This window comes from Perca flavescens, chromosome 7, assembly GCF_004354835.1.
Source record: "Perca flavescens isolate YP-PL-M2 chromosome 7, PFLA_1.0, whole genome shotgun sequence".
In the NCBI taxonomy this organism is placed as follows: Eukaryota; Metazoa; Chordata; class Actinopteri; order Perciformes; family Percidae; genus Perca; species Perca flavescens.
This window is the reverse complement of record NC_041337.1, coordinates 9,811,652-9,928,053: the sequence shown is the minus strand read 5'-3', so window position 1 is coordinate 9,928,053 and position 116,402 is coordinate 9,811,652. Positions and strand designations below refer to the sequence as shown.

Genomic DNA, 116,402 nt, shown 5'->3' with positions numbered 1-116,402 from the left:
CTACGACAATCATTTAGGAAAGCTACACATTGCTTCTGATTTTAGCTCAATAAAGAAAAAACACAATAAAATAAGAGTCACTTTGCTGCAAAAGATGAATACAATTATTCAAGCTTGTGATAATTAGAGATAAAATCCGTCACCTTTTGCCCTCAACTTCTAACGGTTCACCTTTAAACGCAGAGTCGCTAGAAACAACGACTAGTCTCGACATATACTTAGACTGCTTTTATCCTATAGACCTTCAACAATTAATGTTAAAGATATCCTCAGCTAAGCCATCTAGCTGTCTCTTAGACCCCATCCCAACGAGATTATTCAAAGAAGCGTTACCCGTGGTAAACACTTCATTACTAGATATGATCAATATGTCCTTATTAACAGGTTATGTACCGCAGTCATTTAAAGTAGCTGGGATAAAACCTCTTCTGAAAAAACCCACCCTCGATCCTGAGGTCTTAGCAAACTATAGACCTATATCTAACCTTCCCTTTCTATCCAAGATCCTTGAGAAGGTGGTTGCTAATCAGTTATGTGATTTTCTACATAGCAATAGTTTATTTAATGACTTTCAATCAGGATTTAGAAAGCATCATAGTACAGAGACGGCACTGGTGAAAATTACTAACGACCTTTTAACTGCTGCAGACAAAGGACTTGTCTCCATTCTTGTTTTACTAGATCTTAGTGCTGCATTTGACACTATTGACCATTCAATCCTGTTACAGAGATTGGAACACTTAGTTGGCATTAAAGGAATTGCTCTACGCTGGTTTAAGTCCTATTTCTCTGATCGATCTCAATTTGTTAATGTTAATGATAAATCCTCCAAGTACGCTAAAGTTAGCCATGGGGTTCCTCAAGGCTCAGTGCTTGGACCAGTTTTGTTCTCCTTGAATATGCTTCCTCTAGGCAATATTATTAGGAAACACTCAATTAACTTTCACTGTTATGCGGATGAAACCCAATTATACTTGTCAATCAAACCAGACGAAACCAGTCAGCTAGCTAAATTTCAAGCGTGCATTAAAGATATAAAATCCTGGATGACCTATAATTTTCTGATGTTAAACCCTAACAAAACTGAAGTTATTGTACTGGGACCTAAACACCTCAGAACCTCATTATCTAAAGACATAGCTACTCTGGATGGTATTGCCACTGGCCTCCAGCACTACTGTCAGAAATTTAGGAGTTATTTTTATCAGGATATATCCTTTAATGCCAATCTAAAACAAACCTCAAGAACAGCCTTTTTTCATCTTCGTAACATTGCCAAAATTAGGAATATCCTGTCTCCAAACGACGCTGAAAAACTAGTCCATGCATTTGTTACGTCCAGGCTGGACTATTGTAATTCCCTACTGTCAGGTTGCTCAAATAAGTCCCTTAAGACTCTCCAGCTGATCCAGAATGCTGAAGCGCGTGTTTTTACAAGAACTAAGAAAAGAGATCATATTTCTCCTGTATTAGCTTCTCTGCACTGGCTTCCTGTTGAATCCAGGATTGAGTTTAAAATCCTTCTCTTGACCTACAAAGCTCTAAATGGTCTAGCACCATCATATCTAGAAGAGCTCCTAATACCCTATTGTCCCACTAGAGCACTGCGCTCCCAGAATGCAGAGTTACTGGTGGTACCTAGAGTCTCTAAAAGTAGAATGGGAGCCAGAGCCTTCAGTTATCAGGCTCCTCTCCTATGGAACTAGCTCCCGATCTGGGTTTGGGGGGCAGAAACCGTAATTGCTTTCAAGAATGAACTTAAAACTCTTCTATTTGATAAAGCTTATAGTTAGGGAGTGAGGAGTTGCAGTGTTCACCTAACTGGCCCACCTGCTTCTCTTCATAATTGTTAGATTAATAATACATAACAAAGTAGAGGGAGGCAGGCCAGCCAAGCCCGATCTGGCAGGGGGAGAGTTCTAAGCCCGAAAAAGCTACCTCTCTTTATGACCTGTCTCTCTTAGTTACGCTGTTATAGTTACGCTGTTATAGTTCTAGACAGCTGGGGGACTTCCTTCCTTTGACACACTGAGCTGCTCTCTCCTCTCCCTTTCTATTACTATTACTATTTGTGTGTATCCCGTCCCAGAAATGCTTGTTACTAATCCTAGCTTCTGGGGAGTTTACTCTCTGGAGTCCTTATGTTTTTTCCCCCAGCGTATTTCCTTGGAGAACGTTGGCACCAAGATCCTGGTTCCAGCTGTCGCCGTGGTCCTGCTGCACTCCCTGCTGAGCTCAGCGGTGCCCTGCAATGTCATGCTGCTTCCTGCTGAACCCTGCAGCTCCCCGCTACATCCAGTCACTGTTCCATTATTAATGTGACTACTATTGCCACTGTTCATCACACCCCCAACCGGCCCGTCAGACACCGCCTACCAAGAGCCTGGGTCTGTCCGAGGTTTCTTCCCAAGAGGGAGTTTTTCCTCGCCACTGTCGCACTGCTTGCTCTTGAGGGAATTACTGTAATTGTTGGAATTGTTGGGGCTTTGTAAATTATAGAGTGTGGTCTAGACCTACTCTATCTGTAAAGTGTCTTGAGATAACCTATGTTATGATTTGATACTTTAAATAAAATTGAATTGAAATTGAATTGAATTGAATTGAATTGAATTGAATTGAATTGAATTGATATGCAAACAAGAGTCCACAGCCATGCTAGCAGCTCGGTGAGGCTGTACTGTATGTATGTGTATGAGACTGATGGGAATGGCATTAGTTTTGCATTAGTTTTGCAGGTATTTGGTCATACCTGTATTGGACAAATTAAAATGTTGACCTCATGATGGCACTAGATGGAAAGTTTAGTGATTCCAATTCATCCTGAGGGGAACATGAATGTCTGAACTAACTTTCATGACAATTTATCCAACAGTTGTTAAGACGTTTTTTTCAAAATCACAAATATCAACCACGTCAAGGGGTCACCAATGACATGATATATATCAATGTAATAGTTAATAATAATTTTAGTCTGGAATAAAGTGTTGGACTGACTGACCGACAGAATAAATAAATCAAATCACTCCTCCAACATTTCTCACAAAGTACTTTTTGTCATATTTTACCGGACCTCTTAACTTTTAAAAAGCACAACTGCCCTTTGATCTATTGAAGTAGACAACAGAAAAACATATGTGACTGATGAAAGGACTACAAGCTGGTACTGGCTTTGGTTGGTGGAGCGTAATTCTTCCAGACAGCGCCGGCTCTGTCAATTGCAGCTCAGTGCCCCTGCAGTTATGACGATCTCTGCTCTCATGATTGATTGAGACTTTTGGTTTCTGTATAAATAGGAGTTTAGCTTATCTGCCTTAAATATAAATATACTGTAATGAACTGTGTATACTTCCAAGTGCATCTCACTCTTGATTGAGTGTTTAAATGAGATTTCTGAAAAAATATCACAACACGCATTTGTCTATAATAGACAAGTTTGGTCTATAATGAATTAAATGCATGCTGGTACAAATGAGTATGCTTGGGCATTATGCTACTACAACTTTACATGGTCTGATATGACCATAGCTAATTGTGTCACCAGTGCTGATGAGAATAAGTACATTTACTCAAGTATATTTATTAATAATTAAATATTGTACTTTTTACATTGCAGATTCAGATTTTCATATACAATTTAAATCAACTAATAAATGGTGATATATTATTATAGGTTAAGCTACCCAGCAGTATGTAAGGTAAATACAATTCAACCCACATTTACCAGCTGACACATTAAAGTGATGTACACATTATTGCAGCAGCACTATTATAATTCAGTGATATAATCATAATGAGTCATTTTTCTTTCCGGTACTTGAAAGCTATAGTGCGTAGTTTCTGTGTCCCCCATGAGGAATTCTAAGTAATGACAACAACACTGTCGTTGCATCCTCAAGATACATATGATGGACTCTTCAGAAGAGGTAATTATCTTCACTCGAGTTTCTGCGTGTGAAAGTCGTCAGACGACACCATTTTGTAAACAAAGCCATATTGAGAAATACAGAGAGAGTTGTGTGGAGCTGATAGTCTTATTTATCTTTGTATCAACTCATTTGGAAATGGCTTCATTATTATAAACAAGTTATATGGTATATTTTCATGCTAGTACTTTTGTATTTAGTGCGATTTTGAATGCAGGACTTTCACTTGTAAAACAGTAGTTTCACACTGTAATCAACAACTCCCCCTGTCCCAGTCATGCTCTCTCATTCACCTGCTGAACTGTGTCCATTTTCTGTCATCAGCCCTGCAGTATATAACCGGCCCATTTCTACTCATTTCCTGCCAGATTGTTTACCCTGCTTGATATATGGTGACTACCGGTAATTATTTTTAGTTGCACAGTGGTGCTTTGTGCTAAATGATAACTTTAGTATGCCAAACATGTGCACAATGACTGACAGCGCTAATATGCTGATGTTTATGGATGAAGATTTACTCAGATAATTTACTTTAATAAAAGTACTAATACCACAATGTAAAATACTCCACTACATCTACAAGTAAAAGTCCTGTATTCAAAACCTTAAGTAAAAGTAGGCTATGTATTATCATTAAAATGTACTTAAAACATCAAAAGTATAAGTACTTGTCATGTAGAAAAATTGTCCTGTTCTATTACTGCTGCATTAATGGGTTGCATTTTACTGCTCTAGATGTTGACGATTGTGCTCATTTTAACTCCTTTATAGACTGTTGGGTATTTTAGTCTACAGCAATGCATCATATTACATAAGGAAGGTTATGACAATTATCATCTGAAAAGTAACTAAAGCTGTCAGACAAATGTAGTGGAGTAAAAAGTACAATATTTGTCTCTGAGATGTTGTGGAGTGGAGGTACTGTATAAAGTTGCATAACATGGAAATACTCAAGTTATGTGTTAGTACCTCACTTAATACAGTATTTGATTAAATGCACAAAGTTACATTCCACCACTGGTTGGCAAGCTATTTTTTTTTTGTAGGTCATAAATGTCTGAAAAGGCCAAACATGCAAATTTTATGACAATCCATTAGATGACCCTAGACCCCCTAAAACCATGAAAACAGTGAAGACTAGCTGAAGTTATTATACACAGACCATGCACATTCATTTGGAAATTCTGTCCAATAACAAAAGGGATTAAATGAGATTCTTTAGAAAAGTCCCAGATAAAAAGACATTTTAGGCATTGAAACAGTCCAGTATTCCTTTTAACCCCAAGCCAACTTTAACCTTAATTCAAAGTGCCATGGAGCAAAAAAAGCTGTGACGTGATGATGCAGAGACAAAGTGGAGGCTCCAGTAGGATCATGGGCAGTGAGAGCATGGACTCTCAGCTGGCTCGGCCTTGGACTTGGCAGCAGCCGCCTATACTGTCGCTGGGAGCAGATGGTCTCCCTCTCAGAGCCAGGCGTCAGCTGTTCACATGAGCACAGGTCGGCCGCCCGCAGTTCACAGAGGGAACAACACAGACTCCTGACAGCTCGCTCCCTGACGGACTTACTGGAACATGACAAACTACCACTGAAGATACTTTTTGTTTCTCTGTTGAAGCTCACATTTACTCTGTGAAGAGATGCCTAATCCCAGGTAGGCCACTGCAATATTACTTCTTCATTTCATGCTCTTATTTTAGAGATGTATCTGTTTTTATTACACATTGTGTTATTGATCTTGTAGATATTGGCAGTCACTTATTGCAGAAAGAATAAAAGAGAAAAAAGAAATAAAAATTGTTCATGAAGTGGGATTTCACAAAAGGATATCATACCAATAAAAATGGAATTATTTCAGTAGTTTTCATCCTCCAAAGAGCAGTCAGTCATTTGTATTTTAGAAAGTGTAAGTGTTTGGGTTTCACACTCCTTTACGAGAGGACACAGCGTCAAGATAAACAGACAAGAGGATCGCTCACCTGCTAAAGCTCCTCTAATTCCATTTGCTGACCGTGAAATCTGCCTGAGCAGCTGATAAGGTCCTTACAGTATTCAACACTGTAGAAAGACAGCTGTACTATGAACCAACACAAATCGGGATTCACACATTTACACAGTTAGATTCTTAGTCTTCAGTTAAAAAAATTAATGGTTCGTATTGATGTATTTCATTTTATAAGTAATATAAACCTGTTACCAGTGGTGAAAAGTAATTTGTACTTTGGAATTTTGAGGTATACTTGTACCTTACACGTATTTCCATTTTCTACTACTTCAAACTTGCATTCTGCATAATTGGTATTCTAACTTTTGGTGTTTAAAGAGAATGTTGATGCTAATACTTTAGTACTTAAATAATACATTTGAAATGCAAGACTTTTACTTGTAACAGTATAACAGTACAGAGTATTTCTATACTAAAGTATTACTAGTTTTATTTAAGTAAAATATCTGAGTACTTCTACCACCACTTACTTTTCTTTATTGATGTTAGAATATCTTGTGTTATCGTTGAGCTGTTTTGTTTTTGTTATATTGTTCAGTAAGATAAGATGAGAAAAAATGTAATGTCCATCACGAGCGACAGAAATTCTTCTTCAGCTCAAATGAAATAAAAATACATATAAGAAACATTAACAAAACAGTGCAAAAAGAAGACTGAATGGAGTGGGATATGTTTACAGAGTATCTAACCACATGCTCAGAACAACAAACCTGTATGGCAATGGCATCGAGCCACAAGGCCATATCCTCATCTGTATCCTGTTCTTGAACAAAAGAACCAGGAAAAAGAGACGTTAAACTCAGAGGGGATCCCCAGCTTCCTTCCCTGGTTTATGGACAGGAAACTGGTACATGGGAAAAAGGTCATATTCTCTCATATATCCACTTAAATCACAACTTCAAAAAGTAGTATTTTGAGGGTGTCCATACAACTTGATGACTGAATAACTCTCGAGTTGACTGCCAGGAAAATAAACTGGGAAAAAAAGCAGATTTTATGTTGCCATGAATGCTGAACCATTCTTCTCTTTTTGCAGGTGCACAACAGGAAACAGTTTAGTACAAGTTCTTCGTTCCCAAGCTTCCTCTTTTCCTGAACACCACATACAGGACGTTCCAGTTTCCCACCTTTAATGAACAAAGACCAACCACACAGTAATAGAAGTAATAATAATCCTCCAAGATGGCAGTCACGTCACTCTTTTACTCTGTTACTGAGGAGCCTAGCGCTGGCTTAGCTGATGTGGACATTTGTACGCTTGAGATTAATATCAAGTATGAAGTCATCCCATCTATTGTCTGCTCTGTTTGCATTTCATTCGGCCTCATCTACACTTTTTTCGGTATGTATTCATGGACACAAATTATTTTGGTAAGAACAGGCTACACAAAGTTCAACCAGGGGCGGAGCAACGGGGAGGCTTCTGGGGCTCCATCCCCGAATGATTTCTCAAAAGCCCCGAATCTTTTAGGTTTTAAAAAAAAGTGCTATTACTTGTTCTGGTTTCAGAATGATGAAGACAGTTGGGGAACAATTTGATATAAAATAGGATGTCGGCTCTACAGGATGATTCTTTTCCTTGCTGCAACTCTCATGTTTTTTCCCAATGATGTACAGATTATTAGGCTTTCTATTATCAAATGGCTGGAAATATAGTTCCTATTGCTGCTGTAAATGGAGCATGCCCCTTGGCCCCCCCCTAGGTTTGGGCTGAGCCCCGGATGTTTACAACGACTGGCTCCGCCCCTGAGCCATCTACCGCTCTGGCAGTGAGAATGTGGGTTTGGAATGATTCGTAACATTTTTATAATCATAATGAGTAACGATGCAGCACATAAAAAATGTATCGGAGTAAAAGTATTAAACTCATTGAAAATATGTACTGAAGTAAAAGTGGAAGTAGGAGAAAAAAATAATACTCCAGTAGAGTATAGAGACAGCCTTTTAATACTTAAGTACAGTAGTGAATTCTACTTTGTTACTATACATCTCTGCTCTGCTGTCACTTGTCTCATACTCTAAATGTTTCATTAGCTTACCTGATGGCTTAAACCCACAGTGGCAGGTGTCTGAAAGCTGTCAGGGTTTTAGGGTGGATAAGCACAAAGCTGGAGGAGGCAGATGGGTAGCCCTCTGTCCTCTCTCTGAATTTGACACAGGCAGCATTAATGAAGTGCCACCTGTTGCACTGTTTGACATCTCAGTGGTTTCACAGCGTTACACCTGACACAAGCTGATGTTAGTTCTGACAGCGATGTTGTATTTTTACAAAGAGCTACATTCTACATTCCAGGTAACAGCAGTTTGTAGAGCTCTATGTTTAGTAATAATGCTTTGAGGGAGATTTACCAGAAGAAAGGGGGGAAAAAAGCATTATGAGGCAAAAGAGTTCAACTTTGCTTCTGTCTCTGTTTACACTAAGAAAATATTTGGACACAAATCCAATAAACACAAACTGATAGCGTGATTAGGAGAAGTGTCTCCTATAGACCTAAAACATGTGACATTATGCAAACACACATGCTGCCAAAGTCTGGGTTTCCAGTAAGTCTCACAGTGTTGCCTGCAAGGAATTTTATGACTGTAAATAATTAATCATTTGAAGAAAAGCAGCAGCTACAGCAGTGCATCCAAAGGCAGTACTGTCCGTTTTCAGAGCGCTGAGAACTGATATTTCTCACATTAAAAATATTAATGACAGATGTTGGAGCTGGACATGAAAACTGGAACAAATTCACTTATAAAATGAATGTCAGCAATGTGTGACCCATTGACATCAGCATGGTCTTCCAAGCATCCCAGTGAGATTTCAGTCAAAAGCTGGTTTCAAGCAAGAAAACAGTGAAAGTGCTACAGTAGTGCTGGTATGCAACTGTATGTTTGTGTGTTTAGAATGTATCAGGAACTCCAGATACCTAAATGAATGTGCACAAGCACTGAAAAAGTGAGTTTTTCGTGATATATCCCCTTTAATATCCAAACAAAAAGTTTTTTCACTTTACCTTCTGATTAGAACACATTTACAATGTAAAATCTCATAGAAAAAAAGGAAAATGTGCAATTTATATAGAAATAATTTTTTTTTAAATGATCAAGAGTGAGAATAACCTTTGAAAGCAAATTGAATATGCTGTGTTACTGTAAATAGATATGCAGTCCAGAATCTGACTCACAATCAAACAAGACAAAATGATAATTGTTATTGTTCTTGACTTCATGAGTTTGCTTTTTTCAGTTTTGATACCACACCTTAGAAATTTCAAGTACAGTACGCTAAAGTAATATTGTAATAAAATGTTTGCAAACAACGCATTGCACTGATTCAGTGGTCAGTACGCTTTGAAATAAGCATCAAAACTTGTGCTAATATATAATATAAATTGTGGCTTTATTTTAGGGCTGAGCATATGATTGTGTTTTGCACTTTGTTTGTGAGGACAGTATTTTGTGTTTAAAAGGAAGAATTAACAAGTCAGTTTGGCTCTCTGCATTAAGAGTTACAGTCAAAGCAATTGCAAAATACTGTAAGTCATTTTGGATTTGTATACATTTGTATACATACGGAACAGTAGACAGGACTTGTTTTTAAAATCAAGTCTAACCTTTTCTTTTTTTATATTCCACTTCTCAGGATACCGCTGCTTCAAGATGGTCATGTTCTTCTCTGGCTTCATGTTTGGCTCAGCAGCCGTTCTCCTGGTGTACCACAAGGAACCCCTGTTGGACGCCCAGTTGGGCTCAGAGACAAAGGCAGGGATCGGCCTGGGCGTGGGTGTGCTCTGCGGGCTGATGACCATGCTGGTGTCCACCATGGGACTCCTCCTCAGCAGCCTGCAGCTGGGGAGCCTGCTCTCCCTCGCCATCCTGGTGGTCATCGGACAGTTTCACAGCATGACTCCAGTGTGGCTGCCTCTCATCGTCGTCCTGGCTGCCAGCATCGTCACTGCTCTCTTCACACTCCAGTGGCAGAAGCTGTTCACCGTCATCTACACATCTGTGTTTGGAGCCACCACTGTGATGCTGTGTGTGGATTACCTGGTGGGGAAGTTTATGCTGCCAGATCAGGTGTATGATTTGTTCTGTCAAGTCGCCCCACGTCCACTCTGCTGGTTTAACTGGGGGATCACTGGGATAGTGCCTGTTATGGGTCTGATAGGTGTGTTGGTGCAATGGAGGTTTACCGCCAAAGGAGTATCACACACAGAAGGTGAGTTTACTGAATCTTTCAAGGCTGTTTTCATGTTAAATATGAGCTCAAAACCCTCTTCTGTAATTATTTCCTTTATTTATTTATTTTACCTTCCTTTGGATGCTTTCCAGCTGCACACAAAAAACAGAAGAAACATTCTAAGAAGCACAGATATAGAGAGTCAAGGAGAAGACCTCAACCACACCGTCGGCGCAGGCCTCCACCGCTGAAACGCTACGCTGGGGACGTCCTGGCGCCGGTCAGTGGCCGGAATTCAAATGAATCATTCAGCTTTAATTTCTTCAGAGAGGCAGAGTCTAGACCTGACTATCAATCTTCTCATTTCCCTCTGATTGCTTGAGTAACCATTGTTTAAAATGACAGTAGGCTAGATGGTCAGTGCAATAACAATGAGTCTTCCTCCTGTTTGCCTTTCAGAGTTATCTCCAGAGCCTTAAGGAGCGTCAGATGGGAACAGGCTCCTCCACCAGCAGCACCATCACACATACTCTGATTGACTTTGACTTTGAGACCGGCTCCATGGTGCCTCTGACTGCTGCCTCCCCTGTTTTTACAGTCTGAAGGGACCCGCCATCAAATATCTGCAACCTGCACATATCCGAGTGATCCATTACCATGTACTGATAATTAAACGTACCTTGAAATGTTCATTTTCTACAGACACCGCTTATTCAGATCCTAATCATCAACATGCACACGGTGGAATTCGAGACGCTCGGAGATCATCCCCTGAATGATGACAACACTATACACAGTCTTGAGACTCGTGATCATCACTTCCTTTCAGCAGTTTATCTCACAGATACTTTGTGTCCCACATCCTTTTCACAGGATGGCATAATAATCTTTTGTTCTCAAATACTATGTTGTCACTCGCAGTTCTGAGACAAAAAGAACCCAAAAGCACGACTCAGGAGGCAGAGGTAGAAGCAAAGAGTCTTTACTTAAGAAGGATGCAAACAATCCAGGCAGACAACAGCAAAAAGGGGCAGGCTGAGACAAAACTGGGTCAAAACTGGGTCAAGATGAAAAAATGATCGAACAATAAACATAACGCTGGAAAGCTAAGAAATTAAGCACAAAGACAATCTGGCAGAGGCCTAGTGGAAGTGACTGGTAAGGGAGCTAATGAGGGAATAGAGAACAGGTGAGTGGGGAAGAAGTATAAACAATTAAACAAAATGGTGAATTACCAAACAGGAATTCAAAACCATGACATTACGTGTCTAGATTAGATTGGATTGTAATTCTTTTGAAGTTCAAGTATTAGTTATGTAATAACAATGAATTCATATCAACATATGCAATTAAATTAAGGATATACATCAGAAAAATGGGGAATGTTGGACAATAAACCAATAAATCACTGATGTGATAGGAATAAGAGAGTTTAATTGTACTGTTTTTGAAATATTGTCTTATATACTGTAAATACCCGGTAATAATTCACTGGCAATTATGGTATAATAATGCTAAATGCTAAAAAACATTTAGCAAAAGTAGAGAAGAGTAAGTAAAGGCAGTTACTCAGCAATACAGATTTACACTTTACAAACATTGGCTAACATTAACTGTCATAAGCTAGCAATATTTATTTTCCCAGTATGGCGAAGGCATGACCCACCCTATTCTGCCTTTGATTGGATTACCCTAACAAATCTCTCCTCATGCCTAAACCTAACCAACCAACGCAACGGGTATTAGCCAATCAGAGGCAGAGTAGGGTGGGTCATGACTTCGGCATCCATAATTTTAAGATTTGACAGCTGTAAAAAACTTTAAGAGTAGGTTCTAATAAGAATGACAAAGGTGTGACTTGTTTAACACTTACAGGTGCAACAGGAGAACAGTGTGTGTGTGTGTGTGTGTGTGTGTGTGTGTGTGTGTGTGCGTGTGCGTGTGAGTAGCCATAATGTTATTAGTAGCACCTGTGCTTTTCCTACTATAACAGTCTAAATTTCTGCTGAGAAAAGAGCCTATTAGCGTCTCTGCAGTTATGTTTTTTTTTTTTCCAGGAATATTACATACTGTAGATGCTTTATTTTTAGTGGATAACAATGTCCAATCCTACTGAAACAAACATCTTAAAGTCTTAGTTTGTCTTATTCAATTTCATGCATGTCAATAGCTACTTATTAAATAATAAAGGGATTCAGGGATCAAATAAATAAGCATTGCTCACAGCTCTTATACTGAATCATTGTGCAGGACGAAGGTTGTGTTGAATCCCCGGTGGCCTCTGGTGGCTCAGTCGTCACACTGCATCCAGTGCGTGGCCGTGTTCAGAGGGTAGGCCTTCTCCACTGCTCGGTGGTTCTGGTTTACGCGCCAGTACTGGGTGCCTTTAAACAAGTATATATGTCCGTTTGTCCATGTGAATGCAGCATTAGGGTTGCTAGGTGCCCCGTGGAAGAGTTTTCCAATAGGTTTGGGATATGAACTGAAGTCTGTCGTACCTATTTCATCCCACTGCCAGTATCCAGAGCCCTGAAATAACCCAGAAAATGAACGAGACATTCAACAGAAACTCTCAAAACAGATCGAAGGAAATATTGTGTTTTGCACTTACTTTGAAAAAGACAAGTTGTTTGTTCTTATTGAAGTACAAGGCTGAGTCAATATCAGCCGGGATATTGGCCAAGCGTTTGGGGAAGCCTTGGTCAAGTTTAAAGCCAGTGTATCTCCATACTTTGTCTCCTGTGAAAGAACATGTGAAGAGAAGAAATGCATTCTTTAAACAATGCATTTTAAAAATGTTGAATTCCTTTCAGCATCGTACATCATACCCTTGTGAGAAACTATGAAATTAATCCACCTTTCAGAAAATAGGACTTGCTGGTCCGCTGAGAGTGAACAGCTGCATTGAGGCTCCCTGGCAGCTCCTTCCACAGTGCAGAGATTAAGATGGGAGTGTTGTAGCCAGAGCTGGACAATGTCCACACATACTGACCACTGAAGACATATGTCTTACGCAAAGGACCTACAGGGACACAATGCAGGAGAAAACATACAGCTGTAAGTAGGTACAAATCCCAAATTACTGTTTAAATATCAAAATACAGAGGCTATTTTCTTAATTGAGTGCAGTGTGGCGGCATCAGAGTCTCTATACCCAACATTACTGCATCCACAGAGGCCTTGCAAGGATCTGGAATAACTCCTGGCAATAAATGACTTGGAGTTCTGGATGGAGGAGCCTTCTCTGGCTTTCCTGAATAGGGACAACACTGCATATAGCATAAGTTGTACTTTAAGAATCACACACACACCGTGACACTATGACTCTATTCTGACTTTACCGTATAAAGCCTGGATCCCTTGGATGTCATCTGGATGTAGTTTGAAGTCGGAGCGGTATCCGTTGTAAACAGGTCCCATCAGTGCGCTGTAGTGTTGTGAGTGGCCCAGGCCGAGAGCGTGGCCAATCTCATGGGCTGCAACAATCCTCAGGTTGGAGCCGGAGCTCTTCCCCTCTGTCCACACTTCATCGTTGTCGAAATGCACAATGCCTGACTCGGGGGCATCAGCGTGGGCCAAAACATGACCTTAAGATAAAGCAAGAACTATTTAAAGCATTGTTTTAATCAAGTGGCATCTTAAATGGGTATCTGATGAGCAGGTGGCACCTTGTACGGCAGCCTCGGCCACAGTGTATGAATGTGTGTGAATGGTGAATGGTTCCTGTACAATGTTAAAGCACTCTGAGTAGTTGTTGAGACTAGAAAAGCACTATATAAGAACAGTACATTTATATAAAATGTTTTCCAATTCAACATGTGTGAAAGCACCGAGATCAGAAAACTTCAGAGATTGTCAAGTTTTGAAACATTTTAAGAAAGTTGCTCATACCTCGTCCGTCAAAGGGAACTGGACACGTCTTGTCTTTTCGGTGAAAGGAGATTTTGATGTCTGCTCTTCCTTGCTGCAGCTCCTTGAACTTTAAAGGTGACACATCGCTCCAGTACTTGAAAGCACTCTGGATTGCCAAACGGGTCTTTCCCTGACCCAAGTCAGGGGTGTAATTATAGATGCGGTAGGTCAGCATCTTCTTGCGCCAGTAACCTGTTCAATTAGGAAACATTAGGCAGATGCTACAATGCTACAGTAACAATTAGTATCGGATATGTACTATGAATGCATTTACCCACCCAGGACTCGATATTTAAGAGATTTGTTATTGAAAGAGTCCTGTATGCCACATCGAGGTTTGTTCATCATCGCCAGAGTGGCTGAATCTAGTTTTCCTGATATTTGCAGGTTTGTCACTTTCTGAAAGATTCTGATATACAAAGAAGAGACAAAAAGATATGACATTTGTACTGGTTCAAATAAACAAACAAGGTCAAAAAATAAAACAAGGGAAGCATGTTAAACTCCTTTTACAAATAGTTCAAATGGATCAAATATGGTCACCTTAGGGCTTCCTCTATCTCCTCAGGTGGATGGTTTTGGCCTTTACTGTCCAGTGGGATGTGCAGATAGTCATACTGTCTTAAATACACCTAAAGGAAGAGCACTAATTGTAAAAGTGGTGGAAGAAGTATTCAGGTCATTTACTTACATAAAAGTACCAATACCATACTAAACAAATACTCCAAGTCCGGCATTCAACATTTTACTTTTAAGAAAAGTTTTAGCATCACAACTTACTCACTAAGCAGACTGTTTCCTGTCATATTACTATTATATTATTTGATCATTATTTCATGTTTTTTACAGGTAAGCAGTACATAGACTACTTTATATGATGATGTTAGGTAGTTAAATCTGCAGTAATGCAACCTTTTTTTATTATTATGTGTTTTGTTTGTAAAATCATAATCAGAAAAGTAACTATATGTCGCCTTAATGTGGTGCATACATGTAGAAAGACTTTTGCCAACCAGTACTATCACAGGGATATTGTTTGTTCCCTGAATGAAACGCTAACTACCTGGGCAGCATTGATATTATCAGAGTAAATGGTTGGTGAACATTTACTTAACTCCCTGATAAGTACGTCAATCATCCCAAGGTAGTTTTAATCGATTTGAACCATCCAAATGAAAGGTTACAACGATTTGTATACAATATGTTTGACAACTGAAAACATGTCTTCCTCTTTTTGTCAAACAAAATAATTCACTGCAGTATGGAGTTAAGTCAGATTGCACAATTTAGTTTGAATAATATTCGATTCAATCAGTGTTACTATACGTAAGAGGATTAGGACCACATGTGAAAAAATGTTTTTGAGTTCTGAGAAAAAAGTCTGCGTTCTGAAAAAAAAGGCTGAATTTCGGACTTTAAACTCAGAACTTAAATACATTTTTTTCACATGTGGCCCTAATCCTCTTCCGTATTACTAGGCAGCTTTAAACTGTGAAAAATATTCAGGTCAAAGACTCAAAATAATGGATGTTTAAGTACGGCTTCCAAGAAATACTTAACCAGAGTTTTTTTTTTGTTGCTGCAATTTTGTAAGTTTAAATTCTCAGTAAATTTATGTTTCAGCATCTCAACATGTTCTGCATTTTCTTACCACCGCTTCTGAAAATTCTTCTCTGCTCAGGGCAACGGATGAAGCTGGTGTCAGCAGAACAAGAAGCAACATTAAGCCCAGCCTATATTCCATTTTCCAGTTTGGGTCTTTTGCCATTACACTGTCAAATAATAACTTTTCAACTGATAACAAACAAGTTTTGGGTCTCTCTAAGCATCGCTGAAGACTGCAGTTCCTTCCATCTACATCCATCTCCCACCCATCCTCTGAGTATTAGTCCTCCCTGTGGCAGAGCTGAAGCTGGTGTTTTAGTTTAGGGATTCAGTTTTTATACCATCAAGTGTCTGTTCAGGACCTGCCTCAAAGCCACATAATAAACCTTTACGAGGAATGTGATGTGTGGATGACAAAAACCCAAACATATTTCAGACACCACCAGCATGATCACGCCTTCGTGCACCATCATTTAGAGCCATTTGTCTCGAAGAGTTTAAGAATAACTTCTGAGTCATTTTGTTTACGTCAAAGGAAGCAAATACATTATTAACTCGCCCACCATCTACTAAAGGTGATGACTTATAACCAGTTATGTCATTCTGGTGAAAGAAAATCCCACTTTCTTGATATTTAATTATACTTTGTAGGCAAATTATTTTTCAGATGACATGAAAATGCAACAGATGTACCAGAAATACTGCGTTATGTTGGTGAAACATGTACAATATTCCACATAAATCTTAAAGATTTTCACTTTGTGGTTACAGCTGTGTGAGGAAAACAACTAACCGCACTTCCTCCTTGAGACAACAGCTAATTATATTGTTCACAATGTAGGAGCCCATTCAAGAAAAAACAATGACGCCCCCATGTAACCATCGCTACAAATCGCCCTCAGAATGGAAACAAGAGAACGCCTAATTTTTCTGCTCTAACGCTGTGAGAAACAGCTCATAAAACATGAGTGGACAGATGGGAACAAGACTCAGACATGCTTAAAACAATTAGTTTCTAAATTTAACCACTGGTTCAATTTTAATGCCACAAACACTGGACAACCCCTTATTTGTCATTAAGGGGTGTTCATGCCCTAGGTTCAGGCATAGTTTTTTAAATTTGTCATACCTACCCAGGGACTACAGGTGGAAATTAGCAATTGTTGCTATAACCTGGCCCAAGACATATTCTCTTGTTTAACAAGTTTAATGTTTATTTGTGCATTGTCCCTGTTTCAAATAAATCAATTTCCATTCCATTCCATATCCCTTCTCTTCTGCCAACTTAAACTTAACAACTGATTGTTATTGATGACCCTTGGGTCTAGTGAGTATTTACGGAAGCAGGACGGTGTACATGTATGTGGGATCAACTCACAGTAACTAGTGTCCATGTTCATCATAATAAAGGAACATGTCAACAGGTGCAACAGTGTGGCTCATTGATGCATTTTATTGTATTTTTAATAGTTTTTTTTGTTTTAACAATGGAGCTCTATGGCACAGAGGAATACACTTTGGCTACAGAGACAATACTTGTCGGTAGAAACAATTAATTATTTTTTTATTTGTTTTGGTCTTTTTTTTAAATGGGATTTGTTGACAATAGGAAAAATATTGAATAGTATAACTTGTTACCAAAACATCCCATGACACCATGTTTTTCCTGCCAAAATAATTTTCGTTCCATTCAGGAAACTCGCAGAGTAATTGTTCACTCCTCTACTAATAACCAATATGAGATAAACATTTTATGCAGCATGTAGTTTTAATTAATGTAATGACTGTATAGACAGTGGCTCAACATCAGTGCGACTACAAGAGGCCATCCGATCATTGACAAAAAACTGTTAATTTTTAGAGCAGACAAGTCAACAAACTGTATTCTCTTAAACAGAAAATATTTTATACGCGAGTAATACCCGTTGTGACGAAAAGGTACAAAATGGAAAGGACAGACACGCACAAAACAATTCACAATGTCTTTAAAAGATATTTATAAATGAGTGGCCTGGCCGATAAGTGTACGAGCAGGAGTCATATTGTTATCTGGAGATCTGAATCTAGAAAAGAGGCCGGTCAGTTTTGATGTGGTGCCTGCTACGTGGACTTTCTGTCATGATCTGTTTGAAAGGCGCAGGGACTGTGTTCACTTCCAGAGTTCATCATGAATATCAAATAGGTAGAATATGTTTAATGGAAGCCATGATCACAAAGCTGCAAGGGTCCGTTCCCTGTCTTGGAATATGTAGTTTGTATGTGTAGTCTGTTCAACTCTTCTGCTTTCTCTTTATTGCTTCAAGAGTCACGCTCGAGCTGCTGTAACTCATCTTGTAAGATCTTAACGCGACCCAGCTTTTCCAACTGATCCTTTGTTGGCTCTGTTATTTCCCCTGAGTCCACCTTCTGCTGCAATTCCTCAACTTGTCGCAGCTTCTTTTTCAGGTTTTTGATCTTCTTGGCCTTTTCGGCTGCTTCTGCCGACAAATCATTGGGAGACGGGACAGAAACCGGCGCCTTCGTCTTGTTTGAAGACTCCGCGCTGTCTGAAATGGACACGTTCTCGACAGCGTCGCTCACCGAGTCCACATCCGCATCAACGTCGCCGTCCTGGTGCTGCTGATGTTTCCGTTTCTCTTTGCGTTTCATGTTGCGTTTGGCGGACTTTGAAAGACCGGCTGTCTCACTGTCGCCGCAGCCGGGGATCTTTTGCTGCTGCTTTGTCAGAGCTCCCTCGGACGGGTTCATCCCAGGTGGCAGGTCAGGTTTGCTCTTGAAAAACTTCACAAACTTGTTTTCGTAGCTGAAACAAGCAAGGAACAGAAACACAGGATTAAAAAATGACTCTTTGTTCAAGAAATATTGAACTAATTTCTAACAAATATGGGCCCATTCTAACTTCAGTAAAAATTCAAATCAGAGCATCCCTACTTGTTGCAATCCCCCGCTACTTTCTCAATAACATTAGGATTTACACATTCGGTGTACAACTGTAGGGAAATAACGCCACTTACACCGGCACTTCTTCCTGGGGGGTATAACCATCCTTCACCCGCCTCGGCTTCCTCCATGTTCCATCAGGTCGCTGAGTGGCAGCAATGTATTTCCCTGAAGAGTAACAGGTACACTATTTTAGAGTGCTGGTATATTTGCATGAATAAAAGTGCATTTTTTGGAGCCAGCAGACCTTTATGTCAGCTGCGGGCTGGCTTTGACTGTTATCAGGACCAAGAAAATATCTCCGCGCTCACTCGAATCACTGCATTCTCTACTCCTTTCATTACTGCTCTGTCGTATGTTTTTTTTCCTGTCCAAGGACTACAGATGAAAAATAGCCTTTTGCCTATTTTAATGTGTACTGTCCCAGTCATTTTTTTTTTTTTTTAAACTCCAAATTACCCCAAATCTGCATTATTAAATATTAGCTGGAATTGCACACTCAATAGGTGACATGTTATTGCTATTTGAGAGATAACCTTTATAAATGTTTTGTTAGCAAGACAGGGAATTTCTGGTCAATTAAACATATGATCAAGTACACTAAAGACATAATTATAAGTATAGGAACATCTGCACCAATATGGTACATTAATAATTCATGTCAACAGAAATATTTTATATGTAGGCTAGGCTTTAAGGACAACGCATTTACAGTATCAACTAATTTACTGCAACATATTGAATAATAATATACACAGTCACCGCAGCACTTTGTATAAACACTATAATAGACTTTATAAATAAATGGCCTTAGTGTTAAAGAGCTGCTGTAAGTTTTTCAAACCACCAGATGTCACTGTGCCTGCAAAGTTTAAAACCCCCAAAGCTTTATGAGGCTTCATCCACCCATCATCATTTGGAAAGCTGTTCATTCAGAGTGACACACACACACACACACACACACACACACACACACACACACACACACACACACACACACACACACACACACACACACACACACACACACACACACACACACACACACACACACACACACACACACACACACACACACACACACACACACACACACACACACACGCTGGGAAATAACAAAATCGTTGAGGGTGACGATATACAGTACATCATGAGACGATGTCAACCGTCTACTGTGATACTATACATACCGTGGTAGCTATCCCTTCAATATGTCTCGGTATTTTAGACCAGTGGTTCCCACCTTGGGGTCGAACCCCTCCGAGTGGTCACAAGATAAATCTGAGGGATTATGAGATGACTGAAGATAGGAAACAAAAAAACTATTTTTGTTACACAAATTCTACTTGTTTTTTTTTCTTAAGTCTTTGCTTTTTTTCTTGTGACAGTCTCCTCTTCAGTCCTCTAGACAATCCAAATCAACAAAATAAGAGAAAATCACTGCTCACCATTGATGATGTGACAAAGGTGTGCATGTAAATAAATACTACCTCATTTTAAGGGGTCTTAAGGTAAAAAGGTTGGGAACCACTGTGTTAGACCATTTTAGGCATTATTGCGACCAATAAGCAGGACTGCTTTGGGACATTTTGAAGTCTTATATAACCTATGCTAGAGCTGGGCAATATATCGATATTATACTGAGATTGTGACATGAGACTAGAGAACGTGGATATCGTAATATAGTAAGAAGTGTGGTCTTTTCCTGGTTTTAAAGGCTGCATTAAAGTAAAGTTATGTCATTTTCTGAACTTACCAGTCTATTATTTGTCTTTACCCACTCAGTCATTATATCCACATTACTGATGATTATTTATCAAAGACCTCATTGTGTAAATATTTTGTGAAAGCACCAATAGTCAACACTACAATATCGTTGCAGTATCAAGGTATTTGGTCAAAAATATCGTGATATTTGATTTTCTCCATAACGCCCAGCCCTAACCTATGCATCAATGTAATGAAGTATCGTTTACCTTGAATCATTTATGTCATGTTATTTTATCCATTAACTGTTTCTCAATCGATATCATGATATAAAATCATATATACTCTATACTCTGTCCTAATTAATGCAGGCAGGTGTTACAACATTCTAAACGTATCTTACAGCTAAAGTTACTGTAAATTTGCTTGGTAATAAATCTGATTCTGAACTCACAATTACAGCAGAAATACCCGGTAACGTTACAGTAGTTAAATAGCTAATGTTTGCTAGCTAATGTGGCAACAGGTTTACGCAAAAATGTAGCTAATGTAGCTAATTAAACCACTTCAAACTCTAAATAAAGCTACATCAGTAACTTAATGAAGTGAAAGAGTGGGTAGTATCATGTTAGCCGTTTAGCATTAGCTAGCTGCAAAACAAAACATCTGAATCAAAAACGTCGTTCAACATGTTATTGTTGACCATCAATACCACAGTTAGAAAGAAATACTTGATTGTATATGCTTTGTTAAATGAAGATCGCTTTGTTTTAGGCAGACAAAGGTCTGGCACATGCAGCAGCCTTACCAGATTCATCTGTGACATAGGGGGTTGCCATTTTGGTTGCTCCGCTCCCCTCACTCGGTCGGACGGTAACGTTAGACATTCACCTAGCTTTGCGGTGTCCACCAAAACGTCCCCTCGCTCACTTTGATACCACACGGAAGCGAAATGCAACTTTTTCAACTCTTGCTTCCCTCGAGATGAGAGCTGTCATGGCAGCTTCTACAGACGGTTATTACAGTGAAGACGAAGCGCACGACAGCTAATGCTAACCAATGATCGCTGAACTGTGTATGTGTGTGTGTGCGTGTGTATATAATCGGGCGGTAAGGGAAGCCAAACCGTGCGAACCCTTTTCTTCAACTTCGGAAATGACGACGTGGATTATAGGTTGCCAGCTTTGTACAGTCAACGGATATTGATGTTACACCTTGTTAAAGTGGAATGTGACTGAGTATATTTATTCAAGTTCTATACTCAACTACAAATTTAAGGGTACTTGGACTTTACTTAAGCCTTTTTTCTTCATGCTACTTTCCACTACATTTAAGAGGAAAATATTGTACTTTTTAAATTCATTACATGTATACATACAAATTAAGATTTGTGCACACAAAACATAGAGAGAGCTTATAATAAATAATGCATGATTCCAGCTTTGCAAATAATAATAATAATAATAATAATAATAATAATAATAATACGTGATTCACAAGATAAACATTTGTAAAAAATACAGTAGGATCCAACAGAAAATAAGCAAGGAAAAAATAATTGAAAGACCAATGCAAATCATTTAAAAGATTAAAACCTAAAACCCAAAGTTACAAACATGAGTCAAAAGCGAATTTAAACAAGTGTGAGATTGCCCCCTTTGAATTGTTTTAATATACATTTATTAATGTATAGGTTTGTACTGTTGTGTCACTTTAGGCTCTGGGTAAATGTGGCAATTACAATAATCATTAGTTGCAGTCCTATACAAAAATAGTTCCACATCAGCCAACTACAACAGTGAAATTCCGCTTTTTAACAAGTAATGATAATTTAATGAATTTATAATAGTACAACGGTCACAGGAGACATTTTTCTGCATTGAGTGCTTTTACTTTTGATAGTTCAGTAACATTTTCAATGCAAGACTTTTACTTGTAACAGAGTATTTTTATTAGTACTGGTATTAGTACCATACAAATGATTTCTTAAAGGTTTACATATCACTTGGTAATCTTTAACAAATGCCTAATATGATATATAGAAATGTATGATGTGTGCAACAATAAACTGTTAAAATACCATAAATTATAACACTACTCATAATTAGTAGGTAAACATTAACATTAAAATAACTAACTCAAGTGTAATTAACAACTCAAGTTTAATCAGTTTACCATATATTAGTGATGGTTATTATTAAGTGTTATAGCTACTTTTACTTAAGTAAAACCTATGAGTACTTCTTCCCCCACTGTATAAATGAAGTACCTTGGTCTCAAGCCTTTGGTAAAACGCTTGGTTTAAAAGGGGGGTTCCTTGAATCCAACCTGGCAACCCCGAAGGAGGAAAATATGCCCACAGCCGACTAGAGACTACTTGCCATTAAAGACGGCTGGCGGTGGAAGCATCGGTGACCCGTTTCCAGAATCTACTGTTCGGTTTTCTTGCCAACACAAGTACGTATTTAATAATGTTTATTTACTAACACATTGAGCCAATCTCTAATCTAATAACTAATGATTTAGTTCTAGTTTAGCTGTTTAACGTCAAAGTTGAGTAGTTAAGGGATGGCTAGCTTTAACGTTACAACAGAGCATTGAATAATAAAAGCTTTCTGTTAGCTGCGTACTAGCTAAGGCTGCATTCAAAGGTCCGTCCTTGCAGAAGGCGTTTATATTTTATGTTGCATTTAGTAATTGTCAGTGTTGTTGTGAGAATTTAACGTTAATGGCAAATTACTGCGGTCAATAACCCAGAGCCCCGCAAAGCTAAGCACATAACGTTACGTACTGCTAGCAAGCTAACATTACCTCCGGACTTCAGCCAAATGGCTAGCTATGTGAAAGGAGAAACACTGAACGGGAGAGCCTGAAATTCACATAGAAGTTAGCACAATATGTAAAGGTTGGTTAAGCTGCACACAGAGATGTTTCACGAGGAATTTAATAGGGTTAGTTAGCTAACACGAAGTTGGATATTTTATGGTAAGTCTGGAAGCTAAAGTATTTATTTTTTCTGAGATTGAGGGAAACTGGACATTTGGATATGTTTTTACAGCTATCTTACAGTAAAATCGGGAGGCTGATTTGACTTCTGCAGCAAGCAGGATTGCACGGACTTTGAATTACTATATTATTTAAGATGCTTGTTATGTTATTCTATATGATAACACTACTGCACATTATACTATGTCATTCCCCTCACTATTTCACAATGTATCATATTATACTATGTTAATATGTTTCATTGACCCTTTCAATATATTCTATTATATTAAGACTGCTGCTATTAATCACACCACGTCACTTTAACACGTCATCTGTCTCCAAATGTTCTGTATGGTTTATCATTTCTGCCATTTACTCTATTGTAGTTTATGTACCTCCTTATTTATTTATGTTAGGCCTACTTTCTATGCATATCTTTTTTTAATGTATGGTGTTTCTGTTGTACTGCTGCAACAACCGCTAGGGATCATTAAAGGTGTATCTTATCTATCTTTTTACTGGGAAAGAAGCCCCTCTAGATTTCCACACATCCACCTTTTTAAATGTGCCATCTTCTTCATTTATCTAACAGCTTTTTTAGTTTTATTTGAGTGCTGAGTTAGCACTTTTCCTGTGTTGCATCACAAGTGCACCTGGCTCTCTCTTAAAGACTCAAGCACCATCCCTCTTGATAAACATAATGCATCCTAGTGGTTGCGTGAGTGACTACTGCAGTGTCACTTGTTGATTGTGCTGATGTGTAGTTTGACGTCCGTAGAGGTGTGGTGGAACCAGGACTGTGTGGCACGCAAAGTCCTAATCATCAGGGTGTGGGTTTGTACAGCTTGTAAGTTTCCTTTTCTAGAGAACCAGGGTCAGAAAGAGAAACCTAAAAGTGGGGAAACAGCTGGCCCATAAAATGAATCCAGATTGCTGGAGGTCTGGTTGAAGCATTTTTAAGACTACAGGGGGCATAATTGAAGCAGAGTTGGACAGGGCAGCAGCAGTCAGCAGGAGATTTTTAAGGTACCAGTAAAATATTGACTAACCAGCAGTGTGATGGTATCATTTCCAACACTTTTTGGGACTTTCAGGTGTATTACTTTTCCGGCTATGTTAAGTGCTGAAATGGCAGCATTTTATTGAATTTTGGGATATATTTTGGGTTGAAACATTTGCCTAAAACAAACCGCTCCTTTGTGTCTTATTAGTGTGACTGCAAGTCATCTTTCTCGGTTTCATTTGAATTTGCAGTTTGAAAGTTTCAGTTAAAAAAATTAAAATCACATTGCAAGGCGAAACAGTGTCCAAAGGCACATAGTCAAAAACCATTTGTGCCATTGGTTATGAGTTTGGCTATGAAAAAAAGTTCTTGATCATGCCTATTAAAAGCATTTGTCAAATGTGTCAAATTCTTAGATGCACAGTTGTCTTGTCATCAGCACCTGCAAGACTGTGAATATTCTGCGTAGCCCTTACAACTATTATCACCCGCCATTCCTACAGAGAACTGAGAACAAGGAACTCTCCTTCAGATATGTGTTTCTCTCTAGTTTTAATAACTAAATTACATACAGTGTTTCTGCCAAGGACAAGATTAACTGCAGTTTTCTTTTTTTGAGAATGCTCTGCCAGACGGACAATAACTTATTGAAATCTGTTTTTCATTTATATTTCATAGCCAGAGGAAATGGATTTAATTTGCATTCATATTTTCAGATGTTTCAAAAGTGGAGATTTGGTAGGCCTATCTGTTCGTTTCTGCTTCCTACAGCATAGCGACAATTACTTGGATTTTTCTTTTCTTTTTTACATTCTAGTCCATGGCGCAAAACCATTTTTCATTTTCTCTTTTTCCGCCCCTTACAGATTTGGATCAACTTGGTAGAGAAACGAGAGGAAACCCCCAAATCTTTTCCTAAATGGTGGAGGACTGATCTGAACCTCATTCGTCCAACCCTCCTGCCAGTTGTGAGCCTTGTTGGCATCTTCTCTAACAAGAAAAACTGTGGGAAAGTGGCCACTCTTGGAGCCCTTATTTGACCACCATCTTAAACACAATTGAAGCGTTAATACTGTCTTGAGGAAGTACGCAACCAAACATTTCCTGGATACTTCTGTGTGACAACATGGCAAAAAAAAACAGCCCAAAGGGTATGTATTGGCTTTTTTAAGTGTTTTAAAGAAATTAGAAAAATATAAATCTATATTGTGTAGATATATATTTAGTGTGTGTACACACACACACACACACACACACACACACTCAAAATATAGGCATTTGTGTTTTAATGGCTTGAAGGTTTAAGTTGCCGGTAGATCATAACCTAAGATAAAATAACAAATAAACCTGTGCATATCTTTTTAATTAATTTAGTCCTAAAATCAAAAGGGTGGTCTAACAGCTGGCAATACTTTTTACAGTGAATTTGAATAGCTGTTAAGGGAAATGCTGTGGACATTTACAGTGACATTAACCTACTTTCATGCACGGGAAAAACAACTTTTACAAGGCATTTTTTTTCAACAATGCTCTGCCAGCATTTTATTTTCCACCCAGTCTTGTCTTTAAATGGCCGTAGATTAACTGCGGACTTTACGCTGCCTTTTCATACTCAGCTGTGGTTTTTTTTTTTTTTTTTTATTTATTTTTGGGGCTTTTCCCTTTATTCGATAGTGACAGTGGATAGACAGGAAAGGGGGAGAGAAAGCGAGGGGATGACACGCAGCAAGAGGCCGCCCCCAGCTGTAGGCTTTTGTTTATCAATTTGAGAAAGGAAATGTCCACAGGCCTGTTGTTGAAAATATGTATTTATTATTTTTTCTTTACTTAACCGGTTTTATTCGGTGTCTGATAACAGAATCACCCTGAGGTTGTTCTTCATGCAAAAATGTGTTTTTGGAAGCCTTCATGGTTATTAGTTATTAAAATCAGACGCAGATTCAAGACTGTTCAGGCACAGATGTGATGAGTTTCTTTTTTTCCCCAACTTCTTGCTGGTGGTGCTGGTAACTGAAGTGGCTGTGCTTAAATGCCTAAATAAAACATCCTTCCACCTCCACAATACAATGTCCATTTTCTCATTGTGTGGCGTTTTGAATACATCCGATGCCCACAGTAAACTAAATCAAATCTACTTTCAACTTATTTGAGAAGTTTAAAAAATGTTTTTCTAGTTTTCTATGTCTGTCCAAGAGTCAGCATTTTACTTTGAATGAAGACAAATGGCTTTTCCATGAACACATCTGCAATCGTAACATCATTCATACACGTAGTCAACGAGTCTTTCTAGGAAATCTCTCAGAAGACGTCTAGTGGTTGTTTTGTTTTGCTAATGTTGCTCTACAGTGGTTTGCAAATTGGATTCAAGGCCTGAACAGACGATTGAGTTTGTTTGTTTTTTGTTATATTTTTTTCCGTTTTATATATTTTCAGATACGTCAGGGGTGGTGTTTGACACACGCTCAAAAATGGCCATGTCCCAGGGAGGAACAGCTGATAGGATGAAAGAGAAGGTAAGAAGTATACACACTGCACATGAGTGGCACAGAGAGACGGCGGGTTTTTCAGTAAAGGGTTACATTTGAAACCTAAAATCATTTTTGTTTTTTTGTTGTTGTTTTTTTGCATTATCAATGGCTCCTAATCTGCTCCCAAAGTAAAAAAATATGTTATGTCGTTGGAGTCGCTCCTAAGCTTTGACATTCAGTTTAATTAGTTGTGGGCTCTGTACAGCAGTTTTGGAACCAGTAAACACGAGAGGGCAAGTTGTCCGCATGAGCAACAGTTATAGTATTGTTAAAGGAAAAATCCAACATTTTAGAGCCAGTCTTAATGGGAGTTAATTTATCAGTGTAGTATTTAGATGTTCACTATGTGTAGTATTTTAGATTTTCACTTGCTCAACAATAATTTTGCTTAAGGTTAATTATTATGTAATCTAATGACGAGCATTGTCCTCTTTAAAGCTGTTCATCTATAATGGAACTGCTTAAAGAAAATGGGTCTGCAGTGTAATTTAAAAACGTGTGGGGTTTCCATGCTTTAAAGCACATTTTGAGTTGCACTGAACCTTAGTGGCAGTGAAAAAAGTAGTCAAAACTGCTGACAAATATTTTGGTTCTTAAAAAGATGTGATTCATCAGTGGCTGTCTATTATTATTATTATTATAACAATAATAATAAAAATGAAATTGTTAATATCTGCGTTGGAGCTTGTGGTTTGTTTACACATACGAAAAAAGAGAGAGGAAAAAGACTCATTACTATATGATGAATCATGAATGTTGAATCACATTGAGCTATTCAGTATGAAAACCTGTTCTTCTCATACTTTTTTCTTTCTATTTTTACAGATCAGTGCCGTCAGGGCAGTTGTGCCCAACAAAAGTAACAACGAGATTGTGCTGGTGTTGCAGCATTTCGAAAACTGTGTTGACAAGGCCGTTCAAGCTTTCTTAGAAGGTATGAAGATGTTGCTGCTTGACTTCAAAAATGCGAATTATGGGCCTCAAAGCTTCCTTTAAAAAGAATGACTGACTGTAGTTACACGATCTCCCCAAACAACTAGTAGTATTGCATGTTTTAGAACAATTATACAAGTGTGCCTTAAAAAGTAGATAATCACACCAAATGAGGAAAAGATTTAAGAGAACCTGTATGCTTGTATTATGTGATGCACCTTACCTGTCTACTTCTGCAAATACTCTGATGGTGTTACTTTAATTTCCAGCCCTACCTTGTTTACTGTACTTAAGTCGGACTTGGCATGCCGCCCACATTTCTTGTGCTTTACGTGACCTTGACAACCTTTTTTTTTTATGCATGCCATGCATAAAAACAAAAACAATACATAAGTCTGCTTGCGTCATTTGCATGATTTGCAGGCTTAAAATTAGAACAAGAAGGTTGTACCACATACGTCAAACTGCTTTGTTCCTTATTGAGCGGCATCTCAGGGCATTCCGATATTGAGATGGGGTTTGAGTCTGTCATGCATCACCTTCATCATTGTTTGATTTACAACGCAGGCAGTGCAGTTGAGATCCTGAAGGAGTGGAATGTCACCGGCAAAAAGAAGGTGAGAACCTGAAAGCCTGCATCTTGAATGCCTTTTTGTTGAGTAAGCATACTCATGTCTGCCCTAGATTTGATAGTATTTACTTTACTTTATTAAAGTTAGATGTTCAAAGTGACATTAATATCTCTTCATTTCCAGCCCAAGAAGAAAAAGAAGCCCAAGCCTCAGCCAGAAGCTTCAGCCGAGCCTGCTCCACCTGAGGCCACGTCGCCTGAGGAGGGCAAGGATGAGGTCAACGGCTTTCATGCCAACGGATCAGTAATGGACGTAGAGTCACTTGATTCTCTGAGTGAACAGCTGGACTCTGCCTCCCTGGATGCAGCCGAGCTGGACTCTGAACCTGCTACATCCGAAACCACCGGTAATTTCAGCTCTTAGAAATGATGAAGCCAAAAGAAGGCAGGGCTACGTCACGGACCATTTTGACTATATGTCAGATGTTTCCTTCTCCTTCTTTATTTTTGTCAGAGTACATTGCTTCTCATTTTTTTTGGCCTCCTAATATGACTTCTGATTTCCAACAGCAGAAGTTGAAGCTCGGATGTGTTGAAAATGTTGCTTTTACTCTTGGGTAATATTTTTGTGACCAAAACTTGCTCAGAACCAGCGCTGAACAGGTGGCCTTGTATAGCAGTTTGAGGCCGTTGATTATAATAAGGATCAAATAGTCTTCAGTGAGGCCCAGTGCTTTTCCATGTGGTTACTTTTAGTAACTGCATATATTCATAATCTATTACTATATGCCAAATTGTCAAATGTATTACTAAGAAATATATCAAATCCTGCCATTTTCTGTTTTGTTGCTGTATTTCAGTGATTTATGTTGCACTTGGAGAATCTTAAAAGAAATGGTCTAATAATCTGCTGCTGACCGACTTGTGGACTGCTTTGGCTCATCTCTATTTTAAGCAGTTATTTGGGGAAAGTTGTTTTATAAACTACTAATCCGTCTTCTCACAGGTGCAGAAGCAGAAAGTCAAGGTAGTGTTCCAAGTCCCCCCTTACAGCAAGGAGGGAGGAATCACCAGGGTCCCAGAGGCAACAAGAACCGGCACAGGCCAGGCTCCAATTCACATTCACTCACTTCCTCATTTCCACCCAACACTGATGAGCACGGATCATCAGGAGTCAAGAAGATGGGTTAGACACCTTATACCTCTTACCTTCCCAAAATGATCTGGTCCTGCATGTAGTTTATTACAATACAATGATTAATAATGCGCAATGAGCTGTTACCTAGGCACGTGTTAAACCTAATCTGGGACGAAATATGTCGTAGGACTTCTTTTTTTTTTTTTTTTTTTTTAGCGTGCCTAAGTCATGTTTATGTCTGCTCCTCAGCTCCCAACATTGACCGCTCTGTGAAGGACCTGCAGAGATGCACCGCCTCACTGACTCGCTACAGGATAGTGGTCAAGGAGGAGATGGACTCCTCAATCAAGAGGATGAAGCAGACGTTCGCTGAGCTCCAGAGCTCGTGAGTACATGTCTTTTTAAAATTTGCCTCTGGTCATGGCTGTAGCGCAGCATATGAGCGTCAGAACAATGTGGAGAGCATTTGGACAATGAGCCGACCACGGGACGGGAATGCGCTCGTTGTCCTCTGCACACGGGCTGCATGATGGTTCGCGTACATAGGTCACAAACAGTGTCACAGCCACACACACACAGTTGCAGCTGCAGACCAGATGTAAGCGACTGTGCTTTTGGGAGAGAGGGAGAGGAGGTGGGGGATGTGGAGGGAGGGCCACTTGACAGATAAAGTCAAGTGTGTGTATATATATATATATATATATATATATATATATATATATATATATATATATATATATATAATGGTGCAGTGGTGTGTATTGAAGGGGACATTTGTGGCAAACCTGATAGCGGAATGGTAAAGAGTGTCGAGTTTGATAGAGTGGTCTTGCAAGCAACCCTGTATATTAGGGCTGGGAATCACCAGAGGCCTCACGATACGATATCATCCCGATACTTATGTCACAATACGATATTATTGCGATTTTAAAGATATTGCAATGTATTATCTTTCTTCCAACTTCAGATTTTTCCCAATTTCAAATGATGTCCCGAAAGGACAATTTTGTCAACATCTGTTGTATCTAAAAAGATACATTTCTCTGTTTGTTCATCTCACTTCAGTTTTATTGGTGCAAAATGGGATTGTCAAGCAGACAAACTGACCAACACATATATCATAAAAGTAAGATACTTGGCGTCTGTGTATCGATACAGTATTGCCACGAAAAATATTGCGATACTATGCTGTATCAATTTTTTCCCCCACCCCTACTGTATATAGTGTCACGGTAATCTAACATGGGTAGAGCTGTGAACGTAGCAGTGTAGTCTGTGTTCTCTCCCCCTCTGCAACCAACAAGCTCTGAGCTTTATGTAAATAATTGTGTGTGACAATGTCACCAATATGAAAATGACCTTATGACATAATTTGCAAGTGCTCTAAAAACCCAGGGGACAAAAACCCTGTTGAGCATGTTGAAAAGTGAGGTACAAACACTTGTAGGGCGTTTCTACTGCAAGAAGCCTTTGAGGAACTCAGGCACTGAATTTACAGTATTTCCTGTATCATAGTTCAAGGTGTTATAAATGTTTTAGTACTTTTTTTCTTTTTTTTTTAAGATTATTTTTTGGGGCATTCTTTAGGCCTTTATTTTATATTTTGTATGTATATGTATAGGACAGTTTAGACTTGAAAGGAGAAAGGGAAAGACATGCAGCAAAGGGCCACAGGTTGGAGTCAAACCTACGGCCGCTGCGTCGAGGAGTAAACCTCTGTATATGGGCGCCTGCTCTACCAGGTGAGCTAACCAGGTGCCCATGTTTTAGTAGTTCAGAAACTTGGGCACTATGACATGAAATACAACACATTTTAATAATACTTTTGAATTGTTATAGTTAATTAAAACTATATATTTAAGGAATGCAGACTTTTACTCCTTAAGGTTTTGGAGTCGAGTCATCTCATCCTGCTGACTTATCATGGCCTAAATTGATTATTACAGCCAAGAAGAGGTGAACCGTGATTTTTCTCTTACGTATGCTAGTACAGTATTTATATTAAGTGTGTAAGCAACAATGAGTGATGGCCAGCCCTGATTACTAATGATTAAAGAATGCGCAAACGTTCCTGAGCTTAGTTCCCCCGGCTCAGTAGTTTCCGGAACTATTTGGTTGAAAAAGGCTAGTTGTATTTTTTTCTTTAGGTCATGTTGCTTGTTTATTAAAGCGTTGTGGATGTCGTTGCATTTTTATAGGTTTTGCTGTAACATCAGTGTGTTAAAGGGCATTTTTCTTACCTTTGTCCTACCTGATGACACTGGGACGGTGCTTTGCATAATAGGTCATTGGATAGATAGATATGTTGAACCTCCAGTACCTTTTTACGAAGCCTCTGATGTGACAAGTCAAATATTATAGACTAACTAGAGTGTAGGGTAGTATTACAACTATTACAAGCATTAATGTAAAACTGAAGAAATCCTGTTATCATTTGTGTTGTCATTTTGTTTTAAGCTTTAAGCAGTCACTCCTAAGCCAGCACAGTGCCAGGGGCAGGCTCCATCCACAGCTTGTTCTGTGATTAGCTTACACACTTCAGAGATAACTACTAGCATACGCAAGAGGAAATCTGGGTTCACCTCTTCTTGGCTGTAATAATCTATTTAGGCCATGATAAGTCAGCAGGATGAAATGACTTGACTCTAAAACCTTAATTTTTTGTATTCCATGTCCTAGAGAGATACTTCATGATTCTCTCCGAAAAGCTCTGGTTTCTTCTTTTAGTTTTGTAGTCAACATAACCCATCATTATCTCAATGAATTGTACTGAAAGAAATTTCTATTTTGGCCAGTAAAAAAAAAAAAAAACTTGGATCCACCAGTCCTTTTGGCCGGTGATTTTAAAAAAAGGGAATTTTGGACATAGCTCGTGGGTATCTGCTGTCCAGGGGCTTCATAAAGGCTGCACCAGAGGTACAGAGAGATCATGACTGATAAAAGCTCAACATGCTTTAACTAGGTCAACTAATGTGTCATCCAAGCCTCCAAGAACCAGTGTGGACTGTGAGGGGATTTTGGTGTAGTGGCCACAGTTGGAAGCAGGATCATGTTACGCACACTTTCCTAAAATGCTCCCCCCTCCCACATTACAAAAAGAAGTGCATTTTCTGAGAGTCAAACGCCTCAAAAGTGGTCTTTGTATAATCAGAATTTGATCAAAAAGGTCCAAATCAAGTCTTAAAAAGTTTTTGGCGTCCAATGAACCGCTTTTATTGGCATAAATGGGGTGCTATCCTGAAACACCAGTATCCGTTCTCTTAATAGATGCATGGTTTATATCTGTTCTTAATTGCCACACTCAAGGGTGGGGCGAAAAGTATTGGGCCATTATTGTAGCAAAATGATTTGCAAATATGTGTGGAGAGTTGTGCCACTGTATCTCAATCTGTGTGCAACTGTACCTCAATCCATGTGTGCGTAATCCGATTTGAAAATGTGTAGAGAAAGCTAGTGCTTTTTCACCGGTCCACGAGGCTACCGCCGCCTGGAGGTATGTAGGCTGCATTGGGGCACAGTGCGAGCAGAGCGGTACAGACAAATCTTCACACACATTTGCAGATCTCTGTCACGGTAGAAGTGTAACTAAAGTCACGTGTAAAAAGCCCAATAACAGGCCTGCTGAATTGTAACCAATGACTTGTCTGTATTTCCAGCTCTTTGAGCAAAATACTTTCACTTCCTTTTTCAGCCAAATATGTGTACCCATTTACAGTTTAATATACAAATGTACAGATGCATGAATGCGTTTACAGATTTGTCAACGCATTCACAGATCTATGCACACATTTACCGATTTGTCTCCACATTTACAAATCTAAATACAGATGTGGAGATTTTGTTTAGACACACTGATTCTGAATACACATTTGCAGCTTCCTGTATACTTTCACAAATCTCAGTACGCATTTAAAGATTTACAAATCTGCGCACACACGGATTGAGATACGGTTGCACAACACTCCTCATAGAGAAGCCGCCTTCGGGCTGCATTACACTATAAAAAAATCATAAGAAATTAATCGCATAATCGATAATCGATAATCGCAGCCACTTGTTTTTACACACTTTGTTTGACTTGTTTGTACACGCAAGAAAGAACGGATGTTTGTGTAAAGAATGCGGGGGGGGTGAAGAGAGCCTGAGGGAGAAGGTCAATACCTGCATACTATCACCTCTGCACACCTGGCCAATTATTGCGTAAATAGGTGCGGTTGTCATATTGTCATTTTTTTTTTGAAAATTTAGAAAAATGTCAGATGCAAACCCCTGAATTTCACTGTCAAATGGGCTCAGCTTTTTGTGTATTTTTAGGTGCTGGGAAATCAAATTGGTATGGTAACAATAATTCACTCCAGATTATGATTTATCATTTGATAATGGCACTCATATGCTGATCTATGGCACCAGGGAGAGCTGCAGTATACTTTACTGCTAATATCACACAGTATAGAACTTCCGTTCATGTATTAATAACTAACTAGCTGTTTTGCATTGTTATTCACTGACCCTGCTGTATTTCTTATGATTTGTGGTAATTGGAAAATCAGCTCAAAGTTAGCGTTCATAATAATTCTTCTTATCTCGGAGTGATTCATGAAAAATGACCCCTCCTCTCTTTTTTTTTTTTTTTTTTTTTTTTTTTTTCTCTCTAGTTTAATGGACCGAGAAGTGACTCTACTGGGAGAGATGGACAAAGTGAAAGCCGAGGCCAGTAAGTACTGTATTTTTAACTACGTAGACTAAACCAAAACTTAGCTTGTCACACCTACCACCCAGGAGCTGTTAGTATTCTTGACATATAATTATGACCTGACTCAAGGGCCTGGAGAATCTGACCTAAATCACTTCCGGAGAGGTAGGAAAGGAGATAGTTGTGTCCCAGTTTCTACAGAGCTGCTGTGGTGCCCCCAGGGTCCTGATATACTGTGTGTGTGTGTGCGTGCGTGCACATTCGTGTTCGTGTGTATGTCAGTCATGACCGAGCAAGTCAAGACTGCATATTTGTACAAGTAGGCCATTCTATCTTCTTCTGTCCGGTGTATAGTGTTGTGTGTTCCAGGCCTGGACAAAGTGAATAGTGTCAGGTGTCGAGGGAGACTCAATGCTGTCTTTGTGCAAGGTGATTGGGGAATTGAGAGGAAAGCGAAGAAACTAGTATTTCTTTGGCATTCAAAATGTACCTGCTACCTACCCCCTTCCTGTCTAAGACTTGTGTTTTAACTGATGCCTTTCTTTTATAACATTTTGATCTCCTGCAGGAAAAGATATAACTGATAAACTTTTATAATGTAAGAATCCAAACCCCCCCCCCCCCAAAAAAGGATGTTTTCAGTGTTGATTAGTGCAGTCTATTCCTTATTGATCTGTACTGTAGGTACCAGTGTTACTAGCTGCTACTAATGATTATTTTAATTGTCAATCTGCAAATAATACCTAATTTTATCAATTAATAATTTGGTCTATGAAGTAATAATACGTTTAATTTAAAGCTGTGGTAGGCACTTTGTTTGGTGTCGTTGAGCAAAACTTTCATAATATTCGTTCAGCATATTGTAATTCAAGTAGTCTGAGAGAAAACTAGCCTTCTGCACCTTCTTTTGACTCTGTATTCAGGCTTTAGATAATCTAGCCTGACTTTGGCCAATAACAGGTCTTTTCAGAGAGAGAGAGAGAGAGAGAGAGAGGGCGATTCTTTTGGCTTTTCTGTGCATGCATTGCCTGTGACAAAGAGAGGATAGGAAGTGCTGCAGAAAGAGGTCTCACTCTACTTCAAATTCTGGCTTTTTTATTTTTTTTTGCATTGTACCCACTGTAGCTTTAATATAGCACCTTTTACAGAACAAGTCCCAAAGTGCTTACTTACAAGAGTAAAATTGTTCAAATTAACAGAAGAAAAACGTAACGAGCAATAAAAACAGTAAAATAAAACTTAAAAACAAATAAATTGCAAACCTGAGACAAAGGCCATTTTAAAGAAGTGAGTCTTGAGCTGCTTTTTAAAAGTGTCAACAGAGAACATACGACGACAGGGAGGGCGTTCCACACGGTCACTATTTAAAGGCACGGAATGTAGATGTATTAAGCCCAGGTCAGGTCAAGTTGAAACTTGCAACTTCTTGCAACGAGCCGGTCTGCAGCGTTCTGAAACCTGCCAGCTCACACCAATGTGATGAGATCATCTCCATAGCAACACCTCTTTGTACTTCTGTTCTGACTTCTGACTTTTAGGCTTTTTTTTTTTTGTAGATGGATATATTATTTGTTTCGTCTAAATATGAATGTGGATAATGTTAGTGATAGTGCGAAGCGTGCTACAGTTGCATTTCTAGTGATGAATCGGTGAAAACACGTTTTTTGTTTCTCTGATTCACGGCTTTGTTCTAACGCCGCTGGGCGCTCCGTCTCTTCCGTCTCTCTCGATCTCTCTCCACCAGATAACGTTACTGTGCTTTCAGGCGGTCGTTGAGGCTCAATCTAAAACTCTGCCATTTCAACCAGCTGTTTGTAACGTAGAAATAAAATGGATTATGGATAATTTTTTATTTTTATAGTTTATAGCTGACTTTACCAGCTGACTTCTCCACTGGCTGTTAAAACAGGTGACGTCTCTTACGTTCTAAAACCAGCCTCTGGAGACTGGAGAAGCATGAAAGACCATTAAAAAGTAAGAGTTGTCCTCTCAGCTGACTTGACTCAATCAAGCTTTTGTGGCAGGAGATTCCAAACTTTGACCTGCAGTGTACATGGTATCTTGATGTGCAAATGGCTTTATCTTTGACCCTTGTTTACCTTTTTTAGAGTCAACTGTACTTTGAGCTTTGTGACTACAGCTGAGTTCTCACAGGGAAAACGAAACTTACTGGGACTGCATGGAAAATCAGTAGTACAAAAACAGACGGAAAACATAGATATAATTATAGAATTATAATAATCTGCAGCTTTAATCATTTAAAGGAACACGCCGACTTATTGAGAGTTTAGCGAGTCGATACATACCCTGCTCATCTCCGTGCGTGCTGTAACTCTGTCTGACGCCCCACCGCTAGCTAAGCCTAGCACAGATCCTGGAGGTAACGGGTTCCAACTAGCCTACTGCTCCCAATAAGTGACAAAATAACGCCAACGTGTTCCTGTTGTGATTTGTATAGTCACAGGGTGTACAAATAACAAGGTCACTATGCTTTTACTATCTCGTAATTGTTGACTCTATTCCTCCAACTCTGAGCCAACTCCAGGCGAACTCTGCTCCTCACCACAGGGCTTCAGGTGCTGCGAGCAAATCACTCCGTCCAAGTAGCAGAAGTAGCAGTGCTTCGCCTTTCTGAGAATATAGTTCCCATTTTGTATACAGTTAGAAGACTGCTGTGTCTCATATGAACTAGTTATTTGTACACCCTGTGACTATACAAATCACAACCTGTAAACAGGAACATATTGACGTTATTTTGTCACTTATTGGGTACAGTAGGCTAGTTGGAACCGGTTACCTCCAGGATCTGTGCTAGGTTTAGCTAGCGGTGGGGGCGTCAGACAGAGTTACAACACACACGGAGATGAGCAGGGTATGTATCGACTTGTCTAACTCTGGGGATATGGTGAATAAGCTAAAGTCCCAATAAGTCGGCGTGCTCTTTAGGTCACTTTTCAAGGACACTCATTTTCAACCAAATGTTCTCTAAAGCCAGTTTCTCAGTTTTAGATTTTCTCTTCATGTGACAAAAAGTGAATATTTATGAGTTTTGGACTATATGTCGGACAAAAGACAAAAAGAAGACATTTGAAGGCACCACCTCGGGCTTCAGGAAACTGCAAATGACATTTCCTAGACTAACCGATTTTAATTGAGAAAATAGCTAGCAGATTAATCGCTAATGAAAATAATAAAGATCGCTAGCAGGCATGTAGAAGACATAGCACATGACATGAAGATATTTAATTATTACATAGAGCCCCTTAATTGGACATAATCTGTTCGAATTTGTATTCCACTCCAAAGCAGAGACTCCATGCGCAAGAAAGATGGAAGATCTTCTTGTTGGTTTCATAAAACGGTGTTCACCTTTTGTTAACTTCTGTTAAAGATCACATTTGTTGTGTTTCAGTGGGGATTTTGGACTCCCGGCAGAAGAGAGCAGAGGAGCTCCGGCGGCTGACCGACCAGTCAGCATCCATGTCTGAGGAACAGTTGACTGAACTGCGTGCGGACATCAAGGTATTTTCTTACAATACAGCCGCTCTGTTTCTTTCTCGCAATGTTTGACTCGCAGCAAACTTACATGTGAAACGGGCGTTAATTGTCGAGCCCACAATTGAAAGCAAATTTAAAAAAGCTAATTTGTAGCCATGTTGTCTTTTTCAAGGTGAACTACAAGCAGAAAAAAAATAACTGAAAGAAAATGGCAAATTTAAAATACATTTTAGCTGCATTTTTGTGCATGCTTATATAATATAATTCGTTGTCTCTTCTTTTTTTATTGCAGCACTTTGTGAGTGAGCGTAAATATGACGAGGACCTTGGGAAAGCTGTAAGATTTACATTTGATCTTGAACCGCTGAAGGCGAGCATATTAGGGTTTGGATCAGGTAAAGTATGATTTTCATCTGTTTATCTTACCTTTTTTTTATGTGTCCAAAGTGAAAACTTCTGGAAAACTACTCCTCATCCCTATTTATTAATCCCTCCCCACAAATCACTAAAGCAAGCTTTTCAGCTGCTCAGTTTCAGCATTTTATAAGATCATGTCCACAATTTGTCAGCAGCCTGGAAGTACACTCAGTGGCTCATAAACTAATGTCAAAACTAAATAAAAGCTAAAGCTGAAAATACAAAAAGACGCCACTTTTTTTTTTTTCCCCTTCAGAAACCTTTTGTTTCATTTTTTTAAATGCTTAATCTTCTCAAATGTGTCAGTGTTGGTTTAGCTGCCAGCTCTCAGTGGTTAAATGTTATAAATCAGTACAATTAATATTACATTTGTGCAGGCATCTAGGGTTTATTTTTGGCACCAAAAAAAAAACAGAATTATTAATATTCTCAGCAGTGTTTCACTCCGACTGATCTTCCTCTGGGTTGCATATAAAAATGTGTCATGAAGTAATGGTGCGTTCTTTTTGTCTTGTAATCGCGACTAGTAGCTCGAGTGTGACGTCACATCCATGTCGAAAAACGAATAACCGCTGGGTTGTTACATTCTTTTTGTCACACAATACTACGAGTCGGAGAAAAGATGGATTTTTAGTAACCTTTAGGATTCTATTCACCCAGTTATTGACATGTTACACAAATATATTTCACAGTTTGATACAGGCTACTGCTCCGCTTTCTGCTCAAGACTTGGCTTAAAGCCGTTGTTGTCATATAGCAAACGAGTCTCTAGCCAATTTCAGCTGCACAAGCTACAAAATAACTAATCAGGCGGTATTTAACTCCTAATAAGACTGTAGCGGCCTATAGGTAGCAGTATACAGTGTTATGTGTACGACTTCTTCATCTGGTTACAACAAAGACAAAAGTGCCTAAAATTGTAGAAAACCACAATGTTTACTACGTGTGATGCACGACGTAGCCATCTTTGAAAGTGAACTCGGGGTCCTCTGAGTTCAGACGACTTGACGAGTCGTATATACGACCTCGGTGGCGTTCTTTTTGCAACTTCCGGTTCGTAACTCCGGAAAACAACTCGTAAATCGAATTCGGTGGACAAAAAGAACGCACCATAAAACACTGGCATCATGTGGTTTTAGAGGAAGCCAGTTAATCACTATCGTTACTGGGGAACACAAACAGATGTACAATTTGATAGAACTTTGCTGAACTAAAGCAGGGATCTGTCTCATAAAGTAGGATTGTTAAGTTCTCAGACCGAGGACTGTAAACCACTTATCATAGTTCATTTATTTTTTATTTTATTTCATTGGTTTATTTGATAGGGACAATGCATCTTTATCAACATTGTTGTATAGAAAACCACCATGTAAATATGCCAGAATTAGTAAAAAAAATAACTACTTTTCATCTGCAGTCCCTAGGCAGGTGACATAGGACTAACATAGAGACAGCCAGCAGTCATACAGCACTCATTCACTCACTATAAATTAAAAGGTACACATAATGGTGACGTATACATTGACAAAACAGAAATACATGATGACAAAGACATTATTCACCCACCTCTATACTGCATTAATTTTAACCGTGAAAGTGTATGGGTGATTAAATGTGTGACAGTTAAAAGTGAGTGCGTCTCTGGTTTTCTAGGAGCCACTGTTTTTAAAGTGAGTTTTAAAGGGGTTAAATGTAGGACGCGCTCTTATTTCATGTCACACTTTGACCAAATCTTTATTAGACTGTTCTCATACAATCTGTCTCATCCGTTTTGAGTCCTATCAGATGTCCTTTCATTCTGCTTCATTTCATAAATGTTGACGCAGTCTTTCGTCGCTGCAAGATTTCTTGGACAAAAGTTGAGTAAACAGGGTCTTAAAACCCCAAATTACTTCAAATCGCAAATATGGACCCTGCTTAAAAAAAAAAAAAAGTGAATCTGGGTTCTCAGTGCAGATGCAAAGCATATTTAGTAATTGCGCTTTCTGAGACGTGTCCCAGCTTGTACTGTTAGTGATTGACCTTGTTTCTTTTACAGTTTACCATCCGCATACTGGCTACTCCCACCGGTCCCGCTGTAGCTCCACGTCCTCTTCTGTCGCCAGCCCGAGCCAGCTGGAAACGCCTCCTCCCACCCAGACCCAAAGCACCCCCAGTGAACACCGCCCTCCACCAAACAAACAGGTCAGCTGCAAAAGCAATTGTGTTTTTCATTCAGACCATAAAGAAGTTGACTTTACTTGAGCAATGTGCGTAATCCGCAGTCGCTCACTGGCTTTTAATTCTCGTCCCAGATTTTCCAAGGCAACAGGCGTACTTTCCAGGGACAAGGGTATCATTCGGGTGCTCAGAGGTATAACGGCGCTTCCTACCACGACCGGAACGCCGCTCGTGCTAACCACCGCTACCAGAGTGACAGTGGCTCTTCTGGTCCTTCGCAGCACTCCCACAGCTCCAGAGGTCCAAACCATTTCTCCACGTCCTACAACCCAGACCGACCCGCTCATAACGGGCTGCCCCAAAGGCCTCCGCGGACGCAATGCCCCTGACATTGGAAACCCCGTGCTTAATCAAACCCATCTACTAACCCTTGCACTCGTCTCCCCATAGCCTCCCCCTTGCCCTCTTCCACACTCTTCCCCTCTACTAACTCCTTTCAATGAAGAATAGAATACAAGTTTACATATTTCTGTCAGTTGAGCTGTAGTGCCACCTCTCTACATCAAACTTGAAACGCTTTCACTGTCCTGTAATCGCTCGCCCTTTTTGCATTTCTTCCATCCTGGTTAAGGTAACCGCTTCTATCTTTAGGCTCCCTTTGAGAGATCTCGTTGCTATGCTGTTGCCAGTCTCTGTTATTATTTTCTACATTTAAGCTGTCTGCCAGAGACCGCCATGATTACCTGCAACATTTTGTGCACTATTGAAGTTGAGCTCTTAGTTCTATTTTTACGGTGGCTTATGTCAGTTTTCTGATTTGCACGTCAGATCTATTTTTTATTTCTTTCTCGTCTCCCAGAACCATTTCAATGCCTTCACCGTGGAAAGCGTAGTGTACGTGCTAGTGCTGTAGTTCTAGCATTTACAGAGATTTTTGTCATCATGAGAGTAGACCTGCAATCAACACTACAGACTATCATTAATCTTTACAATGTAAAAAAAAAAAAATGAAGCATATCAAACTGTAATCCAGAGCTTTTCGTATGGCTGCTACAAACCATAGGGAACTTGTTAACACTAGGACTTAGATGTGTATGAGAGTAACTCTGTGAACAGAGAGGTTGCCGCCTTAAAGGAATAGTTCGACATTTGAGAAATGGCTCATTTCCTAACTTTCCGAGAGTTGGATACGAAGATGGTTACCGCCCTCGTGTCTGTACGATAAATATGAAGCTGTCAACAGCAGCCGGTTAGCTTAGCACAAAGACTGGAAGCAGGTGGAAACCGCTTTGTTTGGCCTACCAGCACCTAAAGTTCAATAATCAACACTTTATATTTTGTTTATTTTGTACAAAAACTGAAGTGTAAAAACTACAAGTTGTGGTTTTACGGGGGGCGCGGGTTGTATGTGCCAGGCAGGTGGCACAAAGCCAGCTGTTTCCCTTGTTTCCAGTCTTTATGCTAAGCTAAGCTAATCGGCCGCTGGCTGTAGCTTCATATTTACCGTACGGACATGACCGCGGTATCAATCTTCTCATCTAATTCGCTGCAAGAAAACAAAGATGCACGTTACTCAAAAATGTGGCACTTTTCCTTTAAATATTGCATAAGACAGTGATGCGTCGCGCTCCCACTGGCCAGCGGTTATCGTGTGTGCTGTTGTTGGCTTGCTGTCCGTTATTTTGTAACAAAGAGAGGGCTCATTACCGTTTTGTAGAATACTGTTAAATAATGTCAAAACTCACAACAAAGGAAACTGTCTACATGCTGTTGTATTTTTAGTCCTTTACAATTCTTCAAATGGATTTTATTCCACACAGTTTCTTCTTTGTGTTGTTGCGTTGTTATATGCAGATGGACAGCATATTAATGACATGCTTGCCTTTAGTCCCAGAGAGACTTCACATTTGCCTTTCTAGAGACATAGATGTCTGCATCATGACGGCTTCCTAAACCGATGGTACTTGTAGAGCAGATGATTTATAATTATATGTGTAAGAATAAGATCTTTTCTTCCCCTTTTTTTATATTCTCAATTCATCCCATCCATGAACGTAGAACTGATCAAACCGATGAATGAATTAGAAGGTTGTATTGAGCTAAGATTTTTTGTTTTTGTTTTGTTGGTCTTCTATGGCTGCCAAGTAGACGCTTTAAGGCTGTTTTTGGGGGTTACGTCTCATCGTACTGTCCACAGCTTCTAACAGAAAGCTGGTGCGTACCTCAGAGCTGATGATATGAAGTGGCCTGTCTTCTGGCAGTGGGCTTTAATTTAAGGGACCGGGACCCCCGGTGATGCCTCTTCTCTTCTTGTAGTTATGTACATACAGCATGTGAAGCGCCAAGGCTGTAATGTAAGACTGGTTGTTACATAATTGCTGCATTTTCTCCATAATGTGTCGTCTTCCTTTGAGCAGACTTGGAAAACGTGAATTTATATGTTCTTCCCCCCCATTGTTTGTTTCCTTGTGGGTTTTCATATGATGGGGAGATTTTTCTTCTTATTTGAGAGATTCAAAACCCCCAGTAATTATTAGTTAATATTGTGGAGAGAAGAGCGTTAACTTGTTTGGTGAATATGTGCTAGAACGACACGTTTTGACTGAAATCGTCATCGTCAGTAGTTGCAGATGGTTTGATTTACTCCAGTATATGGAGATGCTGGATTTGTTCAATCATGACTCAGAGTAGATTGTGTCTGCCTCACTTTAACCACTTTTTTTAGTTTTACATTCCAAACTGTAGGAATATTAGGTTATCGCCAAAGAAATAATTTTGTCCTTTTTTTTTTTTTTTTTTTTTTTGCTCGGCCTGTAAAGAATTCCAAAGGGGATAAATCCAACACTTCACCTTTTTTTTCTTCTTCCTATACTATTATTTTCTGATTCCTTACTGTATATACATATATGTAGCAATATAATTTTGTGCTCACATGGGGCATTTTGTATGTGATATTCATATTAGGCATAATGGAGGTTAGACATTTAGTTAATTCATTCTTCCAGTAGACCTTTTGTCCTCCTCAAGACAACCTTTCTGAGACAACTGTTTACTCAAGTGCCTTTTCTTGTCTCCCACTGATTCATTGACCTCCCCTCCACCAGAATATGGACCAAAGACATCGACCGTTCCCAACACCCCCTCTCTTTCTCCCCACTCACTGAATTGCACACTTTTTATTTGGTATGAATAAACAGTTTGCAATACTGACTGTGTGTTGTTTTTTTTTATACTCTGATGTAATGGTCTATCCGTCAGTAAGCAAACCCGGCTCTGAAGCAGAGGTTACAATGAGCTTTTACAGTTATGTTTAACAAAGTAAACAACCGTGGGATGTGGAGTTATACAGCTGCAATCATTTAGCAACATATTTCCTGCTTATGTGCTGCAAGTGTTACTGTTCACTTTTAGTTTTAACGGATATATTAAATGCCGAATAAACTAGAACAATCTGAACTATTGAAACAGCCAGCAGAGGGCACCATTACTCTTAGAAAATGTTCTTATGAGGACCTCATCAATCTGCACTGGTGAAAAATATTAATATCTTTCTCGTAACCAGTAAATCAATGTACGGTATGTTTACTTGTACTCCATTACAAGTACAAGTCTTCAAATCCTACTTGAGGAAAAGATGTACAGTTGAGGCCAAAATCATTAGCCCCCAGGAATTATGGAACATTTTCCTAAAAATCTTCCCAATGTTTGCAGTATTGATAAAACTTGATATAATCAAACATTCACCAGTGCCATTTAGTAGCTTTTGGTACATTTTGGAATATAAAATACATTTTTAGGCTTGCTTTATATCAAATATAGTGGAAAAATAGGGGTGGTCAAAAAATATTAGCCCCCATGTGAATTTTTGCTTTCAAAACACACCTAATAAACCAATCCGCTTCCTAACAACACCTGAGTAGTCAATCAGCATAAAAGGACTCCAAGGAACAGGGCACTTGAACACATTGAGAGGGACTACTTTTACTCACCATGCCAAAGACAAAGGAAATCAGTCTTGAGCTCAGAAAGAAGATAGTGGAGGCTCAAGATAAGGGGGGGGGGAGGCTTTACTGCCATTTCCAAGCGGTTCAGTGTCTAGATCCGCTGTGTGTTGCATCATTGTCAAATACAAGGAGACAAATTCTGTAAGAAACCAACCTGGGGCCTGTTTCACAAAACCAAGATAAGGGATTAAGCCGGGATTTCCTGGTTATCCTGGATGATTTAGCCTTGACTCGGTTTCACGAAAGCAGAGGCACATAAATCACCATGGAGATTTATTCTGTGCAGCTAGCCTGCTGCTGACCAGGCTAACAGCCAGGATTTATTTAATCCTGGAACCTTTTCTGTTCACTCAGCAGTGGTTTTACCCTTTTGTTATCAGCCTGGATTAAAATACAACAGGTGCATATTGCTGTTCATTTAAGTACTGTTATTTAAAGTTGTGACCATTATTTTTTTTTATAATTATAAATTTGTCATTGTTACCGTTATATTGCTGTATGAAGACTGCTGTTCATATTGTTGTAAGAAGTTTGATGAATATATTATGGCAGTTGTTGAGATAATTAGAAAAGGCTGATAAAATTTCAAATGAGTTTTAAATGAAGTCTGTTACTAAGGGCAATACATACAATGCTGTACATTTCTATAGTTCCACAATGCACCTTAAATTATTTTAGTTTATAATTTCTTTTTTTATTCTTTAACAATAAGAATCATGTTTGTTCTGCTTCCATGTGCATTGTATTTGGCATTCTTAGCACACAATTTGTGTTGTCCAGTAAACTGGGACTATAATTTGGGAGGATTGTACAATTTTAAGAACATATCCTAACTGTACAATCCTCCCAAATTATAGACTTAGTTCACTGGACCAGTAACTATCTAGTGATGTAGGCTACTGTACATTCATGTAACAACAGGGAGAGGACACCTTAATGGTTTTTGACCTTATATTTTGCCTGGGGGGAAATAACTGATGAATATACTCTGTTCCATTCATGTTTATAGTGTGCATGGAATTTATAACTTTATTATCTTTATAGTTTCTAGATTTTACAGTGCAATTTCTTCAGTGTCTTTATTTTCTATGTCCATATATACCAGGGAGCAAGGCATATAATATGTAGAGAAGGAAACTCGTCCTCTATAAAAAATAAAAAAACGCGAGAAAAAGAGTGACAGATAATAGCGGACAGACTAAATGATAGTCTAAAAATATACATTTATGAACTATTGCTCTTAAATGAAACCATTCAATGTGTCACTTGTCATTTGCAAAAACGAACACCTGTACACTTTGCATTAAAAGCGAGTAGTGGAAGTTAATATGACTTAGGAAATTAATATTTTAGCCAGTGAGAGAGAGGAAGGAACAGAGTGAAAGAGATATTTACGCTTCATATTCTAGCGTTATAGAAAATGGATCTTCATGGTAAATTTCCTGAGTAACATTATCTTCTGCTTACTTTTAAGGCAAAGCGTACAATTGTTAATTTGTGCAAATGATTAGTAGCCTAATCATTGAATGGTAGGATTATGACGGTTTCCATTCAGAGCAGTGGTCAGTTAATGTAGATATTTAGGCTGCTTACGCATTTAGTCGGTCCGTGATTGTCTGCTACGCTTTCTCTCGCTGTTTCAGTACAGCGGCCGTGTTATTTTCTTTTTATTCAAATTATGTGGTTCACGTCATCATATTTCCACAAGAAGCTGCTGCTCACTCTGTATAAAGTAGCCTATGTACAATGCGTATTCTCCATTTTGGCATCAGTAAATCTGTGCTCGACCTCGCGGTCTTTTGAGGAAATCCGTGGACGCGCATCTATCTGAATTAGTTCAGCCTGGCTCGACCTAGTCGCTCCTCCTCAGCCTGGCTTGGCCTTCATGAAACGCACCAAGCCAGGATGCACAGATTAGACTAGGTCAATCCTCGCTTTATCAGTTATCCTGGATTTATGTATTCTGTTTTTGTGAAACAGGCCCCTGGGCGTGGTCGTAAGCGCAAGATTTCAAGAACTCTGTGAGGGCTCTTCATCGTAGTGGGCTTCAGGGCCATCGTCCTTTACTCAAAGAGCGGCACTTTCACACACCAGACAGGTTTGCCCGTGAACATTTGAAAGGTAAAGATGAGTTTTGGAAGTCTGCTTTGGTCTGATGAGACTAAACTGGAACGGTTTGGGCACATGGATGTTACTTATGTTTGGCGAAGAAAGGGAGAGGCCTTTAACTCTAAGAACACAGTTTAAACATGGTGGTGGGAGCATCATGCTGTGGGGCTGTTTTGCAGCCTCAGGCACAGGGAGCCTTGTTTGGGTGCACGGCATCGTGAAAAAAGAAAATTCTGTTGACATTTTGAGGGATAATATGCAGAAATCTGCTCGTAGTCTAGCCTTAGGTCGTCGCTGGGTCTTCCAACAAGACAATGACCCAAAGCATACTTTGAAATTGGTCCAACAGTTCCTGAAGGATACCAAAACCAAGGTCCTGGAGTGGCCCGCACAGAGCCCAGACCTCAATCCAATACATGGGTTTCTCGGCAACGTCATCACTGCTTGCGCACGCAACCGGGGGGCAGAAAGAAGACGAGTTTTGTGCTTTTGTGTAGCTAGGTAGTAGTAGCGGCATAGCGTAAGTCAAAATGCCAAGGAGTTGTTGCGTAGTTAATTGTACAAACAGAGCCAGTGATGGGTGCCTGATGTTTAACATACCTAGGGGGAAGCATGCTTTTGCCAAAAACCAGCGGAGGTTATGGCTTCAAGCCATAAGAGGGGCAGATTGGGGTAATATGCAAGAGTCAGGCTCCCATTGTATCAATCAGAAAAGTTGCAGCTTGTTGTTGTTCAGCTCAGTGATATCTACCTGTCAGGGCTGTGGTACTCGAGTCCGGACCATAGACCGTTAAAAATCCGGACTCAAGACAAGTTTAGACAGCTAGCTAAAGCTACGCAGATGTTTTGCCAACGTTAGCGCAACAGCGTTAGCCTAGCCTACTAGGTAGCTACATATTACGACTACCTTCGGAGTTTACTATATCTGCGTCCACGTTGCCAACATAAGACCTGTGGCGTTAGTGCTCCTTTTGTACATAACTTTATTGAATTAAATATTAAGCTTCGCTCCTCTGAGATGGGTGGGTTTTTGTTACGTTACATACAAAGCTAACTGGCTATAGTTAGCCTACATTAGCTAGCGGACATTAGCTAACGTTGCCGAGACAGTGGCAGTAGAGCTTCGGCGAGCTAACCAAGACCATGTTATCGTCCTCTCGCCCACAATCAACCTCTGCTGCTAAAAACAATCAAACTGCAGTGATGTTTTGAAACAAACATATCGTACCTTTTCCCAGAAATCCTGGCCATTATTTTAAGGCATAAACCAACCATAACGGTACACTCAGGAATAACCCTGCTGTTAACACGGGCTATTACATTAGCCTAAAATGATAATAATAACTTTATTTACAGACTCAAGGTCCAAATATAAAAGTACACACAACATACCATACCTACATACATACATACACAGACACAAAGATAGTTATACACAATACTTAGAACATATGCAAATGCGTATGCCAGTGTTTCCAGAGTTTGGAAGTAAATCTGGTATCACTAAGTGCAGGGTTAGTTAAGGCAGTTAAAATTGTATTCTTTGACTGTTAATCGGCACCTAAATTTGTACATAAAATTCCTCAGCACAGCATGGAAGGTGGGAACATTACTCGTCACAAACAAATGACTAGCACTGGTCCATCTTGGATACTTAAACAAAATTCTAAATGCATCATTGTATGCCACCTTTATCTTATTTATCTTTGCTTTACTATAGCTGCACCATAGGTGAGCTGTATAAAGTGGTGTACAGTATGCTCTAAAAAGAGACGTTTTAACTTCTTCAGTACACATATAAAATTTACGTGCCAACATATTTGCCTGTCCATATAATTTACAACACTGGCGCTGTATGTCATCATCACAAAAATCATCCCTAATAATGTGGCCCAAATATTTTGTTTTAGTAACTACATTTAGCTCTTGCCCTGTCAAATAAAAAGACGGAAAGCATAGCTTCCCGTCCTCCTTAGTTCTGACAATCATTACAACACTCTTTTTTTGCATTGAATTTGATGTTATACTGTAGTCCATAGTTTGAACAGACACTAAGCAATTGTTGTAGGCCAGCACTATAAGGAGACATAACAATTAAATCATCTGCATACATCAGATGATTAATACGCCTATCTCCCACCATACAACCAGTTTTACACACTTCTAATGTCCTAGAAAGATCATCCATATACAAATTAAAAAGAACAGGTGACAATATTCCACCTTGTCTAACCCCGTTGGTAACTGGGAAAGGGTCTGATGTAATCTTGCCCCATCTAGCTTGCATTGTTTGATGGGAGTACCAATAATGCAAGATACGTATTAGGTACGGAGGGACCCCTCGCTCCCGTAATTTAATAAACAGTTTACCGTGATTAACACGGTCAAAAGCTTTGGATGCATCAAGGAAACATAAAAACATTGTTGATCCATGGCTTTTGTACTTGGAAACAAGTTCTTTCAGTGCATATATGCACAAATCTGTGCCATGTTTCTTTTTAAAACCAAATTGATTGTCAGTGGTTGTTATATATTCTTGTAGTCTATCAAATAAAATTTGTTCTAATACTTTAGAGAGTATACTCGCCAGTGCGATTGGCCTGTAGTTTTCTATGCTAGATACCTTACAGGTTTTGTCCTTAATAACTGGCACTAACAGTACAGGTAACATAGAGTCAGGTAATATGCCATGCGCTAATATTCCAGAAAAACATATAGCAAGTAACACTGAGATTCTATGGCTTGCATACTTCAGGTGTTCAGCTGTTGTTTGGTCAAGACCACACGCTTTCTCTCTGAAATGTTTCCCCCACAGCTCCGCAACATTTTCATCCCCAACAATACTGGATGGCAAAGGCATCTTGCTATTATTGATGATCTTTACTTCCTTCCAGAAATCATACAAATTATTCTGCTGAAACTTTCTGGCCATAGAATCTGCCCTCATCATCTGCTCATTACTCTTGATAAACCGTACAGCATATTTAAACCTGGCATTTGCCTTTTTCTTATGTTCAAACTCTGGGCCATACCTTGCTTTTCCAGATGATACCCAGCTCAGAAAAGCTTCCTTAGCTTCCCCATGAAGTTCAGACACATATTCGTTCCATCCAGGTCTAATGTTAAGCTTCCTTTTGTCTTGGATGAATAATTTACTGACATTAATTAAACTGTTAACAATTTTGTCCCCGAGGTTCGACTATCGGCCGAACCCTCCTTTCCAGCACCTTGGAGTAAACTTTACCAGGGAGGCTGAGAAGTGTGATACCCCTATAATTGGCACACACCCTCTGGTCCCCCTTTTTAAAAAGAGGAACCACCACCCCAGTCTGCCACTCCTTTGGCACCGTCCCAGACTTCCACGCAATGTTGAAGAGGCGTGTCAACCAGGACAGCCCCTCCACACCCAGAGCCTTGAGCATTTCTGGACGGATCTCATCAATCCCCGGGGCTTTGCCACTGTGTAGTTGTTTGACTACATCAGTGACTTCCGCCTGGGAAATCGACGACAATCCCCCGTTATCCTCCAGCTCTGCCTCTAACATAGAGGGCGATTAGTCGGATTCAGGAGTTCCTCAAAGTGCTCCCTCCACCGCCCTATTACCTCCTCAGTGGAGGTCAACAGTGTCCCATCCTTACTGTACACAGCTTGGATGGTTCCCCTTCCCCCTCCTGAGGTGGCGAACAGTTTTCCAGAAACACTTTGGTGCCGACCGAAAGTCCTTCTCCATGTCTTCTCCAAACTTCTCCCACACCCGCTGCTTTGCCTCTTTCACGGCAGAGGCTGCAGCCCTTCGGGCCCTTCGGTACCCTGCAACTGCCTCCGGAGTCCTCCGAGATAACATATCCCGGAAGGACTCCTTCTTCAGTCGGACGGCTTCCCTGACCACTGGTGTCCACCACGGTGTTCGTGGGTTACCGCCCCTTGAGGCACCTAAGACCACAGCTCCTCGCCGCAGCTTCAGCAATGGAAACTTTGAACATTGTCCACTCGGGTTCAATGCCCCCAGCCTCCACAGGGATGCACAAAAAGCTCCGCCGGAGGTGTGAGTTGAAAGTCTGTCGGACAGGGGCCTCCTCCAGACGTTCCCAATTTCCCGCACTACACGTTTGGGCTTACCAGGTCTGTCCAGAGTCTTCCCCCATCCCCTAACCCAACTCACCACCAGATGGTGATCGGTTGACAGCTCTGCCCCTCTCTTCACCCGAGTGTCCAAAACATACGGCCTCAGATCAGATGAAACGATTATGAAATCGATCATTAACCTTCGGCCTAGGGTGCTCTCGTACCAGGTACACTTATGAGCATCCCTATGTTCGAACATGGTGTTCGTTATAGACAATCCATGACTAGCACAGAAGTCCAACAACAAACAACCACTCTGGTTTAGATCAGGGAGGCCGTTCCTCCCAATCCCGCCTCTCCAGGTGTCTCCATCATTGCCCACGTGTGCGTTGAAGTCCCCCAGCAGAACAATGGAGTCCCCCACTGGAGCCCCATGCAGGACTCCAGTCAAGGTCTCCAAGAAGGCCGAATACTCCGAACTCCTGTTTGGTGCATATGCACAAACAACAGTCAGAGTTTTCCCCCCCACAACCCGCAGGCGTAGGGAGGCGACCCTCTCGTCCACCGGGGTAAACTCCAACACAGCGGCGCTGTGATTATCCCCACACCCGCCCGGCGCCTCACACCCTGGGCAACTCCGGAGAAGAAAAGAGTCCAACCCCTATCCAGGAGTATGGTTCCAGAACCAAGACTGTGCGTAGAGGTAAGCCCCACCAGATCTAACCGGTGGCGCCCACCTCCCGCACCAGTTCCGCTCCTTCCCCCACAGAGAGGTGACGTTCCACATCCCCAGAGCCAGCGTCTGCCGCCCGGGTCTGGTCCGTTGAGGCCCCTGACCTTCACTGCCACCCATGTGGCATCGCACCCAACCCCAACGGTTCCTCCCACAGGTGGTGGGCCCATGGGCTGGAGAGATGGGAGCCACGTAGCTTGTTCGGGCTGTGCCCGGCCGGGCTCCGTGGCAAACCCGGCCACCAGGCGCTCGCCGACGAGCCCACCGTCTGGGCCTGGCTCCAGACGGGGGCCCCGGGCTTCCTCCGGGCAGGGTCACTCCATCTCTACCTTGCTTCTTCATTGGGGTTTTTGAACCATTCTTTGTCTGGCCCCTCACCTGAGACCACTTTGCCTTGGGAGACCCTACCAGGAGCACAAAGCTCCAGACAACACAGCCCTCAGGTTCACAGAGACACACAAACCTCTCCACCACGATAAGGTGATGGCAAGCCTATTAAGATATTCATTTTCATTTTGGTAGCATTCATATGGCATGTACACATTTAAAATAATAAAAACATTTTTATCATGTACAACTTTAATTGCTATGGCCCAGTCCACCTCTAGCCTAATCACATCGATCAGTGGGTCAAGTTTCCTATGCCATAAAATGGCCACCCCTCCAGGTATTCTGCCACGCACGATTCCCATACTTAGATCTGTTGTCGACTCACCTGCGCCATAAAAATTTTCATGCACAGAGTTGAGTTTATCTAAATCTTGTTTGGGTAACAGAGTCTCTTGTATACATAAAATATCAGCACTGTCTAAGAGCTTGTCAATAACAAAACGTCGTGCTTTGTCCCCGGCCCCCTGTCCAAGGCGTAAACCACGCAAGTTATATGACACAACTCTCATGATCATAGTCAAATCTTCACCGCAACAGTGGCTCCAGCCTCAGACACATCATCATTTATATTCACAATTACATTTCTTTGACCTAATGTTTTGCGTGCTTCATAAAAACGCCGCACAAAGATACCTTCTGGCCACAGCTGTGGCTCATACATTTCGCTCACCGTATTGCATTCTGCAATTACTTTGAAGGAGTTATACCGTCTTTGGGCACTTTCTATCTTTTGGCATGTTACATCCCGGTGTAGTTTATCTTTCAAGTAACTAGCCAATGTTTCCGAATTTACATCTGGGGAGAATTTTGTTGCAAAAACACTCACCAACTTAGTCTTCACAACCCTTATGTTTCCTCCCTCACTGGTTCCAACAATGCCACTTTTCTTCTCCTTTCTTGGAGCGTTCGGTTTGGCCTTGGGCTGAGCAGTATCTCCGGTTAACTGTTGTCGACGGCCCCGCTTCACTACCTTGCTCCATGCCAGGGTAGCTGTCTCTCCGCTCCCCTCACTCGAGACTTCCTCCGTTGCGCTGGCACCCACAACCGTGCATCCAGGTACATGCCCGTCTCTGTCCATTCCCCGACTCGGGGCCTCCTTGGTGACCCGAGGAGCAGGCTTACTTCCTCCAGGCTTCTCTATTGCGCACATGCGTTGGTCTAAACCGGCTGTAACTGAACGGAGATCCTCGCAGATGTCAGTTTGCACAGATATGGCCTGTTTCATGGTTGATACATTCATGCTAAGACGTTCGATTTTCCCCAGCAAACAAGAAACAGCAATGCTGTTGAATGTCACAGGTGGAGGATCATCCAAATGAGGAGACACAAACCGAGGAATTTTCTCACCAGCCTCGTTAAGCACTTTCAGACAGCTCTTAACGTTATTAGAGTCTTTTTGTTGTCCTTTGTGCGAAATGCAGCCATATATATATATCACAGTAACACTGCAAAATTAAAGACCGACAAACAGATGCTACTAAAATCCTGTTTTATTTAAGTCAGCAGTTATATACAAACAAAAGGAATACACCACTGGAATGCATGTCGACATTCTAGCAGCGATGTTTCCCCATTGGATGAATGGCAAACAGAGCTATAGCTAGCTTCCTCGTAACGAGACCTCTCCAGCTCACAAAAATTGATTAAATTGTAATCGGTCAAAAACGTTAGCTTTGTAAGACCATAAAGTATGTGTTATATAAATGCCTTGACGAAATTCAAAGTGTAAATATATGCAATGTATGCCGAAAGTCTAGCCGCGATGTTTCCCCATTGAAATGAATGGCAAACAGAGCTATAGCTAGCATCTCATAACGAGACCTCTCCAGCTCACAAAAAATGATTAAATTGTAATCGGTCAAAAACGTTAGCTTTGTAAGACCAGAGTATGTGTTATATAAATGCCATGACGAAATTCAAAGTGTAAATATATGCAATGTATGTCGAAAGTCTAGCCACGATGTTTCCCCATTGGAATGAATGGCAAACAGAGCTATAGTTAGCTTCTCATAAGAGAGCTCTCCAGCTCACAAACATTGATTAAATTTTAATCGGTCAAAAACGTTAGCTTTATAAGACCATAGAGTATGTGTTATATAAATGCCATGTCGAAATGAAGTGATTAAGACAATGTGCACTGAGACAAAAATGCGTTTGCATTATCGGACCAGAGGGGTATTGCACAAAACCAAGATAAGGGATTAAGCCGGGATATTCAGGTTATCCTGGATGAATTTAGCTTTGACTTGGTTGCACAAAAGCAGGTTGAATTAAACCCAGCCAAGTAACCATGGCGATTTATTCTTTGCAGCTAGCCTGGTCAAGAGCAGGCTAACAGGCAGGCTAAGATTAATCCTGGAGTCTGATGTGTTAAATCAGCTGACGCTCTGATCCGAAATAAACGTGTTTAACAGTTATTCCGTTGTCTTCTGAATGTGTTCCGCTTCATTTTATTAACATGCATTACTTGTCAATATTGCTGTCACGAGTTTGATTTAAATCCTACTACTGTAGTTGTTGAGATGGTAATGGTAAAAAGTGGGACGATACGGAGGAAATGGGCTTTTCCTCCGCTGCTGTCCCCGTGAAATGTGCCCCCGCCCGTGTAACGCGGGGAGGCGGGGGGAGGCAGGGGGATCGTCCCACACCGCGCAGCGGACTCTAAAAGCATCAATAACGACGACAATGGCACCTGATCAAATGTCCTTTTTTTACCAAATGGGAGTGAGAATGTGTTGGAATGCCACAAAGCTTCTTAATCATTTTATTTTGGTGCTGTCACTTGTCATCTTGGAGCTTGGGAGTGAGAAAAAAAAACAAGAATAATAACAGGCTACATTGTTTTACAGATATGCTTACAGTGTGTAGCCTATTGAAGTCACTTCTTTTTCTAGTTTTTGTCCAGTCATGCTTGTTCTGTATGAACATTAATTGTAGAAAGATATTTAAAATTAGACATAGCTTATGGAGATTTGTGCATATGGTTGTAAAACATATTCTCGCATTATGAATAAGCTTTGAAATTAAGCCTAGTCCTTATTTTTTATTTATATAGTGCTTTACAGGCTACTCAAAGACACTTTACACTAAAACCAGCACATTTAGTGCATAAAAACAGATACAGCAATAAAACCAACTCATAAAACAAGCATATTAAAGCAATTAAAACGCTGAGTGAAAGTAGATTTTTTTTTTTTATTCCATACGTATTCAGTCGGTCCGCTATTGTCTGTCGGGCTTTTTTCCGTTTGATAACAGCCGTATTTCCCTTTTTGCATATTATATGTTTCACCTCGTCGTAAATTTCTATTAGAAGCTGCTGCTCAGCGGGTGAAACATATGCTGCACACGTCTTTTCCATTTCTGCATCAGTAAATCTGTGATCGATACCTTGGTCTATTTAAGAAATCCGTGAACGAGCACTTATCCCAGCTATCTACTCCTGCCTTGACATAGCTTCACCTACTTATCCTGGCTCGGCAAACGTGCAACCGATTAAGCCGCGATGAGTGGATCACACTAAGTCAAGCTGCGCTTTTTCATTTATCCTGGATTTCTTTATTCTACTTTTGTGCAATAGGCCCCAGGTATGCGCACGCACCCTGTAATGTTTGTAAACAGGAAACCCTTCTATTGAGAATCTGTGGCGGGTGCTCAAAGTGAACGCCCTGAACGCCCATGCTCGGAAACCCCGCAATTTGGACCCGCTGGAGCAATGTGCAGTGGAAGAACGGGCCAAAATCCCTCAGGAGACCTGTGCCAACCTAGTAAAGAACTACTCTAAGAGGTGTTTGTCAATTGTAGCTCAGAAAGGGTACACTAATGACTATTAATGGCCAGGGAGCTAATCATTTTGGAGGTCTCATTTTTGCCCTTTCTTGTTTCAACTCACTAGATCAATAACATAACACTATAAACACTTGTTAATGGTCACTTCCATGGAGAAATCAAGAGTTTTGTCTAATTTCATAAGGGGGCTAATAATTTTTGGTGTGTGTGTGTATGTATGTATGTATGTATGTATGTATGTATGTATGTATATATATATATATATATATATATATATATATATATATATATATAGAGAGAGAGAGAGAGAGAGAGAATATGTTTTTTTACATGTATATATGTGTATATAATATGTGTATATATATATATGTATATGTATATGTGTGTGTATATATAATGTGTGTATATTAGGGTTCATCAAAAAACACAATTCTTGAATTTTGATATGGCTGGGTGCTAAAAGTGTTCCAATATATGTAGAAACAACACATGCAAAATATTTTTCCAGTACATGAGGATTTAGGGGTGCCACCGCACATCTGTTTTTGTTGGATAAAGTGGTTAACAGTGCTCAATGGTTGCCATGGAGATCTGAGGTAAACGATACTACAGCTCAAGAAAACTGAGGTGATCTTTCTGTTTGAGGTGATATTTCTGTGTTGGGTATGTATTATTACATATTACTATCATATCTGTAGTTGTGTCTTTGTATACTTATTTATCATAAGTCATATTTATAGGTATTTGGTGCTCATTACATCTAGCTAACGTTAGCTAGCAACAGTTTGCTAACCACAGTTACCTATCTATGTTGTTATGTGGTTGGAGATGCAGAGCAGCTGAAACTGCTTGGTGTCCCGGTGTATAAGAAGCAGACCAATGAGGCATGTGGAGTGATCATTGCCCGGTTGACATGCAAGTTGCTGCAGGACTGGTGCTGCGCTGACCAGGTTGTCAACATGGCATGTGACACCGCAGCGTCAAACACCGGCCATCTCACAGTAGCCTGCATTGCCATACAGCTCTCACTGGGCCGACCACTGCTTTGGTCTGGGTGCCGGCACATTGGTGAGATCCTCCTGAACCAGGTTTTTACAGACCTGAAGGTGGAGTCATCACGCTCGGCAGAAGTTACCTTGTTCACACGTCAGAGAGAAATGGAACCTGTTACCACAAGAATCCAGCAGCCAATGGTCCCGCTACATTCCTGGCAACACCGAGCAACCACTCCTGGGCATTTTACGTGCTGAACTTGTCAGGTGCGCAAAAGAAGTCACTGACCACAAGCGAGGTGACTACCATGAGTTTGTGCAGCTGTGTCTTGTGTCCACAAGGCACGATGGATGGCCAAGCTGCTCTACACTCTCAAGCTGGCTTTGATGGAGCATCACATCGCGTTGCTTCCCCAGGGCAAAATCACAATTACCTGGAATGACCTCACACTCTACCTACACCTGCAGGCATACAAGGCTGTAGATGAGGGCATTGCAGAATCAGCAATCAAGGTGCTGGAGAGGCATTGCTGGTACCTGACAGGTGAAATGCTACCCCTAGCTCTCTTCAGCAGCAAGGTGCCCAATGATGACAATCGTGCACTTGCCAGAGTGATCTTGGAGCACAAGCCCGCTGATCTCCCCATGCACATCCCTGAGCAGCGCTTTGGCACTGGCTTTGGTAAGCCAAAGTTCCCCACCCTCTTGCCAACCACCAGCTTGGCTGACCTCGCCAATAAGGATTGCTGGTGTGGGATGCACCAGCTGCACACTGATCGATTGATTGATTGATTGATGTGAAGGAATGGGCGACCAATGCTGCGTTCAAAAAAAGTGAGGTCAATGTACGTGGTCAATGACTGTGCCAAGCGTGGCATCAAGCTCACATCCGACTTCGTCGCAGTGGCAAGGAAGGAGCAGCACCTGCAGAATGTGCTGCAGGCAGTTGAACATGACCGCAACCAACAGCCAAACCTTCGCCGCTACAAACGCAAGCCAATCCCTGAATAGGATTACTCTTGGGTGGCGGGTGGGGAGACATATCTGGGGGGAGACGCACTAGCTAGGTTCAGAGTTCAAGTTCCATTTCCTCTCTCTTTCTCCCTGGTGATGTTGCTCAGTGGAGCAGGCTCTGACTAAGACCGAGCAATTAAGTTTGAAGTTTAGTTAGTGTCAGCTCTTACCATTAGGCCCTGTTAGTTGCCAGTGAGTTAGCCACTAGAGAGGGTTTTGTTCTTTGTGTCAGTATCGCCCCTTGTGTTTAACAATAGTCAATTAAACTTTATATGTGTGTCCGACATCCATCACTGCTGCACAAAATTCAGGGTAAGGCCACGTGAACATGTCCCATTGACCTCCATTCATTTTGTCTATAGGACAAATGAATGGAGAATCTTGAAAGTTGAATTCTGAGAAATGCCCAAGTTGCCCAAAGGGCAAACAAACAACTTTTACTTTGATAACCCTATAGAACATGTTACTGTATAAAAGTTCACTGTAATCACCATTTCCCGGTCAACCTTTTGGCAATTATACACACACACACACATATATATAAATATATATATATATACACAATATATATATATATATATACACATATATATATATATATATATATATTTTTTTTTTTTTTTTTCTATCCTTTGGGCTGTTTTCAGAAGAGGCTAATTTTGTACTTTGAATACAGGAGCAGCTGTTTACATGGCAGGTTCACCATGATAGTGAGGGGAAATACAGGTCAATTAAAAAGGTTCCAAGTCAACATCTTACCTCCATTATACTGTCCAGAGAACCAACACTGTTCCTCGGACCACGTTGCCCTGCACCCCCCTCCAGGAAGTCAGGTTAGCAAAGCAGTTTTACGTAGAAACTATTTTCTTTCTACAGTACCATAGTTCCTAGACCAAACTGCTCACAACCAGGCCTGTGGATTATCTGGAGTAACCAGGTCATGGTTTCTGGAAAGAACCAATGCTGTTGAGTTTTTCAAAACAATCTAGACTAACTGGTAAGAAGAAAAATATGTAGTTTAGATTTTCTTTTTTTTCGGAGGGGGGGTTTGGGTGGTTCTTTGCTAATGTTTCACTGCTGTAGGTTTGGTTCAAAACGTCCCTTTTACATTCATTTCATTGCAATATGTCACCATACCAGAGAAGGTCAAAGAGATTAAATTGAGGGGACATCTGACATTTCTGATGCAAACATTCATTAAAGATGCAAAAGTGTTGAAGAGGAAGTTTGCTCACAAGAACGGCTGAAAACAGAAAGCAAGTCGAGTCAAACAGAAACAGGAGGGGAATTTGACGCTGGATTGACAACTCACACGAGATCCAAATTATTCTGGATTCACTGAATACAAAATGCATGAAAATGAAATGAAAGTAACGCATATTTAATACTGGATAGGAAACAAAGACAGTTGCAAAATATATTTCTATAACTTATAATCCTTTAATAACAAGACCGATACTGCTCTGGTTCAAGAAAAAAAACGAGAGACCGAGCTTGGAATTAAAATGGAAGATGAACATTAGTCTACTCTTAGTGCGCAACAATTTTATTTTTAAATGTAATCTACAGTATGTTCACTTGTACTCTGTTACAAGTAAAAGTCTGCAAATCCTAATTATGCAAAAGGGCGGACGTATTTAATATTTAGAGTATTAAAAGTACTTGAATGGATTGATATATTATTATATATTACAATGTTGTTAATACGGTTGCACAAGCAGCATTTTTCAGTTGTAGCTGGTTAGTCGTGAGCAGTGAAAAAAAAAAGAAAAGAAAGTAATGTTAACTTGGGTACAAGAAACTTTTTCTCCTCATTCACAGTCCAACTCTCACTGCATGTATGCCTTCTGAAAATCCTCATGTAGCCTACAGATAAAGAAATGTCCTCCTTGTACTGCTGGTGCCTGGGTTCTAAATGCCAATGGGAACGGCCCTAATTTGCCAGTAAACGTTTCAGGAAAATCAACAGGCAAATTTGCAACCAAGCATTCAAAATGCTACACATTTCTCAGAAAGCTGTGAAGCAGACGACACTAAATGAATTGTTACGTTTGAATCGACTTCTCAGAAAGAGCATGTTAATAATGTTAAATATATTTCCCACGTCCTGGTATTAAACACAATGCATCTTATAGTGCTCATGATACATTTATTTATTTACATGCACCAAAAAACATTTTTTTTCTTGTTTTTATTTATTATTATTTATTTATTTTTTTATATATAAAAGGCTCCAAAATCCTAACATACAACTTTTTTTCTGAAAACCTTTCCTGGACAAAAAGTAAAAAAACGTTGACATGATTAAAAGGGTTTAGTCACCGTGCTGAAGTGGACTGTACAGTCAACAAAGACCTTCATAAACACTTCACACAAAGCAAATGCAAATAAGTACACAATATGGCACTAACTGAACTACAGTAGATGTCAGCCAACACGGTTGAGTGGGAAGGTGTCACGGTGCAGCTCACAGCCCCATCACAGAGGGAAACACAGCAGCACCTGTTGAAGGAAGGACAGTGCTTTCAATCCACTCTGACTCAGTTTCCCATGAAGCCGTCTACTCTGAAGTCATTATGGCATTAGCATCCTCCCCCACGTGTAATTCTTTTTTTTAATTACTTTATTGGGGTGCTTTTCATATCCAATCACATGTTACATATTTTTTCCTTTTGCACTTCAATTTTTTACAGTCTTATATTATTTAATAACACAAAAAGAACCCCAGAAAAAAAAGAAACAAAACTAGAAAAACAAAACAAGAAATAATATATATATAAAAAAATAAATAAAAAATAAACGTTAATATGTATGTAAGTGTGTGTACGTGCTTGTGTGCGCGCGTTCCTGTGTGCTTGTGTATGCTCCTGTATATGTATGTGTGTGTGTGTGTGTGTGTGTGTGTGTGTGTGTGTGTGTGTGTGTGTGTGTGTGTGTGTGTGTGTGTGTGTGTGTGCGTGTGGATGCACTACAACCTATATCAAGCCATTGAAATACTTTGTTATTTTATCTAATATGTGTTTGGGATATATTTTCTTCCACTTTTCTAAGCTATTACTAGCTATGAAAGTGAGCTTTTCCATTTCTAATACTTGTTCTATTGTGTTATACCATAGATATAATTGTATACATGTAATTCAATGTTACGTCGTACTTTTTGGGCTACCTTGACCATCTCCGGTGTCCGATTCCGGGACTTTCCAGTCCATCTGGCGGCCTTTTTCGTACAGTCCCTTCAGGACCTTCCTCACTTCGTCGTTCCCCCCCCCGCGACTCAGCTCCAGGTACTTCCTGTAGAGCTGCAGAGCGGTGCGTGCGTCTTCTATGCTGTCGTGGGTTTCCCCCTGGATGCTGAGGTCTGGGAGCCACACAGACAAACGGACGTTTAGGAATGACTAGTCATCAGGACTCCTGTGGCTGCATCTCAACCGTTAAGCAACAGTTTAAAATGCGGATATTTGGAATGTTCTAAATTATTCCCTTCTTTGTATTAAACACAACAACTTGTTATTGTTTCTGCACTACAATGGTACTGTTACCACACTGCACATAGCTGTACATATCGGTCTATATGGTTCATACTGAATATCCATATTTATTCTGTTTGTCTTAAAATAATACACTTTATATATCTATATTATTCTTACTACTATTATGTTACTGCTACTACATTGCACGTATCTGTACATGTTGTTTATACATTGTTCATATTACATAGCCATATTTATTCTGCTCTTAAAAGGTAACTGCTAACACACTGCACATATTTATATTTAATTTATATTACTCTAAACCACCTTCTGTAAACCAACTGTACACTACTGTCTACACTGCACTATATATCTTGTCCTGTCTATACTTGTATATCACATTGTGCTTTTCTGCTCTTTTTGCACTTCTGGTTGGACGCAAACTGCATTTCGTTGTCTTTGTATTTGTACTCCGCACAATGACAATAAAGCTGAATCTAATCTACTCTTCGAGACATTTGAGTCTTGAACTGCAATCGACCAACTGATGTTTAAAGGTGTAGACACATATAGCCGACGGCCGACCGGTGACAGAAAACCCCGTCGATATGATCAGTCGCGTCCCCGAGGTCCAAAAAACTGCCACAGAACAGACCAAACAGACGAGAGGAGACGAGACGTAATAAGTCTCTATAACAGCAGGCGGCGCTAATCTGTAATGTCGCCCAAGAAATGAAAACCGGCAGCTGATTGGACGAACGCGTCACATGGGTTTGTATTCGCCTGAAATTCAGACCTGGACTGTCATGGCGGCCGTTCAGAATACGATCTCATATTGTACTAAAATAGTTCACGGAAACGTGTTTCTGAAAACATTTTAAGAGAGAAATAGGCCATGCAGTTGCTGAATCTGTCTTCATTTCAGCTCAACAAAGGTCAGTTTAAAAGATTTTCATCAGATTTTGAGAGACTGTAGTCACCTCATTCCGCTCGTCATTTCCGGGTGAGTCCCGACGGCCCTGCCGCCGACCGAACAAGTCAGGTCAGCCAAAATGAACGCCGACAGGCCCCCAGACTGACGACGGCACGGGACACACCGAACAGACTTGAGTCACTGAGCTCGCCAGACCGATAATCGGCCTGATGTGTCCCGGCCCTAAGCCGCCTGCATGTCCACAGAAATGTCAGATAATCAATTAATAATTTGGGAGCAGACATGAAGTTGTGTGTGCTTTATTTGCTTTGACCCTGAATCTGTGCAGCGGTCTACTTTATTGGTTTCTCCCTAAAAGGTGCAATCACAGATTGTTTTGGCCACTTGGAGGCAGCAGAAACAAGCTGTAAAAACATGAACAAGTTATCACGTTTTAAGTTTGTAAGGTGAACTTGTTAGCGTACAGTTGCTTATTTACACATCCAGCACACAGAGCAACATTAGCATTTATTTGGAGTCATATGTGTGTCCACCTGATAAATGTAAGTTATCCGTTTTTGTGTCTCTATCAACTCCGGAGAGAAAATATCGGTCTCTTTAGTTGCTAAATGCTCCACTATGTTCACCAGCTAGTCTCCAACTGGTTCTGTCTACTGTCTGGTGCTGAACAGGTTGTGAAGTGGATTGTTAGAGCTTTGCCACCTTCTGCAGATGAAAACGACGAGCGGTGAGACGTGAAAGAGAAAGAAAACTACAAAATGCGGGCCAGAAAGCTGAACAAGGAACCAAAGGACGCTTTCAAAGCTGTGTAGAGTCGAAGTAACTGCAGTAGGGTGATAATTCTCGGCAGATTCGTCACTGCGAGCGACCCCTTTCACATCACGTGCAGTCCTGTGTTCTGAAATATAGATTATAGCCGCCTTTACTTACCTAGAAAGTACCAGGCGAGAAATCTCAGAGAAATCATCCTCTTTCGGGGTAAATGGAACAGGTAGACAGTGTCGACGACTTGGTCCTTTAGAACCTGAAAAACAGCAAAGAAACAGACTTAAGTCACCTGTGTTTCCCTTGTACTACACAGTCAACTGTAAATTTAAATTATTTACAAAACAAATCTGACTTGAGTTGTGAAATAACATACCAGTAGATTAATGACCCGAAAGTCCTTCTGTAAACCGTGACCAACAAAGCGGACTCCCGTGTCGATGAGGAAGCGCAGCTTTAAGTACGTGGACTTCAGTGTGGTCAAATGCTTTGAAGAAATCTTTGCATCCAAGTCTCCTGGTTTGATGCCAGAATATTGTGTCAAATAGTCCACCACCTGGGAGAACAGACATTCAGAAGGGTCAGGGGTCTACACATGTACAACAATTTTTTATAGAATTAAGTTTGGAAAAGCACTGTACCTCTTCTTCAGGGTTAATGTTTCATAACTAATGAATAAAGACTTTTCTATCAAGTGGGCAGAAAGTACTCTCTAGACCAAGGCCGCCCAATTTGGGGCCCGCGGGCCAAGTTTGTTTTGGCCCAGCATGGCATTTGACACACTCGTGCTTAATCTCCTCTTGTTTTGAAAGTGCTGTAAAATCCTTACCGTACTGTAAAGCACAGTGATGGTAAATTTCCCTATTAGATAAGTACGTTTTATCTACAAAGAATTACGGTATTCTTTAACATCTATCTTAACATCTTATTTTTGGCCCATGGCCTTCAATCCAGATACATTTTGGCCCTTGGTATTGCTCTAGACAAACAAGGGACAAGGGATCAATCATCGTGACCCAAGCACAAGAAAAGATCAGGAAATCTTTCTGTAATTCTTACTGATTGTGCATCAGTAATTGAACTGCAAACAAAAGAAAACCTCTCTTCTAATTTCTTCTTTTTGTTATCAACACGGACAAAAGGACACCGTTTAGTGACAATGAAGGCAACATGATAGAGGTAGTGACGGGGGGGGAAAAGGTGTCAGTCAGGGGTATCCTGTTTGCACAATATTCAATACTTCCTTTAAAAGGTTATTTTTCTGTATTTTTGGCTGTTTACCTGCTCCTGAGTGGAGATGTAGTCATCAATGAAGGGCACCCCCTCGTTGGGCCCCTGGCCCCTCACACAAGTGATCCTGGCCACGGACATCTGGCTGGGCTTGATGGTCGACTTGGTGCCGTCACTGCGAAGCTCTGCCTCTTCCTGCAGACACACACAGTCATAGGCCAGCTTTATTATAGAAGACTTAACAATAACAAAAACAGTATTATTATGAGCATAAACACACTGTAAAATGTATGAGATGTTTGATCATAGATTTGAAAAACATTTTACTCTAAACAGAGTGTAAAACAATAAAGCATTAATCACATTGAGGTGATTCAAGTTAGACTATCATTTAGTTTTTTTCATAATATATCAGGCCACTATTTCTCTTTTTTTTTGGAATATCAGTTTGTCCATGTTTCCTTGCGAGAAAAAGAAAATGTATTAAGTTTTAGTTCTGATATGAAAGACTTCACTCTAACTCACCTGACACAAACAAGGAAATCAAAAAGAATAATTTGGTAAACAGACCTCCGTAATAAAAGGTGGGGTCTGCGATTCTGGAGAAAGATTGTTGATATTTGAACTCAACACCTAAACAGACACACCGCCTCCCGTCAGTGCTCCTTCAGAACGTTAGCATGTGCCAGGTGGACTGTCCCTCTCTCTTTACACGTCCATGGCCTTTCCCCTGTCCTGTGCACCAGCACGAACGCAATAATGTTGTGTGGCTTGGTCCCAGATGCTTTGTCGGTTTCCCCATTTATAGAGCCAGGGCTGGGTATGAACTAGGCATGTGCCGGTATGAGATTCTGATGGTATGATAACCATCAGAAGCCATTTATTTTCCTCCATTGAACACAATATATTTTATTTTTAAACACACTGCACGCTGGCAGGGAGAGGGATTTCTAGACTGCGCGTTCGGTCCTTGACGACTTATAAAAAAAAAAAAAAAAAAAACAGCTCATACCTTAGAGACGGTATGACAGGAAATGTTAGTGGTTTTGAAACAGAGACTTTTTCAAACCTCGGTATACCTTGAAACCGGTTCCCGGACCATGCCTAGTACTAACACCTTTTTTTAAGCACACACACAGAACAGAAAGCTAGCAGACCGTGAGGAGATATTCGCTAAATTTGACAAAACATGTAATGGATTAGAATCGCAGACTCCACCTTAAACTACCAATGTCAAAAGAAAATTGAGTAGCATATGGGTTACCGGGTTTCTAATCGACTTTTCACAACTATGCATGTGCACGACAAAGACTTTGAAAAAAAAAATAAAAAGATGAAAATCTATGCAGCAGAACCACAGATAGATAGATAGATAGACAGATAGATAGATAGATGTTTTATTCCATGCATTCCTCTCCCTTGTCAAAACCTAACGCCGCCATTAGCCATATTCCAACTGCGTCAGAGATTTGGGTGTGTTATGCTAGTAGCAGCTATTGTAGCTCTGAGACACTAGCCTGCAGCAGAGATGAGAAACAATCTACAGAGGTCTCACTTCTTTCTAACTCCGCACCCCAAGATTTATTTAAATTTTCAAACTTATAGTATTCAGCGCAAATTTATCAGACTATGCACAGCTCCCTCTTCCAACTTCCAACTACAACTGAAAGGACACGACGCTGAAGTTGGCATCCGATTCGCAGCTTCCGATTCGGCAGTTAAGGGGAAATTTAAGGGAAACTTAAAACTGTCCGATTCAGCAGGGAAACACAATTTACATTGCTGATCCTCCAAAATATGAGCAGGAGTAGGGGAGGAATCTGATTACTGACGGCTGATTGTATACTCGCTTTTACAGTAACTTACTCAACTTGTAAACATGTTTTCTGATTAACTGAGTTCTCAGAGTAACCTGGTTTCTTGAGTGCATGTAAACATCCTGTGTGACAGAGTGCGGTAAACACACAGTGGCATTATAATCCAGACTCACCTGATTGAGCGTGACAAACTCAGCGTCCAGCCCCACCAAGTCATTGGCCTGCGGCATCTCGCTGACCATGAGGGGGATGAAAGTGGCGTGACTCTTCCGCTGCTTCCGAGCCAACGAGGCCTCCGTCAGCAGCACGCTGGCGTCTATGGGATTTTTAACTGAGGCAGACAGCATAGCATGAGCAGGTAAATGAATGAATGTCAACCTACAAGTAAAATCTCCAGATGTAATGTCCTAAAACTCACTGCGGAGGTCATATTTGGTGTGGTAGTTCCTCTTGGCATAATACAGAATGCCTGGCACTTTCCAGCTCACATCAAACTGAGCAGCTTCGGTCTTTGACAAACAAACAAAAAAAATTATACTTTTACAGGACTCCAAACGTGACATTTCATTAGCATAATTTCAATCAAATATTTACCTTGTCAATTGGCTCAATTAAGAAATCATTGAAGAGGTACCACTGCTGATGTGTGACTCCCTGAAATAAACATTTTAAAAGTCAGTTTTCAAACACAGATTTGATGTGACCCAGTATAACACATCGACGACGCTGTGGCTCAACTTCGCAGAAGCAAGACTCTCTCAGACTGCATTTTCTAATGTAAGCTCACCTCCTTTCTTTGATGGTACGTCTCTCCCACCTTGATGTGTGCAACCAAGTTCCCACCTGCGCGAGCGTCCAGGATATGAGGCACCGTGACCACCAAGTCATAAACAGAGGCGCCCTCCTCCTCTTCAGCAGCACTTAACTGATCGGAGACCATGTTAACGAGAGTCGGGAGTAAATCTTAACTCCCAAAAATAAAAAAATTAATCAGTGTTTGATTCAAACGCTTCCTTGCTCACCTCCTCTCCTTCGGGCCAGCTGCTGATCTCCAGTCCCTGACTTTTGCTGATGGACATCTTGAGAGTCAGAGGGATCCAGACATGTCGCAGATCCTCCGCCCGCGTGTCGAAGGTGATGCCCTCCATGCTGCATATGTCCTCCCCGCTACAAGGACGTACAGTGTTTGTGTGATATGTTATTCCAGAGCTGAAACAATTAGTCAATTAGTTGATAGACAGAAAATTGATTAGAAACTAAATTGATTATCTATAAATTGCTTAAATCAATTTTTGCCAGACGTGATAGATACAGATTTCTTCTTCAGGATGTGATGGTCTTCTCTCTTTTATATTATTTTTGACTCTTGTTTGGACCAAACAAGGTATTCAAAGGGAAATTACAATGGGGCTTTTCTTTACTGTTTTCGCATGTTTTATTGACTGAACAAATCATTGATTAATTAAAAACCTTAATCCACAATAGAAATAACCAATGATGCAACCCTATTTATTTGATATTATAAAAGGGATCTCACTCCAAGCACCACTCGGTGGGCATGGGTGGGGGCTCTTTGGGTTTTGCAGGTTCCTGCGCCTCTTTCTGCATGGCCTTATTGAAGGCGTACTGTGAAGAAAAAAGAAAAACAATCACATAATTAATTTAACTAACGGCAGGCAAGTCATGAATTAATCTTAAAAGTGCATTTGAAACTTGCAAGGATGGAAATTAAATAGAGATGCAGCGATAGATCGGCCGGTGACCGGAATTGGCCGGTTTTCACATGCTTGGCCATGACCGGCGACCGGCAGGTCAGTCTGACATATGCCACAATGCTACAATTAACTGACAACATAAGTTATACGAGTTACAGTTCTCAAGGACGCACGCACACACGGACGCGACAGCACAGTCTCTTTTTCCTTTCTCTCAACTTTTCCGCCGTGTGTCGCGGTGCGAAGCGCATGTCCGCGCTATTCTCGCACATGTAGGGAACCTCGTGAATTAACCTGCAACATGTCAGCTGTTTGGAAATTCTTCAGCGTGTGTGCAGAAGATAACAAGTTTGCAATATGCAACACCTGCAAGGAAAAAGTAGGGCGTGGAGGGACGACACCAAAAACCAAAATCAAATTTTTTTAGTTGGATATTGGATGTGAAAAGAAGGAAATGGTTCTAACATTGCACTTTAGATGTGGGTGAATTTCCCACACCAGGAGTAATTAAATATATAGTATATTTTATAGTGATCCATTATCTGTTCAAAAAATGTTCTATGTTCTGTGCAAAATGTTCTATTAAAGAAAAGATAGAAAATAAATATTTGCATGTGCTGTAAAGTGGTTAGAAAAAATGAAATCGGAATCAGCTAAAATCGGTATCGGCTGGCCTAACTCAATGAAAATCGGAATCGGCCTAGAAAGTTGTAATCTGTGCATCTCTAAAATGAAACCAAAATGACATTTATTCATTTACCTCCGCCTGAACCTTCCAGAATTCAGCCTCTTTAGCACTGTTCACCTCGCAGTTGATGACCAGCACATCTGGAAGACATCGGATGTTGCGTGTCTGCACCTACAGTAGCACATAGACGCATGATGCAGAACAGGGTGGAAATCAGACTGTCAGGTGTACTGTCTGTTAATATGAGCTGCTGATGGGTCCGAGATGGAGCTGTAACTCACTGTGGGTTGATACTTCTCACAGTTTTCACACCACGCCTGAGTGCTCTGCTCCAGACAGATGCTTTTCTTCAAGATCTCAGCAAAGTCGTATTCCTTTACAGTTTTCTCTGAAGAGTCAAAAGAGAAATGAATATATTGTCTTTTATCTGCCCCAGGTTCCCTATACACTAGTGTATCAGGGCAAGACAGCTACACAAGACTATCCTTGCCCAGCAGTGTGAAAGAGTACTTTAAATGCACCTTGAGAGTTCTGTTCAGGGTAATGCATGGTGAAGAGCAGCGTGAGGGAGGAGCGGACCGTCTCCTTACCACAGCGACACAGGCTGCTGTTCTCAACTTCACATCCAAACAGTTTCCCGATGGCGGACTCCCCAGAGGAACCCAGAGAACTGTATAAATGGACCATCGACACAACACAAACAAATTACATCTGCCCTTAACTTGTTTTTGCAAAAGCTTTGTGCCTAGTAGGGCTGGGTATCGTTAAAAATATTCCTGGTATAGACCTCGATACCATACTTTTTTACAATATCAATTTTATAAAACAAAAAGAAGTTACAACATTACACGTTCCGGCACAACTCTTTATTTACTTTTCAGCTCCTACTAGTCCGTGAGCCCTGTCTCTGTGTGCAACGTAGAGATTTTCCTGCGTGTCTCTACGACGTGTAACGCTAAACAGCCAATTACAGACATTATTAGATCTTGGTAAAAGCATGCTCCTTAGGTATTGAAATTGGGTATTGAATGATGAAGCATTTTTAGATACTCAATACTTTAGAGGCAGTTCGGTCGGTGCCTAAAATGTATTGAATTTGGTACCCAGCCCTAGTAGAATACTTTCAGTCTCTGTCCTGGACATGTCAGAAGCTTTTAATTCGACTGCTCTGACCTGCTGCTGGCTCCCCTGTAGGCCTGTGGGCCCTCCTGTTCCTGTGTCTCCTGGTGGAGCTGGGTGAGGATGAAGCGGTTCCAGCTCTGGATTAAGCGGCCGAGTCTGGCCTTCCCAGTTTGCTCATCCGAGTCAGCAAGGATGAGACCCAGCGCTGAGGCTTCTGGGATGGTACGAAATGCTCGGAGGAAGTTACTGGCCTTGAGAGGAGGAGATAGAAGAGGTTGGATTGGGAAATCTACATGGGAGACAATGTGCAGTTGCAACACAATGTGGATTAGGGATCGAACTTCTGTTATTGAAAGAAACAATAACAAATATGTACCTGACATGGATCTCCTCGTGACAAATCCAACATGTGGAAGAGGAAGCCGAGCTCACAGGCCAAGCAAAACTCCTTCTGGCACAAATGATTCTGCACTAGACACCGGATTGGCTCCAGGAAATATAATACCTAACGTGCCAACAAAGAAACAGGAGAAAAACAACTCTGCATGGGTCAAAAAACAACAATCTTGACCATAAACACAAACAAAGCCCAAAATTGACCAAATCTAATGGTTAGAACTATATGGAGAGTGACGCAAGTATTAACTATCCTGGGTATGGTCTATTTAAGTCAATGGGAGGGGAGAATGTTTTAAGATCATTAATGCTAACAAAATCTAACATTAAAATCTTATTAAACCCAAAAAAAAAAAAAAATCTTTATTTAAAATCACTAAAACCCTTCCTCGTTTCTTACCTGGATCATGCAGTTGCAGTAGGCGTTGGGGATGTGAGGCTCCAGGCCAGCAAACAAGGTTCTGTTGTAATGTTTGAAGTCAAAGTCCTCCAGTCCAAGTTTGGAGTATTTAATTGTGACCTGAATGACAATATTTTTCATTTTTATACAAAGCAACAGTAAAAATTTTTAAATGATTTTAAGATAGAAATCAGCTAAAAACCATAATGAAATGCATCCAACCTTTCTGTATTTTTTGGGCACCATGTAGAGGTGTGGCTCTTCATCACGCCCAATTGGTGATTCAGGGACCTGGTTGTAATTATCATAATCAAGCTCCACATCTTTAACTTTGTAAGGAACCTGAAACCAACACAGAAAATAGATATTAGATTGAAATTAGGACTGATCGTAGGATCGTGATTATGATTTCGGCTCCCAATGATCACAAAAACAGAATAATCGAGAAAAACAATTATTTAGCTCATTATGTTTTGCAAGTAAACTCTTATTTTCTCTTGTGTTCTGAATGAAAAAATAAAGTTTAAATAGGAAAAGTATTAAGGCAAATTTCACAGTTGTATGTGTTTTTTTTTACTGTTGATTTATTTAACTTTTTCCTGTTTTTTAAGTTCAATAATTGCAACATCTTTCCAAAAGTCAACAAGTAATCGTGTTATATTATCGTGATTTCAATATTGACCGAAATAATCGTGATTATATATTTTTTCCATAATCGAGCAGCCCTAGTTGAAATGTACAAACGTGACATTGCTAATTAGTTTGTTTAATTAGTTTGTTTGCCAAATCTGAATGTAGTGGAAATGAAACAACACTAAGGCTATTAACAAAATATGTGTTTTGTTGTTTATGTGTTTAACCATTTCATGTTTTTTGACAGCTTCCACAATAACAAATGGCTGATGTAAAGTAAAGATCTACATTGTATGTTTTCGACATGCCTGGTTCCGCGGGCGGGTACGAGGATTTGCTGCGTAACCAATGAAGCCAACCGTTTTCATTGTGCGCAGGATTTCTGGGTCCACAGGGGGAGCTCGTCTGTTGGAAAGAATAGTGTTTTTAGAGGAAAACCTTTAATAAATGGGAGGAGTTAAAAAAATAAACAAACAGGGAATGCTCACCACTAGCCAAATACTGTAAGTGATACACTCAAATGCCAATTTATTAGGTACACCTAGCTTTAACTTATGCAGTCTAAACAACAGCTACATGTACATCAATAAGGGTAGACTCATTATATATATGAAAAGCCTTGAAGGTAAGATTTATTACAGGATTGTGGTACCTAATAAACTGAGTGAAGGCTCTCAAAAATGAATAAGCATCATCTGATTGTGCTGTTACATATGAACTAATCTCCCTGGCATGGGAAAGTGTTTGTTCTTCAGTGTTTCGCCTGAGCAATGAGAACCATTTTTTAGACTGAAAATGTGTCATGTTTTATTCAAAATTGGGCCACATTTGCTAAATCACTTTTATGAAATCTGGACAGCAAAACTAACATACATTTTTGTATTGTATTCCAATTAAAATTGGTTATATACAAATGTGATGTGGCCCTCAAATTGTTCAATTTGCGACTCACTACATGACCAACACTGACATAACTTCAAGAGAATTTTTTGGTCATAACTGCAAAAAAGAGAAATGAATAAGTTCCACACTGTGACTAAATATTTTCATGGTATGTGCAGGGAGATCATACATCCCAGTGTGATGTTGGCATGTAAAATTTCACCACAAGTTAAAAGAAAAGGCTTTCAAGGTTCTTTATTACTGCTGTTGTCGGCAAATCCCACGAAGAGACTAAAACCAACAATGTGTTTGTCTGTCTCTCAATACTTTCCAACTTCCCTATCTTGTCTATTGCACTCAGTCCCAAGCCCATTGGTTCCTACAGAACATGTCACAAAAATATAGTTTCACGTTTAATAAAGGCTGAATAATTTCCCTAAATAGTTGGTATTAAAAAACTTATTTGACATATATGAAGCGTTGTAAATTTAATGGCTAAGAAATAAGAACTAGGTATGGTGACAGAGCTGGAAACCAAGTGGATGTGTGGGTGTGTGTGTGTGTGGGGGCGGGTGGATTTGTGTAAAAATGGGTGTGTTTTGGGTCAGAAATGTAGAGTAGAAGAATACTGATACCGGTAGGAAATGTATCCTGTTTGGAGTGTGAAATTACAGTATGCTGATATATGTGTTGCTTCTTGATGGAAATAATAAAAATAATTATAAAAAAACAAACAATTTGTGGCTGCAGATTTGGTTCACTGGTGATTATTTCCAGCAGCAGGATGGTGTATTTGAGGTTGACTTGAGATTAACTATAGTGCCCATTAATTACATATTAAAAAGGGACATTTCAACTAGTGCACAGTGTGGCTTGCTGGTGTTTTTAAAAGTGTGTGGACAATTATGGAGCTCTAAGATGCAGAGGAATAACTTACATAATCTCTGGATACACCGAGAATACATATTAGTGTCGTTGCTTTCATTTAGTGTTTCTAATTACCGGTCATAAATAAACAGCTGAGGTAAAGACATATACAGTAGTATACTCCTACCTGGGGCTGGGTGTAGCCACTGCAGTGGACCATTCTGACAGCAGCTGCTCTGTGCTGGTCAGTGGCATGGGGATAAGCGAGAGGGGCAGCAGGTCGTGGTTCCAGTCCAGCTGAGGCAGCGTGTCCACAAGGCAAGGCAGAGCAAACTCTGTCTCCCGGGAGTAATCATTAAATGAAACCTCTGGAGCATCCGACCACAGGTGCACACATCCCCCGGAGTCCCCGAAGGCCAAGGCTTGTTTGCTGGACGATACATCAAAACTCATGAGCACCTGGCCCACAGTGTTGACGTGAAAAATGTCTGCCACATTGGCGAGTCCAGTGGGCTCACAGAACTGGCACTGACCTGGACAAATAAACAGGAGGTGGAACATTACTTCCAAGCTACATTCAAGATTCCTTTTATTGTCATTCAGCAAAACACAGAAATGTAAAGCATGAACGAAATCACGAGTATCGCTCCTTTTAAAAACACAGATTAAAACAGCGTAATCAATAGCGCTCTATGTATATAAAAAATAGAATAAATAATTTCCAGAAGAATATTTATCCCTACGACTATGTGATGTATTGCACTTGTAAATGAATAAATAGTATTGCAATTTGCATAGTAAAACACAGTTTAGTGGTGTTATGTGACAGTATTCAGGAAACATTTTCACTCAATGACCTGAGTTACTAAGGTGGTAACTGTAACTAAATAGGGGTACATGTAGCCTGGACAATCATTTGCAAGTACCACTATTCAGGAAACACTTCTACTGTAGTTACTTAGGTATTAGAGTGTGATGCTAAAATACTAAAATGATGATGTTATTATAACGTTAAGCATGTGTCACATGTATTGACCAAACTCTCCAAGAGAAATAAGTCTACAAAGACACGGACTACAGAACTGCATGAAAGTAACCCAACTTTGCCTGGCTGATACCTGTCTGGGAGATGATCGCCAGGCGTGACGTGTAGGTCGGAATGAAGCGCAAGAAGACGGGGTCCACATGCACCTGAAGGGGCGTTACAGCTCGCATCATACGGAGGTCGTACACCATGAGGAATCGGTCGCACGCCAACCCATTCATCCCTCGGCTGGAGAACCCGCACGCAGCCAGAAGGTTTCCATGAACGTCGAAGTCTGAGAGGCTGCCAGAGAACGCATCAAACTCATGCTCCGTCTTGAAGCTACGCAAGTCCCGAAGGGTTATCTGTTTTTAAAGACAGGGTGAATGTGAGTGCTCTGTAAACCAGAAAAAATATCTTTCACAAACTGATTTGATCAAGTCATCCTTACCTTGCCAGAGGTGTGTCCACAGAAAAAGAAACGGCCGGTTTGACGCATTATTGCCACTCCAGGTACCTCAACAGTGAACTGTCAAGTGCACATTACAAGACAGTAAACAGTCAATGACTTGCTTTTAAGTATGTTATTCTTACATTAAATGGCAAATTATGTCATGTTGCCTTGTGATGCATGCATAGATGGTTGTGGATGTTGATAAACATTATCCCAATCTCTCACCTTTTGAGTTTCTTGAACGGTATTCAAGTCGAATTCAACCGCATAGTTTTGTAATCCACCTATGAGCAAGGTGTTGTTATCGGTCATGAGAAGACTGTGCATATCGGCTCCTTCCTCCATCCTGGAATGCACGCGTACATTGGCAATAATCATAAACTTGAATCAATGAATTATGTGAGAGAATACATAAGTTTAAGGCTGCAGTTTGTCTAAAATAAATCTCAATCAAAGAACAAGGAAATTTTTTTCCAGTGAATAGTTTGTGACACTTACGGATAATCAAACATAACAAGGCCCCCACGAGTGTGGCATTTAAGGTTACACTTGGAAAGGAACAGGACGCCTGTTTCCAAACTCTGAATGTGTCTGATGTCATCTGCTGCATGTGCTTGAAAAGAGGAGTGGCGGCCCATTGTAGGTCCGAAGAACGAGGTCACATGACCCTGAAGAGAATAATTGAAGGAATAAGCATTTGTGTATCTTAATTTAGCAGCCGGCATGTTTTAGAAAGTCTATATTCCATCATAATAAAATCATAATCTTACTCTGTGGTTTCCCATCCAGAGCATTTCCTCCTGGAGATCAAAATGTGTTGCAGTGACTGGGATGCCAACTTCTGAAACTGCACTGTGTAGCTCTGAGAACATCCCCTCCATGAGGTGCACAGGCTCCGGGCCTGTCACGGCAAGCCCCTCTGGGTCAAGTTCCACACCCTGCAGTAAACTGGGGTTAAGGTGGGGGTCCATGGAGGGCTCCATCCCCGTGTCCAGAGTCCCGTGAAGGCTGGGTGGGTACTCACCCATCCCAGCGTCAAGACCGTCAAAGTTCATCATGAGTACAGCTAAATCAACCTGCAGAGGAAAGACACCTTCTGTAAACAATAATACCACCTCTCACTAATAAACTTTTTTTTTTCTTGATTGTTTTTAATAAACCAAACTCAAGTATCGACCCATAAGGTTATCTTTAAGCTAACTTTAATGTTAGCTTTGGCTTGGCTAACAGTAGCCTCAGAAGCTAAACTATAGAGCCAACTGCTAGAAAAAGCCTTCAAAGCCAATTAATTACTGGAATGTGTTAAAAAAAGAAAAGAAAAAAAAGGCTAAGCTAATGTTTCATCACTTAGCTAGCTACAACAGTTGTGGCTCATTATTGGTCAGCTAGTTGCCGTTAACGGTTAGCTTATCGCTTAGCGTGAGCCAGACACACAGCAATTGTTGGATAGCAGTTGCTACTATACCCACATTACTGGAGAGTGTAATGAACGATTTGAAATATCAATATAAAGTTTACACCGACCTCCTATTGTGATACGATTTACCGTAGAGGAACCCATGCTCACTTCATTGACAACAATAACATTCACACACAAAATAAATTAAAAAATTAAACACTTCCGGAGCAAACAGGGTGCGTTCAAGACCCGCAGTGTCCCCGCAAAAATATTACTCCTCAGCATTTATCTGAGAGCTATTAGTTACTTTTTAGTTCAAGATTTATACATAAAACATATAAAGAGTTTATAGAATATAAATTGTGATAGATTAACTACCCAGCAATAGGCTATATCAGGTTGTTAAAATCAACTCAACTCTACATAAATATATCAATAATATTCCAATATCTGTGTGTGATGACTATAACTCTGAACGGGGACATTTTTTTTACATGAGTACTTTTGAGACTCTAGTAGCCTACATTTTGCTATCACTACTTCTCTAGGGATACATAAGAATAAGAGTATTTTTACTTTTAATGGAGTACTTTGATTCTGTGTTATTGCTACTTTCACTCAGGTAAAATAGTACTTCTTACACCACTGGCTAGTCGTTTGAGATAATTTAATGAATTGCAAATTTCCAGAGCTATGAATCCATACAATCGACAAGTCGATCAACAGAAAATTAACCGGTAACTACTTTAATAATTGATAAATCATTGAAGTCATTTTTCATACAAAAATGCCAAACAATCTCTTGTTTCAACTTTCTAAAAATGAGAGGATTTAAAATTTTTTTTCTGTTTTATATCATATTATACTAAATATCTTTTGGGGTTTGGACTGTTGGTTGGACAAAACAAGACATTTGATAAGTTAAGCTACCATTAGTTGCAGCCCTACAAATTTGTTTTGAGAGTTTGCACCATAGAAGCACTAAAAAAACTGAAATGATAAAGGCTTTACGTCGGGTCCCTGTGTCAAATTCTTGTTTTAAAAGAGTGGGACTGGGATGACAAGGTGGTTAAAATGGGCCCACGGCATAAGTTTGCCCCAGGACCCCTTACTGAATGATTCCATCCCTGGTCTGAACTGTACAAAATATTACCTTTAGTATAAACATTGTCCATGTATTAAAAGTCAACAAATTGAGCAGAAAATGTATTGTTTTCTGTACATTTAAATTGGTAGTAGTCTATCAGTACTCTTTCCACATTTCCCAGTGTTTGAAATTAATGAATAAATAAATCAATGACATAAAAGTCTGCTTTGTTTGATCATTGTTTGGTGCGCTAAGTGAGTCAGTTGCAGGCATAGCTATATTACCCATGGATATTACTACTACCACAGACCATAAATGGGAAAGATTAGGGAAGCACAAAAATATTGCATGCCTTCCCTTATCATTTCCTTTTCTTTAAAAAAAAATTCAGTTGAAAGGCAAAGGTTTTTCTCTGGTAGAGCAGAGGGGCAGATCACAGACACAGATGGAAAGTTTATCCAATCGGTGAGGAGAATTCATTCATTCTCACACTGTAATGTAAAGGTTAATCTCACTTCCTCGACACAACCATAGATGTGAAACTTGATTAGGACACATTTAGGTTAATTGGTGTGTCACATTTACCAGTATTGTCTATCACACACACAAAGTTGTATTATATTACAAGTGTAAATCATTTCAGATAGTAATATTGAGTATTTGGCATTAAAGTAACCCCATATTGATGACTGGAGATCTGGAAATACATAAAATATGAAAAATAGAGGGATATTTAATTTAATATTAGAATTGAAAAAAAAACCTTGTTCATACTTGCCCAGGGTAAGTTTACCTTACCTTTTTCAGTGGTGGAAAGTAACTAAGTACATCTACTCAAGTACTGTACTTAAGTACAGTTTTGACATACCTGTACTTGTCTTGAGTATTTCCATTTTATGCTACTTTATAGTCTACTTCTACTCTACTACTATGACACTTAGGCCTATAGTAACTTTTTACATATAAAAACATGATACACTTTATTTTTTACTTTATTTAACCTTTATTTAACAGGAAGAAACTCGTTGAGATTAAAAATCTCTTTTTCAAGAGTGTCCTGGCCAAGGCAGGCAGCAGTACAACCACACATACATGCAAATACAAAATACACAAAAACACTAAGAACATAAAACAACTAATCTACCCAGTAGTATACGAAGCATCTCAAATTATTATAAAATGTTCTTATTTGTTAGTGATAAAAGAAAACAACGGAATAATATTCTATAACACTGCGAAGCAATGCTGCATACTGAGTAACTTTTACCACACATGTTTCTGATAATACAGGACTTTCACCTGTAATAAAGTAATTTTTGTAGTATTCCCATCTCTTATTTCTTATTTATTTTACTAAGTAACTCTGAGTCTACTTCTTCCAGCACTGGTCTTTATCTTCCCTTTTTGTGTGAATGACAATTACATAATATGATGTAATTATTCTGACCTCATATTGCTCATTTGTCCTGACTGTGTGTTACGTCATTTTTGATTTGCACTCAACATTAACTCACCTGAGGGATGGGGGAAAGCCCTGTGAAGTCATAGTGTGCCACTTAAAAGTAGCGTCGGCTCAACACAACACTCACATCACTCACGGCAGGAGACACTGACCGAACACAGCTCACTAAGAAAAAAGAGAGACGAGAAGAAGAAAAAAAAAGCACAATGGATTCTTGTTTCGCGACCCTTGCTGCCCTCCTCTCGCTTCTCGCGGCTGCGTCCTGCGCTCCGGCCGTGCACTCTCTGCACGATGCATGTGCGGATGTGCGGAGCAGCTCTCTGGAACTCAATCACATTGCCAAAAATGTATCAATAGAGGTAAGTGCTTTTATTTTATTATTAATGCAAAATACTCTCAAAATATTGGAAATAACATTTCCATACAGCCTCCAGAATATGTTTTGTTCACTCAAATTATGTTATGTATGTTTTTTTGTTTTTTTTCACTAATATATTTTCATGTTGAAGCATGTCTTTTATCTAACTAAGTGTCTGTTACCAGCAATATTAGCGATTAGCTATTTTATTGTCAATTTTAAATTAAGGAGTGCTGACTGGGCAGATTTTTCTCACTTGAAACTATCATTAGTTTTAAATTGGCTCCACTTATTTAGGTATATTGACTTTAAATTAGCAGAATATACCAGCATTCATTGCTTGATATCTTTATTTATTTATATAATGCAACATTGTTTTAATCAAATAAAAAAAATGTTACTGAGCATGTTTGTCTCAAATCTATCTGTAAAGGCAAGAAATGGATCCAAGTATGAAATAAATGTCGACACTGATCTTGTTTGGATGGAGGCCAAAGACATGTGTGACCCCGAGAGCCTCAAACAGAAGTCTACGGTAAGCAGCAAAACCAACAATAAATGAAACAAATATCACATGAATGTCAGTATATGCAATCGTATCAGTGACAGCGAGCAAAAAAAACGATGTGACGTCTTTCTCTTCTTCAGACATGTCTTGGGAAGATACTCGACGTCCTGATGAGATACAACTCTTCAGTGGAGAGGGTTGCTCGATTTCAAAGCTGCTCAGAGTTTGTCAGCAAAGTGAAGCCGGCGATTAACGAATTGCACAAAGACATGACAAATTGTGTGATGTCAAAGGCAGGGATGGATGACCAGAAGGTAAGCTTGGTCGCCTGAAATTAAATGTAAAAAAGACAGGTTTATCAGAAGTCTGTGCGGCATTTATCAGATCAAAATTGGTAATAAAGTTGTTGTTTTTTCTGGTTATACAGGAGTCCCACATCAGTAAAGAAAATGCTCAGCCCATTGGTCTCTGGCAGGAGGCTCTGCTGTGCCAATACACCATGGAAAGGCTCTTCTCCTTCTCCATCCTCACGGCTCGAGTCTTTGCTGTTGGTGATCCGGCTCATCACAGAGGCTCCGCTCATAAGTGCATGTAGAGCATTAAATGTTTGCTGACATGCAGCTGTGAATTGTACAAGCATCCCTTCTGTGATCACATTGATCAAAGTTTCCAGTACAGCCTTCAGTCGCTGATAATAGTGTTTCCACTCTTGTTTCTCCCATGTATACATGGCATGTATTTCCAATGGAATTATTATCTAACATATTTATTCTAATCATATTTATTGCATTTATTTATTGATATTTAATATATAATATAAACCAGTTCCGTTTATGCAAAATAAAGACAATATTCATAACCAACAATATGACTTTCATCATCATGTGTGTTATGGTTCATAAATGATGTCATTATGCTGATTATTCTTGGCATTTAAAGCATTATGAGAAGCAATTCCTCACTCAGGTGAGTTAGGAAGTTACCTGCACTTTTCTGTGAATGAATTTACAAAACAACGCTCAGACAAATATGCTGAGACAAGGAGGAAGCTGTGCTTTCCTTAAACACTCCTGCAGCGCTTTTGAGAGCTACAACTTCCTGCATACTTCCTCCCAGTCAGTGTCTCTATTATAATGCTCACTTCTTTTCACTCACACACTCTGATGATGCAATTATTAGTGTGTTTGTAGTACATTTCAATACAAAAAAGGAAGGTGTGACGTTGGGGTAGAGGAAGTAGCAGTGAGCAAAAGGTACCGGAATGCTCAACACGGAAGTTTGTTCTCGGAGTGACTTAATATCCAGAATTTATTCAACCTCTCATCCTGTTTTTGAGGGTAGAAACTCCCAACTTTGCTGTTTACATGGTGGAGTGTCTGCATATCTGCCATGGCCCAAATGATTTATTTAGCACCCGTCTAAAAAGAGACTTTCCAAAGTGCTTCCCGAGAAAGGTGAGCTCATCATGATATGGTCAAATAAGGTGCGCAAACAAAAGGAAATAAATGCATGCATAAAATAACACAACAATAATAAAGTAAGCATATAACAAGATGCACTAGCGCTTCTGTGGAGCTGCAGTGCTCATTATAAAGAAAAGCAAACTGTTGAGGTCCTCCATTTGTTTTTGATGAAGTAAATGTAGTGTAGTAATGGATCAGAGGGTATTGTCTGAATTAAGATCTTTGGCAACCTATGTGAAAAGGGTTTATTATGCTGTGCGCATGAAAAGTGCTGTGCAGGACAGTATAACTGTACATAGCTTTTGATTGTGTGAGGATGATGCATGCAGGAAGCTCAAGTGTTACAGTAAGTCAGTGTCAAGAAAAATAAACGCAAACACTTTGGAATTTGGAAATAGCATGTGAACCCCGTCACAAATGGCCTGTGTAAAAGCTACAAGTCAGGTTTTTCCCTTCAATGAACCGTTCATTGAAGGGAAAAACCTGACTTGTAGCAGTTCAACTGCAATATTGTGCTTACAGTATTAGTTACTGACACTCATCTCTTCAAGCCGAAAGCAATCATGATAAACAATTCCTCTCTCAGAAGAGTTACCTGTACTTTTCTGTGAATTAATTTACAAAACAACATCCAGACTAGGGCTGGGCAATATATCAATAATATATAGATATTGTGATATTAGACTAGATATCGTCTTAGATTTTGGATATTGTAATATGGCATAATTGTTGTCTTTTCCTGGTTTTAAAGGTTGCATTACAGTAAAGTGATGTACTTTTCTGAACTTACCAGACTGCTCAGGCTGCCACCTTGTTATTAAATCCACATTACTGATGACTATTTATCTAAAATCTCATTGTGAAAATATTTTGTCAAAGCACCAATTGTCAACCCTACAATATCTTCAAAATATCCTATTCGAGGTACTCTGTCAAGAATATCATGATATTTGATTTTCTCCATATCGCCCAGCCCTAATCCAGACAAATATGCTGAGTGAGACAAGGAGGAAGCTATGCTTTCCTTAAAAACTCCTGCAGCTCTTTTGAGATCTACAACTTCCTGCATACTTTCTAATTTTTTTCACATGTGCTTTTAGAGTACTTCAGATGAAGTAATATGGAAAAGAAAGGTATAAAAAGGTGGAGGAGAACGATTGGGTTACAGTTAAGGACCTGTCGAAATATCTAAAAGTCACTGAGGTAGTGATTTATGTTGCAGCAATAAGAAAAATATAGGACGACGAAAGCATGGTTCTCCCTTAAAATAAAATTGATGACATTGTCTGAAATTGGCAACCTGAATGTTCTATTATGTTACTGGGACGATGTTCTGTGAAAACCTGAGACAAAAGACAAATAGCCTACCATAACATCATCCTTAAAGTGAAGCACTGAGTAGGGATCACCATGATCTGTAGTCGTTTTGCTGCCTCTGAGCCTTAACAAACATTACTCATTGAGAAAACAATGCACTGAAACATATGGAAATCATTTTTACATGTTTAAGTTTCAGGGCAGCTGTCAGTTATCTGATGCTTAGATGTAACACAATAATGCCCCTAAATATAGTAAAAAATGAACAACAAAATGGCTTAGACATAAAAGAAGAAAAGTAATGTTTCAGAATCACTAAGGTCTATCCTGGCCTCAAATCAATTGAGATAATGTGACATGAAGAAAGCCATTCATGAAAGACATTCCTGAAATATTATAATTAACAGTTTTGTATGGGGAACTGGTCTAAAATTCCTCATGGCCAATGTGGAGATGTGATTAACACAATGCAGGACAGGTCGCTACTGTAAAATTTCACTAGTTAGTGAAATCAAGGGTTCACTTTTTTATTCCAACCTGACTTTTTACATGTTTAAGCAAATAGTTTAAAAAACCAATACACCACAACATGCAATTGTTATGTTACTATTTTAGGCAGATGCATATCCATTATTGTGACTTTGAGGAATATCAGACCACAATTTATGACTAAATTATGCAAAAATGCAAGGAAATCCACTTACTATTTCTTGACACTTTAGTTCTCATAATCACTTTGACTTGAATTTATTACAATATGAAAAGATACTGGTTGTAAGTTGTGTACAGTTTAGACATCATCAGTGTTTTTATAAATATATGCATACAAATATAAAATGTAAAATGTGTTTCAATAAATTACTTGACTCAGCAACCATAAGTTCGTCCCGCACATGTTTGTGTCATTTGTGAGGTCACTTCCTTATATAATTTCTCTACACACCGCTTATGCTACTGGGAACCAATCCGATGACTAACAGCTGGTAACAGACTGTGTGTGTTTTTGTTGTGAGCTCCACAACAATGACGTACTTGTTTTGGTTTATCAACTTAATCTTGATTTGTCAGGTACTTATTTTGCTGGATAAGCCAACAACAACGAACATTCCCATCTGGTTACTTCCTCAATTAAGTTCTCAAGAAAAAGAGATACATCATGATATTAATATCCATATGAAATGAAATTATTATACAGATTTAATCCATATTGCCCACCCCTAGTTCAGTCAAGTAATTTAATATATTAAAATAAAAGTGAAATTTGAGCATCACTGGACAAATTAATGTCACATTTCCTTACTAGTCCTTTTGCATGTACAGTTATCCTGATGATATTTATCCATGGTATCTGTCAGGTTTACATGGACTTTTCTGTTGGTTTTCATGGACTTTCAAGGTTTTCATGGACTTTCAGTTTGTGTTTCCCATTCACATTCCCCAGAACTCACTCCTCTCAGCCGTTCACTACTGATTACACGCACCTGCACTGCATTACGCCAGATCATCAGTTCACCACCTGCAGCTCATCAGTGACCACCTTCATAAGCAGCACAGACACACTCACTCTTTGTCGAGTTTTACGTTTGTTCACGACACTCTGACTTGCTCTTGCATTCCTAGTTTATTTCAAGTACTTACTTACCTGTTGTTTAGCATCCTGTTGTCTGTTGCTGCTCTGAGCATTACCTCGTTTCCTGCCGGTATCCTGCCTGTTCATACTATTCTCTGTTGGATCTTTGTGAATAAAGCTCACTGCACTTACTCCAATCTGACACCTGCTCCTTCCGTGCGTGACAGTATCAATCATTATAGGCTGTGAGATCACAACCAGTGGGAAGTATTCAAATAGACTTAAATAAACATAAAAATGCCATGTCTTGCATTTAAAATTACACTTATGTAAAGGTGCAGAAATAATATCAGCTAAATGTAGTAAAAGTACTCATTGTGCAGAAAGCATCTAATTTTATATAATTATACACTGTATGTTATATATTAAGATGATTTTTTACTTATTACCGTATTACTGAGTAAGCACAACCTTTGCATGCTGTAGGCAAGGGGGTAAGCTTTGCTTCAGAACTCGAACCTCCGATGGCGCCATTTTGTTGCTACAAAGCGATCACTTCCTGTTAGCATTCCACTGACCGCCATTTTTTCACTTGACAGCGAATAACTTTACAGTGTTTAAAAACTATATTTGTCCGTTGTTTATTTCTAAAGAAACACAACAATGTATAAAAGGCTCCATTACTTTGTACCTCACGTTATGGCTCCATAGCAGCCCTTTTTTTTAAAATAGGCTAACGATTGTGTCATAACCAAGTGTCTTACTGTCGCACAGTAGAGGAATTACCGTATAGTACAGGAGAAGCTCGCAGGCAGTTTCGACTTACATTAGCTGTTTAGTTTTAATTACTAATGTTAACTAGCATGTTAGTTAGCAATAATTAGCCTGTGCTTATGTTATCTCCTTACATATACCTACACTCTCCGTCTATGTAAGACTGGGAATGATTGAGATTTCTCTTGGCACAGCTACCAGAAGACTTACAACTTTCAGACACGTTGCTCACGTCACATTTACGTTGTCTCTGTCAGTTGGAGGCTGTGCAGTAAAGCAAGAGATCACCGGAAAAGTGCTTCTAATAGCCTTCACTGGTCTCCGTCCAGAGCAACGGGGTCTATTGGTCCATTATATATATGTCAATGGATGTAGGCAGTCGATGGGGGGGCTCATTTTAATTACTACTGTTTTGCATATACAATCTGAATATGCAAAGGAGTATCTATGCAGTAGAGGAGAGGGATGGCCAGTATAAGCTATTAGGGGCCCTAAGGGAAAACATTCTATTAACCCACTGCTTACCGTCCCTAAGTGCAATGTATATGTTGTTACCTCTGAGTTCCCATTAGGTCCAGTGTAGTCTGGATCAACGACAATTCATTTACCAGATAATCACCGGAACATCCGTTACCACCGGATCTTCCACCGGATCTTCCACCGGATGTCCCTCGCCTTGCAAAACTCTGTTGGTTTGGGAAACATCAACAAACTTCAACTAGCAAGCGATTCGCTGAAAATGGCAAGTTTAGAAGAAAATTTGGAACGTGCGACAAGACAAGCCTGCTTGGTTCTTTCAGGGAATGATTGTAAAGATTTACAAAGAATATGTTTACCGCGTTTACTCTCTAACTGGGACTTTTCTGGGACCGATTGGTGGGATTGCTGTTAACAAAGTACACATGGCGATACACTGGTAAGAGCTAATGAGGTTTAACCATGTATCAGCTAATTTAAATAGCTCACATTACTGTATTGTGTGAACAGTTAACTTAATTTAATATTGTATGTTGTGTTTTCTTGTGTAGGGTGCAAATGTTCCACCAAAACAATTTCCTTCCCGAAACCAATTTGCAGATACAGCGCCACTGCATCCGGAGCTTAGTGTCGCCCAAGACGATTGTGATTGGTTTAAAGAAATGCAAACAACCCAGAGCTTTTTTTTCTCCTATCCAGGAGTGTATGTGTGGAGGGGCCAAACCTTACACCGCAGCACTGTGGAGGGAGGTCTGGCAAGTGAGACTAAGTCCAGTGCAACCAGTCCTCCTATGGAAAGATTCTTAATTTGTGTTAGTTTGTGGTAGTTTAATTGGACAAAACTAGATTTTGACACAGGTAACTAAGCTAGCAAAGTGAGCCAATGGTGCACGATTCTCCTTAGCTTATATCATATTTTAGTGGTGGAAAAATAATGTATTAAGTGGCATAAAATGGAAATACTCAAGTAAAACATGAGTACCTTAAAACCAGCCATTCTGTCGCAAATGATTCCTACTGACGAAGTAAGTCTTTAAAAAGGGATCACGTATATTATGTAGTTTCTTTTTTAAGAAAAGTGCTCTGTAATTAATTCCTAAAACACTTGGACACTGTTTAGCAAATGCTCTAAAGCTGGAGTAAAACGACGAGACTATTTTCACACGTGGATTTGGTGCTTTTTTTCCCTGCAGAGATCTAAGGAGCAGTTAACCATAGTCCTCAGAAATCAGCTGGAATTTCCGGCGGCACCTGAACAATCCGGGAAATGAAGCGTTGTCGATGTAGACTAAATCCAGTGCAACATGACAACAATGGAGCTCTGTGGCACAGAGGGAAGCTATATCAGGCTTTGACAATGCTTGTTATTAGGATATATGAAAATAAAAACTACAGAATGTCACCAGATGTGTCTTTTAAGTACTTTCAACCATTGGTGTCAAACCACTTTTGTACCAACTACAATATGCAATTCAGTTTGCTGACCTCTAGGCTGTTTTTTTGTGGTACTTTTAAAAAAATATATTAAATGGTGTCATTTATAAAGGTTTAAAGTTCCATTTCAGGAAATTTATAAAACATAATTTTGTTGGTTTTTGGTCTTTTTAGGTTTTGTTTATATAAACTGTACATGAGAAGCAACTAAAACCAGTGGAGGAAGAAGTGTTCACACCATTTACTTAAGTAAAAGTACAAGTCATGCATTCAAAACCTTACTTAAGTAAAAGCCTAAGTAAAATGCACCTAAAATATCAAAATTGTGCAGAAAATTGGTCTCTGTCAGTGTTTAACTATTATAATTTTTTTGATTAATATTACTGCTGCATTCATGTGTATGTTGCATTTATTCTGTCCATGTTTAAGTGCTAATTTTAACTCCTTTATAGACTGGTGGGTAGTTTAATCTATAGCAATACATCATATTCTATAAAATCATCATATCTTAAATAGCTTTGCTGTCCTGTGAGAACCACATATCTCTAAAAACTTATTTAGTTTAAGAAGTATAGGAGAAATCTCTCATTCCATAAAGGAACATTTCATCCTTCAGTTTATCAGAAAAAATGCAAAATCACCAAATTTGAAGATACGTGGTTTTCACTAGACAGGAAAGGTTTTAAAATTGATAATCTGAAAAATAATTCATCCCTATATGTATCCTGCTGTTGTACTGACATCAAGTAGTTACATGGGGAAGTAACCGCGCTATAAAACTATTGCTCACATTTTCTGGGAGATCCAGGGAATTTCTTGGAGGTCAATTACTCTTTGCTAAAACGTATGCAGTCGTAACCCCCCCCCCCTCACCTGCCGATGCTGAGAACAGGAGGACACCGGCTGGAGTTTTGACAGATGTCCGCTGCTGCAGAAAAACCAGCCCAAAACTAACGAAGGCGGGGTTAAAGAAAAAAAAAAAAAAGGAATTTCCTGGTGAGCTACGACAACACAGGAAGGTAAAGTTGGCTCCGCTGAAATGTAAAGTTTAAAACCTAGAATTGCCCCGTGGGCGAGGCTAATGTATCACTATTTGACATTTGACCCTTTCGGTATTGACTTGCAGTACGCAGCCGTTACATCCTGAATAACGTAACTTTTGAACTAACGTTAGCATGTCGACCTGTAGATAGCAGCTCAACTGGTAACGTTTTAGCTAGCATGCGAACGTAATGACATTTTAGCTACGTCAACTGTTAAGCTGAAAGTTAAACAATCTGGGCTTTGTGTGAACGGGTTACGGTTATGTTCTCCTCTCATATTTAAGAATTAAACGTTGTTGATGCTTCATTGTCGTTTTCAGCGCTGGTTAACGTTAGTGTCTGGATGTTGTGGCTAGATGTAGCTGAGTGATGTAGACGGGGGGGAGGGCATGTTTAGACACTCCGAACAGTTCAGTCAGGAGTCTTTTCCCAGAGTTAATATAACGCCAAAGATGCGATATTTTTTTTTCTTCCGATTAATCGTTTAACGTTACACCATTAAACAGTGAAACATGTATATATATATTTTTTTTTTCTTCCGATTAATCGTTTAACGTTACACCATTAAACAGTGAAACATGTGTGTGTATATATGTATATATATATATATATATATATATATATATATATATATATATATATATATATATATATATATATATATATATGTATGTATACAAGGTCCCAAACACCAGAATATTAAATGTACAGTTATATAAAGTACCAGTAAGCACATTTTCACATTTGAAAAGCTGAACAAGTAAATGTTTGACCAATTAAATTAATTTAGAAATTGTTCAGTTTTCTGTTGATCGACTTATGGATCGACTGAAATTCATATAGATAATAATCAGTGGATAATTCGATAATATTTAGTTGCAGCATTGTCTGGTTTCCCCTTCTCCAACGTGATAAATTGCTCCTTTTCCTTGTTTTATGTCATTGTAAAAATTGAACATCTTTGACTGTTGTTTGGACCACTGCTTGGACAAAGCAAGAACTTTAAAGAAGAACCATCACATCAATCAAATTAAATAAGTGTAAGTTGCAGCTCTTGTACAAACATGAAATTAAGTTGCAGTGTGATGATTGTGTGCTTGCTTATCGAGTTTGAGAAGCTGGATATTAGGAGCAGGGGCATGGCACAAAAGTGTGGACCCTTAACATAAGCATTCTGTATGGGCCTCTCCTCACATCCATGGCTACATGGCTATTTATTCTAGTATCTTTGTGGGCCCTTCTCACATTAACGATACCCAGCCCTATCTGTGGGTGCCTCTTGAAACAACCGACTCTTGTTTTCAGCCTCCTGAACTCTTGCATTTTGTCTCTCTCTGTATTGAAGATGAATGTGGGCGTAGCTCACAGCGAGGTGAACCCCAACACGAGGGTGATGAACAGCAGAGGAATATGGCTCACCTATCTGCTGCTGACTGTCGTGTTGCACATCGTCCTGCTCAGCATTCCTTTCTTCACTGTGCCGCTCGTCTGGACTCTTACAAACGTCCTCCACAACCTGGTCAGTTAAAGATAGAGCTATATAGCAACAATACAGCATTCATGACATATCTAAAGTATATTTATTTTTAGGGATGGGCAATATGATATTTACCATGCCACAATCCCACAGATATTTTGCCATACAGTTTATATCATGTTATTTATCCTATATAGCAGGGGTCTTTTTTAGGCCAAGGACCCCTAAGTTAAAAGAGAGACCAACTAGGGACCCCCTACTAGTTGGTATATATATTGTATACAATTGAGTTGCATATTAAACTGGGCCGGATGGATGTAAATGAATAGATATGGATTATGTAAACATTATGTTTTATTGTTAAATATACATGTGGAAGTGAATCCCTAAGCTGAACTGTATGGCTACCATAGTGGCTACCTTTTGTAAGCTTATTTTCAATGTGTAAATTAAATGTTTTGTTTTCACGAACAGGCCAATTTAACTTTGCTATCAACATGTTGGATTCATATTAGTTTATATTTTCTGACATTTTCATTTTGGAAAAAGGAAACTTTAAAAAAAATATTTTTTTAACATAATTTGGCAAGTTAATTAACATGTGATATATCTCATTTGTTTAATCTGCACAAAAAACTAAAATATTTAACAACAATATGTTGTTGTTTTAAATATGGGCGGTTATGTGTCGGATTATTTCTTGGCCGGGAGCTGTAACTTCCTGGAGTACTTGGTTTAAGAGGTGCTGGTACACAGATTTTGTTACTATACCTCTGGACAGAGCGATGCTAAGCTAACCAAACCAAGTCCAGCTTCATTTTTAATGAACAGTTATGGGAGTAGATATTGATCCTCTCCTTCTCAGCAAAAAAGCATAGTTCCCAAAATGTCAAACTATTTCTTAAATGTTAGATTTTTACGTGATTTATGCATCAATGTAATTTGTCAATTCACTGGATTTGCCAAAAAACAAACAGACATTAATGTCTTATTTGATTCTCCAGAAAGTCTTCTATATAAAAGCATCCAAAGAGCAGCATGTCATGGGACCTTTAAAATAATTGGAATTGCAACATCTATAAATTATTAAATATGTGGCAAGCCTGCATGTATATGAGGCATCTTTTCAGTTGCTGAAAATGAGAGTTTGGGTAAATATCCTCCTCGAGACAGCTAACGATTCAGTTGTACTCCTGAACTTCTGAGCATTACAGTACTTGGAGGCAAAGCCATCTGTCTTTGTGGCTGATAGTAGTTTTTCGTCTTATCTCTGCAGGTGATGTACCTGTTTCTACACACAGTGAAGGGCACTCCCTTTGAGACACCAGACCAAGGCAAAGCTCGTCTGCTCACACACTGGGAACAGATGGACTACGGTGTCCAGTTCACATCTTCACGCAAATTCCTCACTATCTCACCAATTGTTCTGTAAGTATGTTTGAAAAGTCTATTGCAGAGCTGGACATTTGGTTTGCACTTTCTCTTTCAATGTGATGGCTAAATCAGCATGTAGTTAAATATGTTTTTGACTAAGCTCTTCTGGCTGCTGGGCCCTCTCCTGGCCCTCGTTTTTGGCCCATCCGGGAACAATTGTAGGGTGATTTACCTGTCAAGCTTTCCATTCTCACGCGACTCATTTATTATGATAACGATTAATTAAGCTATTGTTAGCGTCACGACTTGGTTGAAAATGTTGTCTCTGGAGCCTGGCTGACTGTTTAATGCTTCCAGCTGACTCATTTTAAAACAAGAATCAAAGGGGTCTTAAACATGCACTTGATGGTAGGGCTGCATGATAGGAAACGGCTTTTCACACTGCACTTAGCCCCAGGGGGGTTATCCCATAGTGCCAAAATCTACAGTCTAAATGTTCATTTCCCACACGGGTTCTATCAGACATATAACACACGGCTAGTGGAGGTGCAGTGTTAATTGTATAGCCCTAGGCTTACTTCATCATGCAGGCCTAAAGCACTGCAGAATAAAATATCAACCTGTGAGGGGTCATGGAGTGTATTTCTTTTACTTTTTGATTACGGATTTGAAACTCATTGTTTGTCATGTACATTGACACTATTCTTCTCTCTCTGCAGGTATATTCTTGCCAGTTTCTACACAAAATACGATCCCACGCATTTCCTAATCAACACGAGCTCCCTCCTTAGTGTCCTCCTCCCAAAGTTGCCTCAATTTCACGGAGTACGGATATTTGGGATCAACAAATACTGACAGAACTGACTGAACTTTGGATTTTAACCACCAAACACTGGACTTCTAGTTTTCTGTTTCTGCTGAACTATTTTATGACTAGACGTTGAGGAGAAGAGAACCACTTGGATTTGTCTTAACTGTACAGACTGTGTGGAGTAATATATGAAAGTTGCAGTTTGTGCTGCCTCTTGCAGCATGCATGAAAAAATAGTAAATGCCCTGCTGCTGTTTTGACATGTCATTTTTTTTTCTTTGGTAAGTTTGTCAAAAGGCCAGACACTTTGGCTTCAAGAAATAGCAAATTCTGAACTGCACCGCTTTCGAATGTGACGTTTATTCATTACTTGTCTGTCTCAGATGATTTCTGTCGCAAATTGCACTGGCTGCACATCTGTAAAACTGTCTTGGCTGTTGCCATAAATGTGAATGAATTCATTGCAACAGTGTGGTTCCTGTTCCAAATGAAGCTTGCAAGTTTCCATTTTCCTTCATGCTTTTTTTTTCTTGATTTACTATGAAGGATTTTCCTGCAGCATGCATTTACACACCTACAATAAACACTGCCGTCTCGCTGTCAAGACACATAATCGTGTAATTTACTGTTTTCTTAAAAATCTGTATGTATTTTCCCACTTATAAAATGAGAAGTGAGAGCTACACGGTGTGCACACGTGATCGTCTTATCTCTATTCCACACGGTCGAGTAGAAAAACTGCTAATTCCTTTAGTGTGTAGGTTTGTAAGTATCAATTGATCGACTGTGAGCCAGTTTGTAAGCTGTGGGGAAGTACAGACACTTTACATGAAGCCACCATGAGGGGGCTGTCACAGTGTGTGCAATATGCTCATATATCAAAGGGATCCCCCCCCTTCCGCAATTTGTATTGCACTGAGGTTTCTCTGTTGGTAATGCGTTGTTTTGGGGAAGTAAGCCATAGGAAATGCAACGCCATGTGAATTTGTTTACTGTTGTATGCCTACCTGATCCTGGGAAACACATGCAAATAATGCCCGCTGTATCAGCTGTCGTATACGTGTAATAATTTGCAACAGTAGATGGGGTGTTTCCTGCCTTCAAATGCTGCGAGGACATTCAGAGAAACCAGTAGTGGCATGCAGAGGGAAGTTGGGCTAAATTGCATCAGATATTGCTCACTGAAATTGTTGAGTGAAAGAGGATGAATACAATGTTTTTGCCTACAACATAAACAAAAAACTACCTGATGTAGGATAACGCTATTTCGGTTAAAGAGCTAATTTTGGTTATCTACTGCAGATACGCTGTTTATTGTATATGTAGTTAAAGTGTATGCCACTCATCACTTTGCTTGATTTTAACATTTTGAAACTGTTACATGGAAACATATGCCAAAGGATTTGTCAGAGGTAAAGTGCAGATATAAGAAAGGTCAGAAATTTCTACTTGGCTGCAGATGAACTTCTTAGAAAATAGGGTTTAAAGTTAAATGCCGTTTCATTTGGGAATCTAGATAAGTGAAAGGCAAACAACAGATGTCATTCATATGGCTGGATTTGAATGATTCATTTTTCAAACCCACAGATTCAAACTGTTTGGTGTGTCACTTCTAATCAAATGCAGCATCTGCAAGTGCAGTGTTTAATACAGGACAGCCCTCTGTTTGTAAAATGGAAATTCCAAAGATGCATGTCTATCTTCTTCCCACTAGTCATTAAATTAATAAGCTCTCTGTAAGGGTATCTACTATCTAGACTAGTTGATCAGATGATAGGACATTGATCCAAGACAATATTGACCATTGATGAAGTCAATTAAACAAATGAGCCCCAGCTTCTAAAATGCAAGGATGATCTGTGTTATACCATTGTACATTAACTATCCAATATCCTGTTTTTTTTTTACATTGTTTGGACAAAAACTATTTGAAAACAGCTTCTGGTGGGCATTTTTTTTTTTAACACTGACATTTTATAGACTGAATGATTAATAAAAAATTCAGTTTGAGTTGCAGCCATAGATGCAAAGAGGAACACAGTAAAACTCCAAAATCCATATGGAAAAACTATTAAAAAATGTTATAGTGGAAAAGTAATATTCAGATCTTTTACTCAATTAAATATAGCAGAGTACCTCAAGGTAAAATTACAGAAGTACTAGCAGGAAATGTACTTAAATTATCAAAAGTAAAAGTAGTCATTATGTAGCAGAATGGTCCTGGTCAGTGGGATTTTTTGGATTAATATAAAGCAGATATATCACTGTAGAATTTTACGTTGTAGCTGATTGAAGAAAAGCTACTTTAAGCACTGTTGGGTAGTTTTAAAAAACATGCATCATTTTATAAATTGATCGTATATTTTGAACATAAAACCTTAATCTGCAAAGTAACTACAGCTGTCAGATAAATGTAATCGAGTAAAAAGTACAACATTTCCCTCAAATGGAGTAGAAGTAGAAAATGAAGCATAAAATGGAAATACTTGAGTAAAGAACTTAGTTACTTTCCACCACTGAAGAAATTGTATATGCACCCACTATGAAAAATAAAACCTCAGCGTTTTAGTTTCAAATGCATTACATCATTAACCAAAGCCATAACATCTTGCCATTTTTTAGTCCTAATATTTTACAATGATCAGAGCTCAAATATGTTTTTTTATTCAAAATACTTTGGGGACACTTCCTCTGATGCATGTCCATTAAAATGAAAACACAATGACATACAAACTTGACCAAACCTTTCCTCCCTCAGCAGAAAGATAGAATAATAATGACTGCCTCATCATGCATGCTGTTACAGTTTGCTGGAGTGAGCCCATTTAGAGGCTAATGGCGCGAACACTAGGTTTTGAAAACTAAAATGTAAAAACCTTTTTTCTAAGCTTAAGACAACACAAACTACCATCACACAGTAAAAAGTTAAATTGCTTTGACCTCCCAAAAAAAAAGGTCCCAATCACAGAGTATCACTGTATTTGTAACCTCAACTTTAACAGAAGCCTTTGTTCCCTAAAAAAAAAAAAAAAAAAAAAAAAAAAAAAGAGTTCTGGCTTTAGTGCACGTTCGTGGAAACTACATTACTTTGCCGTACTGTTCTGCCTGTTGCCTTTCAGTGATTTCTTTTTTTTGTGCGTGGTGCCTCGTAACTGAAATCCCAATCCAGTAATCACTCAGAAGTCAGTCGGGACGTTTGCACACAAGCCACGGAGAGCCGTTCTCCGGCCACTTTTCTGAAAGGCAATAATATAATCGTGTCTATTTTCAAACGTCTTTTAACACAGTGGCGTCTCACTCAGGTCTCATCATAGGCTTAATGTCGTCTTCCTCGTCGTCTGTGTCAAAAAAATCATCCTCAAAAAAAGATCCCCCGAAGCCGTATTCCTGCGCGTGGACAGACACCTCATTTGACATCAAGTGAGGAGACCCTTCAATGAAATCAGCAAACCTGTTGGTTAAAGTGACAACATCAGCAACAATATCAGTGTTACACAGTATATAAACCACGTACTGGAAATTAAATACCTATATACTAACACATACACTTATATTTACAACTTAAAGGCAACATTTGGCCACACTTCAGTGAAAGACGATGTTATTTTGGATAGATTCATATTCATATACCTCAAATCTTAAATGTGCAGACACCGCTTGCAAGAGATAGTTAATCAATCACTGTTAAAAAATAAAAACACCAAATATTACCTCTTTATTAAACGACTCAAAAAAGGTAAAATCCCCATATCAAATCAGTATCAATACAAATTCTGCATTCAGACTTTCATGATTAAGCCATTCTTAACCAATGCATCATATCATTAGTTTTCAGTAACAGATTAACCCTTAAAAAGGTATCTACAGTACACTAGTCTACAAGCATACCAGAAGCTACCAGAAATTTAAATGTGGGATCAACAGCATGATATTGGGATAATTATTAGAAATTATTCCTATAATAATTCGTAATGTACAAACGTGCAAAATTACAAGCGTAATAACACATTCACAGCACTGATGCTCTTTATAAAACGGCAAAGTAATATAAAAGCATGATAAAAGAAGATTCTGAAATCTGAATGGACACATATAAAGTATATACACTCATCTAAAGGATTATTAGGAACACCATACTAATAACGTGTATGACCCTATCCTATCAATATGGGCCAACATTTCTAAAGAATGCTTCTAGCACCTTGTTGAATCAATGACACAAAGAATTAAGGCAGTTCTGAAGGCGAAAGGGATCCCCCACACCATTATACCACCAACACCACCAGCCTGCCCAGTGGTAACAAGGCATGACGGATCCATGTTCTCATTCTGTTGACGCCAAATTCTGACTCTACCATCTGAATGTCTCAACAGAAATCGAGACTCACCAGACCAGGCAACATTTTTCCTTCAACTGTCCAATTTTGGTGAGCTTGTGCAAATTGTAGCCTCATTTTCCTATTTTTAGTGGAGATGAGTGGTACCCGGTGGGGTCTTCTGCTGGTGTAGCCCATGAGCCTCAAAGTTGTGCGTGTTGTGTGTAAGTGCTGTTAAATATGTGCTGTTTATGATGCATAATTAATAGTAAATTTATAGTTTATACTCCATCTCATACAGTAAATAAATAGGAAATGCGTTTAATGTAAAGGTTAAAATGAATGTGATGTAATAGTTAAAAGGTCCCATGACATGGTGCTTTTATATAGACCTTAGTGGTCCCCTAATACTGTATCTGAAGTCTCTTTTATATAGGCCTTAGTGGTCCCCTAATACTGTATCTGAAGTCTCTTTTATATAGGCCTTAGTGGTCCCCTAATACTGTATCTGAAGTCTCTTTTATATAGGCCTTAGTGGTCCCCTAATACTGTATCTGAAGTCTCTTTTATATAGACCTTAGTGGTCCCCTAATAGTGGTCCCCCTTAGTGGTCCCCTGTATCTGAAGTCTCTTTTATATAGGCCTTAGTGGTCCCCTAATACTGTATCTGAAGTCTCTTTTATATAGGCCTTAGTGGTCCCCTAAATACTGTATCTGAAGTCTCTTTTATATAGGCCTTAGTGGTCCCCTAATACTGTATCTGAAGTCTCTTTTATATAGGCCTTAGTGGTCCCCTAATACTGTATCTGAAGTCTCATTTCCGAAATTCAGCCTTGGTGCAGAATTACAGCCATTGGCCTTGACCAACTGCCACTTTGCTTGTTTGAAAGCCATGATCTCTCTCTCTCTCTCTCTCTCTCTCTCTCTCTCTCTCTCTCTCTCTCTCTCTCTCTCTCTCTCTCTCTCTCTCTCTCTCTCTCTCTCTCTCTCTCTCTCTCTCTCTCTCTCTCTCTCTCTCTCTCTCTCTCTCTCTCTCTCTCTCGACCTCATAAGGAGAAGATTCCAGATCGGCCCATCTGAGCTTTCATTTTCTCAAAGGCAGAGCAGGATACCCAGGGCTCGGTTTACACCTATTGCCATTTCTAGCCACTGGGGGACCATAGGCAGGCTGGGGGAATATTAATTGGATATTAATGTTAAAAAACCTCATAAAGTGAAATTGTCATGCCATGGGACCTTTAAAGATTTTAGTCCATTGCGTTTTTTGTTTCTCTCGGAACTAAAGTTCTCTGTTGTGGTTTCCACTGCTGCGGAATTTGCTAATGGACGAGGAAAAATCTAACGTGAGCATGTTACGGCGCTCGGCTCTGCTAATTGATTTGGAGTTACACTGTTGTAGAAGGCCAAGGCGAACAGTAAAGGATTTTCAAAAGGATTTAAGAACCTGTTTTCTGGACAAGCAGCCAACGAGGTGACATGTGAAGCTTTATTTATTCGTGCTAAGCGCAAGTTGTATTTTATTTTCTTTGGTAATGTATAATTAATTTGACGTCCTTACTATGTTCATTCACATATATTATTATTAGACAATTACATTAACGATAAATTTAACAGGTGTTCCTAACAATCCTTTAGGGGTGTGTGTGTGTGTGTGTGTGTACACACACACACACACACACACACACACACACACACACACACACACACACACACAGTGAATTATAAAAAGTATACACCCCCCTTGGAAGTTTTCGTGTTTTACCGATATGATTTTTACAACATTTAGATTTGAGGGATAAACCGATTGCTACAAAGTGATTTAAATGAATCACAAATAGAAATTACACACCTAAATCATCACTTGTGCAGTCCTTCAGAAGTCACATTCAATGGAGATAGGGGGGGGGAATTGGGATTTCAATTGATTGTAGCATAAATATACCTGTACTGTTTCCAGAAGGTCCTACGTCTGGTGAATCAGTATTTTGGCATAACCTACACCATCTCATCTTTCTCAGTTGATGAAAAACAAAAACATGAAATCTACTTTGACTCCATGTGGTAAGATGATACAACATTAAAACTTCCAAGGTAAAACATTATTAGCTAAGCCTAAATGTAAGTTAACGTGTATATCAAGAGTCTCTTTTGGTTTTGTTAAACCAAGGCCGGGACTGAGCTTTAATCATGCCTTAAAAGACGTCATGTGTTTTAACAAATGATATGCTAAGGAACAGAATATCACGATAGGCACCTTTTCGGGGACTGAAGCCTGGACACAGTCTTCCATGGCCTGAACTCTGGGCTGTTGCAGTGCTTCCTCAGCTCCTCCAGAGCACGCAAAGTCTCTTCCTCTCCCTGCTTCTGAAACTCCTCCTCAGTCAACAGGCGACGTGGCTCCGGCTTCCAGTGAATGTACCTTCTGATTTTCCTGCACAACACAGCAAAAGCTTAATAAGAAAAATCCAAAATTATAAAAATGTAATATACCATAGGCTATTATCACTGCTTTAAGCTTAGTAGTTCAAGCAACTTACTCACGATTATATACTGTGTTACACTGCTACACTATACTATATACATTATATTGTTGTACTATACTATATATTAGGGCTGCACAATATATTGTTTTTTTTTATCATCATCGCAATATCAACTGGTCAAACATACATATAGCAAAAGGCTACAACATTAAGCAAACAGATTTTTTTTTTGTTAGTTGAAAGAAAATATCAGCAGAAACTGGACTTTAAAAACTGTCCCTTTTTTTAGTGGTGTCTTTTATATTTAATTCAATGTTAAATTTGTTCAATAAAAATGTTAGCAATGATTTCCTTTTGTTTTAAATTCAACAAGCAATTTGTTGAGTACAGAACTGAGTACATTTAAATATCGTTATCGCAATATTCAACATTATCGCATATTTTCCTCATATCGTGCAGCCCTACTATAGATTGTTATTCTATACTATATTATTACACTACTGCACCTTATACTTATTTCTATATTTCATTATGTACCATATTTTACTATATGATGTCAACGTTAGATTTCCCCTTGCAATATATTTTATTATATTAAGACTCTGTTGCTATTAATCAATCATTAATCAAACTGTTACTTTATCGGCACCACTCACTTTATTATGTCATCCGTCTCAAAATGCTCTGTATAGTTTATATTTTTTAATCTATCAATAAAAAGGTGTATCTTTTATTATCTTGGATTTAAAAAGGCAGAAATAAGCAGACATCATGCAAAACTTTCCAAAGACAAATGACTCATATCATTAAAATATAATAGAGATTATCAAATCAAAAACTCCTGTGTGCTCTTGGTAATAAATGTGTGACACTATGGTTTACTACCACAGAGCTGCATTACACTGCATGACATAACAGGAACCCTATATGAGCGGTTTTGAAAGTTGATTTTCTGTTTAATATATTACTGTACTTTTGCGCCACCTTCTGTCAGCTTTGTGAACACCCACCTCCATGCAGCAACTGTCAGAGAGACTGGGTACTCCAGATGTTTGGAGAACACAGCTGCCACGATGATGGAGAAGGCAACTTGCTGGATTTGAATCCCGAAATAAATCAGGAGCAGACCAAATAGCTGCAGCGTCCACGACAAGATGTTAATGCTTTTCTCATCCACCAGAGGACCGTAACGGTAACACACAGCAAAAGTGATGAATCCCACCACTGCTACATAACCTGACAAAAACGTAAAAACATAGATATTGACCTAGAGTGTTTTATTTACAGTGTACATTATTTACATTTCAATTTTACACGTTTTTTTTTGGCCTACAGCTTATCATACATATTGTATTTTGGCCCCTGGTGATTCACATCACAAGGCTTGAAGTGGGGCAGATGGTGTATGTAGATTTAAGCATGCATACCTAAGCATTACATACTACAGAAAACAAAGGCAGGAGACTAATCTGTGTTGGGAACTTTAACAGACGCCCGTTCATTTAAAAAGGTGATGCTCAAGTTATCAAATATAGGGGATGCTTAACTCAACTCACTGGTCTGAAAAAATAGTCATTTAAAATGCTAGATTAGGATTCTTGCTTTGGTCTGATGTGTCAAACACCAGAAGTTTGTGTTGACCAAGGGCACGTACCTAATGCGACGTTCCAGTGTTCTCGCAGAATTACGCCGAGGTTCCTGCAGACAAATTGGATGGCGTACACAGAAAACGACCAGCCGCCAACAATCAAGACATAAAAAGGGCTTTTCTGCGGTAACAGCAAACACAAAGGATACAATAATTAGGCATGAGGCCAAAGTGATTTAACCTATAAAAGCATGGATATTTAAGAGTAATGAAATTCCTTACCTTTGGCAATAAGCGTGCCAAAATAAAAAAGAGGATGATGAGAGAGGCAATCATGCCTGTGCTCATACCAGCAGAGTAGAAGAAAGCTTGACTCCTTCATTAAAAGGGAGGGAGAATTTTGTTTATAGCATATAATCCTGTTGAATCCTAACAATGTAACATGAGCAAGAAAAATGACCTGCTGAGTGATCCTGCAAAGACGAACAACAATGCTCCGGCGAGGAATACCAAAAACAGATAGATATCAAACTCTGCAACGGGAAAAAGAACATGTGTTGACCATGTAATATCTGTCAAAAAACAGAAAATGAATTGTGCTAATTTGTTTTCCACTTACTACGAAGGGGGTGGACAGTGAACTTTGTTTCGTCAGCAGGATCGATCTTGAAGCACGTCTTCTTGCTGAACAGATTGATGTTAATAGTGGTCTCATTGTGCCGCTCACGTAACAAGCTCTGAAACCAGCTCCAGACACTGAATCGTTCCAGCTCCTGCAACTCCTTCTCCCCCTCCACAGTTTCCACCTTAAACACGTTTGAACTCCACACTTTGACCTGTCAGAAATCTTCAGTTATTATGGACCTAATCAACTTTCCCCATAAGGAATTGTTCAAATAAAGTGCTGTAAGATTTAACCCTTGTTAACAATAACTGTTGACACTATATCCCTGACAAATTTAACACAGTGGCTTCTACTTTTTCTTGATCTTACTGATCATATCTAAGCTTTAAACCAAATTTTGCAGATTTGGTCAAATTTGGCCCCAAGATACCCAGACTTTATGATTGAGAAAGTGCATTAAATGTAAACTTAAACAGTTCTGGATTTGGCTGAGTGCCATTCATGTAACTTACCTGAATTCTTGTCCATGTTTGCCTCCAAGTTGGCACCACAGAGTTTTTGTAACAAAACCTGTTGGACCCTGACATGACATACTCCTCTCCATCCTTGAGATCAGTTACTGGAGGTTTGTTACCTGCGTTTGAAAAGCAGAGACATGCATGTAATACTAAGATTGCATCACATTACTGGTTTACTTAAATGTACTCTTTACTGTAACAGTAACCTGTGACATGAACAACTAATTTAAAAGAGGTCTGTTGTCTTAAGATAAGTAATTAAAGAAGAACACTGGCATTAGTGTATGTTTTTAAGACTGTACCTCACAGCAAAACAGCTGGGCACTGTAGTTTTTAACAAACATTACTCAACCATGAGTTAATAATGCTTTTGTTGGGGACTATTTTCAGCTGCAAATGAATACACGACATATGGTGTGTATATTTTATATTAAAAAATATAAACTATACAGAGCATTTACACCTGCATTGTATTATTGTTTTCGTATTGTTTTATATTTCCTTGCATCATATTCCATATTATTTTACATCTCTATATTACAGACGAACACTAGTTACCATTACTTAATCATATCATCAGTTTGGTGAACACTGTTAACATAGACTCTGCTATTAATTACACTACTGTCACTTTAACACTAACTTATGTCAATTTACATTGTAGTTTTTGTCTCCATATGCTCTTGTGTAGTTTCTATTTTGTATTCTATTCTTATTTTAGTTGTATATACCTATTGTTATGTATGTATCTGTACTATTACTGTCCGTGTGCTGCTGCAATAAACGGATTTTCATTTCGTTTGTGCGTTTAGTGACGTACAGGTTTTATAATAGCATGATTAGAATAACCTGAGGGCGGGGCGGGCTTGTAAGCTCGAGCAAAGTTTCACAGATTTGTTCTCAGCAAATCTATAACAGCTAAATAAATACTAAAATAAATGTCTCCCCTCCCCTACACAGAGACAGAATAGGAGAACAGCCAGCAGTGACCGGGTTAAAAGAAAGGCTTAGCATAACTTATTCAACGTTACAGTTTCACTTCATCAGAAAAAGCCCAACACAAGCTAACATTAGTTAGCCTGGGCAAAGACTTGTTTAAAATACGTATCATACTAATTAAGGTATCGGTTATTGCTGCCTACTACTGTTTCTTACCCGTATCCTGGTATCCTGAGGTGTGAGGTAAACCTATAAGCAGCACCGTGAAAACCATTAATGTAGCACTTATAGAGGTGTAATTGTTTATCATTTTCATGCATCCCGCCATGATGATAGCACCATTTCCCTCCCTCCTCTTATCTTTTGCCCGCCCCTTCCGCCTTCTTCTTCTTCTTCTTTGGGGTTTTACGGCAGTTGGCATCCCATACGTCGCATTACTGCCTCCTACTCGTCAGCCATTATTTCATTCCATTACAATTTTCTAATTAGTCCGGTGCTTTTCAAATATGTAAATATATGTTTTCTCCCATTTACGGTGACCCCACTTTCAAGGACATGGACATCTTTGATAACTTATGTAGCCCTGCAAACATGAAATCAGGACTCCACCGTCTCCTTTTCCTCACACAGACAGTTTTCCTATTATAAAAAGTGTACGTTTCAATCTGCTATGCCGAATTCTTAATTTATTGATAGGCTACTTGCTCTTTTCGGTTAGCCCCCAATGTTTCTCAGTCCTCCTACTTTATTTTGTATTGCATGTAAGTGTCTCCCTTTTTCTGCACTATCCCAATAATGTATTGTTTTGATATTTCCCTCCATGCTATGCTTTTCCCTTATGATTTTGACAGTTTAACATTCAGTTCTACATTTCCTTTCTTGAGCCCCTTCCGCCTATGGCAGCCTGGTTGAGTTACAGGCCGTCCAACCAATCACAGAGTCACACTGGTTGTCGTCATTCTCGGTGTGCGTTCAAAGCATCGATGTATTATAGGCTAGACATAAAGCTTATTTTACAGTCTAATGTTAGGTATAATAACATCGGTCTTCTCTTCTTCTTATTGGCAGTTACCAACCAGCGTTTAAGGTGCATTACCGCCATATATTATAGCCTACTAGAGTGTTAACCAGAGTTACCTATCCCAAACAAAACAAAACAAAAACTAAATTAAATCCAGTGTCTTTTAAAATCTTAAACAAGGCTTTGTTCAACGTCTTTCCAAGTGGGCCATTGAGATGAAGTTATGACTAGACCATAAACCCATCTACACTAGGCCTATTTTCTTTTTTTATTTTATTTCTTTGCACCACCACAACTACAGTACGTACCTGTCAAAGTTGAAAAGGCTTTTAAATACATTTAAATTTAGTTTTGTGATTTCTTAATTGCATATGGTTGGGATTGTCACAGTCCAGGGGCCTGTTTCACAAAACCAAGATAAGGGATTAAGCCGGGATTTCCTGGTTATCCTGGATGAATTTAGCCTTGACTCGGTTTCACGAAAGCAGAGGCACATAAATCACCATGGAGATTTATTCTGTGCAGCTAGCCTGCTGCTGACCAGGCTAACAGCCAGGATTTATTTAATCCTGGAACCTTTTCTGTTCACTCAGCAGTGGTTTTACCCTTTTGTTATCAGCCTCGATTAAAATACAACAGGTGCATATTGCTGTTCATTTAAGTACTGTTATTATTTAAAGTTGTGACCATTATTTTTTTTTATAATTATAAATTTGTCATTATTACTGTTATATTGCTGTATGAAGACTGCTGTTCATATTGTTGTAAGAACTTTGATGAATATATTATGGCAGTTGTTAGAAAAGGCTGATAAAATTTCAAATGAGTTTTAAATGAAGTCTGTTACTAAGGGCAATCCATACAATGCTGTACATTTCTATAGTTCCCCAATGCACCTTAAATTATTTTAGTGTATCATTTCTTTTTTTATTCTTTAACAATAAGGATCATGTTTGTTCTGCTTCCATGTGCATTATATTTGGCATTCTTAGCACACAATTTGTGTTGTCCAGTAAACTGGGACTATAATTTGGGAGGATTGTACAATTTTAAGAACATATCCTAACTGTACAATCCTCCCAAATTATAGACGTAGTTCACTGGACCAGTAACTATCTAGTGATGTAGGCTACTGTACATTCATGTAACAACAGGGAGAGGACACCTTAATGGTTTTTGACCTTATATTATTAACTGATGAATATACTCTGTTCCATTCATGTTTATAGTGGGCATGGAATTTATCACTTTATTATCTTTATAGTTTCTAGATTTTACAGTTCAATTTCTTCAGTGTCTTTATTTTCTATGTCCATATATACCAGGGAGCAAGGCATATAATATGTAGAGGAAACTCGTCCTCTATAAAAAATAAAAAAACGCGAGAAAAAGCGTGACAGATAATAGCGGACCGACTAAATGATAGTCTAAAAATATACATTTATGAACTATTGCTCTTAATTGCTCGGTCTTTTGAGGAAATCCGTGGACGCGCATCTATCTGAATTAGTTCAGCCTGGCTCGACCTAGTCGCTCCTCCTTGGTGCGTTTCACGAAGGCCAAGCCAGGATGCACAGATTAGACTAGGTCAAGCCTCGCTTTATCAGTTATCCTGGATTTATATATTCTGCTTTTGTGAAACAGGCCCCTGGTCTGTGACCTCTGGACTTCCCCTGTGTTTCCTGTTTGTTTCCTTGTCTTTCCCTGTGTCTCCTCCCCTGTGTGTGTGTGTGTGTGTGTGTGTGTGTGTGTGTGTGTGTGTGTGTGTGTGTGTGTGTGTGTGCTCATCAGCAGGGGCGTGGCTCTACGATCGTTACCAGGCACACCTGACTTCCATTAACCATTTAGCTCAGTATAAGAAGGCTCTCCACTCACTCATTGCCAGATTGTTTCCACTCTCTATGTGGTAAATCTCCAGGCCTTAAACTCCAGTGAAGAAACTCCTTTTGACCTCTTTTTGTGATGCTGCTGAAAATAACCTCACCTGTGTCTCTTCCACCTCCAGCACTAAGCCTATGCCTCTGCCACTGCCTGCCATAAATTCCCCCACCACCAGTTACCATCTGCTTCCACCAGGATAACCCGCTCACCGCATCGTTTCACTCACTTCATTGGCAAGTACTTTGACAAAATAAAACTATATACTCCAATCCATTGTGCCTGAGTCTGAATCTGCTTTTAGGGTCCAAGCTAAGTGTGAACTGTAACAGGGGTGGCGTTTCTACAGTCGTGATTACAGCCCTGTGATATAGTATGAACGTGTGTATTGTTTACCTAAACCACAAATAAAACATTAGTAAAGCTTTACAGACACAACTGAAACATTGTCCACTTCAGTCCATTACATGTCCATGTAGGCTAGTGACAATGCCCCCACATTTTTAACTAAACCCAACAATGTTTTTCCTCATCTCTAAGGTCTCCCATATATAAAATGGATTCTTGGCTAAAAATATTTTACTGCTAAGATTGTTAAATTAACAGATATTGTTATACACCCCAAAACAAAAAAAAAGGGCTAAAATATAGCCTGTCCGTATGGGAGTTAAGGCATAGAAACTAAAGCAGATCAATCACACAAGCTCTGAGAGCTTTGAAACTTGGCATGTTTGTAGTCAGGAAGTTGCTTTACCTACTAAAAAAGACTGGATGTGAATATCTTGATGTATGGAATAAATAGAGACCTATAAACACATACCTAAAATAAAGGTGAACATGCAAAAAAATGAATATCTATGCAGAATGTTTTCATTTACTTTGTGGTTACTTTGCCAGGGATTATCATAGAAACACATATGATGGCTTGTTGGAAAGGTGGGGTTGTGCTGAATCTAGCAATATCAAATATGTAAATATAGCTGACAAATCAGGGTGTTCTTTCACTCAATTTTGTGTCCAAAATGAAAGAAAATGGAACACTGACATAATTTAGTCTCAAGTCCAAAGCCCATTATCAGTGGTGAGAAGAATGTTGAGAAATTAAAATATAAGATACATTTAATAATGATAGAGAAAAGATAACACCTTACCATAGCACAAACAGGAGACCAGGAGTCAGGATTGCAGTTTGACCTTAATGAGCCTTTTAATAAAACTACAACTTAACACAATATAAATTAAATGACTGTCTTAAATCAAACAAATGGCAATCTAACAAAACAAACACTGTTAGGGGGAATGAGCCCACTCCTCACTGAATCTCCAGCTCTTCTCAGGCTGTTTTCTTCTAGTAGCAACCATTTGGAACATGAACATGGTCAAAAACTAAAACTAAAACTAAAATAATTTAGTGTTACTGTAATTAGTTTATGTGAGGCCCCAGGTAGAAACTCTTTTACCAACCGGTGTACCTTTTAGTATAAACAAGAGCACCTGTTTGACATTGGTGGAGTAAGTAAATACAAGTAGAGATATGGAGGCTGCTCAAGGATAAGCTTATGAAGGTTTACGATTGGATTTGTCCTATACACACAAACACTGATGACTGTAAGCATGCTGTGACTAACAGGCGGAATAAGCTGTCTGCACATTGCAACATCCAAACCACATACAGCAACGGTGGATTGACAAGGCATGTTGTACATACATTGGTCTCCAGAGGATGAATCCCGCTGACTTTTGTGATGCTGGTAAATGTTGGTCATAATAACTGCTTAACATCAGTATTTTGAGCATGTACCACTGTGCCTACTGTAAGTACAGCCTCACAGAGCTCCTAGCATGACTGTACACTCTCATTCTAAACTTTACCGTGGTGTACAAATAGCTTAACTACATGATGCTGCATGTTAGTTGCCTTATCATTGTGGTCCCGCAGTTCACAGGAAGTAAATTAAACTGAGCCCTTCTGCTTTATACAGTACTGTGCAAAAGTCTTAGGCAGGTGTGAAAAAAATGCTGTTAACTAAGAATGCTCTCAAAAACATAAATAATGATTGTTTATTTTTATCAATTTACAAAATGCAAACTGAGCAACCAAAAAAACATCTAAATCACATCAATATTTGGTGTTACTACCCTTTGCCTTCAAACCAGCATCAATTCTTATAGGTACACTTGCAAAAAGTCAGGGAACGTGGAGGATCGTAGACGCAGTGCTCGGCCAAGAAAACTTAGTGCAGCCGATGAAAAACAAATCGAGCTTATTTCCCTTCCAAATCGGAAGATGTCCAGCAGTGCCATCAGCTCAGAACTGGCAGAAACCAGTGGGACCCAGGTACACCCATCTACTGTCCAGCGAAGTCTGGAAAGAAGTGGTCTTCATGGAAGAGTTGCAGCCAAAAAGCCATACCTCCGACATAGAAACAAGGCCAAGCAACCAAGCAACTCAACTACACACGAAAACATAGGAACTGGGGTGCAGAAAAATGGCAGCAGGTGCTCTGGACTGATGAGTCAAAATATAGAAATATGTGGCTGTAGCAGAAGGCAGGTTGTTCGCCAAAGGGCTCTAGAGCGGTACAATAATGAGTGTCTGCAGGCAACAGTGAAGCATGGTGGAGGTTCCTTGCAAGTTTGGGGCTGCATTTCTGCAAATGGAGTTGGAGATTTGGTCAGGATTAATGGTGTCCTCAATGCAAAGAAATACAGGCAGATTCTTCTCCATCATGCAATACCATCAGGGAGGCGTATGATTGGCCCCAAATTTATTCAGCAGCAGGACAACGACCCCAAACATACAGCCAAGGTCTTTAAGAACTATCTTCAGCGTAAAGAAGAACAAGAAGTCCTGGAAGTGATGGCACGGCCCCCACAGAGCCCTGATCTCAGCATCATGGAGTCTGTCTGGGATAACATGAAGAGACAGAAGGATTTGAGGAAGCCTACATCCACAGAAGATCTGTGGTTAGTTCTTGTTGTGTCAATTCCTAATTACACATAACTTGACAGTTCTCCAAGATGTTTGGAATTACCTAGAAGAATTGATGCTGTCTTGAAAGCAAAGGGTGGTCACACCAAATATTGATTTGATTTAGATTTCTCTTCTGTTAATTCACTGCATTTTGTTAATTGATGAAAATAAACTATTAACACTTCCATTTTTGAAAGCATTCTTAGTTTACAGCATTGTTTCATACCTGGCTTTTGCACAGTACTGTATGTGTCAATGTAACCAACCACAACACTCATACGTGTTCCAGTCAAATGAAAATGTTATTGTAAATTCTGTTCTTGAGCATGAGTTAAAGTTTAAGCTGATATTATAGACCCATTATGGTTTGCTCAGAGATGTGGGTCACTCAGTTGTTTGATTTTTGATAAGCTTATGGCCAGTAAGCGGATAGGTAGCTTTAGTGAGACCAAATTGTTTACCTCCATTGGTCTCATTCATCTTATCAGCATTAATGTGAGAATAAATGCAGCATGATTCAGAGGTCTCCACTTAGCATAATCAAGAGTTAGAAGGGAAACAATGCTAAAAAAAAGAAATCCCATCTTAATGAATTGGTTGAAAATGGAAGAGTGTCGTGTTAGCACAACAAAAATGTGAGATTTAAATACTGAATTCATAGTATTCACAAAGACTTAAGACTTTCACCACATGACCACAACTTTGAGCAGCATGTTCACTTTGTTCACTCTTCTTAACATAACATCTTAACATGGTTATGAGAGTAATGATGGTTAAATGATTTCTGGTTTGAAAGTTGGTTCCTGCATTTTGACAAAAAGTTGAGTGTCATTTGAATTCTTCTAACATATTGCTCAAGAAGGCAGTTATTGAGGAGCCTGAGGATGTTACTCAGTCAATGTGTAAAAGAGGAAATGCTGGGGGTATTTTTTTATTTTTATTTTTTTTATTTTGCACAATAAAATCAAGACAACAATAACATATATATACTATATAGATAATGAATAATTACAATTACAAGTGTCCTAAACAAAAACAACAAATTGAACACAAATAAGCACTGAATAAAAAAAAATAAAAAATAAGGTTGGCTACATAAACATCAAAGGCATGAAATAAATTACAATAATATAGATAAAATAAATACATGACTTACAGTGTTTCATTTCAATTTGAATCACCCTTAATAATGTCTCTGTTTTAGGAGATGAGAGACTTGGAATATGTGGGGATAACAATCTGATTCATATATTTCACATTGTCTTTCTTCCTTTTGTGTATTTTACTATTATGAGCAGCATGTGACTTTAAGATTTATTTATTTAATGTATTTATTATTTTATTTATAAGGACAATGCACAACATTACTGTAAATGCGCCAGTGTTAGCCAGCTGGCTAATCTTCAACTGTTGTGCTTCGATGAGGTGTTTTGAGACCAGAGCAACACGAAAGAAAGAAAGGTGTGTTGGCCATTTTTCATTTTTAGCCATTAATAGGAACAACTCCTTTTGACTGACTAGACCATATGGCCACGTACTTCTGGAAAAAGGCTGCAGGGGGCGTCTGAACCAAAACCTATTTATTAATAACTTTTTAAGCATCTATTAATGATTAACAGCATTACCCTTATTATTCAGATTATTAAAGAATATGATGGTGTATTATTAAGCTGCCCAGTAGTATATAAAGTATTTGGAATTAGCCCCACCTTTACCAGCTGCAACATTAAAGGGATGTACACATGAATGCATCAATAGTTATATACACTAATAGGCCTATAATATAGCCTACTTTTTTGTAAAATGGACCATTCTGCTTAATGAGTACTTTTACTTCTGGTAGGCCTAGTTATTATACTGCTGGGTAATTTAATCTATAATACATCATATTTACAAACACCCATTTATAAATTGTTTTGATAATCTGAATCTGCAAAGAAACTAGTAACTAAAGATTTGAACTAGGCTAGATGTAGGCCTAGAGGAGAAAAATGTAGCACAATGACAGAACATGGAATTACTCAAATAAAGTAACAATCCACCACTGTTGCTACTTTTACTTATGTAAAATATCTAATATCTTTTTTTTCTTCTCCATTTTACCAGCGAGCAGACCCAGTGGCTACGTGTTTTAATGGAGTTGTGTGTTAAACGAGAAGACCCTGAATGCAGCAAGTAAGTAAATTATGGTCAATAAATGGAGAACTCTGGAGGAGGAGGTGTAAAGTAAAGAAGCCGAGGGAGGAGGAACGGGACGGGACTATAAACAGAAGTTAGACTACATTTCAACACATCGTCGTCTGCGCCTCTCATCGCAGGATTGTAAAGACTTCTTCGCAAAGGTAACGTTAGACCTCAAAAGACTACCGGAATAACGGACTTTTATTCGTTATGCTAACCATTTTTCCGTTAACAATTTTGTAACGGTTAAGGATCTTCCCAAAAAAGGAGTTATCGTTAGTTAGCTAGCTAAAAAGAGGAAGTAAAGTCGTGGAGGAAACGTGTCTAGCTGTTTGTGTTTATGTGACTAACTTAGTTGTCTAAACTTAACAAATTCAATAAGAGAAAGTGGTTGATGTAATTATTTGGCCTGTGGCAAAGCTGGTATTGTTGCTAACCTAACGGCGATTTACGGTCAGAGGGAGGACGGGCTCTGCTTCTTCCTCAAAATGGAACTTTTGATCTTATCAGGGGCCCAGACAATATGTGTTGTTGGGCCTGAACATTATTTAATATATTTAAAGTACAGACCTGACTCCTTTTTAAGGGCCCATTTACTGTTTACACAAAGTAGCGTTGGCTCTAAACTTTGATTTGTCTTTTTAATTTAATTAACGTTATGGATAGCTAGCTAGCGATAATACGTTTAGGCTATTTAATACAGGCCTACATAAGACCAAAAAAACAGTAAAAAGAACAAGGCATTGAAAAAATAAAATAAAAAATAGTAAAATAAAACTTAAAAATAAACTAAATTACAAACATGAGACAAAGGCCAGGTGAGTCTTGCGCTGCTTTTTAAAATCGTCAACAGAGACAACAGAACGTAAGACAATATGAAGGGCGTTCCACGGTGTCGCAGCCACTATTTTTTTTTTTTTTTTTTTTTAAAGATTATGTTTTGGGGATTTTTAGGCCTTTATTTGATAGGACACCTTAGACATGAAATGAGGTGAGAGATGGTGGAATGACATGCAGCAAAGGGCCACAGGTCGGAGTCGAACCCGCTCTACCAGGTGAGCTACACAGGCGCCACGCAGCCCCAATTTAAAGGCATGGTCCACGGAGAGCTTGAGGGACACCCAGTAATCCCTGGTCACCTGATGGTGATCCAAGGATGGAGCAGGTCAGAGATGTACACCCATAGTGTACACTGCTTCCTGGCCATGCTGGGCTCTATATGTAGAACAAGAACTTTAGAATGAGTATTGAACTTGATAGGAAAAATGGGAGTCATGTTGCTGCTGGACCTGTTCAACAGCCTTGCAGCAGCCTTACATGCTGAGGCAGGTGAAAATTGGTTGTAATTAAATTCAGTCAAACAATGGGGCCATGTGTGGTCCACTGACATACTTATGTAATGGAAACTAAAATGTGCGGTTTTGTCATAGCTGTCCAGTTAATGTTTAAGGCCTTTTTATAACTCAGATATCAATCAGAAATCAAATGACTCATGTCTTCCATGTGGCTGCCCATGTTCGTATAATTCTGCCTTGAAAAAGTGTGTTTTTATTTTTTCTTCTTCCAGGAAACCATATCCTCGTCAGCCATGGGTGTAGTGGGGGGAATGAAATGTGTCAAGTACCTGCTCTTCTTTTTCAACTTCCTTTTCTGGGTGAGTAACTGCTTACGTTCTCTTTAAATGTTAACGATCAAAAGGCAGCAGAGTGGATGCAGATGGCCCCTAAAAATAATGTTACTGCGAAGTTGATGGAGCTTGTGATTGCCAAAATGAAAGCAACAAAAGAGCTAACAGGAAATAAGGCCTGGTGATGTTCTCCAATGTGATTTATGTTATCAAAATACATCAGTGTATCTTTTTGGCAGGCTGAAATATGGACTAGTTAATGTAACCTTTCTCTTTTTTACCTGCCCCCCCCCGTGACTTGAAGCAGGAATCTGGTCTTGTTTTGCTATTTTTACACATGTAATTTATCTGTAAAATCAGCTGATGGGCAAGCAACCTTTGACCATACCCTTTTGACTTATTTTTTATTCCTGAACACTTACTCACTGGGTCACATGTTTGTTTATTACCAATTCTTTTTGAAAGCATGACATGAACATGACCACGAGGACATTCGTCTCAAATATCCTGGATTAAGCTGAGCATTTCCTGGATGTAACCTGCCCGTTCATTGCGTGTTTGAGCAAGAGGTGGTGATGATGGAATGTGAATCTTATGACTAGATTTTTGTCACAGCCTCATGTGGTTCATACAGATTCCAGATCAACACTTTTTTTTTTGTCCCCTCCTTTACTGACACAATGCCACTGAAAGCTTCACACGGTGATTTGAACTCTGTTGCACTGAGTGAAACTCTCATAATCATCTCACACAGGACAGGAGGAAGTAGAGAATGACAAGTGAAAGGTTTATTTATTCCCTCTACTCAGTGCACATTTAGGACTGTAACTAACAATTATTTGATTTGTATTATATTATTGATGGTAACCACGTTTAGTATTTTTGTTCTGTTGTAATAAACAGAATATCAAACATGAGATTTGAAGACGTCCCTCTGGCATTTTTTATTTTCCAACATTTTATAAACTAATGTAATTGAGAGAATAACCGTAAAATGAATCTGGTGGCTGGTGTGTAAACAGATAATAAATCATTCGGTACAGCTGGATAATTGTCAGGGCTGTGTATCGTTCAAAAATGTTGATGCTGCTACCAATACGTGACTTTGATAAGAGTTCCTGAGCGATACTTTTTTTCGATACCAATTTATAAAATCCATTTAAACAAAAATATTATAAAAAATATTATAAAAAATAATAATATAACATTCAGTCCCTCCAGAAAAACGCGATTATGCGATTGCATAATTCAATGCATAATCAGCCAAAGTCCGCATATTTATGCGGGGGCCGCATCTTTTCAAATCCGCCGCACTTTTGCCGCATAAATTGCTGATTTCCGTGCAAAATATGCGGGGGTCACATGATTTCCTGCATTTTCGTTGCAAAAAAGTCACATATCTTAACAGAAAAAGCAGCCATTTTCCCCTGTTGCTATGGGAGCGTTATGAAGTGACGTAATTACGCGACATGAACATCATCGAAAAGCAGGATGTTGGGGAAAATCACATTTTTTTCTCTTTTTCATCAAACCGCAGTTTATGCAAGTTCCCGCAATTTCATTTCATAAAATTGCATAAATATCCCGCTTATTCCATCGCATTTTTAAAGAAAACATGCCGCATAATCAAGGATTTTTGCCCGCAACAATTACAAAAAAAACTCATTATGGCACAAATCTTTTTATTTGTCAGCTCCTGCTACGTGAGTTTTTCCAGCATTCCTCTACGACGTGTAATGTTAGACAGCCAATCGGCAGCATTATTAGATCTAGGTAGAAGCATGCTGCATGCTTATTGGCTCGCTGACACTGATGAGATTTACTCCTTAGCTATTGAAATCTGGTATTGAATGACGAGGCATTTTTTCGATATTAAGGAGGCAATTCGGTCGTTACCAAAAAAATATCGAATTCTGTTCCCAGCCCTATTTATATAACAAAACACGGTTGTAATAATACAAAAACAAATGTTTTTTATGGTGGGCGCTGTGGCTCAGGTGGTGGAGCAGTCGTCTACCAATCGGGTCAAAAGTTCAATCCCTGACTCTGCAGTCCCATGTCGAAGTGTCCGTGGGCAAGACACTGAATGCCACTGCACCATCGGTATGTGAATGTTTATCTGATGAGCAGCTTGTATGGCAGCCTCCGCCACCAGTGTATGAACGGGTGTGAATGGGGCCTGTACTATGTAAAAGCCCTTTGAGTCGTCGTTAAGACTAGAAAAGCGCTATATAAAGGCATCCATATACATAAGAACGTATAATTATTAGCAAATACTGTACAGTGTTTCCTTTCCGATTTTTTTTTTTCGGGGGTCTGTCCCCCCTGCATCCCACTGGCAATTGTTTTACATATGAAACGGAACTGACACTTTGCTGCAACACAAACAAATATATTTTTTCACCTCTATTCACACACAATGAGGCATATTTTCACTTGTGATTGAAGTGTATTTTTTGAGGAACTACAGGGCACTTAACATCTACAACAGGTCTACACTTAGAACGGACCCACCGCAGTGACGTTTTTGGGGGCGTTTTGACAGTGAACTACATCAACACAGCAGTATATGGAGTCAAACTGGACGAGCCCAATAACCTCTGAGTAGTTCTACTTGTTGTTAAATTGCAATGTGAGCAGCAGGATAATTTAAAAGGCAACCGCGACTAAATGTTTTTGTACAGCCCTATTTCTGATACCGTGGTGGCAGAAATTTGCTGTACATAAATAAACATTATAGTGTGTTATAAACATTTATTAAATGATTATTTTCTGCTTATAAATGCTAAATAGGAGGGGCTAAAGCATCATGGAAAACACTAAGAAATTCCAGAGTGACATCTTCAAATGTTTTGTTTTGTCCAACAGTCCACTTTAATACAATATAACAAAAAAAAACAACAGTTTATAGTAATCAAATACAAGTTTGGAACACACTATAATGTAGTTGTATAAACAGATAATGAATAATAATATAGCAGAACACAATTGTAATGATAAAAAGACGTTATAAATGCTGACTAATACTGTACATTAATGCTAAATGGGAGGGGTTAAAGCAACATATTACCTTATCAGTTCATTTATTATCTCAATGATATAAGTCAGTAAAATGTTGGAAAACAGTGAAAAAAGGGACTTCTTCAAATGTCTTGTTTTGTTCAAACAGTCCAAATGTTAATAAAACAAAAATAATTTTAGCATTGCTTGACTAAAACAGTTAATTGAGTATCAGAATGGTTGCTGATTAATAATTAAGTAAACTAATGTTTCAAAAAAAAAAAACCTGGCTAAACCCGTATTTATTTTCATTACTATTCTATTGTATTCTCTTTTATTCTATTCTATTGTGGGACTGATGTGACCGTCTTTGCCCTGTTTGCCTTTTCTATTCACTCCATTAGGTTTTCCTACGTCAACCATTAGCCACCTATTTGACTGAAGCTCAAATATTTACATTGGTGTAGCCAACAAAGTGGCAGCAAGGGCAAACGAGGATAATACACAACATTAAGGCTAGAGACTTCCAGTGTACATATGTATGCTTTTTATTCTGACAGACATAGGCATTTCTGTTAATCTCACGTGAGAGCAGTAGTAAGAGGCCTGTACTACAAATCAATACCAACACGCCCTGGATTTCTTTCAGTTCCCCGGCTTCACCTAACCTAACAACCGCGGTCCCGCGTAAGCTGTGTCACGACGGTGGTTAACAACTAGTTCAATCAACCCAGGGTTTCCCAATCCAGCAACGCGTGCGTTCACATAAAAGAGGCGGTGTTTGCACAGCGTGACCAATCGCAAACATCTACCGGAGCCGCACATTTTACATAAGAAGAACAAAATATAATCCTACGATCCTAGGCAAAACGCAATACAGTCGCTGATTCCTAAAACAGGAAGGAAAGCTGGCAAAAAAAAAATAGCCGATGCTTTAAATGTGTAAATCACAGCGCATATCAATATCCCTTCCCCATCGGTCAGGCACAATATCTGACCAAAATTACACTTGTGCTTTCCATAAACTGTTGTTGCTTTAGCCTATTATGTTATCAGTTGCACTTGCAACCCTGGCAGTGGTAAGCGATCGTGAGAGCAAATAAAAAATATAAAAACATAATTCAAACCGATGTGTGGCATTGGCAACACAAAGCTCAACAAGCCGACAAATATATATGTATATATGTAAATATATGCCTATATGTAATTCACTCTATATATTTCATAAAAATACCCATCAGGGAATGTTAACGGGGTTGTCTGTCTCTAAATGTTTTAACCGCACCGAGCTCCACCTGATCTTCTGAGAACGGTGACGCCGTTATCAATCGAGTATTGATTGGTCAGTAGGCGGTGCTTTTACACCGGTTGATCTCCAATTTAACCTGCTCCCGACCAGGTTAGGCGTCCAGCATAAGTTACCACAGCGATTTAAACCGGTAACAAGTGATCCACCGTTGTGATACAGAAAACCCTGGGTTGAACCTGAAGTTACCTCGTTAACGCCAAATCTTGTTGATCTTGGGGCTTCTGTTAATTTGTTGACAGTGACTTGGCTATACTGAATTATTATTATTATTTTTTAAATAAAAACAGCTTGAGAGAATTGACTTGAATTAAATACAGAAAGAAAGAGTTCTATAACAACCCTTTAGGCCAAATGGATGTCTCTTTCCTGTGCTACTTCCTGCCAGGATGTGGTCAAGAAGTCCACTTGGGCTCAAATTGTAAAGGGTATTTTTTTGGACCTTTTTTCCAACATTTTTATAGACTAAACAATTCATTGAGTAATAAAGAAAATAACAATAAAATGACTTGAAGCTCTATTTATCAGTATGTTATGCTCATTGTGACATTATCGTCGTCACAAACAATGAGACACGTCCAAAGTCAGAGTCATTTAATTTTCCAAACCGGTTAATATGTCGACACTTCACGCCTTGTGGGCAGTTTTTTCCACTCCTTATCCTGTCCTCATGTATCACTTGACCAGTGACGTCCTTACTCAAACATCCTCATTGATGTGTCATTACATAAGACGCAATTTAAGACATAGCCTGTCAGCATTTATGTACAAAATATGGCAGGAATAAGTCTTTTTGCACTTTTTTACAGTTCTGCCTGCAAAGGAGTTTTTAAACTCTGCTACAGTTTTTCTGCTACAGTTAGAGTTAGTACTTGAAGGTCTGTTTAATGTCCAATAAAAATAAATCAAGAAGCGGAAGAGTTGAGTGGCTGCGGCTGATGATTATTTTCCTTATCGATTAATCTGCTATTATTGTCTTGGCACATATAAATATATTTAATACATACGTTTTTAATACATATTTTTCTGCTGCTGGACTAATCTTTCATCTGACTATTCTCAGCTCGTGGTTAAATCCCTTCCTGTTCCCTAATTGAATTCCAGGCAGCCTGTGATGTTTGCTTTAGAGCCAGTTGATACCATCTGATTACGGTCAAACAGTCCGCCCACACACAATGTTTGTAGAAGATCTAATGGTCTGCTCTCAGTACCCCACCCAAAGCAGTGACACATGTATATCACATTATATCACCTGATCATTTCACATCTGCATACGGGAACTGAAGACCGTTGCAACTTCCTTCCATCTATTTAGCATTAGTGCTTAATAGAGCTGGAGAAAATTAAATATCCTGATATTTTTAACCAAATACCTTTATCGATATTGTGGCGATATTGTAGGGTTGACAATTGGTGCTTTCACAAAATATGCACACAGTGAGATTTTTGATAAATCATCAGTTATTATGTTGATATAATAACTATGTGGGTAAAGGAAAATAATAGAACAGCTAGAACAGTCTGGTGTGTTCAGAAAATTACATCACTCTATTGTAATGCAGCCTTTAAAACCAGGAAAAGACAACACTCGTGTCATATCAAGATATTACTATATCCAAAATTGAAAACGATATCTAGCCTTATATATCGATATAATATCAATATATTGCCCAGCCCTAGTGCTTAATCATTTAGTTTGAGTGAGTTGT

General features: G+C 39.3%; 7 protein-coding genes and 1 pseudogene across 12 annotated transcripts in view; 4 read left to right on the top strand and 4 right to left on the bottom strand.

Moving 5' to 3' along the window:
* The first annotated feature begins 5,323 nt into the window (after nt 1–5,323).
* On the top strand, nt 5,324–11,994 carry LOC114559004 (transmembrane protein 198-like). The gene is made up of 5 exons (XM_028583386.1): nt 5,324–5,577; nt 6,965–7,270; nt 9,560–10,135; nt 10,249–10,376; nt 10,556–11,994. The coding sequence occupies exons 2-5, from the start codon at nt 7,111–7,113 to the stop codon at nt 10,697–10,699; spliced, it is 1,008 nt and encodes a 335-aa protein (XP_028439187.1). The 5' UTR covers nt 5,324–5,577; nt 6,965–7,110; the 3' UTR covers nt 10,700–11,994.
* Nucleotides 11,995–12,228: 234 nt separating this feature from the next.
* LOC114558302 (matrix metalloproteinase-19-like) lies at nt 12,229–52,717 on the bottom strand (annotated as a pseudogene).
* On the bottom strand, nt 17,363–21,459 carry pym1 (PYM homolog 1, exon junction complex associated factor). Its single transcript, XM_028582184.1, has 3 exons — nt 21,069–21,459; nt 18,628–18,721; nt 17,363–18,416 (listed from the first exon to the last, which is right to left on the bottom strand). The coding sequence occupies exons 1-3, from the start codon at nt 21,145–21,147 to the stop codon at nt 17,912–17,914; spliced, it is 678 nt and encodes a 225-aa protein (XP_028437985.1). The 5' UTR covers nt 21,148–21,459; the 3' UTR covers nt 17,363–17,911.
* Nucleotides 22,612–41,316, top strand: spats2 (spermatogenesis associated serine rich 2). The gene is made up of 13 exons (XM_028582183.1): nt 22,612–22,717; nt 25,118–25,402; nt 26,685–26,764; nt 27,605–27,713; nt 28,280–28,329; nt 28,468–28,690; nt 29,290–29,469; nt 29,671–29,806; nt 34,077–34,135; nt 37,527–37,636; nt 37,905–38,007; nt 40,068–40,213; nt 40,324–41,316. Exons 2-13 carry the CDS (start codon nt 25,378–25,380, stop codon nt 40,576–40,578), a joined length of 1,476 nt encoding a protein of 491 aa, XP_028437984.1. The 5' UTR covers nt 22,612–22,717; nt 25,118–25,377; the 3' UTR covers nt 40,579–41,316.
* Nucleotides 52,718–59,504: 6,787 nt separating the features above from the next.
* pan2 (poly(A) specific ribonuclease subunit PAN2) lies at nt 59,505–75,325 on the bottom strand. Of its 3 annotated transcripts, none has more exons than XM_028583661.1 (26): nt 75,208–75,325; nt 74,454–74,759; nt 74,182–74,351; nt 73,909–74,029; nt 73,681–73,758; nt 73,324–73,594; nt 72,393–72,738; nt 70,765–70,861; nt 70,046–70,165; nt 69,824–69,943; nt 69,404–69,532; nt 69,079–69,278; nt 68,427–68,575; nt 68,187–68,293; nt 67,978–68,076; nt 67,040–67,128; nt 66,525–66,711; nt 66,290–66,427; nt 66,097–66,156; nt 65,921–66,011; nt 65,676–65,833; nt 63,737–63,880; nt 62,832–63,011; nt 62,621–62,714; nt 60,441–60,644; nt 59,505–59,788 (listed from the first exon to the last, which is right to left on the bottom strand). In XM_028583661.1, exons 2-26 carry the CDS (start codon nt 74,739–74,741, stop codon nt 59,754–59,756), a joined length of 3,675 nt encoding a protein of 1,224 aa, XP_028439462.1. In that variant the 5' UTR covers nt 74,742–74,759; nt 75,208–75,325; the 3' UTR covers nt 59,505–59,753. The 3 variants fall into 3 exon arrangements, with proteins under 3 accessions (XP_028439462.1, XP_028439463.1, XP_028439464.1); XM_028583662.1 differs by having other exon boundaries at nt 60,453–60,644; XM_028583663.1 differs by having other exon boundaries at nt 66,525–66,669.
* Nucleotides 75,326–86,417: 11,092 nt separating this feature from the next.
* Nucleotides 86,418–90,920, top strand: ormdl2 (ORMDL sphingolipid biosynthesis regulator 2). 2 transcript variants are annotated; one of them, XM_028583072.1, is made up of 4 exons: nt 86,418–86,551; nt 87,921–88,094; nt 89,329–89,480; nt 90,146–90,920. In XM_028583072.1, exons 2-4 carry the CDS (start codon nt 87,921–87,923, stop codon nt 90,279–90,281), a joined length of 462 nt encoding a protein of 153 aa, XP_028438873.1. In that variant the 5' UTR covers nt 86,418–86,551; the 3' UTR covers nt 90,282–90,920. The 2 variants fall into 2 exon arrangements, with proteins under 2 accessions (XP_028438873.1, XP_028438874.1); XM_028583073.1 differs by lacking the exon at nt 86,418–86,551 and adding an exon at nt 87,306–87,615.
* A 1,958-nt stretch (nt 90,921–92,878) lies between these two features.
* On the bottom strand, nt 92,879–101,135 carry nemp1 (nuclear envelope integral membrane protein 1). Of its 3 annotated transcripts, none has more exons than XM_028583182.1 (10): nt 100,923–101,135; nt 99,762–99,883; nt 99,244–99,460; nt 99,085–99,157; nt 98,907–99,000; nt 98,691–98,805; nt 98,047–98,272; nt 96,808–96,984; nt 93,868–93,918; nt 93,597–93,688 (listed from the first exon to the last, which is right to left on the bottom strand). In XM_028583182.1, the coding sequence occupies exons 1-9, from the start codon at nt 101,125–101,127 to the stop codon at nt 93,912–93,914; spliced, it is 1,236 nt and encodes a 411-aa protein (XP_028438983.1). In that variant the 5' UTR covers nt 101,128–101,135; the 3' UTR covers nt 93,597–93,688; nt 93,868–93,911. The 3 variants fall into 3 exon arrangements, 2 of the variants coding, with proteins under 2 accessions (XP_028438982.1, XP_028438983.1); XR_003692995.1 differs by lacking the exon at nt 93,868–93,918 and adding an exon at nt 96,496–96,562 and having other exon boundaries at nt 93,636–93,688; XM_028583181.1 differs by lacking the exon at nt 93,868–93,918 and having other exon boundaries at nt 92,879–93,688; nt 100,923–101,132.
* A 7,632-nt stretch (nt 101,136–108,767) lies between these two features.
* The window catches only part of cd63 (CD63 molecule), a 13,114-nt gene continuing 5,479 nt past the window's right edge, over nt 108,768–116,402 (top strand). The window contains exons 1-2 of the mRNA XM_028582111.1: nt 108,768–108,921; nt 110,328–110,414. Coding sequence (XP_028437912.1) covers nt 110,349–110,414 — 66 coding nt within the window. The 5' untranslated portion in view covers nt 108,768–108,921; nt 110,328–110,348. The remainder of the gene's footprint in view (nt 108,922–110,327; nt 110,415–116,402) is intronic.

Bases quoted from the DNA above. Each gene is read 5' to 3' on its own strand.
- LOC114559004 (XM_028583386.1), top strand. From the start codon at position 7,111: ATGGCAGTCACGTCACTCTTTTACTCTGTTACTGAGGAGCCTAGCGCT. The intron at 7,271-9,559 runs GTATGTATTCAT...TCCACTTCTCAG, and splicing joins CCTCATCTACACTTTTTTCG to GATACCGCTGCTTCAAGATG. The intron at 10,136-10,248 runs GTGAGTTTACTG...GATGCTTTCCAG, and splicing joins AGGAGTATCACACACAGAAG to CTGCACACAAAAAACAGAAG.
- pym1 (XM_028582184.1), bottom strand. From the start codon at position 21,147: ATGTCTAACGTTACCGTCCGACCGAGTGAGGGGAGCGGAGCAACCAAA. The intron at 18,722-21,068 runs GTAAGGCTGCTG...GTTACTCTTCAG, and splicing joins CTATGTCACAGATGAATCTG to GGAAATACATTGCTGCCACT. The intron at 18,417-18,627 runs GTAAGTGGCGTT...TGCTTGTTTCAG, and splicing joins CCCCAGGAAGAAGTGCCGGT to CTACGAAAACAAGTTTGTGA.
- spats2 (XM_028582183.1), top strand. From the start codon at position 25,378: ATGGCAAAAAAAAACAGCCCAAAGG. The intron at 28,691-29,289 runs GTAATTTCAGCT...GTCTTCTCACAG, and splicing joins TGCTACATCCGAAACCACCG to GTGCAGAAGCAGAAAGTCAA. The intron at 34,136-37,526 runs GTAAGTACTGTA...GTTGTGTTTCAG, and splicing joins CAAAGTGAAAGCCGAGGCCA to TGGGGATTTTGGACTCCCGG.
- pan2 (XM_028583661.1), bottom strand. From the start codon at position 74,741: ATGATGAACTTTGACGGTCTTGACGCTGGGATGGGTGAGTACCCACCC. The intron at 72,739-73,323 runs GTATCAGCCAGG...TTATTTGTCCAG, and splicing joins GGCGATCATCTCCCAGACAG to GTCAGTGCCAGTTCTGTGAG. The intron at 69,533-69,823 runs GTAAGAAACGAG...TTGGCACGTTAG, and splicing joins ACTGCAACTGCATGATCCAG to GTATTATATTTCCTGGAGCC.
- ormdl2 (XM_028583072.1), top strand. From the start codon at position 87,921: ATGAATGTGGGCGTAGCTCACAGCGAGGTGAACCCCAACACGAGGGTG. The intron at 88,095-89,328 runs GTCAGTTAAAGA...TTATCTCTGCAG, and splicing joins CAAACGTCCTCCACAACCTG to GTGATGTACCTGTTTCTACA. The intron at 89,481-90,145 runs GTAAGTATGTTT...CTCTCTCTGCAG, and splicing joins ACTATCTCACCAATTGTTCT to GTATATTCTTGCCAGTTTCT.
- nemp1 (XM_028583181.1), bottom strand. From the start codon at position 101,127: ATGCCAACTGCCGTAAAACCCCAAAGAAGAAGAAGAAGAAGGCGGAAG. The intron at 98,273-98,690 runs GTACGTGCCCTT...CGTTTTTGTCAG, and splicing joins ACACTGGAACGTCGCATTAG to GTTATGTAGCAGTGGTGGGA. The intron at 96,985-98,046 runs GTGGGTGTTCAC...TGTGTTGTGCAG, and splicing joins CTGACAGTTGCTGCATGGAG to GAAAATCAGAAGGTACATTC.